The 144,179-nt window shown below is 36.0% G+C and overlaps 1 protein-coding gene across 1 annotated transcript; it reads right to left on the bottom strand.

The window, feature by feature from the left end:
- Window positions 1-24,723: 24,723 nt before the first annotated feature.
- St8sia4 (ST8 alpha-N-acetyl-neuraminide alpha-2,8-sialyltransferase 4) lies at window positions 24,724-125,399 on the bottom strand. Its single transcript, XM_004652491.2, has 5 exons — window positions 124,978-125,399; window positions 117,612-117,743; window positions 107,655-107,912; window positions 76,553-76,846; window positions 24,724-28,633 (listed from the first exon to the last, which is right to left on the bottom strand). Exons 1-5 carry the CDS (start codon window positions 125,088-125,090, stop codon window positions 28,351-28,353), a joined length of 1,080 nt encoding a protein of 359 aa, XP_004652548.1. The 5' UTR covers window positions 125,091-125,399; the 3' UTR covers window positions 24,724-28,350.
- Between the last annotated feature and the right edge of the window lie 18,780 nt (window positions 125,400-144,179).

Below are 144,179 nucleotides of genomic sequence, written 5' to 3'. Positions count from 1 at the left end.
GCATGCATGGCAAAATTTGTAAGAGGAGAGACTTAGTGCTGGTAGGAATGAATGCCGAGTTAGAAATGAAGAATAGATACAAGAATGATATTTAAGGAAATATTATTATTAGTTAAAATTTTATATGAAAAAAACACATTAAGGAAGTATAATGAGAATTTAATATCAAAATGATTAGATTTTTATGCCTAAATAGACTCAATATGACCAAGAATTATCTTAATCTTAGCTAGAAATAGAGGCATTGAGTGGTATTTCCTAAAATTGCATAGCTTCTAGAACTGTGAACATTAAATAATGGAAAAGCAGGTGACTATATCATATGCTATGATGAATACAATAAATGTTAGTCATGTTGATTTCTCAGCTCTCAAAACTGGTGAAGGCCCTTAATGTGACTGGTAGTAAATATTACAATCTATCAGAAGAGATTTTAACTTTTTTGTATTACTAAAAATCTTATTATTAATGAATTTCATGTGCAAATGGCAAAGCAAGCCTGAAGAAGTGATGTAGGTAAGAATTTTGTATCATATCTCACTGAAACTGTGTATTGTACAGCTATTTTTCAATTTTTATTTTTTTTAGTTCTGCAAATATGGTCTTGCTGTTGCCCTGGAATTCACTATGCAGTCTCAGGCTGGCCTGAAACTCACAGTGATTCTCCTACCTCAACCTCCCAAGTGCTGGGATTAAAGGCTTACACCATCATACTTCGCTTGCATAGCTGTTTAACAACACATATTCTATAGAAATATACTTATCAGGGACTTGTCCATTGTAGTAAAATCTTTTCGCTGTTGCCACTTCCTACTCTTGTGTATCAGTGAATAATGGGAAGACTTAGCACCTGAAGAAAGGATACTGTTGACTGGATGTAGTGCATTCGGCACATTGTAACGATAACAATTCTAACAATAACAATTCTTTCTATCTGTGAGAATGTTGTATAGATAGATGTTCCTTTCAGGTTTGACATGATCTTTGCCATTTTGAGTCAGAAGAGCTATGATTTCACCAGGTCTTGTGCATTATCATACCAGCATGGAGGTAGAAGTGGTGCTCCTGAGGCTCAGGGGAATCACCGGTCTGCTGGCTGCTCACATACTCAAGTGGCTCCGGAAACTTCATGAGAGTCTTAGGGCACCCCTTCCCTGTCCTTGTAATTTCCATCTAGGAGGTGAAAGGTAGACTGGGGATGACCATTCTTTGTGGTGTCACTTCCTCAGAACTATTCAGGAGACTATCAGGAGGTATGTACTTCTGCCTTTGTGTCATGCATAATATCCAGAATGTTACTGCAAACTGAGCATGGGTGGAATCCTTTTTTCAGTCTGATGATGTTCTGTCTATATGGGGTGAACAGACGTTTCTTTTGGTCTCTTCAGAAAAAGTCATGCAACAGTGTGTGAAATGTCTTTCCATTTATTTGTGTCCTCTTAAAATTTTTTCACAACATGTTTGTTTGGCTGTTTTCTTTTCTTGTTCTTTATTGCTTTGTCACATGAGTTTTCTTTAAAAATATCTTTTAAAATATATATTGATATAATTTATATATCAATTTATAATAATTTATATATATAAAGAATAATTAAATATATATAATATATAATAAAATTATATATATATATATATATATATATATATATATATATATATATATATTAAGAAAGAGTGAGAGAGAGAGAGGAGAGCAAAAGAGATTTTTTTTTCTTGTAATCTTTATTACTATTATCCTGGGGCCCCTTGTCACCTTGTCAATGGTGTTATGGTCACTGTGAAGCAAGAAGGTATCAGTCAATCTCTGTGGTATAGCATGGGGACCATGCTTTAGGGTATTCCAACCCATTCTGTGGATCTTACAATATTTTGCCTCTTCTTTGCCAATTTTCCATGAGCCATGGTAGGCCTGTTAGCAATATAACTTAGTGTTGAGTTCTTAGTAGCCTTTGAATTTCTCCTTGGGTAGGTTTTGATTGATCACTATGTCTGTCACCATCATCCTGGAGCTAGTAGTCAGGCTAGAAGTAAGAGCAGTATTCATGTTACTACTTCATCTGCAATTTCTCCTGGGCCCTGGCATATGTGATAGAAGGGACAAGTCTTATGGTTGCAATTTGCTCTCTTCTTGTCTTATCAATAGATTGTGCCTCTCCTCCATTTTTTTCTCCATTACTGATAGTATCTCATATAGCACAGCAGGCCTCAAACTTATGATATAAGAGAGACAGGCTTTGAATCCTTGGTACTTTTGTTTCCTTTCCACCTCCCAAATGCTGGATTAAAGGTATGTGACACCACGTCTAGCTTCAGTCTCCTTATAGTTGGTATACTGAGGTTTCCTGTTTCTTCTTGGTTTGATATTGGTAAGTTCATTTTGTTTTTTATATATTTTCCACTTTTTCTAGGATATAAAACCTATTGGTGTGTAATTTTTTCATAGTGCTCTAACGCCTGTCATTCTATCTCTATCATCTGCTATATATTTGCTAATTTCTCCACGGATTTGTTGTACTTACATTTCAAAAATAACCACAATGCAGTAATAAAAAATGAAATTTTCAGGAAAATATATAGAGTAATGTATAGAAAATATTAAACTGTGTGAGGCAACCCAGGCAGTGACCAAGGTTTGTATTTACATATTTGTGTGTTTAAGCTGGAGTGAGTGTCTGTGGACGCTAGGAAGTTATAAAGGGGTTTGAAGGTGTGAAATGCTGGGAGAATAATAAAAACACATGTGATAATAAATAGAATGAGGAGTAAAGGGAGAAAAAGGTTTAACAGGGATAGGGACAAGAGAATAAAAGGCTTTCAAAATTAGGACTACAAAAAAATCACATGAAAACCTATTACTTTGTAAGATAATTAGGAATACAAACTAACAAACAGAAGCAGACCCACACACACAAATATTCATTGCAACACATGTGCCCATTGTAGAAGGAATTTCTATTGTCTCGACTGAGAGTAACACAATTTATAATTTATAAAGGAGTTCTCATTATGCCTATTTATCATAGCAACAACAGGAGGGTATACATATATATCTATAGTAGACATATATATCTATATGTCTACATATGTATAGATAACTTGTGATAATCTAAAGCTGTTACCAGAAACCATATGTTATCAATTAAAATTACAGTGCCAGTGATGAAGTACTTTCTAATGAGTTCTTGGTCAGGGAGGCTACAGAGGCTCTGATAGAATATTTCCAATGCTCTTGATTGCACCACAATTACATGGTAAGATCATACTGTTGAAGATACAACCTGCTGCAAATGCAGTGCATAGAGAGAGTAAGCAGAAATTGAACTAGAGTCCTCCTCCTGCCGTGTAGCTTTCATAGTATCAAAAGGAGTTATGCAAACTACTAGGGGAGAAAAATCCTCAACAGTCTTTGGATACTGGATGTCCATAATGGACTTGACTGTCAAGATGTTCCCACTGCTGCAATAGTGGCAAAAGTGCTAGTGACTGCTTTCTGATTGAATTGCTCCAGAGGAGTGATTTTATGCCTGGTACTTTAAACCTGATCAGTAGGCCTGGTCAGGGATATAGGTCCCATGGGAGAGCCGACTACTGTTTTTGCTATGCTAAATGGACGTGATAAGAACTGCCTTATAAATAGTGCTATAGAAATTTCTTCCTGAAATGGATGGAAGTATTTCAATGGTGCATAGCCAGAAAAATAACTGAATCCTACATATTAAACCTTAAACAAAACATCTATGTTACCCTGTCAAGACTCATGAACATAGGAAGAGGGAATGGAAAGAATGTAAAAGAGAAGGATATGTAGGAGTGCTGAGGAATGTTGTCTTTAGGATATGACATGGCTGCTGCACTCATCAGTTCAGAGCAGCTGTGGTTTTATGCACAAGGATGAGTCCGTAAACATTTTATCATGGACAGGAGAGGAGCTCACCAACCCCATTTCTCCCTAGAGTAGCTAATGGCAGTGAATAGTTGCTTAGAGAGGAGGACTCAGGCTCTGCAGTGGTGTAGCCTCTTGTAATTGCTCATACTCTGGTATATGACTTCCCATTAATGTTCATGCAGCAATTCTAATTTAACTCAGAGAGGCCACCCAGTAAAGTGAGAATGTAGGAAGGTGATGAATTGGGAAGAGGAAGTGTTTTAGTCAGAGTGGAAGAGGAATAAGACAGGGATATTTGGATAAGGGAATATGATATAAGTTCAGTTTTCTCTTTACTTTTTGACTTTCATTATTTTCTTCCTTTTGATAAGTGAGTTTAACTTTATTTTTTCTTCTAGTATTTTGAGCAGTTAAGCTATCTGCTATATCTATCTTAATGTAGATATTAATTGCTGTAATCTTCCTTTTCAGGATTATTTTTCTCTGTTTATCATCAGTTTTGTAACTTATATTTCAGTATCATTTATCTGAAGATATTTATTAGCTTCCCTTTTGTTTTGTTGACTTAGTGGTTGTTTTTAGAAAAATGCTGTTTCACTTTTGCATATTTATGAATCTTCCAAAGTTTCTTATGACATTAATTTCTAGATTTACACTATTGCAACTAGAAAGTAATATTCTGGAAAGTGTGAACAGGTTGAAATTCTGACCATGGAGTTGACAAATTTCAGCTTCAATTGTCTATAAATTAGCACCATTCACATTGGGCCAATGTTCTGTATTGGGACAGTAGGAGTAGTGCTGATTCTGTCTTGAAAGGAGGGAGAAGAAAGCTGAGGGAATTTCCTACTCTTCAAAGTTGGCTTTACAAATCTGGTAGCTTCCCAGGTACGGGTTTGGAAATATTACAAATAGGGGAGGATCACTGAATTTGCAACATACTTTTTGAAGGTGTCACTGGGAAATATGAGACAGGGTTGTTGAAGTCTCTATGTAGAGGTCTTGTGAAGTCAGAACATGGAGTTATGAATTTGAACCTTGGGTTATAATGGAGACCCCAGGAGTTTTGGAGATGTCAGGAATGATGAGATGGCTGCCAAGGAAAGGCACTTGTTATGGATCAGGTGGATCTGCCTATAATGCAAGAGCCCAGCTAGAGGGGTGGAATTGGGAACCCAGACATTTCTTCACAGGTCCCAAATGCTGCACATGGAGCAACAGGATCTGATGATTATCCTGCTTATTTTCTTCCTTGTATTGATCCCTTCTTTCCTTGTTATACCTTGGGGTTTTTTTTGTTGTTTGTTTGTTTGTTTGTTTTTCCAGTGGGAATGCTTATGTGTGCTATAATGTTTTGGGAGTATTTAACTTGTGTTCTGATTTTATAGGCTCAAAGTTAGCGCTTGGCCTGTTTGAGTCTTGGATGAGACTTTGGACTTTTAAACAGTATAGGGGCTGATAAAGGACTACTGGATCTTTTAAAGTTTCACTGATTGCATTTTATATCATGAGATATTCAAGAGTCTATGGTGGCCAAGGACGGATGTAGTAGTATGAATGAGATGTTTGCATAGGTTCATGTGTCTTGAATACTTGGTTCCTGGCTTGTGGCAATTTTGGAAGTGGTGCCTTGCTGGATGAGGGGAGTCATTGAGGTCCAGCTTGCCAGTCCTTTCTAGCTCAGCTCCTTTTTACTGTTCCCTGTCAGATGCTATGTAGACATTATGCTCAACCTCTGTGGATGCCTTGCTTTCCCTGCCAAAAGAAGTCCTTTCTTCTCATCAATTGCTTCTGTTCATGTGGTTTGTCCAAGATATGAGAAAGTAACTACAGTTACTTTGTGGTCTATATTGAAGACTTTTATATAGGTACTACAGGAGCACGTGTATTCTGATGATATAGACAGATGTACATCTTTATCATATATTTTTAACTAAAATACAGTTTGCTTTCAGTATTTATTTTCTAATTTTCTGTTTTTTAATATGTTCATGTAGGTACTGAACTTACCTTCAGTGACTATATTAGTATATATTTCTCTATAGCCATTAATATTTATATATTTAGATGTTTTCTGTGGGATATATGTGTACCCAATTATCAATATATATTATTTATGGATTGAAATTTTATAATTATTTATCTTCTGTGGAAGGTTTTAACCTGAAGTCTACTTTATCTCATGGAAGTGTTGCCACACTTGCTCTCATCTGGTAATATTTGCATGGTATTTTGCTCCCCCCTTTCACTTTCAGCCGACATGTCTTGGAAGCTGAAGTTGATCTCTTGTGGATATCATGTAACTGAATGCTGCTGTTTTTATATTCAGTTAACATTTTTTGGTTGAAGAGTCTTATCTATTTTTATTTAATGTAATTATTGATATATAAGTACTTACTATAGCCATTTAGTTGTATTATGAATGTGTTTATACTCTTATTTCTTACTCTTCTCCTGTTTTCCTTTGTGGTTTTTCTTATTTTCAGTAGTACTAAGTTTTGATTGCTTTCTCTCAGTATTTTGTTTTCCTACTGTCGTCACTTGCTTTTCAGTTACCATAAATTTTATAGAAAATATACTATAGTTATTACAATCTACATTTAGTTATATACAACATTTTGCATATTGATGAAAATATAGCTCTAGGTTATTTGACTCTCCCCCAAACTTATATTTTGATGTCACAATTTGAATGTCTATTATGTATTTCTTGATCATTTATAGTAGCAACATATCTTAAAAACTGTTTGATATTTTACCTTCATATTGTGAACATACATGATTACAAAATGCATAATAGTGCTGGAATATTCTGGATTTCATTGTGTATGTACCTTTATCAGTAAAGTTATTTCTATATGCTTTCACATAGGAAATTAGTGTCATTTTGTTTCTTCTTGAAAAAAATCCTATAAGAATCGTTTTTTGTGTGCAGTGAGCTTAGTAGTGATAGACTTTGCTTATCAAGATATCACTACAACTTAAGTTCAACTGCAACATTTTTTTTTTTTACATACATGAGTCTAAATGAAAAATACTTATTTTTACCCATATTAAAATGTGGAGATTATTTCATTGTATATACTGGAAATGAAAAATGAACCAATTAAGTCTTGGAAATATATCTACCAATATGATTAGTATAAGCACTGGTTTTTACCCATGGGTAAGGGATAAATTATTATACTGACCTGACCAATCAAAAGAGTTGACCTTTGTTCCAAGACACCTAGAAAAACATCACAAGACTTCCATATCTTAGATATGTTTGGAGGAGAAGATCTGATATTAGGAAAAAGAGAAAATAGAGATGCTATTAATATGAACAAATTGTATTTTGACTTATTTGCATTATAATGCTCTATAACGCAGTAGTATAACAACATCTATGCTTACTCTTTGTTGTTGTTTATTTAAGTTGTTTTCATGATTAGTCAAATTTGCTAAGTGGTACCTTGTGACTATTAAAAACCTTGGTCCCAGAACAGATCATTCATCATCTTATATTAAAAGAATTTACATGTAGGGCTGGAGAGATTGCTTAGTGGTTAAGGCACTGGAGTCATGTTTGACTCGCCAGGTCATGCATAAGCCAGATGCAGTGACTAAGCATGCAATGTCACACACATTTGAAGTTCAATTTCAGTAGTTGGAGGCCCTGATGCTCTAATTCTCTCTCTCTCTTCTCTCTCTCTCTCTGTATCTATCTAGCATAAGAAGGCCAGTCTATTGTCCTTGGCAAAAAAAATAATTTACATTAAATGAATAATTTAAGGATAACTTGAATTTAATATGTGATCATGTGAGAAATTTATGAAAATGAAAACCTTAAGCTTATCATTTGAATTTAAGTTTTTACAATCTTTTCAGTAAAAATGCTGCATTAAATGTTAATATATACAATTATTGAATTTTAATAATAAATATTGGATTTGTTGAGTTAGATATCAGGTGTTTTTATAGTCTAATCTTTTCATCCAAAAAAACTGTTTTTTTAATTAAATATGGGTTAATTGGTAATGACCTACTGTTAAGGGGCATTTGAAACAAAGTACAAAATATAATGAAGGAGTGGCCATAGAGATATTCAAGGGTAGAATAATGAAAGGGAGATGGTGGAACAATATAAGGTCTAATGACAGAAGCCTGCCATTTAGAGAAGAATAGAAGGGCCATGAAGGAGGACAGTGAATGAGTAGCTCAGGGGTCTGTTGGGTATGTATCCCATTGTAAGAATCGGTGTGTGATTTAATGAGAATGTTGGTAATTTCAAATTACTCTACTCCTTAGATCTGGAAATCTCTTTTACTGTCAGGATGGCTTAAATGAGATTTTCTGTGTTTTCGTGTGAGTTAAAACCAAAACTAAACCCTTGAGCTTCAGCTTTCTTCTTTAGCCAGTAAGACAGGTTTTATTTTAACTGGTCCCTTATTATCTTCATCATCAAAAAAAAAAAAAAAAAAACAACTTGTAGCAGATAAAGGACAGTGGATTGAACCTACAATAATTGAGGTCTACATTTAATTAAAATACATAGATTTGTTTCATATTCTGAAAATCCCAGTGCAGACTCATATGTGCAGAAGGTTCAGAGGAGGTATAGGGGAAGGTAGTATATAGGAGTCTTGCTCCATTTCTTCAATCCCAGAACCAGATCTATACTTAGTTACACAAAATCTTACTCATTAGAGAGATCTGGACACCAAGAGATGAACAGTTGTTTGGCAGTGAGTGACATGTCAGACCAAGGGGACCAGTCCTCCCTACACACTGAACCGTAGAAGTCTCAATGAAAAGGTGTGTCTAAGAAATAAAGGCGCTTAGTTTTAAGTACATTGTGAAAGGTGTGCTTTTCAGTGTTGGCTAAGTGTCATATCCAATGACAAATTCTTCAGTTTAAACAATTTTTAAATTAACTGAATATTTGACTTTTAAAACGGGAAAACATAACATAAAGGCATACTTCAATTATTTAATTATGTAGTAGTATTTTCAGTGTCGCTTATATATAGGAAAATTATGATCTTATAAATTTAGTTCTCTAGAAAATTTACAATAATCTTAGTTAGTGCTAACTTGATTTCCTCTCTCAATATGCAAAAATTTTCTTCATGGATAATCTGGCAATATTTCCAGATAATTATTATGCTTCAGGTTGTATAATTTATGATTACATTTTGTGTTACAGTCTTTGGTAGTGTTAACACAATGTTGCATAAATGGAAAAAGGAATAGTTAATTTGTCTTGGTTATACAGGTGGGATCTAAAAGATTTGGTGAATAGTACTGATGGTTAATAACATATTTTTCACATTATTCTTCTTGTTATTACTCATTGAGTGTCAAAATAATAAGCTAAAGATAGCTTCAAACTTTGGGCACTTTCACATTAGTTATTGCCTTTTGAGAACCTAAGCATCCTCAATTTAAGGACCCTTTATTTTTTTAGGTCAAGTTTACAAAAAAAAATTCCAATTACATTGTCCATATGACCAAATTTAAGCAGCATTCCAACTTCAGATGTCAAATTATTAAATAGTATGTGGACATTGGTTTTTAAAAATCTATACTGACTTTCAGTGTAGGTAGTCAATAACAGAGGACTGGATAAGGAAAATATGGAATGTGGACACAGCCACAAAGGAGAAGCTATGTTGTTTATAGGAAAATGAATGCAACTGGGCATAGTTATATTAAACAATTAAAAAAATAATAAAATATGTGATCTGTTTTGTGGTTCCTATAATATATATATATATATATATATATATATATATATATATATATATATATATGACATGAAAGTAAGTATAAAATGGTACAGAGGATAAAGGAGAATAAGAGGGAGGGGCCAAGGAAATAAGAGGGAAGAGAGACATTGTGAGAATATGTTTAACCTAGAATATATCCTTGTATAAAATTTTAAATTTTTCACAAATTAATATGTCTTTTGTGAAGTCAATAAAACATAGTAATTAAATAATTCGCCCCTTCTTCCAGGGCTGGGAAGATGGTTCAGTGGTTAAAAAGGCTTGCTTGCAAAGCCTGTCTTCTCTTAATAAAATCCCTAGCCACCCATGTAAAACTGGATGGGCATTAGTTAGCAGCAGCAAGAAACTGATTTTCCTACCACCACCCCCCCCACACACACATACACACATACTAACAAGTAAATGACAACTAAAATAAAATTCATTCAACTACATTTATCAAGGAAACACTAAATCTGTCACACACTCTAGCCATAAACTGATGAAATGTAGTGTATGTCTCTAAGACATTCACAGCCTAGATAGATAGAACTAGATAGATATTTAATTAAGTCCTTAAAAAGTTGGAGCACTGTAGTGATAGAGGAATAAATACTGTTAGACCTAAGGCACAATGGGTGAATGTATGCTAGCCATGGGTGTCAGGAAGGATGTTCCTCCTCAGAGGGAATCAGAGGCTGTAGAAAAATAATGGTTTTCTTTCACATAGGTGTTCCCCATAAACTCATATGTTTTCAGTATCTGTTCCCAGATGATGGCAGATTGGGAGGTGGAGCCTTGCTGGAGGTGCTGTGTTGTTGGGACAGGCTTAGGGGTGTCATAGCCAGCTCCCCTTTGCTAGAGTTCAGCTCATTGTCCTTCTGCTGTTGTCTACCTGATGTTGGACAAGATAGGCTGTCCAGCCTCTGGTCTACCATCTTTTCCCTGCCATCATGCATCTTTCCCTTGAGTCTGTAAATCAAAATAAACAACTTTCCTCCTATAGTGCTTTTGATTGGATGTTTGTTCCAGCAAGAAGAAAGGAAGTGCACAGATATGGGGCAGTTAAGACCTTAAAAAATGCACTACTACTGAAATACACTGCTTGGGCATGGTGTTCAAAGCAAGTTACCCCAATAATCACACTATTATAGTTGAGAAAACAGCAAGAGTGAGAAAGCCATGCCACTCTCTTCTTGCCCTTCTTACTTGTAAAGGTTCCTCAGACATAGGGAAGCTGCCTTGTCTCCTTCCATTTCTCTGCAGGAGCAGGTCAGGAAACCGGCATTGAAAAGATAACGTCCTCCAGCCCAGAAACAAGGAATGTGTTAGATCTGCAAAAATCAAGGAGAAATAAAATAATCTTGCCAAAAAGAAAGCAATACTAACTTCCCTCTGAGTTGGTCACTATTAGATCATACCTTCTTTGCCTAAACAGGCTTACCCACGATTGTCCACTCTTCATCTAACCTGAGCTTTAAACTGTAATTTTCCCTGTTTCTTTGAACTTTTACTTCTTAAGGCTTCTACATCATACAAAATACATTTTATTTTTTGAATATTTTATTTTTATTTATTTATGAGAGAATTGGCTTACTAGAGTATCTAGCCACTGTAAATAAATTCTTCAGATATATGTGCCACCTTGTGCATCGGACATTAGGTAGTTGCTGGGAAATTGAATGTAGGTCCTTTGGCTTTGTAGGCAAGCACTTTAAATGCTAAGTCATCTCTTCAGCACTGCCTCTTTTTTTTTTTTTTTTTTTTTTTTTTTAGGTAGGGTCTTGCTCTAGCCCAAGGTGACCTGGATTTCATTATGCAGTCTCAGGGTGGCCTTGAACTCACAGAAATCCTTCTATCTCTGTCTCCTGAGTGCTGGAATTAAAGGTGTGCATCACGACACCTAGCTAAAGTATATTTTAAATAAATCTTTATGCTTTTTGTCTTGTTAATCTGCCTTTTGTTGCAGGGAGAGCTAATCCATTACCATATCTATGGGTAAAGAAAAGTAGCATTTCTTTCCATAGATCCCATAAAGTTTAAGCACAATGAAACAGAACCTAAGAAGTTTCTGATGGGTTGATAGGCAAAGGGTAATGGAAAACTATGTTTAGATCTATAATAGCTACTATCACAATACAGTCAAGGTCCTTGTCACCATGCATTTTCTCCTTGAGGTACCCTGTTTCCTTTGGAACAAACAGAATTAAGTGCTTGTGATACAAGAAAATGTTCACCTGGAGAATCAACCTATAATTAGTAGAAGTTTTTGACTTGAAGTGAGCAGGTGTGCATACGTGGTATATCTTGACCCATGCAGAGAAACGGCTTTGCATCCATAAAGCTGGAGGCAGGTTGCCATCAAAGGATTCTTTTGTTGTTTACATATTCCAACAAGAACACATTTTAAAGTGTGTATTCATGCAATCAAATATCAAATACTAATAGAAATGTATTAAGTAATTTAGTATGCATTGGTATCAGTAGAACTCATAAAGACTATTGTAAGAGAAAACTCTAATGATGAGGTGGTAGAGTATGATTCTGCTATTCGTTTTTGTTTTGTTTTGTTTTTTGAGGTAGAGTCTCACTTTCTAGCCCAGACTGACATGGAATTCATTATGTAGTCTCAGGGTGACCTCAAACTCATAGCAATCCATCTCTCTCTGCCTCTCGAGTGCTGGGATTAAGGGCATGCACCACAGGCCCAGGTGATTCTGCTACTCTTGAACTTAAAATCATGCAAAGCAAACCACATATAAATAATATAAACAAGTGGTAGAATTGCCATGGAAAAATCAAGGATGTGATTCTCTATTTGGTTATACATATTAGTAATTTTATATTTTATTTGGTTTGAGAAACTAGCTTCTTTACATTTTTATATCTAGTTCTCTTAGTGCATTGTATAACCTTTCTCACCTTTAAATTTATTTCCTATCAACCGTTGTGATTAGCATGCCAGGCATCAAGCTCTGACAGTATTATTATTCTATCCAGTAAATAGATAAAATGAAATGATTTACAAAATGAGTCAGCTTTTTTTTTTCTTTTTCTTTTTTTGCCTTTATAGGTTCTATCCTGTGTGGTCACAGACTGGTCATGGACTATGTTATGAGCTGTGCTGCCCAAGTCATTAGTCATTGGATATGTACTTCTGTCAACAATTATGAATGTAGTTTAGAATTAACAGAAATTCAGTATTTTGGGAGATATTCATTCATATATAAAATTATCACTTTTTTCTCATCCAGGACACCAATTAGACATAATGTGTTCCCTTGTTTAAGAGCTTTCTCTTCTTTAGAGCTTAACTGCTTCACTGTCTGAGTGATTTCAATTTGTGAACTGGTCCTCACATTCTCTGCCTTCTTTTAGTTGCTTGTTACATGACAATAGATTTTTATTAACTTTCTCTAAAGCATTGATAGCTATTCATTCCTATGTCACTTATAATTACTACTGTACTTGTAGCTATAATATTGCACCAATATTCTTTCTGAACACTTGATGCAATTTTCAACAACTCAATACCAAGTTATGGCAAGAAGTATTTGTGCTCCATGTACTAACATTAATCAAATGGAGTCTCACTTCTAACTAGGTAGCATTTTATTTTTAGTTGACAGTGCTATAAAACAGCACCAATCATAATTTGAATTCTCTTGAAGCAGGCACTACAATGGACATGTCTAAGCTAGCTTTATTAGGGACTGATACAAGTGAACTACAAAAGGAAGACAAATGACTGGATAGAAGAGAATTACACACTCAAATAGACACTGTCAGCTAAATCATTCAGGACAGGACAGGGAAGGATCTCAAGAACTTGGGGAGCTCACTGTGATTGTCTCAAATTGACTCCCGATATTTGAGAATTCTTTTCCTACCTAACATTGCCGCTGAGCGTGGAAGGCGCTGATGTTAGGTAAGGCAATTCTCTCCAGACAAGGCAGAACTTGTAGAACTGAAAACTGAAATCTAACCAGTAATAACAAAAACAAACAAACAAACAAACAAAAATCTTGAGACTTATATGCCCCTGTCTTTCTAAGCTCCAGATTCTCATTTTCATTTGTTTCAGCAGTGTCTTGACTCTTGAAACACCATCCTTGACTCAAATACACAACTGCATTGAAATTGTTTCAATTAGCTTTATTTTTAAAGTATATTTTATTTATTTATTTGCAAGGACAGAGAGAGAGAGAGAGAGAGAGAGAGAGAGAGAGAGAGAGAGAGAGAGAGGGAGAGGGAGAGGGAGAGAGTATGGGTATGTCAGGGTCTTCTATCACTGCAAACAAATTACACGTACATGTACCACCTTGTGTACTTGGCTTTATGTGGGCACCAGGGAATAAGACCTAGCTTTTTAGGCTTTGCCGGCAAGTGCCTTATCCGCTGACCCATCTCTCTAGCTTGCCTTTAGTTTTATAAGTGGATGCACGTGATATATGACCACATCTCCCCCAAGTTACTATCAGTACCAAATTCTAAGTCAATATTACCTCTAAACTGTAGTTAATTTAAATAGTCCCCAAAGAGTTCTCACTGATTTCAACTTTTTCCCCAGTATGAACTATTTTCTTTATTAAATCCAAATTGATCATTTAATATTAATTACAGCATGTCTGATTAAAAATAATTTGTCTCTCAATATAAGCTATTTTTTAACTGATCTGTTCAGTGGAACAGAACCCATAGCTGGATCTGGGAAACAAGTCAGAACCGTATCCAAAAATGAGACTGCTCTCCATTATATGCTCTCTAAAAAATAATGGTTATCACATTTATTTGGTACTGTTTGCTCTCCATTGGAGAATCTGCTTCTCTTTTTCAGACAGATGCAGATCCTAAGAAGAGAACCACCTCATACCTCAAAAGAGCCTCAGCTGAAACTAAGAATCTTTGGGGAAACATACAAGAATGTTGTTTTCTTGGCAAACCAAGGACCAGCACGATGGTGAAGGAGATAGCTACAGAGAACAACCAGCTCCTACCAAACCATACATCCAGAGGCATAGAGGCTCCCAAGATCTCAACACTGAAGCAGACCTAAAATGAACTCAACATGGCTCAGGGAAATTTGCAGAAGAGGGGGCGTAAAGAATGTTAGGACCACACATTGGGTCATGACATGCAAAGACATTGCCTCCTACCCAAAACTAAAGGCTAACCCCACAATACACAACCTATATACCCCAACAAGGAGGGTCCCTGTGGAGGAGGCAGGTCAGGGAGGAGGCTAACAATGGTACCAACTTGACTGGATTCACTGACTACAAAAATCAATATATATGTATATATGCATATGTATATATATTTAATGTTATTTTTTCTTGAATTACCAAATAATATATATGTATATATATACATATATAGTTAATGTTATTTTTTCTTGACTTACCAAATAAGAACAGGTTGCTCCTATCTTTGCACCTATTTTCAAATCACCTAGATTTTATTGCTGTTTTCTTTTTCCTTTTATTGAGATATTATATATGAACATTCTTGAATTTGATCATAATTCCATTGAACTATCTTATTTTGTACCCCTTCCACATCCCGTTCCATTAAATCCCTTCTTCTTTTCAACCAATCCCTCTTCAATGGTAATGCCTTTGTTTATTTATTTAGCCCTCCTCTCTCATCCATATTGAGATGTTAATGGCTGCAATATTGTACAGGTCTTGTGGAGGTAACAATAGCCAATGACTTCTATATAATCATGAATGCAATGATCACTTCATGTTTACAGGGTAGTGTCCTGACATATTCCTTTTAGTTAAACAATAGCAACAAGTTCTCTTTCTAGGTTCTGTGACTTTCTCAGCCATAGTGTTTCTGCTATGTTTTCAATACTAGGCATAAATTCCATCATATGAAGCAGTTGTTAATTCAAAAAGAGCAGTTGGTTACCACCATAACAGTCATGCCAAATAGATATATATTATGGCATATACCAACCCAGATGTGAACAATGGCACAGGTGTAAGGGGAAATGTTCACAGTGCACAGTCAGTTTATGCTTAGCGTTCACTTTATATCAAAATGGAAAATCGTTTTTTTTTTTTTACTAGTGAAATAGAGTAAAAAATAAAAAAATAATATAATAATAATAAATAAAATAAAATAAAAATAATTAAAAATAATTAAAAAAATAGTAAAAAAATGTCTGCGGTATTATGTGCAGATTGACAAGGTAAAAAAGCACAAAATTTGTGGTTTTTTGTGACTCATGTCTTACAGAGAACATCTAATATAGGGGACAATTATAATCATTAAGTGATCAAAATGCCTTGTGATGATATTAGTCAGCTGATTTCTCAACTACCATTATGTTTTTTTAAAAATGTATCCACAGGTTGTCTGGGGCAGAAGAGATAAAATTATGCACAACTTCAACAGTGGACTCCCTCAAACTAAGGAAGATTAGCTATTCACATTAATGGGAAAGTTGTCACTGTCAATTACATGCCCAAGGTTCCCCACATAGTGCCAATGCCATTTCAATACTTTGGAGGCATGTTGAAGTAAGACAAAGTGAAATTATTTTGGACCCATTCATGTCTGGAAGAGGAAGAAATCTAATCTTATCAAAACAAATATAATTCTGGTTACAAATTTTATTTCTTGGACATAGTACACTTTTCCACTGTACCATGCAGGTGCTTACACAATTCTAAATCACTGGAATTGGATCATGCACAACATCTCATCAGAACAAGGAACAATTTCTTAGTGACCATGAAGAAGCTATGGGTGTGTTATGACTCTTGAGTACACTTGTCTCACTATGTATTTTGATACCACCAAGTACTACCCTTATATAATAGAGATGAACTCTTAACTACTCTGCAAAATGACAGATCATAGTGAAGATGCTATTTACATTTGGAAATATGTACTTTACAGTGTGAATATGAATAAACTAGCAGTCAGCAAATGATGCTGTGTTTCCAATGTCTAGTACCAGTTCAATAACAAAAGATTGAAAGCACCACTGACCTGTTTCCCATTATTTATGATAATCAATTTTTGGAACTTTTATTTCATACTTTTGTAATTCCAAACCAACTAGATTAGAAGTCCTGGAGGTATGCTCCTCCAAGTTATCATAACCACTACACTAAACTTAAAGCTAAGAGTTCCACCTCATTAAAGTGGGCTCCTAGTAAGACTGAACCAATAGCCATGATGAACAGTTCTCATGCTTGCAGAGGTAGTTGACCCTGCCAATAACAATGAGGTGGATTTTGTATATACCCTACAGTGAAGGGAAGGAGACTATGCATGGGACTCAAAAGAATCAATGTCTCTTGATGATGTAGGATCCAGAAATAAACCTGAGTAGACAATATCAGCAATCAATATTCAGCATATAAATGCTAGCTAAGTGACTAGACTCATTGAGGAGAATGCTTATGTCATCTCTTACTTAAGAAATCCACACTAGAAGAAGTGAGAGAGCTCTAAAATGAATAAGGAAATGGCACAATGAAAATGGTAAGCCACAGACAGTTTACAGATAGTGGGATTACAGTTTCTAAAGCAACAGTTGTATCTTCTATAAACTTAACAGGTTTGTGCCCAGTTGAAGAATTGGTTATGGATTGGAGTTAATATAATTCACAAACATATATAAAGAATGACTTTATAGATCATACCAAACTCCTAAATACTATCTCTCATCCCTCTGCCTCACCTATGATTTAGGCATTGACTTATCCCACCTCATTGCCTAGATATTAGAATTAACACATGAAAACAAAGGTTGATATATTCAAGGACTTCTGGAGAAGTTCTCAATGGAATGTGAGATGTAACGGGATATTGTTTCATCCTTTCATAACTTGATTCTTAAGATCCTACTATAAAGTTCCTCAAAAAGTTCCGGTATGACTGAATACCAGTAATTCTCAAAAGCAGTAACTTGAAGTACTTCTTTACATAGTTTTTTTTTTTTTTTTAATTTTCCAATACCCATTGCTTGGTTTCTCTCTTCTGCTCCCAAGGGAAATTTGCCAAATACACTATTTCCATTAAAACACCTTCAAAGTTAATGTTACTGTCTACATGAAAATGCTCCTACAGCTTCCAAAGTTTACAAAGAATCAGAACAAGTAAGATTTTAGAGGTGTGGAGATGGAGGAAAGAAGACTGAAGAAAAAAATCTAGAAATACATTTCTGATAACATAAGCAGAGGAGACTACAGAGGAGGTATAAGGTTCACTGAGTAAGAATAAATTGTTGAAGGGTTATATTTTAGATCTTTAGGTTAGTTTTGTTTTGGTTTCTGAGGTAGGGTCTCTCTCTAGGCCAGGCTGACCTAGATTCACTCTGTATTCTCAAGAGTGGCCTTGAATTCATGGCAATCCTCCTATTTCTGCCTCCTGAGTACTGGAATTAAAGGTGTTTACCACCACACTGGAGTTTTCATATTTTACATGTTTAATGTTTTGGCAGGTAGATTTGTACAATATATAATCTACTGGAATAACTGAAATAATATCTATTTTTTTTTAAAAATGTTTATTTTTATTTATTTGAGAGCAACAGACAAAGAGGCAGAGAGAAAAAGAGAGAGAGAGAGAGAGAGAGAGAATGGGCAGACCTGGGCTTCCAGCCATTGCAAACAAACTCCAGACGCATTTGCCCCCTCGTGCATCTGGCTAAAGTGGGTCCTGGGGAATCGAGCCTCAAAATGGGGTCACTGGGCTTCACAGGCAAGTGCTTAACCACTAAGCCATCTCTCCAGCCCAATATCTACTTTATAAAGTTGGAAATATGAAATATATATTTAGAAATTGTACAATGGGTAATTTATGAAGCATTTAATTATTTTGATGATAAGTACTTGCTTTTGGGTAGACTTTAATTTAATTTAAACTCATAATTCAACAATTAATCTAGGAAAGTAACATTAGGCCAGGTGTGTTATTTTCATAAGTAGGAGTTGAAAGCAGCTCAATTCTCTAAGCCAGTACATTATTTTTCAAGCTTGATTAATAAGAACAACAACAACAAAGAAAGAAAACCAATCTGTTACTTGTCTTCTAGGTTAAGAAGATATTATTTATCATATCAGTAGGCTACTGCTCGCCATGATTTAGCCATTCAAACTACCAGTTTGACCCACATCCTCTGTCAGGATATTTCACATTTGCAGTGAATGACCCCAGTACATGTTTTCCCATAAAGATGGAATTATTCCAGTAGTCTCAGATCATTCCTGAACTTTTCCTGTGCTATTTCCTGTCAGATGCAATGCCGTATGACTAGATTCAGAGCTCCATGCTTCCTGTGATTCCCACAAGTGAAGTAGAGCTACTCCCCATGCACATAACCCACAATTAATAAATGCTTGTCAGATCAAACTGAAGTTGCACCTCAGTGCTCAGTTAGGCAGCCACGGACTTGAAGTTGCTTTCTTGACTCTCTACCACTATAGGTCAACAATGGTGACCCCCCGGGCAGTGTCCTCTCTACTACCCTAACTTCAGCGTTACAAGCACAGTTCTTGGAACCACTCATCAAAAGATATTATTTACTTACATATTTTTCTCTCTCAATTTTTAAATCATGAAGACAAATTTTGTTAATGCCTAATGTGGTAACATTAGGAGTATCATGCACTCTGAATAAATTTAATCATTTCCCATGTGAAACATTTTTAAATTTCATGTACCATTAAAATTTACAAATACACACATAGAAAATTAGTTGATAAACCCTTAGAATATATTCAGGCCTCCAGGGTTCATAATATAAAATAACATAAATGCTCAAATAATTTCCTTGTATTTTTATATTTGAGAAAAGCAGGATTGATATAGACATTTTTTAGAATATCACACCAAGAACGAACTTGAACATCATCAATGGAAAATCAGAACATACATTTTTCTCCCACTGGGCCTTCCAAGTGATCATTGAAGAGCTCAGGAAATAAGATATCAAAGATAGGGTTATTAAAAAGACCTTTACCTACAAGGACAGGTTTTCACAATGTTTCTACACACTTATACATGAAAAATATAAAGTGGACAAGCCCACATCCCATGCTATTGTTCTATAGCTGAGAGCAGAGTTTCTATTTGAATAGAATGGCCTATGGCCAACCATGGAGATTAACTAACACAGAAGCCAGAGCAGAACAGCTCCATGGCAGCCATCTTTCCTGGAAAACATCTGTTCCCAACTGAGTATGTTTATATCTTGGCAGCACTGGCAGATGTGCTCAAAGTCAGCCCATCTGTGTGGTGTTGAGAGCCTGGGGCTGAGGAAGCAAGACTGGAAAAAACATGGAGAGTTAGCATACTACATGACCCCAAGTCTTTTTGAAAAGACAAATTAGCAGTAACTGCTAGCAACTTTTTCCTCACTGTGATGCTTAAGTCTTAAAGCTACCTGGTGTGTATATATAAAGGATTAATGAGGCAAAAAAAAATTTGCATTCCTTTGCATTCTACTAAGGAGGTAAATTATTATAAAAAGAAGAAGCAATAGTGTTCGTAGTGGCACTGCTCTTAGAAATGGCATTATTATGTTGTGACTAATATTTTGTACATGAGAATTATTATACTATATGAGTGATGTTGAGATCAAATGTATTTGTTTAAGTACTTCATATTTGTAAATATTATGAAGAAATATTTTTCTAAGTACAGTATATTTGATCATATATCTACTTTTTGCTCAGATTTTGCATATGAAACATTTGTTCTCTCCTGGATTTTTTGGTTCAGTTAATAATCTTTATTCAAAATATACTGTTTAGAAAAAAGAAGTTATTTTAAATAACTTTAAATTACATTAATGACTTCCGTTACTGCAAGATATTAGTTCTTTTGCTATATTAATGCATATTATGAAGTTTTCAAAAAGAGAGCTATGGAGTTGTCCTTGATGGTATAGGTTTTGAAAGATCACATCATAAACCTCTCTCTCTCATATATGTGTACATATATATATATATATATATATACACACACATACATATATATGTGTATATATATACACATATATACATATATATGTGTGTATATATATACACATATACATATATATGGATACATATATATATATACATATATACATATATGTATATATATACATATATACATATATATGGATATATATATATATACACATACATATATGCATGCATATACACATATATATGTGTATATATGTTATTGGAGCTTCATGTATTGAATAATTGACTATAATCTTGATATCTTAAAAATAAATAAAACAGTATTTTTATATTTTGTATTATTATTTTGCTTGTGTGTGCATTATGTACATGTCATGTTTGCATACATGTAAATGCTCAAGTGGGCAGGTGTGTGTGTGTGTGAATGCACTTGTCCACTTGCCTATGGAATCCAGAGGTCAACTTCTGGTGTTCTACAACATGGATCTCCACTGCATTTATAAGTTAGCTCGGATGAACCCAGAGTTCAATGATTCAGCTGGTCTCGCTAACCATTGTGCCCGGTGGAACCCCTGTTGCCACCTCCTAGGACTTTTGCAAGTGCAGACAGCTGTGAAGCCCATCTGGCATGTATGTAGGTGGTGGGGTTCCAAACTCTGATTCTCACAGCAAGTGATTTATTCACTGAGCCATCTTCCCAGCTTGCAGAATTTGATTTGATTTGATTTGTTTGTTGTTGTTGTTTTCATGGACTCAGGCACAATGAAGCTATAATATAGGGGGTATAATAAAAACTTCATTCTTTGTTTCCCCTTAAGGGAAAAAAAACAGTATCAAGTTGTTGGGCTCAGTTTTACACATTATAACCTTCAGAGATTTCTGTAAGCAGTTGCTACTGGAGATGAAAGAACCATCTAAATTCAACCAAAATGTATGGATCAAATTTTCAATTTAAAACCACTATAACACAGATACTTAGTGATACATAAAGCATGATTGCAATATAGCTGAATCCACCTTGCATGTATGTGTGTGTATATATGCTTGCAGAGGGAATTTTCAGGGCTTAGCAGCATTCTGGAGGCCCTTATCTGGAAGACAGCTGTTTGGGGTATTAGAAAGGGTGGTCCTGTTTAGGGACAGGGATCATTTACAGACTTTCTCAAAATCTGCATAAGAATTCTTTCTTGATAGGACCTATACTTCTTATTTATGCTCATTGATGTTTTTGATAACAAATTTCCCTGAAGTTGTTATTGCTGGGAATGAAAAGACACCAGAGTGGAGAATGTATACCCTGGAGTCAATAGGTCAAGTACTCTTGCTTTTAAGCTGCATGTCATTTAGCACATCACATAACCTTTCAATCTTATTTATAAAAGTGGAATATATGCAATGCCTACCTGCTGTACTTGCTATTAGGGTTTAATCAGTTGATATGAATAAACTATTCAAAACTGTATTTGACTAAAAAGTGGAAACTTTAAGTACTGCTAACATGAGATGAGTTAGACATAAGATACCCTCATACATTTTTGAATATTATGAGCATATATTCAATTTGTTTTTTTTCTAACAGTATAAATTCTTGCCAGTTGTTTTACTTTGATTCAGAAATACAATGATAAAAAAATGCTTTTCCAAAATTTTATAAACTGGCTGGAGAGATGGCTTGGTAGTTAAGGGACCTACCTACAAAATCAAAGAACCCAGGTTCGATTCCCCAGGACCCATATAAGCCAGATGCACATACATCTGGAGTTTGTTTGCAGTGCCTGAAGGCTCTTGCATCTCCCTCTCTCTCATACTCAAATCAATAAATAAAAATTAAAAACTGAAATTAGAAAAGCATAGTTCATTAAAGTGTGTGGACATGTGCCTATTTAAGCTAGCAGTTCATTTTGATAATTGTATTTCAGATTGTAGTGCAAATATGAGACCTGTGAAATTATTATATCATGAGATGTGTGGCATTTACCACATCACGTAAACTCTTTTAATCTTATTTGTAAAACTGGAATATATGCAATGCTTATAGTACTTATAAAGTGAACGAAAATATGTATCTGGCTTTAATTCTATAAAATTGTTTAAGCATAGACTACTATGATGTTCTTAAGGTCTTATATATATGACTCAATATGTTTAGACATTCTTTTTGGAGAAAAAAGTGAAAAAGTGTTTTTTTTTTGTTTTGTTTTTAGAGACTACAGTAAGCTGTCTTGCCTTATTAACCTTGAAAACATGCTGCAACTATGTGAGAACCTGTTATTCATCCACTTGCAAAGCATTTTTAACAATATTAAAAAAAGGAAAATGACAGGAAGTATAGCCAAAATTTCCACAGAAGAACACACCTAAATCTATTTTAAAATAAAGCATATGATAAACAATATTTGACAGTGAAAATGACTTTTTATATTGCTTATTGTAAACAGGTTCCCAAATCATCGATGCTGACAGAAAACTCCCACTAAGTTCCTCTGTGAACCAGAAAGTGGAGTTCTGCATGGTGAAATCTGACCATATTCCAAGAATACACAGAACAAGCCATTATTTATGGATCTTGGAAAGTGGATTCATTTCCATAACACATGTAAATAATAACTATGTTCTTAACCATCATTAGAGGCCCCTTGATGAGCTATAGCAAATGCCTCAAAAGTGTAGAATGCTAAAAATATCCTCATGAAATTCCAGTTAGGATCTTTCCCAGAAAAATGGACAGAGTCTGAAAACACAGATTTATACATTGTAGAAAATTATGGAGAAAAAGTTTAAAGATATGATCTTTCAAAATCATCTTCTGCAAGATAAACGGCAAATAGCAGCAACTTGCAGATGGAATAACAAGTCAGTGGGCAGCCCGAGAACATGCAGTATACAAGTCATAGGCACTTCAGCCATGAGGTTGAAATGACTCAGTTATCTTAGTGAGTGGGAAAACAAATTGGACATAAATGACAGTCTATTATGTCATGTTCCAGTCTCCAAACCACCGACAAACTGCACCACACATTTTTTTTTTAATTTCATGATGTTCATGGTGCTATTCACATTACTCATGAATTTCTGAATAGACTTAAAATAAAAGTTTAACCTACTTGTCAATCACTGGTACTTAAGTGTGGAGAAGACCAAGACACTAATAAAAGCTTCTTAAAAACATCCACGCGTACATTTTTTAGCTTTGGAGGGGCCTTCACACTGCTTTCATACTGCTGCTGGGGTTTGTTATACCACATGTCTCTATTTCCTATTGTGGAGAGGCTTGCACACCTGTGCTCACTGCTGCTCTATTCACAATAGCTAGGGAATGCAATCGATCTAGATGTCCATCAAATGACAACTGGAAAATGAAAATGTGAAAAATATATACATCTGTAAAGGAAAACGAAGTTAGGAAAATTGCAAGAAAATTGATGCAATTGGAAAAGGTTTTATTAAGTTCAGAAAGACAAAATTCACATGTTCTCATGTAAGTGGATCCTTCCTTTGAATGTTTGTAGGCACATAAATGAGGGATATGACTGAGTATGGGTTATGATTTGAGATAGAAGACATGAGAGGGGAACAAGAAATGAAGAGAAGGGGGAAAGGAGAAAAAGGAAAATGTGAAATGAAGCAGAAAGGAGGCTAATTTAGGAAGAACCCATGAGAGGGGAGGGGAAAGGAAGAAAGATGGAGGAAAGGAAACAACAAATTTGTATGAAAACACCAGAATAAATTCTATTTATTTGCAAAATAATAAAAAAAAATTTCACTTACACTGACACATGAAGTGAAACATAATAAAAGATAAGAGAAATATTGCAAAAGGCAATTTAGTTTATTTTACAATTTTACAAATGACTAAACAATAATACCCAATTGCAATACACAAACTAAGAAACAATGTTGAACAGAATTATGACCTGACAGAAGAAACCTCATCTTCTCATTCCACAAACAGTATAAATACTCAGTAGCAATTATCCTACACAGCAATGCTGTCTCTGTAAACTTTTTAAAAATTTCTTCCTGCTATATACATCAGAAACACTTGTGCTTTTGTCTACACAAAGAAACAGTACTTATTAAAAGTGGTACTAAGTGAGAATCACAGGCCTTCAACCACAATATGAAACTGCAATTTAAATGCATTGCCTGCTTGAAGACTATTGTTTTCCTTTACTTTTTTTTTTTTTTTAACGATTTGGACATACTATTCTCTTACTGTTACTCTAGGTAAGAACAACAAATAATTCAGTTACAAAGTAGATGCCTCTTAAAGATTATAAACTGATGTCTCAGAAGAAATTTTTATTTTAAAGTGAACTTTTTTTTTAATCTTCAGGGCAGTTAACAGTGCAAATCCTGAAGATGTTATATTAATGCAAATCTAGTTGTGCACATATTACAGACTCAGTGTATATACACATAGATTCACATATATAGCATTGTATATATGCCTCACAAATCTACTTGTACTATATAGATATATCTATAGCACATACATAATAAAATATCTATTTCTAGGTGGGCTTTATTTGGATTTTGTTTTATCAAATATGAACAATTATCCATACTCAGTTCTTAAAACATTAGTGTATTAATAATATTTGATGGGGAAACTTCCAAACTTTTAGAGGTAACTAACTATACATAATTTTTCCACATCCTTCCACAATTATAGATAGTCTTTACAACAATCACATGAAAACAGTTTCTTATGAAGCCAATATCACGTATTATGCATCATGACTGACTGGTGCAATTAGAAGTGGATTATTTTGCTTCCCTTTTCTTGCAAAGTCACTTAGTAACTAGTTGGTATGTACACTACCCTTAGCACAATTAAATATATCATTTCTGTACGCATACATATAGAAATTCCCTTTAATAACTGATAAATAATTAACATGATTTATAACACATGGATACATTCGAATGCCCAGCACCTTCTCTCATTTAGAAAATCTTCCACAGTAGTTTTGTCATTTCTGTGGGCAGAAACACTAGATTTGCCCTGAAAAAAAGTTACTGATTTAATATTTATTTCAGCAACTTAATATAAATCTATATCAGGCTGAGGAATAATGGTGAAAATATCTTGATATCTTCAGTACAGTAGCAACTATGCTTCATGCACAACAGGATTATTTTACAACCAGATGCCTGAGCATTGCCAGGTACAAGGTTCAATGAATAGGAAATAAAAGCCTGAAAGGTGGGAGAACATGATGCTAAAAATAACAGCCCGATATTTCAAGTAAAAACGTACAATTTGGTTCTGTTATGATCCCTTAGGCTCTCTTGTTTGTTAAGTCTGAACTCTATTCTCATTCTTACTGTTACCTTCAATGATCTTATCCCACACACTGCATGAAGGCTACAGTAGGTAAAGTAGGAGGGCAAATGGATAGCTTTACAAGGGAATGAAATGATCTCATACAGTTAGAACACCTTCTTTGAACACTGAATACCTTTAATGGAATTCATTTTTAAGTATTGAAAGTTCCCTGAGATGAACAAAAGCAGTTTCCCTCACATCTAAAGCCCTTTTTATGCTGAACACTTTCATAATTGGGCAAGCATTTAGAGAACAAAAATCACAGGATATAAAATCAATATGAAGCTAAAAAGGCACTACCAAATGCATGTAAGAGGAACACTGAATGGCTGAGGTGTGCTAGCAGTGGCCTTAAATATTTCTAAACACAGTTGATGAAATGCAGTGAAATGGCAAGGTATCTTGTTGCTACTTTTAATGACATATTTTCAATTTTTATCATTAGGATGTACTTGTAAGAATTCATTTGTGACTTCTAGATTTCTATTAAATTCATATGAAAGGATACTTAAATGAGTTATCTGCAAATAGTCCAAACTATGTTTCCATAATCACCTATTTTTCATTTGTTATATAAATCAGACTTTCAACTTTACAAGCAAATTACATGTATCTAACTCATTTACAATTTCCAAAAGATAAGAGATAAGCCTAATGTCAAAAGCACATTGAGTTTATTCATTTTAGTTATGAATCTCCCATTACATTTTTCTTTGCTTTCTTATAGATACAAGGATTCTCAAAAAGTGTTTTTATCCTAGCAATTCTACCATATTTTAAAAAATAATGCCTGTATTATTAAAATACTGGTAACTGTACTACTGTGCATATCTTTTTCCATAATATGAACACATATATTATATACTATATATGTATATATTATCCATGATTTGTATTCATTTCTCAAACTGTTCTCCCTAAAAAACAAAACATATATATTCCTCATGCTATTTCTTCTTTCCTCAGGTTGCCTCCCCAAGAAACAAGAAGTTGTGTAAGCTGTTTCAGGTCAAGGAAGAAGTGAGAGTAGATTGCTTCTGCTTTCAGAAAAATCAGTTTACTGTCCTAAGTACCAACTACTACAGTGTAAGTTACCAGAAAATGGAACTTCTAGTCAACTTAATATGTAACTCAGTTACATTTTAAATTCCTTTAATATGTTTCCTATGTTTCCTTGAAAACATTCAATAGTCATGTGAGTATATTGATCACAGAAGAATATTGAACAATGGAAATTTAGGCGCATTCAAGTGCAAAACACTGTGGTATCAGTGTTAACCCTGTGGAATTCATATTAACTAATTAAGGTGTTCTGAAAACAGCACTCTACTCCTCATGTGGTTTCTGCACTGAGAATTTTAACTGTGATATAAAAAGCATGGGGGTGATCTTTGAATTTCAATAACAAAGGGTTTATTAAATAGCTAGAAGTCACATTTTGCTATTTCAACCCAAAATTTATTCCAAATTGCAAGATGTTTTCATCACATTAATATGAAATATCAAAGGTATAAAGTAAAAATAAATTCTGAATTTAGAAATTTTAAATCATTTAGAGACACATTTCACATTACTAGCATATTAATAAGTTCATGTTAATGTGTTATTTTTATGAAAGAATGGCTTGTTTTGTAGAATCATAATGTGTTTGGTACCAAGAGTGGAATTCCCCTGTGAGTTTTACCATTTCAGAAGACATCACTCCTCTACAACGGTTCACTCACTGATTTGTACAGTTGTTCTGCTACCTTCTACAACATTTAAAATGAACAAAATTGAAAGAAAAAGCTCAATATGATTTCTCTTTAAAAGTGTAAGGACATTAGAAAAGAATATTTGATGTTTATTTTTCTCATTCATATGTGTTTCAGATTTCTGTAGTTTAGAGAGAATTTCTAAGCATCCCATACCCAAACCAAAAGAGACTTAGGAGACAAATCATAAAGAAAAGTTAAACTGCGTGAGCAGAATCAGTGTCCTGACTGAAGGCATTCGCTAGAGCTGCTTATCTTCTGGATTTCACTGCTCAAACTGTTTCCATCTTGGTTCCGCTGACAAGGATGGTTTCATTTCCCAAGGGCTGAGTTGTTCTCCTGGGCTCCTCTTCCAATGTGCTTGACCTGGCAGTGGCAGCCTTACAGTGATGAACATATTTGCTTTGCTGATTAATGATGAGTGCACTGTTGGATCTTGTAAACACTACTGAAAATACATTCAGACTGTATTCTTAGTGGAAGTGGCACTTACTAGGACCCTTGAAGTCAATAGAGCACTTCGCAGGTATTTCATCAGCTGGTGGTGGATTTCACGCAGACCCCTTTTATCAGCCTTTCAGTCACTTGGTGGATGCTGAAACCCAGCCTTGTTTTGGATCCTATTTTCAAATCTTCAGAATCATCTTTAGAAAAGAAGTCCATGTTCAGTTTGCACGTTTTAAAATGTTCCTTATTGCTTTGTACACTTTCCTGTGGTCAGTTTTAAAGCTCCTCTGTTGTGTAGCACATTTAAGGTTTTGAATTCGAGTGGCATTCTATGAGGACTTGCGTTGGAAAAGTACCTATATTTTAAGTCATCATAGTAATGGTATTTGACAGCCTTTCCATTCAAGTCTTTAGGGAATGGCCAGAATCCATACAGGTGAATTTCATCACAGAATCTGGTAGCAAGTGTATACATGAGGAGACCTGTGCTGGGTCTTTTGATGGGAACTCTGTTAGTGAGCCAGTAACTGAAAGAAACCAAAACAAACACAAATGACTTTAGAGTAATACACAGCATTACATTTTATTATGCAGAAATTATAATCTACAACTATATAATCCCAATGATTACTTAAAAACAATACACTAAGCATTTAGAAAAATTTAGACTTTTATGTTTATGTTTTCTTTACCCTTTCCTTTCTTTCTCTCTTTGCTTTTTGGAGGGAGGGTCTCGCTCTAGCCCAAGGCTGACCTGGACTTCATTATGTAGTCTCAGGCTGGCCTTGAACTCACAGCCTTCCTTCCACCTCAGCCTCTGGAGTGCTAGGATGAAGGGATGGCACCACCACACATGGCTAACCTTTATTTTCTTGCTTATTCACGAAATAATAGCCAGGTATCTTTTTCAGAAAAAGCTATTTCAAAATTATTCTATGAAATTTTCAAAAGATCTAATGTTTACTTGCCTTGTGGCAACTGTCTTTATTGACTCCAATTACAAAAATCATATTTTACTAAAGAAAATTTAAAATATAATCTTAATGAGCACAAGAATATCAACAAAATACAAGTACATATATTATGCTACAAATATGATATATAATATGATTAATAAAATGTACCTATAAATATAATAAATAAATAATACAAATATACATTATATGAAAATATAAATATAATATTAATAAACAATGAAAAATAATAAAATATAATTTTAGAATAAATAAGTAGTACATCACTTTTAAAGCCAGTGTTATTGCTCTTAAGTGTTATTGGCCTGAAAAGCATGAGTACTTATAAGTTAATCCTCCTTTGGAGGGAAGGGAGTTTCCATTATTCCTTGGCATATTCATTTCCTTAAATAAAGATATGAAAACAGCAAAAAAGGAACAGTGTAGATTTTAATCTTAACTTAAAAGCTGTTCTCGGGATGGAGACATGGCTTAGTGGTTAAGGCACTTATTAGTGAAGCCTAAGGATCCAGGTTCAGTTTCCTACCCATAAAAGCCAGATACCCACCAGGTGGCACATACATCTGGAGCTCATTTGCAGTGGCTGGAGGCCCTGGCATGCCCATCCTCTCTCTCTCTATTTACCTTTTTCTCTCTCTATCTCTCTTAAAAATAAATAAATAAATAAATATTTATTAAAAGTTCTGGTATAATGCTAGAGCCACACATTGGGTCATTATACACAGAGACATTTCCTCCTACCCATAACTGGTGGCTAACCCCACAATGCATGTCCCATATACCCCTGTGGAGGGGGGAGGACAGGGAGGAGGCTAACAATGGTACCAACTTCACTGTATTCACTGAGTATAAAACTAATAAAAAGAAAGTTCTGTTATGAATTCAATATGCTGAATATATGGATTTAAATATTTTCACTGTGAACTCCTCTTTGGGGAAATGCATGTCATACCATCCAAAGGTAAAGGAAAGATGATATAGACTGTGGTAATTTCTTTATTTAATACATTATTCTTATATTTCATATATTATTTCTTTTTTTACTTTTTGTATATTTAATATATAATATGTATATGCATAATTATATATATCACATATGTGTGTGTGTGTGCATGCACACACATATTTAAGTATGTGGAGACTAGAGGTCAAGGTCACTAAATTTCCTCAATCACTCTTTCCCTTATGTTTGAGACCAATTCTCTCACTGAACATGGAGTTAAGTTACTTTAGCTAGTCTGCATAGCCTGCAAGCTCCAGGGATCCTCCTGTCTCCATATCCCAAGTGCTAGGATTATAGGTTTACAATGTTGGTCACAGCTTTTATAAGGGTGCTGAGGATCTAAGCTCAGGTCCTCATAATTTATGGCAAGAACTTGACCTACTGAACTCTTTCCCTACTTCTGCTTTATTTATTTATTTTTTAAAGACAGGAATGGTGGCTTATGCCTTTATTTTATTTATTTATTTGAGGTGGCAGGGGAGAGACAGAGCAAAAGAGAGAATGGGCATGCCAGGGCCTCCAGCCACTGCAAACAAATTCCAGACACATGTGCCCCCTTGTGAATATGGCTTACGTGGGTCCTGGGGAATCAAATTGGGGTCTTTAGGCTTCACAGGCAAATGACTTACCCACTAAGCCATTTCCTCAGACCCTACTTCTTCTTTTGACATGTTTTAAAAGTTTCTTCATGTTTTTCAAAGGAGATTAAATATATTTTGTGTAGCTTCAATGAAAACAGCAGATAAACATTCTATATGATTTAAATTTATTGCACTTTCAACCTGATCCCCCCCCCCCAAAAAAAAATCTAAGACAGGAAATATTTATTTAGGCATTGTTATTTTCTATTTTAATACTTTTTTTCGTCTTTATTGCAACCATGATTAGTGTAAAGGTTAATCTTCAATACCAACTTGGTTGAATTAAAATCCCATGAAACTGGGGAGGACACCTTTTGTATAACTGAAGGCATTTTCCAGGGAGGATGAACTGAGGTAGAAGAGTCACACTGACAGTGAGTGGCACTTTCCCATGAGCTGTGAACCAGGATGCAATAAAATATCCTGAGGCCAGCTAACATTCCTCTCCTTCCTGACACAATATGGAATGAACTGCTATGTCATGTCATCCCCAGCACTCATGACTAAAATCTCAAAAACTATGAGACAAATACTCTTTGTTCCCTTGAATCTAAGTAATTTTGAGACAAATACTCTTTGTTCCCTTGAATCTAAGTAATTTGTTAACAGTGATATAAAGGTTATTAAATATCAGTACTACAATTTTATTTTCTTGCTTGCTGCCAGGGATCAAGCTCAAGACCTCCTATACTAATAACAAATCTTTCTATAAATGTATTAATTTTCTTCATGTGATAAATGCCAAAGTCTAAAAACTTTTTCCTGTCCCAATTTTGAGCAAGACAGTTCTCAATAAATCTCTAAGATTTATGAAGAATTTCAAAATCTGAAATTTTTCTCATAATCTAGAAGAAGATGAAAGGGAAGAAACTACTCTACAAGTTGTTGAAATCCCAAAGCAGCAACCTTTGTTAAACTCCAGTTTGAAGGTTTTGAGAATTGTGAAGTATCACAAACCTCTCTGAGGAAACTGGTATTTATAACATGAACTCGTTATTATAGGAGAGTTTTTGAGGGTCTGGAGAGGTGGCTCAGTGGCAAGCTTGCAAAGCATGACAGCTTGGGTTCAGTTCCCCAGTGGCCATGTAAACCCAGATGCACAATGTGACACATGCCTCTGGAGGACCAAGTGACAAGAGAATGTTGCAAGCCCATTCTCTCTCTCTTTTTCTCTCTCTCACTCCTTGCAAATAAAGAAAAATATTATTTAAAATGAAAATTAAGTATCTGAGTAGGTTCTGTGTGTGGTCACATATGTCAAATGATAAAATAGGGCTGGAGAGATGGCTTAGTGGTTAATGCCTTTGCCTGCAAAGCCAAAGGACCTAGGTTCAATTCCCCAGGACTCATGTAACTCACACAAGGTGGCACATACATCTGGAGTTCGTGTGCAGTGGGTGGAAGCCCTGGTTTGCCCATTCTCTCTCTCTCTCTTTCTATCTATTTCTATCTGCCTCTTTCTCAAGTAAATAAAAAATGATAAAATATGTTATTGTAAAAATGTATGTTTTTATAAATTTGTGTTAAGCAAAGCAAATTCAAAATTAAAGTTATGTCCATTGAGATATACCAATGATTGAGAATAAGTTAGCATTATTAAAATCTGCTTCTCTTTTCCAGATAGATGCAGATCCTAAGAAGAGAGCTGCCCCAACATACCTCAAAAGGGGCCCAACTGAAACTAAGGACAACTGGCGAAATAAGCAAGGGTGATGTTTTCCTGTGAACCGGATACCAGCACAAAGGGGAAGGAGATCAACGCAGAGAAAAATCAACTCCTACCAAATCAGAGAGGCAGAGCCTCAGAGGCCCCCAACACCTCAGCACTGAAGCAGACCAAAAATGAACCCAACATGGCTCAGGGAAATCTTGCGGAAGAGAGGGCGGAAAGAATGTCAGAGTTACATGTTGGGTCATGATTTGCAGAGACATTTATCATACTAATAACTGGGGGCTAACTCCACAATGCACGACCCATTTTCATTAACAAGGAGGGTCTAATGAGAGGGGGTAGATCACAGATGAGCCTAAATAATGGTACCAAACTGCCTGTATTCACTGAAAAGAAAACTAATAAATTGAATTAAATTAAAAAAAAATCATCCTGAATCATTTCTAAAGTGAGGAAAACTTTACCAGCCAGAAATAATATAGTGCCTTGTTAAACTCTATGGGACTCCAAGTTCTTCTTATTAATAGAGGTTTTCCATTTCCTAATTCTGGAGGGATTTCTGGAAGATCATCATTGGACAATATATACCAAAACAACTGCAAGCTAGCAAGAAATACTGAAAGCTAACTTGTTCTTTTAAGTTATTCAAAACACAATCAGAGATATATGACAACCTAACCCCTTTTTACTCAGAATATCTTCATAAAATAGAAGAAACAAAATCATTGACATAGTCATTGTGGTGTCTTGAAAATAAAATTCTGAACTCAGAGTATCATATGTAAAATAAGGAAACTAGAAAATTGTGGTAGTGTTGTTGGAAAAAAATCAGTCTATGTAGTTAACATAATAGATTAACTAATTTAGCTTCAGCACTTCTAACAGAAGAATAGCAAATATTTTGAAGAACATTGGATTGTGTCAATATGGATAATTCCAAAGAAAAGTAAAGTATCCACTTGACACTTTTGTTTAAACAAAATAAAAGCCATCTATTGTAAAAACATCAGTGGAAAACAGACCTTAAAATAACATTTAATTTGTAATTTAAATTGGCAAGAACATAAAATTGGTCAAATAGTAAGAGTACAAATGATAACATCCTGTAAAACAATAAATAGAATTGAAAATAAATACAGCTAATAGTGAACACTAGAAATCAAATGCCATGCTTTAAATTTTATAGGTCAGTCAAAACTATTGAGATCTATTATTTTACCAAGAGCAAATTCCACATCTGAAAATAGCAAGAACAATTATCATTTAATTTTGCTTACAAAAACAACTACTTGATATCTGTCAACTTTGCAAGTCTCAGCACTCAAACAGTGCAATTTTAACAAGCATGTCTAAATCTATCCATTTATATAATTTGACATATGAAAAGTACATTGTTGTGGGGCTGAAAGTCTAGTTCAGTCTGTAAGTGCTTGCCATGCAAGCAAGAAAATCAAAGTTTGTATTCCTATCACCCACATAAAAGCTGAGCATAGTGGTGTGGGCCCATAATGCTTGCACTGGGGAAGCAGAGACAGGAGGATCTCTAGAGCTTTATGGCCAGATATTCTTGCTAAATCAGTGTAAACCAGGTTCTGTGAGAGAAACTGTCTCAAAATGATAGATGGAGAGTGAATCAGGAAGCTATCCAATGGCTAATGCCAGATTCCATGTGCATACAAACAAATGTGCACCTGCACACATACCTCAACACAAACACATGCACAACACACATGCAACAGCACATAATAATAAAAACATTATTATGTTTTTATCCTAATTGGGAAATACTAAAGTTAAAATAGGGCACTGATGAAATATTTGTATTCTGAGTACCACCACACCCGGTTCTGATTCAGTACAATACGTTCAACTTTAATAAGATATATATATATATATATTTATACATATAAAATATGGGCATGGATATGGATATGGATATGGATATAGAATTGGATATATATGGATATTTAAATATGGATATATGTGTATAGATATATATGTGAATACATACACATATCTTTGATATAAATTAACTTGGGAATGACAGTGATATAATTAATGTAGGCTTCCTACATCTGTAGATAATTTGCAGAAAGGGGCATGAAGTTGGAAGAGCAATGTGACCTGTCACCCAAACATTTGGAGATGATGATCATTACAAGAACCATATCAGTATACCTCTACCTGACTTGTATCTCAGCATATATTACAGATATTCAAGGTTTTCATCAACTGGGCTCAGTTTACTTAGAAAAAATCATTTCCCTCTTTTGTTCTACTCGGCCTTCCTTTCTTTTCCCCACATGTTATTCCTTCATACTTCCCAAAGCCACTTCTTTCTTCCTTTCTGCTGCTATGTGAAACAAGAGGCAAGACCCAGATCTTAAACTTTGTTCTAATGTGAAGAAACAGGTGGACAGAGAGGGCATAGAACATGTTTGGGCAAGCTAAGAATAAACCTGCTATGAAAGATAAACAAGTTATAAAGAGGTAGCACTAACAACTTATTGAATGATTTCAAGGGAATGGACATATGGTAGATCTCTGTGTATGTTGTTTTTTTTTTTTATTAGTTCACAGAGGGAGCACTGAAGCTTGGGATATGAGAAAGGTTAAGTGAGCACTTTAGGCACACAGAGACTGCAAATGATATGACCAAAAATTAAGATTACATCTGAAGTGATTTAAATGTTAAGTAATGAGGACTTGGATTAATTAGCTTCCCTAGAGCACTCAAATTGGAAGAGAATTCATCTGGTGGGAGCTGAATATCTATAGAGTACTAAGGTGATTAACAGGCCAATGTCAACAGTGATGCAGTTTATACATAAAGCTTTTGCGTCTTTTATTTCAAAGGTAAATAGAACCCAGGATACCTAGTATACACTCTCAAAGACATGTGAAATCAGAAGATGGCATTGTGGTTTAAATTTTATTTACTTAACCACAGTGAAAATGCCTAAAACACTGACATTGTATAAAAGGTAGAATTTTCCCTGCAAGCTAGAATACTTCCAATAACATTTTTGAATTTTCACTGAAATGAAAGGAGAAATTTGTAACCTCAAGAGGTTATTCATTAAAATATTTTTCTATGGGCTGGAGAGATGGCTTAGTGGTTAAGCATTTGCCTGTGAAGCCTAAGGACCCTGGTTTGAGGCTCGATTCCCCACGACCCACGTTAGCCAGATATACAATGGGGTGCACACATCTGGAGTTTGTTTGCAGTGGCTGGAGGCCTTGTCATGCCCATTCTCTCCCTCCCTCTCTCTCTCTCTCTCCCTCCCTCTCTCTCTCTCTCTCTCTCTCTCTCTCCCTGTTTCTCTCTTTGCCTGCCACTCTCGAATAAATAAATAAAGATAAACCAAAAAGTAAATATTTTTCTAGGCTGGAGAGATGGCTTAGATGTTCAGGAGCTTGCCTACAAAACCAAAGGACCAAGATTAAACTTCCCAGGACCCACATAAGCCAGATGCACAAGGGGGCACACACATCTGGAGTTTGTTTGCAGTGGCTAGAGGCCCTGGCATGCTTATTCTCTCTCTCTTTCTCTCCCTGCCTATTTCTCTCTCTCTTAAATAAATAAATAAGACCATTAGAAAATATTCATTTAATTTTTATTTATTTAGTTTAGAGAGAGAGAGAGAATGGGTGTGTCAGGGCCTCCAGCCACTGCAGATAAACTCCAGATGCTTGCACCTTCCTTGCATATCTGACTAACGTGGGTCCTGAGGAATTGAACCTGGGTCCTTTGACTTTGCAGACAAGTGTCTTAAGTGCTAAGCCATCCATTAAGCCCTAAAATATTTTTATATGGGCCTTTTATATTTAGAACTATTTATTGAGTAGGGCATATACATAAAATAGAAAATCATTTTTTTTTTAAATTGGAAGCTCTTCATTTAATAGAGACAATGTCTTGTCAATTTTACAAGCTTATTTTATCACAAGCTAGGACAATCACAAAGAGAAATAAACAAGTGTACTACTTTAGATTTGGTAGTCTATATATAACTTATATAGAAAATCAATCACAATAATAATTCTATAATCTATCCCACAGAATGTCTCTGTATTCTATTTGTCAAATATGTAAGCTATTTGACATCTACCATAGGAAACTATCGTTCTATGCTGCAAATATTATACCTCTTCCTGTTGTGAGATTAAACCCATTAACACCTCACTGCAGATACAGTGCTACGAAATTCTAGATCAGCTTATAGTATGTTGTTTTTAACCCAAATGTTTTATTTATTGAACAATAATCCTTTTTGCTGTGATACTAGGAATTCTACTTCATACTTATTGCAGTCAGGTTCACATTGCTAGCATAAATCACCAGACCAAGAGCAGCCTTTGGGGGGGTGGGGGACAAACGTGTTTATTTTGGCTTATAGACTTGAGATAAGCTCCGTGATGGCAGAGGAAAACATTGGCATAAGCAGAGGGTGGGCATCACTCCCAGCCAGCATAAGATAGACAAAACAACAGGAGAGTGTGCAACTCTGCTGCTGCAGTCAGGTTTGCATTGCTGGCAGAAATCACCTCACCAAGAGCAGCTTTGGGAAAAAAAAAAAAGTTTATTTTGACTTACAGACTCGAGGGGAAGCTCCATGATGGCAGGGAGAAAAGATGGCATGAGCAAAGGGCAGACATCACCCCCTGGCCAACATAAGATGGACAATAGCAACAGGAGAGTGTGCCCATCACGGGCATGGGGAAAGTGGCTATAACACCCAGAATCCTGTGCCCAACAATACACTGCTTCTAGGAAGTGTTAATTCCCAAATCTCCATCAGCTGAGAACCTAGCATTCTGAACACCTAAGTTTATGGGGGACACCTGAATCAAACCACCACAATTCTTATAATTTCAAAGTACTTCCATACAATCATAAAACCTGAAGAAGCATAAGATAGTAGATTATAGTATCTCTACTTGATAGAGGATGGATTTGTGGCTCAAGAAGAAAAAAATAATAATAATCTGCCTAATTTGCTCAACTAACAAGCTGACATCTGGTAAATTGGTAAATGTTTAAGAGCAGCCATTGGACAAGGAAGATGGTAATGTCTTGTAATATTTATCAATATCTGTAAAAATATTCCCTGAAATGTTCACTTCAAGCTACAAGCCTGATACCAGTGAGTACTTATTTCAGAAGAGATGGCACAAACAGCTCCCAAAAGTTAGGACCAGTGTGCTCCAGTATAACCTTATAGTTGTGTACAAAAAAGATAGAAAATATTTCTCCTGATGATTAGTAACATTACTTTTGAACAAAAAAAATCAAATATTAAATAAACACTCCTTAGAAACATTCTATTGGTTGTCCCATTTGCAAAGAAAGAAAATGGGTAAAGAGTATAAGTTTGATATTGATGAAAGTATTATGACATATTAATTAATAACAGTTAAATAATATAATTGATATAAAAATTCATATTATTACCTAATAAAATGGAGAAAGGTAAATAAATGACATTTCAATTTTGATCTTCTAATATTTAGTATAATACAGATACACAGTAGGCATTTAATCCATATACACTTAATTTATTCTTGCTACTATTTTAGAGATTTTGCTGTGTTGCTCAAAAGAAAGGCATGCATGATTTGGCAATTTTAATATACCACAGAGTAAAAACACTGACAAGCTGTGCTCTGGGCTTATGGTAACTTTTGTTAACAATGTGATCTTGAGCAAATCATGTAAATATATTTGGGCTTAATTTATTCAACAATAAAATGAGATTCTCAACAGGAGGCATGGCTCAATAGTTAAAGATACTTGCCTCCAAAGCCTGCCTATCCCTGTTTGACTCCCCAGTAACCAGGTAAATCCAGATGCACAAAGTGCACATGTGTCTGGAGACCATATGTAGCAGCAAGAGGCTCTGGTGCACCCATACATTCTCTCTCTCTTTCTCTTTTTCCCTCTCCCTCCTTCTCTTAAATAAATGAAAAATATTTTAAAAATAAAAATAAAATGACTTTTTTTCACACATTATCAATACATAAGGCTTTATTTTACAATTACAGTGAACCTGAATTCTCAGTGAGAATTGTGATACTTCATCCAACCATAGGACTAGTCTAAATTTAGTATTTTGCTTCTAGTTTCTAATTACTCCTTCTTTCTGTGACATACAGTATAACATTTCTCTTCAATCATACTGCAGCACTGTTTGATGAACTCTTCCCTACTGAAAACCTTAGGCATAGTTTCCTCTTTCATAAGTACCTATAATTAGAAATAACAATATCTTCCACACTCAACAATTCCTAAAATACTGATGTTTGAATACTTAAGAATTTCAAAAGGGTCAATTATAATTGCACTGACAAACGTAGTGGGTAATGAGTATCATGGGTAAATGGAACCTTCCTAAGAAAGTTAAACAAAAATAAATATAAGGAATCCTCTAAACTTTATTTACCAGTCAAAATTCTGAAAAGCATTAAAATCAATTTCTTTAAAACTATATGAATGACTCAAGGTATTATATTTTGGTTAGAAGTCATTGTAAAGTCATTTCAAAAGCCATCATTTACAGATAGATTATAACTGTACTTAAGAAAATATCATTTGGGAATTTTTAAAGCTAGGGCTGAAACACTGAAACTAACAAATGAAATCAACAAAAGTAAAAGCAGATGTCATGCCCAAAGGTTTAATGCTATTCTACTGTAACTCAAGTTATACAAGAGAGAAAAGTTGAAGCTCAAAGTCAGTCACAAAGAGGAAGTGGTAACAGTGACCTATAAGAAGCAAAACCCTCAAAGAGAAAGGGGATTGGTGTTTGAAGCACAATGCTGAGGTTAAGTGATGTCAATGGTAATGTGTCTTTTCTATAACTTCCAAAGATCCATGAGATCAGATCATATTTTTTTAAAAAATAAAAATCATAAAACTTTTACATTTTCCCTGAAAGACTGAAAGAAGTAGCGTGATTATTTCAGGGCACACAATCTTGAAAAGAAAGAAAACAGAAATTAATAGTAGGAAATTGAGTGTCAAGTAATCCAAAAGTTGAGTGAATTAGAATACATAGTGGAAGACAAAAATGATGAAAGTTTATTCTTGAAAAAATTTCCCTCTATTTTAACATTAAGTTCAAGTAGTCACTTTGAATTTTTTTTCACGTTTTCTAGCAATCAATGGGATTTTTTTTTAATATTTTTTTTGTTCATTCTTTATTTATTTATTTGAGAGCAACACACACAAGGAGAAAGACAGATAGAGGGAGAGAGAGAGAATGGGTGTGCCAGGGCTTCCAGCCACTGCAAACGAACTCCAGACGCGTGCACCCCCTTGTGCATCTGGCTAACGTGGGACCTGGAGAACCAAGCCTTGAACCGGGATCCTTAGGCTTTACAGGCAAGCGCTTAACCGCTAAGCTATCTCTCCAGCCCTGGAATATTTTTTCAACAAAATAATTTTCAACAAAATAAAGTTTCTTATAGAAACAAGTACAAATAGCTCTCCAAATGTCCTGATAATCTAATTTTCACTCTATCTGGATATTTATAAATGATTATGTCCAATTTACATCAGTAAATCAGATTACATTATCCTTCCTGGTATGAGTTATGTTTACATCTATTTAAAGTTGAGTAAGAGCCAAATATGTGACCTACGTTCCATTCAGCAATGTGCAAGCCTTACTAGCAAAGTAGACATACATGTGTCAGACAAATTTCAGACTACTCATAGTGAAGAATGGAATCATGATAGCCATAAGAAATTCCAAGTAGCTCTTTAACACTTTATCACCAAGTATCAAACTAACAGCATTTAAAAGGGTTCATTGTGGACATAACTTTCTATGTTTATGCCTGCTCAAAAGAATCAAAAGGCAAAAGCAATGCTCATTTAGACAACTGTGTTGTCTTTGGTCTAGCTTTTTTCAATGAAGGACACTCAATGAATATAAAAATGAGGTAAAAGGACTTTTGATTGAGAGAAAAACTTATGAAGGAATAATCCTGTTTATATACCAAGGATGCAGGTCTTGGCTTAGGAACTGTATTGCAAATATGCTGTCACAGGGAAGGTACTGCTGTGTATTCTGTTCTCAAAATGAACTAGGAGATTAGATAACTTATTTTAACCATTAAATTTGTGTTGGGCTACAAGATGGTATGTAATATTTTCCATTATGCCAAACATTAATAAAGATATTTACCATTGCTCACATATAAATCCCTACTGATGAAATACCAATTTCTCATAATCAATGTGAATTTTCCTCACTTTTTACAGTGAATACTGGTAGTATGGACATATTTGTAGATAGAGTATTTTAGTTTATGAGTTACATTTATATGATAGCTACTGAATAGGATAAAAAGAATATAAGCACAGAAGTTTTTTTTTAATAATAATAATTTAGCAAGGCAAGTTGTTGCATGCCTTTAATTCTAGCACTCGGAACGCAGAGGTAAGAGCATCGCCATGAGTTTGAGGCCACCCTTAGACTACATAGTGAATTCCAGCTTAGCCTGGGCTAGAGTAAGAATCTACCTAAAAAAAAAAAAAAAAAAAATGAAACAACAATAGTTTCACTTAAGAGAAATAAAACAATAAAATGTAGGTGAAAAAGACAAGTGCCTTATGAAAGACTTCCATTGCTATTGAAAACTAAAATAATAATAATAATAATAATAATAATAATAATAATAATAAAAAAAAATAAGACAATGACACTACAAATTCAAGCATTTGTGTAACAAATTACATTTGCTTGATATACCCTTGTTGTGTTCTTATAATGTTCAGTTAAGGTTTATTGTTCAATGAGTAAAGATGAACTCCTTCATAAAATAACACCTCTCAAAGAAATGGGACAGTACTGTGCCCTGAGGCAGAGTGACAGTAGATGTGACTGCAAAAACCTAGACAACAAAGAAAATATGTTAAGTTGAAAAACTCATAGAATGAGAAAAGATCAATAAGTCACACATCTGATATGGAGGTTACTTATAAAGTACATCAATAACTTACAAAATTCAATAATTCGATAAAAACTCAAATATTAAAAACAGGAATAAGCTCTGAACACAAAGAAAGATGTACAATGAAAGGTGCATACATAAAAAGATAGTCAAAGGGCTGGAGAGATGTATTAGTGGTTAAGTGCTTGCCTGTGAAGCCTAAGGGCCCTGGTTCAAGGCTCGATTCCCCAGGACCTATGTTAGCCAGATGCACAAGGGGGTGCACACGTCTAGAGTTTGTTCACAATGGCTGGAGGCCCTTGTGCACCCACTCTCCTGACTCTCTCTGTCCCTCTGCCTCTTTCTCTCTCTCTCTGTCACTCTCAAATAAATAAATAAAAATAAAACAAAAAAAAATTTTGAAAAGATAGTCAACATCATTAATCATTGGGTATATTCAAGTGTAAACTGAAATGTATTGTTATTTTGTACTGAATGGAGTGGTTATAATAGAAATCAAGTGTTCATGAAGATAGAATGGAATTTGAACCCTCATATACTGCTAACAGTATAATGGTAGACTGTCTTTAGAAAACAGTTTAGAATTCCTGTGTGTTTCAGCAATTGCATTCTTAGGTATATGCTTATGGAAATTGTCTCCCCAGACACTGAGAGTTAGGTTCCTACAAGCCCTCTTCTCAACAGAGCCCTAACACTAACCTTCTCTTTCATCACCGTGAGAACCCAATTTTAGTACATAGCCTGCCCAACCAGTACAGTGTGAATCCCCTACTCTAGATATTTTCTTCTTAGCAATTTTTCATTCTCAAATGTTCCCTTGGCTCTCCTCAATTTCATTCCACATGTTTGTCCCCCACTATCCTTGCTCAGATATATTTGAAATCATTTTTCAGCTGTTTCAAAACTTACTGAACAAAATGCATATTTACTGCTTTTTTATCCTCTTCGGTAAGACTCAGAAAACCAAAACTGTATGGTCACCTAAAAACTTGCACACTTATCCAGCTATTCTCAAGCAAGACTTCATAGTATAGTGGCTGTTGGCTGTCATTACTTCCACAAGACCTTCACAATACTGAGCCCTTCAACATTTTGACATGGATGGCAGTAGTGGGGAGGTATCAAAATGAAGAGGGAATAGTTGTAAAGAAGATAGGGATCAGTGGAATGGGGTAGGGAAGGGACAAGATAAGGTAATTAAAGGGGACTGTTTTCAAAGTACATTATGACCTTGTATAAAAATTGTCAATAAAATGTTATTTAAAAAAAATGTTCCTTACACACAAAGATTTCTATCAACTCTACTATTAATTGTCCCAAAGTGGAAACAAGTCACATTTTTCATTGACTGATGGATAGATAAAATGTGCTGTATGTGCATAAGGGGCTATCATCTGCTGATTAAAACTAAGTACTAATCCATGTTACGGTGTGTACCAATCTCAAAATACTGCACTGAATGAAAGAAGGTTGTTATAACTGAAATCGTATTATATGATTCTACTTGTATGAAATATCTAGAATAACAGTTCGCTTAGATAGAAAGTTAATTACTGGTGGCCAAGAACTGGAATTTAAGGCACAAGGGATTATGAGGAGTGACTGATGATGAATACAGGCTTTGGGTAATGAAACACTAAAATTGATTGCGATAACAGTATCTGTGTATTTAACTTGTACACATAAGTTACATGAATCACATTCTTACAAATGAGAAACTAAATACAATTCAGAAAGAAAAAAAATGAAGCCAGATAATGATGAAGAATAGGAGAGGAGATGAGAACTTATCAGGCAGTGTAGGGTAGCAGGGCCCCAAAATTAAACAGGACTTTTTTGTTGTTGTTTGTTTTGCTTTATTTTTTGGCTAAAAGCAGACAGTATCCTTGAGCCCGTATGGGAGGATCTGCTTTTTCCTTGTCTCTTTTTCCCTAAGGAACTTCTTGGCAGCCTCCATCTTTTAGAGCACGAAATACCAAAAGTGAGTCTGGCTTTTCTTCTTCTTCTTTTTTTTTTTTTTTATTTTTTTATTTTAACCTAAAGGAGTTTCCCTTTCCTGGAAGCCAGATGTAATGCCTGGGATGGAAACTGGACTGACTAGTTCATCCAGTTTGACAAATCCCCCCTCATCCAGTACTTACCAAACAGTGAAGGTCCTCTAAACTTAACCCGTGAAGCTCTCCTAATCAGTGTCTAATTTACATTCTCAAGGTCATAAAAAAGCCTGATCCAAGTCCCTATTCAGATTATCTCTCAATTCAAAGGTTTTCAGCTTTAGTTTCCATACAGTAGACCTGCCTTCTTTTCTTCTCTTTAGCACTACAATAAAATCTTTCTAAACCTCTAGGATCCATTGATTTTATTCACTGAGTTCTTGAGACAAGAACCTGAGGGCTACTGACTCAGTGGAAGTTTTGAGGGACTGTGACAAGTGATACCCTAAATCCTGAGTTAAAAGATAACCCAGCAGCCAAGAAGAGATCAGTTATTCTCAAAAACACCCATACTCCCTTGTCAATACAATAGCACACACTTGAAGTAGGAGGATCGATAGTTTGAAGTTAGTCTGAACTTCAAAAGGAGACTTGTCACAAAAAGAAGAAGAAAGAGGAGAAAGAAGATAGAAGGAGAGGGAGAGGAAAGGAGAAGGGGAAGAGGAGAGGAGGAGAAGTTGTAGTGGTGGTGGGAAACTGGTCCTTCTATTCATTTATTTTTTCAGTGGCCTGGAACATAGAATCCTCTTGTCTCATCCTTCTCTTCTGAGTCCTGGGATTATAGGTGTGAATGACACTTTTCACTCACATTCAGCTTGGACATCACTGCTGTACTGAAAAATCCTAGAACTTAACTCAGGTTTGCGTAACAGAATTTGACTACTGTGTTGAACCCTGTAAGGCTTTTCTGGCCTATGTCATGCCTTTGCTTTAGATTTCAGACCTATGAATTTAGGCTAAACTATATTGCATTCTGCAATATAGAAGGAATCAAAAACTATCACACAAAAAAATCAGTGCAGTGAATTATGCATCTCTATAAAATGAAAATCTGTCATTTTGATAAAACTATGTTAAGATGGTTAAGTCATGTTACCTATGTACATTTTCACATGACACTCAACTGCATCTAGTTTAATTACTATTGTTTAAAGAATTTAATGAATTGTCTACAGTATACAACTAGTATAAAATTGGTAAAACAAAACAAACCAAATGAGGAAACAAAAAAATCAACAGTCACTTCTTTTGTCTTGTTAAACTTTAAAAGGGATGAGAAACAATCATGAGACAACCATCTTCAATGTATATTACACAATTCAGCTTAATACAGCTATCATGAAATTCACCTAAATTTGGAGGGCTATCTTAAAGACAGCCATTTATTTCATACAGTTTGCTTCCTATTAGTTACATTGATAGAATAGAAATATAGCAATGAGAGTCACATTTTTTTTCTCAGACTTTTGAATAAGAATATATGTTGATGAAGAAAATAAGCTTAGGCTTGATAACAATAAACATTAAAAGGGTGAAACAAAACTTTCTTTACAATGACATTGTGATGGAAATAGCTTTTGTTGTTTCTATTATTCAAGAGGAATATTTCCATAATAAAAGATCTCAAATCCCTTGTTTCATGATTGGTTTTACTTAGAAAAAAGTCTGAAGTGAGGCAATTGGAGCATTGGTTTACAAAGAATGCATATGGTATTCTTGCCCATCAGTTTTTCTCTGTTAGAAGATTCATGTAATAGTGTTTTGTATGCTGTCTCAAATTCCTTGTATAAGCTTCCATAAAGCACAAAATATTTGCAAGGGGAAGAAAGTAAGAAATGATTCTGGTAAATAAATCCCACGTAAATATTGAGAAATTAAATATTAAGTTTAACATAAATAAGAAATTCTACTGAAGCATTTAACTAATAAACTCTCTGAAATGTTGCTATTGTAATTCATGCCCTTTAACCTGAAGACTAAATTAAGTTCAACACTGAAAAGAGTATGAAAATCCCCAAAAATCTTGGGTAATGCCAAGATATGTCTAGAAGGTCTTTCATGCTATGCAAACTTTAAGCCAAAAAAAAGCACTTTAATTTTTTTGTCAAAAAATTGTGTATTAGAGGGCCTGAGAAATGGCTTAGTGCTTGCCTGTGAAGCCTAGGGACCTGGGTTCAAGGCTTGATTCCCCAGGACCCACGTTAGCCAGATGCACAAGGGGGCGCACGCGTCTGGAGTTCGTTTTCAGCGGCTGGAGGCCCTGGCACGCCCATTCTCTCTCTATCTATCTGCCTCTTTCTCTCTCTGTCTGTCACTCTCAAATAAAATAATAATAATAATAATAAAATTGTGTATTAGAGAAAAATGAGGAAATCATATGGTGAATTATATAGTTAAACAATTTACTTATAAGTTCTAAGAGATAAAAAGGTATAAGGACAACATTTTCTTGTTTAAGTTGGAGAGAACTCATCCAAAATATTTCCCAGTGACTAGGTATAGGAGAGAGCTTGGAGGCTGGGTTATAACCTACTGCTCCACAGATTTTGTAGCTTGTGAATGTCCCTGGAATCAGTCCCTAGCATCACAAAAATGAGACACATCAGTGAACTAAAAACTAATAACCTTACCCAAATTATGAAAGGTAGCAATTATTTACTGAAGAAGAAACATTAATGTCTGATGTACAATGGAAGTTGAAGGTACCTAATTATTATAGTTGTTTTAATGGGATACAAGTCAATCAATGTAACTCATTTTGAAATTCAAAGTATCACTTTAAAAGAGAATAAGACTGCATGTTTTTAAAAGGGGATGATTGTTGTAAAAACTTTAAGATATTTTATGGATTTACATCTTCCTATTCTACAGTGTTAACATTAAACCTTCTATATCAAAGGGATTGAAATAAGGTACTGAGCAAAGTACATTCATGGCCACCTTTGCTTGTTCATCTCGGTTATTAAGTTCACTCCATAGCATACTGAGTTCCCAAAGTTCCAAGCAATCAGCAATTTAGCTACTTAATCTAGATCAATTTCCAGTAAGACTTGTCTCATAAGCCTTAGTCTAAATAAAGCTATGAGAAATCATTATGACTGTTCTTTTCATGCCAAGAATTATCAGGCAAGTAACAGATGCTGGAAGTGCTGTTGTAAGACGCAGCAATGGGTAAAGATAATTATGCTGTTTACAAATAAGATAAGTGTGTGTGTGTGTGTGTGTGTGTGTGTGTGTGTGTGTGTATTATAAACTATCCTAGATAGATTTTTTTGCTTGGTATGTTCTGTGTTTTTAAGATGGGACAGCACATTACCTAGGCTCCTCTGAAACTCCTAATCTCAAGTGATCCTCCTTCCTCAGCCTCTTGAGAAGCTAGAACTATTCGCACATGTAGGGAAACATGTTCCTGTTTGTAATTTTTGGAAAATAAAAGGTGATTTAGCTGCTCTGTAGCATACAGAGCCCATTTTACCTGAAATGCCAGAAAAACTCAATTTGTGTTAGCTATATTTGGATTCAAATTTTCATTATATTTTATATAATCACATAAAACATAACCAAGTGAATTAAATATCATTATTTCTCTTTTAGTATTTCATCAAAATTGCCTGCATATTTTCAAAGTTCTATTTCTTTTAACAGATACCATCACCAGAAAGATACAGGAGGGCTGATAGAAGTGTGGTTGGCTTAGAATGATCTAAAACCATTTTATATGAAGGTATAAAGATTAAAGAAAGTGGAAAAACATTGTAATACTAAATGATAATAAGCCAATTTTTGCTACCACAAGTTCTAGCCAGTCTCCCTGTGTCCTGCCTCTAGTCTGAATTTAAGAGTTGACTGCATATCTCAGTGTCAGAAAACACCGTTCCTCTATAAACAGAACTTCTACATGAGTTTCAATTTCCAGTTTATTCATCGAAACAAAGCTGGTTTGGAAAGGGGAAAAACTACAAATTGCTTACATCTTTTCAACCACAAATATTATTCATGATCTGCCAATGCTGGAGGCTAAGCCATCTGGGGAAGATGATAGGTGCTTGGGGGCTGGGGGCCTATCTTCCTGAAGTGAAGAGATGGTATGTGAAGGTGCCAAGGTTATTTCACAGTTCAATGGCAGCTTTCAGTCATTTTGGGATACACAGTTCTACATCTATATTCACAAGCCACAAACATGTATCATCAAACAGTTTTACATGGAAAAAGGATGGATATGCTTTGAAGTAAACCCAGTACTGGCTTAAGGTGTTTGGAAGGAACAAATGAAACATATCATCATAGGTCATCAACAGGTAATAGGAATTTTGTTCTAATTCATAAGTGTGAGAATACATAGTTCACTACATTGGGCTAAAATAACATTAGCTTGAAATGTCACAAGGATTCTTATAGTGTTAGTTGAAGCAAGTGTTTCATTATCTTCTTGTTACTAAAGGGAAGTCTATTGATTGCCAAATACAGATGTGATAAATACAAGATAAGAAATTTTTATTGTATTAGAATGTGTCTAGTCTTGGTGAAACTAGTTCCCACATACTAGTGAGTGTGTGTGTGTGTGCACCATGAGTGTTAATTCCTTATGTGGACCATGCCTATAGTATTCTTAACCTGGTTCACTGGGTTTCTGTTAGCATTGATGATAGCAGTCAGAAATTTTCAAATTTTATTTTACAATTTGTTCAGGTCTTATAAGTTAATAATAAAATCAAATATAATAGGCTCAACATCAAGGAATAAATACAAAGCTATTACTTAAACCTAGATAGTGAAAAGTTCACTTCCCTGTGCTCCATTGAAATAACTCATGGTTACACAGGTCTATCCAGAGAAGACATAGTAATGTAGCATGTGGAGACTGGCAATCTAGTTCACTAGTTGTTTGGCTGATCGCTTCATATGTATGGGGTTCTGAATGCTATGCCTCACAACATGCATGTGAATGCACATAGGGAATTGGGGAAATGAGCAAGAGAGCTGCTTTCTTAGTGAACTTGATATCAGTACAAGGGTGAAGGAGACAGGCACTGAGGACACACACCACCTACCAAAGCAGAGATCCAGAGGCTCCTAAGTGCATATCACTGAAGTAGACTTAAAATGCACCCCACATGGCTCACTAAAATTTGCAGAAGAGGAGGCAGAAAGATTGTTAGAGCCACAGTTTGGGACATTTTGCACTGAGACATTGCCTCTACTCCATAACTGATGGCTGTCCCCATAATGCATGAGCCACAATCCACATGGGATTGAACCGCATTCCCAACGAGAAAGTCCTCTTCAGAAAAAAAGGCAGGGAAGAGGGAAAGGATGGTATCAACATGTGTTGTTTAAGTTCTAAATATGTTCATAAATAATAAGAATAAATTTTTTAAAAATGGATGATCAACCCAGGGGCCCATCACTGGATGAATTGATAATGAAGTTGTGGTACATTTACATAATGAAATTCTACTCGGCGGTAAGAATAAAATGACACAATGAAATTAGTGCAAAAATGGACAGACTTGGAACAGGCTATTCTCAGTAAACTCACACAATCACAGAAAGAGATCACTGCATGGTCTCATTCATCTGTGGTTCCTAACCTGGATCACCTCGAGTTGCTGATGTACCTGATAGGCAGCTCGAGGCTCAGACAACAGGGATGGAAGGGTTTGGGAGAGGGGAATGGGAGGGTAGAGCAAAAATCAACAAACTAAAGCCAAAATGAAATGATATCATAGAAATCTTTATCCCTGAAAATAGACTAAAAGGTTGAACCCTCAACAGGAGCTTAGGGGGAGCACCTGATAAGAAGATTTCCAGAGAGGGAGGGATGAAGCCTAACCTTTAAGAAGTCTTTAGTTCTGGCCTGTAACTCTCACTACCAGAAAACAGTTGCTACTCACAATGACTTGTTGATCAGAGAAACCTATGAGGTTCCCAAAACAAGACAGGCTTCTGTCAAAGCACTTGATTACCCACCTGAGGTAAAAGGTAAGATTCTATTGCTGAAGATACCTTATGCTGCTAGCAGAGAACATGGAAAGATCTGGCTGTAATCTGAAAGAGTTAGACAGTTAGCCCATCTAGTGCTAGAAAGCACGACATGAGCTACTGGGGGAAAGTGGCCAACAATAGTCTAAACAATCAGAGGACCAAGCTACTTAGAAGCAAACACTCTGACAAGATTTACACACTCGTCCAATGGTGGCACACAGTCTTGGTGGGTAACCAACAATTTTCTGATTGGCTAAGAGAACTGCTCAGTGGAAAGGAGCTCATATCAGGCAGGATTTGGGAACCAGGTCAAAATGCTAAGGAGACAAAGATATGTTCTCCAATGTCATGCTCCCATTAGTCTTTGGCTAAAAGAGAGACTACATCCATCAAAATCTCCCTAAATTAATAATATTTATCCCATTTAACCTGTACTGACTTCACTGTTTTTATTTTTCAGAAGGTAGTGAGATGTGAGGAGATAAACGACTCCTCGCACTTCAGCCAAGCCCTTGCTGAAACCACAATGGAATTGAGGAGATGAGCAAGAGTGCAGCTTCCATAGTGAATCTGATAATCATTGCAAGGTGAAGAAGACAGACCCTGAGGACACTCAACACCTACCAAAGCAGGGCTCTAGAGACTCCTAAGGACTCATCATTGAAGTAGACTTTAAACACACCCAACATAGATAGCTCAGGCAATTTTGTGGAAGGGGTGGAGGTAGAAAGATTGTAAGAGACACAGGTTGGGACATCATGGCCCAGAGGCATTTCCACCTTCACACCAGAAAAAAATGACTGCTGTTCCCACAACACATAGCTCACAACCCCATGGAAAATAACTACAACGCCCCGGTTCCCAGCGGAATGGGGGCAGGGATGAGGGAAAGGATGGTACTAACACATGATGTATCCCTACTAAGTATGTCTGTAATATTGAATAAAAGTAAAATAAGGGCTGGAGAGATGGCTTAGCAGTTAAGGTAAAGGATTCTGGTTCAACTCCCCAAGGCCTACATAAGCCAGATGGGCAAGGGGGCACATGAATCTGGAGTTCATCTGCAGTGGCTGGAGGGCCTGGTGCACACATTTTCTCTCTCTCTCTCTCTCTCTTAAATAAATAAATAAATAAATAAATTTTAAAATAAAATAAAAAGAATAGATGAATTACACATGATCCCTCTCAAATAACATTAAGAGAACTTTGTCATGTCCCAAAATGGTTGGCAGTCAACAGAGAAGTACCAGGGTCACTTATACTCATCTGCCGTTTGAATACAAACTGTCCTCTTGGGAAAATGTCATGTTCAGTTGTAACACACACCACTCACTGCAAGTTTGTATTCATCCCACCATGGAAACTATGAGTATTTTTTTTTTTTTTCTGTAGAGACATATGTACTGCTGACAGCTGAACTACCACAATGTGCTAAAGTGGCCTATGTTGACAGGTCACATTCTGGATTTCACATTCTGAATGACAGCTGGAAGATGCCAGAGAGTTTTCTCATGGTGGATAGGCTCAGTGTCTAATCAGACCCTTGCTGTCCTGAGACAAGTTCTGCGCGTGTGACCACAAGTGACTAAGAAGCCCAAAGCATGCTCTTATCATTGCAGTTCTTCTTTAAGTAATAGTGACACCTGGGACAGAAACCTTGAAAGACCTACAGGGATAGAACACAGTGTTTTTCAGGATCAGTGATGTCCTGGGCTTTATTATAGCACTGTGCCATGATGCCCAGTGCAGCATTAGCACCATATACACAGTGGATAAATGCTGGTCAAGGGATTCTAGCTTCAAACTGAAATCTACAGATCATTTATGAATATATATAATATATGACATTACATGTATACACACACACACACACACACACACACACATATATATATATATATACTTTACAGTTCTGAGAAACCTCATCTTTCAGAGAAAATTTGTGGCTACAACTAAACAATATGTATCCATTCTTATTTTGTGGAAATAAATTCCCTATCATAAGAGAGCACTAGCTTGATTCGGGAGTGGGGGCAGTTTTCAGGTTTCATGTATATTCCTGGCTGAGACCCAGGTAAGACAACCAATTTGCAAACCCTAATGAGCCCATGGGTATGGAGTTGCCATGTGCTAACATGAACAGCATCTCCCTCAGGTTGGCAGAGGTTGTCTTCTTTGCCCCTGTGCAACTTTGTGGCCATTCACCCTGAGCTCATGAGAGACCAGCTCTGCTACTCCTCATCTTAGGGCAGGTTTGCAGTACCCAAGGCCCAACTTCTCTTCGCAAAGGACCTCAAAAGAGCAATATTAATTTGAAGACCTATGTTGAAGATTCTCCTAATGGACTAATATTTACATTTGGAAACAGGTTGTGTTTAAGATTTCCAAACATGCAACTAAGGTTTGTAGGAAAGCTCCTCTCACACCAAAGGACATGATTGTGTCTGCGATTTCCTCCTCTATGAGATTCTAGAGTCATCTAGAGCCATTTAGAATGGATAGATATATGCTGAGCCTCTTGTGAATTAAAGGAGGATATTCAGAACTCTACCTAGGGTATAATGTATTGTTTGTATGCATTAGTTCAAGTCAGCAGAATTTAAATATTACTGCTTAATTGAGCACTGGAAGAAGTCAGTTTCATGGAAGATCTAGTTTCTGAAGAAACTTCCTCAGCAGTTTGAGAAAAACTTTCATGATGTTAATTAGTTGCAGCAGGAAATAAATAAAACTCTACCTAGGGTATAAAACAGTGTTAATATTGATATAGGCAGCATTTTGACCCAAAACATAATTCAGTGACTTTCAATGGCAGCCTCCGTAGGCATCTACAGGGAAAGAGCATGTCCAAATGACATGTTCGACTACAGACTGTGAGGAACAATCTTCACGCATGAACGTTATTGTGAATACATGCATAGTCTCACAATAGTATTAAAAGTTGAATTATTAAGGTAATTAAGTAAGAATTCCAGGGAACAATAGCCTAGGGAGCCCCTGAAGTGCTTTGTGAGCCAGTACACCTAATCTCCCAAAATAATTCCTTTTAGGCTTCATATAAACATCTAAATTCTTTTTTCCTTGTCTTGTATTTCTCCTTCATGAATTAAAAGATGCATACTCAATCTACTTCCTAATATAAACACACAATCCTCTTTTTCTCTATTTTTCCTTCACTCCTCCTACCTGTTGCATAATTGCTTTAATCAATCTTACTATTCACTGAATATTTTTCTTTGCCTTAGTTGTGTTTCAAAACAATAAAGAATAGGTGGAATTAATGGATATTAATAGTCATGAATCTATAATGGAGGAAAGAAAAGTAACAAGTAAAGAAGAAAGCAGATATAACAAATTACTTATTTCCTTAACCCCTTAAATGCTTGACATACCCAGAATACCTACAAGGAGAACTGATTTTTCTAATGCTCAATTAAATAAAATGAAAAGAGTTTTATTATTTTTTATTATGTTGTGTTATGAAGAATGTAGTTATGCTAGTTTTGATGTCTTTGGCCAAAAATATGCAGTGTGAAGTTATTGGATTTTAGATGGACAGGCTAAAAATCTGTGCCCATTTCTAAATTTATATATAGGGCCCTGTTTCTAGGGCAAATAAATGAAAGGCACCAGAGCTTATTAAGGCAAACTATTGCTCAGTAGTTATTGACACACTTTCTGGAGTCAGGCAGATGGGACTCAAAACCCAATGCCATTGTAAGGACTTTTATAAGACTTAACTCATGCTTTATTTCATCTTCAATGTAAATGGAATTATATTTAAATTGCTCTGGGGACTAAAAAACTTAACCCAGCTTGATATATGGTTGTCACTATATAATTTACTGTGGACAAGAGTTCATATTTTCCTACTTGTGCTTCCAATTTTGTGTTGTCTGTGTATTTCTGAATTATAAAAGGTGAACAGGCAGCAAATACTTGTATAAAACAAGTATTTTGTCCTTCTATACACAAGATACCCCTCCAAACAGATCAGGTCTGTCTGATGTACAATGCTATCTGTGAGTGGTCGTGATTATAGTCAGCTCACAATTTTGGGCAAGCAGTATGGACATATCACTAAAAATGATATGAAGCAGGGTGTGGTCTTTTCCAACTATTTTCACAGAATTCAGCAGGCTGAGAGAGAATTTCAAATTCTAAGTGAACTTGGACTACACAGTGAGACCCTAGCTAAAAGTAAACAAACACAATGATAGAGCAACTCAGTATTGTGTATTTTGATAGACATCCTTAGAAATGTTTGGATTAAAGATGTATGTATTGCTTAGTTTAGAGGTTCTTCTTTTGCCAAATTCTAAGCTGGAAAATAATAAAATCAAAAACAGGCTAGAAAAATCCTACCCCTAGAGAACTGTCAACCACAGCTCATAACAAAGGGTGTAATGAGTTGTGTATAAGCTTAAAAAGAAATATGTATATGTATATGCATATATATAGATAGATAGATAGAGAGAGAGAGAGAATCAATGAAAAAAGAAAGAAAAAAAGGAAGAAGTAAGGAAGGAAAAAAGAAAGAGAAAGAAAGAAAGAAAGAAAGAAAGAGAGAAAGAAAGGTTTTAACTATTACCTTGTACATTAACCACAAAAACCTTGGAGGTTTATCAACAGGAATGCTGGAATTACATCTTAAGGAAAAATTTTTCATTCTACATACTTCCTATTTTTTTTTTTTTTTGTTTCAGAACTTCAAATCTTCTCACTTTAAAAGGTGACTCATAAAACCTACTGGTTAATGATTCAGTGAAAAGTGGGATCGTTAGTGTCATGTCCATGTCCATTCTGCTCATGCTGACACACGGCTTGCGCCATGTCTCACCATCACCATCCTGCTTCATCACATCCATCCCTATCGCATGCCCCACTCTTTCCATCCTTCCTCATTTAAATATTTCATATTATTTATTTATTCATTTATTAGAGAGAGAGAGAGAATGGGCATGCCAAGGCCTCCAGCTGCTACAAAGGAACTCCAGACACCAGACACATTTGGTACTTTATGCATCTGGTTTATGTGGGTTCTGAGGAATTGAACCTGGGTCCTTTGCCTTTGTTGGCAAGTGTCCTAACTGCTAAGGCTTCACTCCAGACACTCTTCCTCATTTTATTCTCCACCTATAAATCCCCATTTTCACTCTCCACTCTTTCTACACATGCTCTATTCATTCTGTTACTATCTCCCCCTTTTTACTTTCCCTTCTTTCTATCTAGCCTTAGTCCATTCTCTGCTCTTTCCACCTATCAACATCTCACTCTCTTTTTTTTAATCCATTCCCATTTCACTCTCCAATTTTTCTATCCATTCTCATTGTCTTTTTTAATCCAGCCCCAATTCATTCTCTATTTTTCTCAGTCCTCATTTTCACTCCCCGCTCATTCTTTCCATCTCATTTCTTTCTCCGTCTTTCTATCCATTCACACTTCCTTCTCTTCTCCATATTCTCCACTGTTTACCTGCTTGAGTCCTGGTCTAGATAAAATGCTTCAAGATAAGTCTGAAGTAAACACAGAAATAACATATTTAATTTTGAGTTTCCCCATTCAGCTCTTATTCTGAACTTTCCACCTTATTTTACTGAGTAGTTAATGTAGACTAAATTGGATGTATAAAAATTAGGACTAAGTAAGTGAAAAATATTTGTGAATTCTGCTAGGCTTTAGAATTATATTCAAAATATTGTCTCTGGACAGTAATTAGAAATGATTTGTATGAATTCTAAAGAGAATATAGCTTAGTTAAATAGTTTTAATCATTGTTTAGATACTGAATGGAAATAACGAATAGTTTGTATGGAGTAAATGAGTTGAGTTCATTTATACATAAAGCAGGAGCCTTAACAAAAGCCAGTTTACACTTTAAGTTTTATGAAATTTTTAATTCATTCTACATGGATTAGCTGTTTTTTTCTTTTTCTTTTGGAACCTTGTTAAGGCATCATAGTCCTTTCAATTATGACTAAAATATGGAAGTGCATATCGGGGACTTATGCCTGAGGGAAGCCTTCTCAATACTTAACAACTGGTGAAGGTCTTTCAGGATCTCAAATGCTTTGTTATTGAAGGTATTTCAGTATCACAGATGTTTTATTTTTTAACATGCTTTGAGTACAGAAGCTATCATAACAGGAAATAAAGGAAATTATTCATGTTTTCAAAGAGTGACCCTCTTTCAGAGAATATAGGTTATTGCACGAAGATTTCTTATAGCATTCTAACAACTTAATAACCCCAAGCCAACTCCCCTCTTCTTTCATTTTCTTATTTTTATTAGGCAGTTTGAACTCATCATTAATTTTTAGCAAGCTACTCACCAAACTATTCATATAGGCTCCTGTTACCCAATAAGTCACTAATTTTATAAATGTCTAAGCTTATCACTTCTGGCTCAAAAATCTCTGTGATTTCTTCATTTTTTAAAAACGAAGCATCCCATTTAGAAAATGACAATCTTATGCAATCAAACTCAGCAATAAATTTTCATAGTTCTCTACATTTTCTGTTCTGATGCCTTTATTCATCCTTCCATAATCCAGTGTTATAGACAAATCATCTTACATCAGGGAACTCCAACCCATTTTTGAAGTCCCCAGATACCTCCTTCAAATACAAAACTCATTATTGGATTGATGAAAGTAATTCTTCCTTTTATTTAACTTTTTTGCACTTAAACATCTGTTTTCTTTGAGGTCTTAGACTTTGTTATGAATTTAGACATAAATAAAACAAACACTCCATCCTTTTGTTATATGCGTCTATTCAATCTGTGTATGCTTGCTTACAAAGCCTGATGGCCCAGGTTCAATTCCATAGAAAATTTAAAGACAAATGGACGTTTGTTTTCAGTGACAAGGGACCCTGGTGTATACACTCATACAAATAAGTTTAAAATATGATTAAACATAATATGTGAGTGAGATTTTCATACCATATTTTATAAGTTTTTCTTAATATTCTGAGATTAGTCATCAGGCATATTGGCCCAACTGACAAAAAACTGTAATAAAATATATCTAAATGATAAAACAAAAAAGAAATCATTTAAAATTGACTATAAAAGTCTATATACTTCTCAGTTAAATAAGTAGTATAACTTCTTCCTTAAGTGTGAATAAGACTTAAGTAATTTCTACATTTCTGCAACAAATATTAAAATCCATATTTAGGGCTATAGTGCTGGCTTAGCAGTTAAGATATTTGCTTGCAAACCCAAAGGACCGAGTTTCAATACCCCAAGGACTACATAAGCCACATGTTTAAGGTCACATATGCCTAGTCACACAGTGACTAGAGGCCCAGCATGCCTATTCTCTCTCTCAAATAAATATGTAAGTAAATAAAAGTAAAATATTAAACCAACCATATTTATTTACCCAACTTTTTAATAAAGTTATCACTGCACATGCTTAAGGGGCAACTAGTGTATAACAATAAAAATAATTTAAATAATCAGTTAGAAAATAATTATAAAGAGAAAGAGTAACTGATTATATTATTTCCAGATTCTATTTTTACTTGTATTTTATAGAAGCTTGCTGGAACTCTGAAAAGAATAAAATCAAGCCAGAGCCATGCATAATTAGGCATTCCCTTAATCCCAGCATTCAAGAGGCACAGGTAAGAAGTCTGCTGTGAGTTTGAGGCCAGCCTGAGACTACATAGGGAATTCCAGGTCAGCCTGGGCTGCAGTAAGACCCTACCTCGAAAAATAACAACAAAGAATAAAATCCATCAAAGGAAACTATTACTGTTTTATGAAGACATTGAAATTTATTATTTTAAGTAATCTATAACTTGCAAGCATAAAGACTTCTATACAGCAAATTAATACTATTTTCTTTACTTAGAGGAGTTCGAGAAAAAAGCCTAGGGAATTTTCTGCTTAGTGCTGAAGAATGTAAACACACACACACACACACACCATAGCACCTGAAGAAAGTACATTCTAATCCTTCGTTCTGCTGCCCCTGTCAGAGATTGACAGAGATTCTTCAGGGGACCAGTATTGAACTGGTGTGTAAAGAAAGAAGATAGAGAGAGAGAAAGAGAGAGAATTATTTTGTAGCTTTATTTTCCATATAGCATTCTATTTGCATTTTCAAGAAAACATTAAAAATAATAGGCCAATTTGTATATTAGTCTCATACAATTATTATAAATTCTGCCTCACAGATGTCTCTAGAACACTAGTCTAGACACTGTTTTACTTTGTGCTCAGGTCCTTTGCTTAACTCATACAGTCTACTCTAAATGCAAAGTTCTAACCCTTTCCAAGTCATTGGAAGTGGGGAGGAGATTCCCCTATAAACTATAAACAACAAAGAATAGAATTAGCAACTGCTTTAAATGGTCCCTGAGGCCAAATATAAACATGTACAAGTCCACACATGTGCATTTCCCCTTAATTGTCAGTCTTCTCACGAGGAATAAGTAGAATAAATGGGATTCTTGAGCACTGAGAGAATAAAAATTTGAAACTAGTATTTGAATATTTGTGACCAAGCCTTCCACTTCATATCATGCTCCGGATCAGATGTTGTATTTGTCTCTGATCTGGCTTTTTTCACCTAGATATAAGAGTTAAAGGAAACAAATGGTACTACAGATTCTGTCTGCGATATTTAGAATTTCTGTAGCATAGGTATGGTGTATTGAATGTTAAACATTCCACACAGCTTTTTCTGTTTCTCGTTATGTCTCATACTCAAATCTCCAGCTGGTGGATCCTCTGGGAGTGGATACTTGTTAGAGGAGGGAGGACCTTGAGGTTCATTAATCTATCCCTACTGGGTGTTCAGTAGGTTGCTTACTCTTGCTGCTACCTCCAGGCTGATGTGACCAGTGTAAGCAAGCCTACTGATAATTCCATGCTTTCACTGCCATAATGAAACTCCACTCAAAAGTAGAAGCCTGAAATAAACTCTTTACTACCATAAGCTGCTTCTGGTAAGGAGTTTTGTTCCAGAAATGAGAAACTAATTGCAACCGTAGGTAAATCTCCATGCAGAAGAGATGTGACAGTGTAGATGTATTGGTTGCAATGGGTCCACATTACATCATGAAAATAAATTTAAGAGGGAGCTGGTGACATCATTATATTTTGCCAGTCAGCACTGTAAAATCAATTTTTGGTGTGGAAAGATGGCTCAATGGTTTAGGAGAACTTCCAGTGCAATCACGAAAGCCTTAAAAGGTCTTAGATGACCCAGGACCCACATTAACAGCTGGGCATGGCTAGACATATATACAGAATACAGTAAATATATATTTCTGAAGAGCACTAAAATTGTAATGCTATTCAAAAGCATGTGGCAGATAAAGTTTAGCAGTAACATGAAGAATTTAAGTAGATTTTTCTTGGTCAACAACACCTAGAGTCTTTACTTTAGGTTTCTTAAACTAGTGTCAAAAATGCATACTAGGGACCAAGATAACAAGATGCTTCATTTGTAGTCTTTTGTTTTGGTATATAATGTACATGCATGTATATATGTGCTCACATGTAAGAGAGCATGTATGTGTACACATAAATATAAATGCATGTAGAGGACAGACATGGTCATCAGGTGTCTTCCGTAATCCTCACTAACTTTTTTTTTTTTTTTTTTTTTTTTTGTAGTAGGGTCTCAAGATAAACCCAGAGCTCACAGATTCAGCTACACTAGATAGCCAGCAAACCACAGTGACCCACAGGAATATCTTGTCTACACTTTCCAGTAGGTGGGATTACAGTGACTGACCACCATGCCCAGCCTTTTACGTGGATATTGAGGGTTCAAATATAGGTCCTCATACTTATGCAGTCATCATTGTACCAATTGGCCACCTTCTCAACCCATGCAGCTGTGTTCCTAGTAAGATACTTTACCTGTCCAAAGACAACATAAGGCCATTATTTTCAAAGTCACATAATTGCCTGTCATACAATGTCTCTAAGAGCATCTGAATCAGTTAGTATGTATATCCCCACCCAATGCTACCCTCAAAAGACACAATGAAATGCATGATTAAAGAGTTGGAAAAGAAAAACCTATCAGTGGGAATCAGGATGGAAGAGATCAAGGATTGCATGGGATTATAAAGGTCTGTAGCAATCCCAGATAATGTAAAACATCATATTTAAATTTGCCTCATGATTATCCTGAAGAAAAAGATGCCCATTATTACAAATTCTTCTGATTTTTAAACCAATTCAAAATTAATATTTCTATTTGAAATCACATGAATCTTAGATGTTGCCAAGTAATTCATTTTAAAATATGTGTTGTTAAATAGGTCAGAAAATTGGAATAAACTATTAGTCACTAATTTACTGTCCTGTTCTATAACTAGAAAAAGAAATAGAAATGTCAGAGGTTTCTGTAAGCTATATCATGGATTTTATCAACACTACAACATTATAGTCCTTAAACAACTAACAAATCCATAAGTGCTAATTAAACACTGAAAAATAACATATTAAAAAATTATTTATTAGAATTAATGCCTTCATTAATACTTGATAATTCAAGTTCATATATTAGTTACTGATAAAATCTCAAAAACTGGAGGGAAAAACAATAGCAAGTTAAACAGCAAATTTAAAAAAAAAAGAAAAAATGCTTGGGAGATGGCCTAGCAGTAAATTTGTTTACAAGCCTGCTAACCTGAGTTCAGTTCCCCACATGAACTGGATGCAAAGTTGTACACACATTTATGATACAAACATATCGACAGCACTGGGAGGCAGAGTTTGGTAAATCCAGAAGTTCATAGGCTAGCTCGTCTGGTAAAGTAATGAGAGACCCTCTCCTAAAACCAAGGTAGAAGAACATAAATACCCCAAGGCTGTCCTCTGGCTACTACGTACTCACTGTAGTACACACAGCACAGACCCCCAATGCCTCTCCACACATTAATAAAATAAAACTTTTAAAAGATGTCATGCCACAATTACTTTCTTATGTGCATAAAAGAATGCAATTACTTTCATCAGAAATTACAGTAATGACTTTTTTTTGGTATTCCACATACTAAACCCTAAATCACCCAAATCATAGACACTTAGAGTACTCTTTCTGGAATATTCCTCAGGTATAGCCTCATCAATTTGCTTTGGATGGAATAATAAATATTTATAACAGAAAACAAAATTGCCTTTAGACCATTTCAGCAAATCATATAAAGACGATAATTTTTCCCTAACATCATGTCATACTATACTTTGTAGAGGAATTACTTAAATCAAATTGACAAAACATAAGCGACATTTTATTCCAATAAAGACTTACTAACTTTGAATATGCAAGAATGAATGTGTATTTATAATATAAAGTTCCTTATTTTCTGGATAAAGGTATATTTTAGGGATCATGATTTTGTCTTGAACTTTGTTATAGTAAATATATCAAGTTAAGTTGGTTTGAGCTTTGCAAATAATATAATATGTGACCAGCTACTTTCCAGAGAGATCTTGGTTTAGTTCTGCAGATGGTACCAAAGCCTGAGCACCAAAACCAACATAAATGGAATGAAATGCTTCTGAATGCAAAAAAAATTGTGTCATCTCTTTTGGATTTGAAAAAAACAACTTTTCACATTTATTTTAGAATTATTTAAAAACCTTTGCTTGAAGTTTAGAATATAAGTCCTTAGCTAGAAAGCTGATTTATTTAGCAATTTCTTCTTGTCTATGAAAAACAATCTTTTTATCTTTGTCCCAGAAGTACAACCTAAAACAGATCAAGATCTTTTGATAACTTATATAAATAGGAATGCATTCAATTTTAATACTCTTCTGGCACAGTGAAAAAAGTATATAAATCAATAGTGTTATAATGAAAAGTCATACATCAAAAAGGCTAGAGAAAATAGGACAAAGACTGTCATGCTGGTAATATAAAGTTCTACTGTCTTGTGAAGGGATTAGTGGAGAGAGAGCACATCCTGCATCCAGCAACTCTGGCTGGCCCTCTACACAAGGGCCGATTACCGAACAAGCAAGTCCTCATTACCACCCGATCAATATAAGATGAGAAGTTACATTAAAGTCTTAAAGACAACTAAAATATTTCTTATGTATATTTATTATCTGTGCATAAAATTTTCTGACACCTATTTCATTTTAATATTTTCAATACCTGATAGTCTTCAAACTTTATTTCTGAACCTGAACTTTTAGCTCCCATCCTATCCTATTTGGTCTGACCTATAATAATAGCAACTCATCTATTGCTTAACTGAAATATTCAGTTGTCTTTGAATGTGTTAGATATCTTTAAGCAAAAAAAAAAAAAAAAAGAAATTATAAACTCTCTTCACCTTACTTAACATTTTAAACCATACTGTATTTATTTTCTGCATTATCATATTGATGTAGGAGTCCCTTTTGTTTATTTTCTTGCTGTGTTTTGTTTTTATGAGGTACAGTCTCACTCTCACTCAGACTGAGCTGGAACCCACTCTGTAGTCCCAGCCTGGCCTGGAACTCACAATGATCCTCCTACCTCTGCCTGTGGAATGCTGGGATTAAACATGTGTGCCACTACACTTGGCTGGTGCCTTTTTAAATAAAACTGAGTAGAGTTGGTTGATCATGTACCTCCAAACACGTGTGATCAGTTCTAGAGTTTTCTTTAGGTAAGCAATGGGGGAATTCAAAAGACTCAAACTAGTTTCTCATGTGTTGAAATAAAGAAGAGCAAGCTATTAAATGTTCCTTAATATCAACAGCTTACTTAGAAAATCCCCTACTAAAAGGTACAGAACACTAAGGAGGATACAAAATTCCCCTAAGCATTTCATTTCATCATGAGTCACAATGTTTAGATGATGTAATGAACTTCCTAATACCTACACTGATGAAGAAGAATCTGGACTTGCTGTCACGCATAGGCCAGTCTGATCAGCATCAGATTGTAATATATTTTTTTTTATCTACTATAGATTATCTTTCCCAGTCGGTTGTGTTTGAAACTCTAATACCACCTGATCCCTATGTTATTTAAGGTTGCAAAAACCCAGCCCTCAAAGTTTCCTTATTACTTGAACCCTAAAGAATGAAAAAATAAAGATGAAGATAGTATTTCCAGTTTCCCTTTCTTGTTTTAAAAACTTTATTTATTTATTCATTTATTTATTTGACAGAGAAAGAGGGTGAGAGAGGGAGGAGAGAGAGGGAGAGGAAGAGACATGGAGAGAGAGATTGAAAATGGGTACTCCAGGGCCACAGCAAACGAACTCCAGACACGTGCGTCCCCTTGTGCATCTGGCTAATGTGGGTCCTGGAGAATTCAACCTGTGTCCTTTGGCTTTGCAGGCAAACACCTTAATCTCTAAGCCATCCCTCTAGCCCTGCCTTTATTTTAATTGCTTCTGAAAGTTCCATTCTTTGGTAAGCATCCTTCCTTAGCTCCTACCTAATCTATTTGCAATCACAGTGTGTTTCCTCATTATCACACTCTGTCACGGTGAGAAATCCAAAGACATATTTCCTGTACACACCAAGTTAAATGAGAAAACCAGAATAGAGGAAATATCAAACCTACCCTATATCACAGTAGACAGACAAGCGATTTTCATAAATCTACCTCAGATGTATTCTTTAAGCTTGATAATTTCTAAAGAAGTTGTTCATTGCAGAAGTTGCATAACTGTTTTTTTTTTTTTATCACTATGCAACCCGTTCTAGAATAAATGTAGAATTACACAGTTTGCAACCTGAAGCATTTCTGTAAGTTGGCACTTTTATCAACACTAGTTATTCAAGTAATAAGACATTGAAATCACTACCTCTAGTTCTTTCCAAAGATGCCTAATGTGTAGCATGCAGTTATAGTAGCATGATGATGGGCATTACTGCAAATTCTTGGCTTCTACTATTATCTGACCTTTGTTCCTGCTTGGAAACCCTTCTATGAGTCGGTGACAGTTCACCATCCTATAGGACATACTTCAAGTACTTGCTAAATTCCCTGGGCTAGCTTTCCCAAATAACCTTGTATTCTCCTTCCATAAACTTCTGGGAAATGTGCCATGTGAGGGACCATGTGCAATTGTTTTCTTCTTTGCAGGTTGAAACCAATGTCAGCTCTTGCCCCAAGAAGTTCTTTATGCATGGCCTGCTAAAGAAATGAACATGAAGCCGGGCGTGGTGGCGCACGCCTTTAATCCCAGCACTTGGGAGGCAGAGGTAGGAGGATCGCCATGAGTTCAAGGCCACCCTGAGACTACAGAGTTAATTCCAGGTCAGCCTGGACCAGAGTGAGACCCTACCTCGAAAAACAAAAAAAAAACAAAAAAAAAAAAAAAAAGAAATGAACATGCTAGAGAAGGAGCATATCTTTTCAGATTTTCTAAATGCTGGGGACTTATGTGATTTCAAGTATTTTGCTGCTTATGTAAAACTTTTCAATGGAAATGCTCTATTTAATTTGTAACCCATTTTTTTACATTACTAAATATTTCTATGAATGTATTTTTATTATTTTCTGTAAAATAAAGAGCTTAGTAATGTTGGAACTAGCAACAATTCTATTGTAGGCATCTGTTCCTGGGAAAAGCAAGAGACAATCAATTTGTCAGCTAAACAAAGTACAGACTGTGAGCAGTACTGGTCCTACCTGGTGGTGGCTTTTCTTAATAGAAGCTGGAAGATGGAATAACTACGTATGCATGGGTGGGTCCCCAGATATAAAGCTCTCTTAATAAAAATAATTATTATTTTTTAATTAATTAATTAACTAATTTTGAGCGAGAAAAAAGCAGATAAAGAATGGGCATGTCAGGGCATCTAGCCACTGCAAATGAACTCCAGACCCATGTAGCCTCTTGTGCAACTGGCTTACATGGATACTGGGGAATTGAATCTGGGTCCTTAGGCTTTGCAGGCCAATGTCTTGACCACTAAGCCATCTCTTTAGCTCAAAAATGCTTATTATTAAGAAATAAAATCAAAGGTTAAGAATTTTGGTAAAATGGGGTTGGGGAAATAGTTCAGTCAGTAAATGTCTGCCTTACAGGCATGAGAATCTGAGTTCAAGCTCCAGAAACTATGTTTAAAAAAAAAAAAAAAAAACCTTGGATTCTCATTACAGCATCATGGGGGCAGAGACAAGAGGATCCTTGGGTCTCGCCAGAGAGACAGTCTAGCTATACCAAAGGTGGTGTTATTTCCACACACAGGTACACTCACCTGTACAGAGTCTACAATGTATATACATACAAATATAATTGTTTCTTTGTGGAAAAGTTCCCTCATCCTACCCAAATGCTAGTTCCTTCATTTCTGTTATTGAAAATTATTTTGTTTTTACTGTACAATGTTTTTCAAGAACTGCTAACAAATATATATTTTGGTGTCAGATCAATTTGTTGCCTGTAAATATTTCATATGTTGCCATCGTAGAATTTTGTAGTGAGTTTGCAAACTGTTATTGAGAGTGGTAAAATCATCAAGGGAATAAAATGTAAAATCAAAACTAACATGCAAGTAGTCATCTCACTTTTAATAAAATTAAATGTTGAAAAATGTATAGTTATCTTCCATTAGACTACGTTTTCAAAAGCATTAATGAAAAATTGAATTCCTGGTACATTTGATTGACAAAATATAACTGACTCCCAAATATATTCCAAATATCTTTATGATTATTTTTCTTTTATACCAACAATTTATTTGTCTTTCAGTCAGCCACATCTTGCTGTATATTTAAGATGTTTTATTACCTCAAATATTTGAAGATTGGTAATGAGAAGAAAATCCTTTAACATCAGGGAAAAAGTAATATTCTTTAAAGGATAGGGAAACACGTAATATGCAGGTATAAAATTCTACCATGTAATATAATACCTAATTCACATATAAATAATAACAATGTCAAACCTGACTATTGAGAGTTTGTAAGATATGTTGACAAGTGTACTTCCTTCAGAACTAAAGAAAATGCGTTAGGATCACACACCCATTAGACCCTACAAAAGATAGCATAGACTAACCTCAATTGACAGAAATTATTAGGCCAGTGAAACCCAGTGTGAAAACACACAGAAGAATGCCCATTTTATTTGATGCTCAATTTGGCCGCAGTTCTATCGACTTGGTTTTTTTCTTGTTTCTCTAAATACTCTTCCTTGCTCATTCCTCCATGACTTGCTTGTAAAAAGCTAAGCCTAAGTGTGCAGCTCAAGCCAGTCCTGATAGAAGCAGAGCACCGAACATGAAGATGGTCTCCCTGCCCTCCAATTCCTGGTCTTAGGAAATCACAGAGATAAAGGGGATTGTAAAAGGATATTAAAATATTTTATAGACAAAAACCTTCAAATTTATTTTGCTACAACTTCCTTTTGCAGGATAGGGTGATTTTAGAAAAGAGAGGAAACAAGCAGGAGGGCCATCAGGGGCTGGTGTGCGCAGGGCACTTCTCTTTGACAAGAGCAACAGAATCTATCAAGAGCCTGTTTCCTACATGGCTGTTTTAATGGTCATGACCTGAACTTTGATTTATTCTTTTATTATTGGCATACAGTTATTGTTACTACATATGTCTATGACCATAATTTGGACATGTGGACTAATGTTCTGTTCATATCAACAGCAATACTAAGAGCTGGATTTAGGTGACTGATTATAATTACTCACATCAAAGCATCTATGCTAAACTATGATTGTCAGGCTCAACATAGGGAGCTGTAACTTTGATTTTTCCAAGACTAGACATCATACTTAGAATGTTGCACATTCAAGGAAAGCACTATACCACTGAACTATACCCCCAGATGAAACTGTAACTTTTTAAGGATGGATGAGACATTTGACTAAATAAGCTGTTTCAATAAACTCAGTATGTACTTAAGTTTACAGTATAAGTTCATTGCATGCAGTCAGTCATCCACTGACCTTAAGTTCATAGCTGATATATATTTTTAATATTTTATTTTTATTTATTTGAGAGAGGGAAAGAAGGGGAGAGAGAGGGAATCCCAGTCTTCCAGTCATTGCAAAGGAACTCCAGATACATGTGCCACCTTGTATATGGCTTACATGGGTACTAGGGAATCAAACCAAGATTCTTTGGCTCTGCATGCAAGTGCCTTAACCATTAAGCAATCTTCCTAGCCTCTCACAGCTGATATTTAATGTACATATTATCTGTGAATTATTACATTTATTTAGTTACATGGATTAAAATTATAATAGCTTTAGGCATATTTACTCAATATATAACTTGCACACTGATGTTCCTCTTTTATGTTGAAAGGTCAGAGAAAAAAGGGACTTTCTGATGTTGATCAGATCATATATTAGAAGAAGCGGTATTAAAAATAGAAAAAAATAGTTTAACAACCAAAAGCATTAAATGAATATGTTATGGAAAAATGTTTTCCTTGTAGCTCTTGAGATAGTAGCAAGCTCTGTGATAATTGGATTCAGTCTCAGTACTTAAAATATGATGAAAGCTAAGTTGTTTCCCAGGCCAAAATGTTTGTAGCAATCATGTCTCTTTTCATTATGGAAACCATCATGATAAAAATATTATTAAAAATAATTATCTGATTAAAAATTTATTTATTAAGTAGGCTATTTAAAAGTGAAAAGTCTGATACTGAAAAGCAATGGTCAAGAAAAAAATCAAACTAAGTATTTATTTTACAAATAATGCAACAAGCCATAGCACATGGATCATAAAGTCTCCAAACACTGAGTGAGCACAGCTCAGCTTTCCCAAGTGCACAGAGCAGGAGGACTATGCTAACAAGTGCTCTGGCGCATGCTCTCCAAGGTGAGACGTTCCCAGTTGTGGCCACGGAGTGAGATGAAAATCCTGCAATGATCTTCCACCACGTGTTTTTTTTTTTTTTTTTTTTTTTTTTTTGGCTAGCAATACCCAGGCACCTATGCAAAGTATAATCTTGACTATCTCCTCCAAGGAGGTATAGTACTTAGAACACTTTGAGGCATTATGGCATTATGGTGTAAAATAGCTTGTGTTCTCTTTCTAAAGCTGTCTTGCTCTGTGTTAAAGCTACTCATTGTTGCAATAGAAGTTTTCAATAAACATATTTCTTTAGAAAAAAATCAAGTTACTAAACTACACTAATAAGTAGCTATTCTGGGGGATTAGAATAAATCTGTAGATCTTAACAATGTGTGTTCCTATTCTTAAAACCCATTTACTTTTTAAAATCTATACTAGAAACAAGTGAAGACAAATCATTTCCATTGATTAATAAGCTGCTGCAAACAGCTTGTATTGAAGCCTAATTTGGGCTTGATGTTCCTCTTCTTTACCCTAATACTCCATGGGTAATTCTTTCTCCAGGGATATCCACAACGAAAAGTAAATCTTTTCTCCAATTTTACTTGTTTCTCTATATCTTTGATTATTCTGGAGAATAAACTCTGAGCTAAACTCTGAAGATGCACTTGTGCATAACTTTGCCCTTCTTCCTGCTGCACCTTTCACTCTGCCATGTACATGGCTCTCCAACATATACATCAAATTTCTGCTCATTTGGCTTATGTAGACATGACTACATTAGTCCTTGCTCTCATGAAATTTACACTCTAAACCCACAGGGAAAAAAACATAAGAATACAAATCCTATAGAGACATACATCACTTGTAAGGGAAATATGGAGGAAAACATATCAGGTCAATCACAGAAAAAGGAAAAAGTGATATTTGCACCATTGGAAGCTACTTCTTAACTAAGTTAATGAAGAATTAGATGTGATATGTATAAAGAAAAGAGAGAAGTACGTATCCGGGAAGAAAACAAGGACAAGCCAATATTGCAGAGGTGACCTGCAGGCTTCCCCACCTCCTCCAAGTAAGTTCTAGGCATTTTTGCAAAGCCTTAACCAAGAATTTAAAGTTATTGCAAACATTTTGTCTATAATAGAGTCATCTACTCATGAACATCTTCTCAGATACATGGCATCTACACTGTCACATTTCAAGATGCAACATAAACAACAAGTCATACAACGAAATGGTTTCACATCTGAAGGCTAACTAGATTAATTTAGCAGGAAAAAAAACTTCAGTGCCAAAAGTATGTACATCAGAGTATTTCAGGATGGGAAGAAATATTCTGACATGCAAATTTCCTTTTGTTTAAAATGCCTACTATGCAGTGTCTTGCAACTGGAGAACATTAAACTAGGACAGGCTTTGTAAGGAAGCACTGCAGCTGGGCTGCACACAGGTCAAAATAGAAACCACATGGGGACGTTTGTAGCATGAATTCTAAATTTAAAATGAGTAAGCCATTTTCAGAAATTACTTGGCAAGAGTATTTCCATTTTCAAAGTTGTTTTTTTTTTAAATTACTTTTTCATATGTGACTTTGAGTTGATCCAACACTCCAAAACAATTGTTTGAATGACTGAATGAACTCAATTTCCTCAAGTGTACTGATGAAATGCTGCTGGAGCCTGGTCTCATTCACTCTCCTGCCAGCCAGTTATGGTCACATGACATTATCCTGGAGACAAGGACCTTAATTTCATAAGGCTTTTATCTTCCACACATTAAAGTAGGCAGACATTCACAAAAGAAAGATGAACTAGAAACTGGATTTGAAATTACTATTGGCCTAATCTTAAAACAAAAGTGTCTGATGATGGAAAGAGTGAGGAAACACTATTTCTCAAGATATAAACTTATGTGTTCTTAAAAACAAGTATTGTATGTTTTCTTTCTTTTAATAAAATAATTTGCCCGACCAATTAAGATTTTGCAACACCGGAAAATGTACCCCACCAAGGCTTTATCCAGAGATGTTACATGTTTAGATTCCTATACAGCTTATTTTTTTTCTCTCCTATATTTATCTAGAAATTATGGTCTTGAGCATTACACTGTGTAGCAATTGCACAGGTAATGTGAAGATTGGTTTCACAAAGGAATATAATAATGACCCAACAAAATTCTGGCAAGCTTTGAAGGTTATATTAAGTGAATACCTCTTGTGCATTAATACAAATAATAAAATCTTTATTTAGTCTTTTGAAATAATTAGTACAAAGAGTATCTTTTCATAACAAGATGAAACTACTAAAAATAAAAATCACATCAAATAACAGCAACATAATTATAAAAATAGGGAACTTCTACCCTATGTAAGGCATTTATAAAGCTGTATTCTGAGAACTACAAGTAACTCTAGGTGGAATATGAGACAGTCAATATAACATGATTATAAGGAAAATCCACACACACCAGTGTTGTGATTTGTTTGTGCTGTTTTGATACAGAATTTCCCTTTGTAACCCAGGCTATCCTTGCTGTGTAAGAAGGCTTGCTTTAAAATCAAGAGCCTACTAAAGCAACCTACCTAGTACTGTGTTTACAGATATGCACCACCATGCCGGAGCTTTGGCTCTGTATTTTACATACAAAATGTCTAGGAAAGCAACATGGAATAATACAGATATTCTGTTACATATTACATAAATATATATAATGTAGTGCCAGGTTACATAGTTTTGTTACAATATGTTAACAGTATGCAGAGCATCAAAATATTGTATGTATAAACTTACAGAGGATATATATGTTCTAGAGAGCATATATAGTGTGCCTATATTCTATGTAGACAGTTCACCTTATATATTTACACTTATTTTCTAATAATAAGGTTAACCTATAAAATATATATACATATTTTTTGAGCCAGGCATGGTGGCACATGCTAATAGCACCACTTGAGAGGAAGAGTTAGGAAGACTGCTGTACATTCAAGGTAAGCCTGGGACTATGGAGTTAGTTCAAGGTCAGCCTGGGCTAGAGTGAGACCCTACCTCAAAAAGAATAAATTAGTTTTCTAGGGCCATCCTAGCACTTGGGAGGCAGAGGTAGGAGGATCGTCATGAGTTCAAAGCCACCTGAGACTACATAGTGAGTTCCAGGTTAGCCTGAGTTAGAGTGAAACCCTACCTTGAAAAAAAAGTTTTCTAGAATGTATATTGATAGGAATATACATATTTAAAGGCCTTCAATTGTATAAATCCACAGGACTAATTTCAGTATCATATCTATTCATATATCTGTTTATCTATGTATCTATATATCTGGCACACATGGTTGTGGACATGTGTGTATACATATATGCAAATAAATCCCTTTTATTGTCAGGAAGAAATATTTAGAAAGAGTATATTTATAGCTGCTCAATTAGTAATAGCTAAGAACTGGAATCAACTCATTTGCGGTACATCAATACAATGGAATTCTACTCAGCAGCAAGAATAAAAGGAAACAATAAAATTTGTAGAAAAAATGGATGGACTTGGAAAAGATCTTATTGAGCAAACTCACACAATCACAGAAAGGCAGTCACCACATGGTCTCATTCATCTGGGGTTCCTAACCTGATAGGCAGCTTGAGGCCCAGATAATAAAGATGGAGGGGAGAGTGGAGGGAAAACACAAAACTAAAATGAAAAAGAACTGGTACCAGAGAAACCTTTATTCTTGAAGATAGACTAAAAGACAACACTCAACAGGAGCATGGGGGTAACACTTGAAAAGAAGGGTTCTAGAGAGGGTGGGATGAAGCCTAATCTTAAAAAAAAAAAAAAAAAGATCTGGCCTGGTACCTCCTAGTACCAGAATAAGGTTACTATCCACAATGAACTGTTGACTGGAGAGACTTACAAGGTACCCAGGAAAAGAAAAAATTCCATTAAAACACTTGATTACCCACCTGATGTAAAAGGTAAGGTCATATTGCTGAAGACACCTTATGCTGTTGGAATAGAATACAGAGAGAACTAGCTGGAATCTGGAAGAGAGCCATTCCCCAGTTAGCCCATCTAGTGTTGGAAAGCCCTACATGAACTATTAGGGGGAAGTGGCCAACAACTGTCTGAGCAACCTGAAGTCTAAGCTGCTCAGAAGCAAATACCCTAACAACATGTACACAGAATTGCAACAGTGTCACACAGCTTTGGTGGGTAACCAATAGCTTTCTGATTGGCTAAGAGATCTGCTCAGTGGATTGGAACTCATACTTGGAAGTGAGAGACAGGTCAGAATCCTATAGAGACAAAGAGTACGCTCTCCAGCTTCCATGGTAAATCTGACAATCAGTGCCAGGGTGAAAAAGAGAAATGTTGATGATATTCAGCACCTACCAAAGCAGAGATTCAGAGGCTCCTAAGAGCTCATCACTGAAGTAAAGTTAAAACATTCCTACCATGGCCTAGGGAATTTTGCAGAAGAGAAGGTGGAAAGATTGTAAGAGTCACAGGTTGGGACATCATGCATAAAAGCATCCCCCCCCCAGTAACTGACTGCTGCTCCCACAACACATAACCCACAATCCCATGGGGAATACCTGCAACCCCACTGAGGGTCTCCAGCAGAATAGGACAGGGATGAGGGAAAGGATGGCACCAACACATGATGTATCCATACTAAGTATGTCCATAATTAGTAAATAAATTTTTTAAAGTAAATAGGTTAACTTAATAATAGTCTTGAATCATGTATTACTTCAATTTCAGGAAAAAAGTTACTCAAAGAAGGATTATTTAAAAATACTATCTCAGCCGGGCGTGGTGGCACACGCCTTTAATCCCAGCACTTGGGAGGCAGAGGTAAGAAGATCACATGAGTTCGAGGCCACCCTGAGACTCCATAGTGAATTTCAGGTCAGCCTGGGCTAGAGTGAGACCCTATCTTGAAAAACCAAAAAAAGAAAAAAGAATACTGTCTCTATGTCATGATGAACAATGGTCAAGTGAGACTTCATAGGAGGATGTATACAAAACCTGCATGCGACTGTTTAAGAAGGCTAGGCAGATTCATGATGTGACACATTAAATATCCTTGTGTGTACAGAGATTTAGAATTACCTTAATATGGAGACCAAAGGAGTATAAACAATTATTCATGTCAATATTCATATTTCAATGATTATAATCTGAGATTTAGAAAAACAAATAACTATCCAAGCTCATAAGGAGAGATTTATTACAAATTTTCTGAAAATTAAATTCCTAAATAATTCTAAATATTATTTTTGAAAACACTTTTCAAACACCATCATGAAATTATCTTAGAACATTCAACATATATATTCAAACCCCAATTTAGGAAAAGCACTGTTCTACATTAACACTAAGAAAAAAAGTATGTTAGAAAGAACAGTGTTCTAAAGTGACTATAAAGCATTTCAAATAAAAAATCTAAATTAAGTGAGATTTGAGGTAGCTATATAGTCAATTTATTATATATCAGACAATTATCCCAATAGTCATTGGATTCAACTTCAAAATTTTTAAGATTTTTCAAACACAATTTTAACTTTGGTATTTTTTAAAAAGAAAATATTGAAAAAAGTATCAAAAATAACTAAGAGCAAAACCCCCAAATGATAGTTTTATTAAAAACATTTTAGTAAAGATTTTTGTTTATAGATATGATGTGTATCTTTAAAATTGTATATCATCCTGCTGACATCACAGAATATCACAATTTCTTTAGTATTCATCATCACCAATGCTTAGTGATTGATTCAAAGCTACACCTTACCAATTTAATGGTAGCACAGCCCTATTATATTAAAATAAATTAATACTTATGATGGTGAAAACATAAGACAAATATATACTTTTCCCATAGCAAAATTAAATTCACTAATGGAATCTATAAATTCATAAGAATAGTTAAAAGTTTATTATGTGATTTGTAGCATAAGTATTTTAATAACTCATAATAAACTCCAGTGACTAAAAGATTCAAACAGATATTTCAGCCTTTTTTCAAAGGTATTTACAAAATGAAGCTTAATAAGCAAAAATAAGCTGAGTCCAATTAAACTCTTAAATTAAATATCCAAATATAGGTAGGTTTATACTCATCTATACCTCTGTGTTTATTGGAATTCTCCTTATTTTAATTTAACGAAGGGGAAAAAAGACAGAAATGCTCTAAACCTGTGTGTACATGCATGAACTCAACAGAAACAAGAGTAGAAGGCAAACCTTAACTCTTAGGTTACTTGTAAATGTTCCTTGTACATTAGCTATTTTACATAAGTATATAGAAAACAAATTGTGCCACTTAGTCATTTTACATAATTTTAAAGTTTCAAAATGTTCTCCTCACTCTTAAATTCTTAACAAAATTGTTCATTCTGCATGAAAAATAGCAAAAATATAAAACAAAAATGTAGACCACATGGGGCTTTTAAAGACATACATACAAAGCTTACAGTTCCATGTTACTTTAACACATCCTCTTCTACTTGCAGTAATGTTTTATTTGTCTCCTTGAGATTACCTTTTCACTATTGTGTAAGAATTCTGAAATTGTAAACCTAGAGGTATGTTTTCCTCCCATTTGCTCCTTATAGCTTTCAAAAAATGATACATTAAAATACTATCTAATAGTATCCTTGAGTCTTTTGATTGATATTTTCATTTTCAGAGCTCTTAAGAAAACTAAAAGTGAATGTTTAAAGTTACCAAGGAGTCACAATTTTCAGAGGAATAAATTTAAACAATGAAACCAAGTTGTGTCATAACTGCCTAAGTGCCCCTTTTCTTCAGAAATCCTGATTTCCATTACCACCTAAACTCTCTGTGATGACAGTATTTTGGACAATGCTTACATTTAACTATTATGCATACTCTAAAACATGTATCTGTATCCAATAGTACTTTATGAGTCTAAAAACTCCAATAACCAATAGAGAATATGGAAGTATTTTGAAAAATTATTTTAACCACAGGGTTGCAGAGCCCTAAGTATTATTGACATACTGCTTTTAGGCTGAATAGAGTTTTAAGCATTTTATCTCTTTTTCATTTGAGATAAAGCTTGGGTTGATCAGTGTTCAAAATTTCTTCTTCACTTTCAGAGTTCTAGTGACACAAATTATGTTGAAATGCTATATTCCCTGTAATAAGTCATTAGTTTTGGTAATTTTGATATATACTATAAAGTAATAAAACATTAGTTTAGGTACATAAAATTTCCTGTCAATCATACCATGTGAATAATTCTCAATATAATTTGAAAAGTGATAGGCTACTAGGGAGCTTTATATTGTTGCCACCTATTAGTATGTAATACCTCGACCTTAATGAGCAATGTGTAGTTTTGAGTAGGATAGTAATGAAATGAGTTCTTTTCAGAGAATTCAAAATCAGTCAGATCAAGATAATCTAAAACACAGAGCCACAATAAAGCATGCCATATGTAGTGTTTGATTCAGGCGTCCCCATAAATGTAGGTGTTCTGAATGCTACATTCACAGCTGATGGAGATTTGGGAATTAATGCCTCCTGGAGGGAGTGTATTGTTGGGGGCAGGCTTATGCGTGTTATAGCCAGTTTCCCCATGCCAGTGTTTGTCACACTCTCCTGTTCCTGTTGTCCACCTTATGTTGACCATGGGGTGATGTCCACCCTCTGCTCATGCCATCGTTTTCCTCTGCCATCGTGGAGCTTTCCCTTGAGCCCCATAAGCCAAAATAAACCTCTTTTTTTCACACAAGCTGCTCTTAGTTGAGTAATTTCTATCAGCAATGTGAACCTGACTGCAATACCATACATTTTATCAGTGGTCCCAAGTTTGTCTCACTACTCTTTGGAACTCAACACTTATAAATTAATGATTCCATCATACATTACGGAAGAAAAGTATCTAATATAAAACATGAGATTACAGATCAGTAAAAGAATCTACAGGTTGTTTGTCTGTTTAAACTCTCTTGACTAGGTGTGCCAGCATCCTGTATACAATCTCAGCTACTGGAGAGGCTAAAAGAGATGCAGTTGACCCAGCACGTACAGGCCAGCATGGGTAAATAGTCAGATGATCATGAATAAACTATTTGAATTCACTGTTTTTGATCATACATATTTTAACTGGATGATAACTTATTAAATATGTTCTATTGCAACCATTCCTCATATTTCCTTTTGGTATTGAATTAAGAAATAGAAGTCTGGAGAGATGGCTTAGTGGTTAACATAAAGCCAAAAGCCTAATGACCTGAGTTTGATTCCCCAATACCCACATAAATCTGGATACACAAGGTGGCACATGCAATTGGAGTGTGTTGGCAGGGGCTAGAGATCTTGAAAAGCCCATTCTCTCTCTATCTGCCTCTCTCTCTCATAAACAAATATATATCAGAATTAATAAATTAATTATGAACTTGAGTTTTGGAATATGAGCACTGTGTTTCACATAGGATTAAAGTGATTTTCTTTCAAACCAGATTCCAACTTACTTTTTTTTCTAGAATTTATTCTAATACTCAAAAAAGGGCTATGTGTTCTTATCAGTTCATTTTCTCAATTCAATTTCTTTCTCTTCTCTGTCCACATATCTATATCCATTTTCTCCATCATTGTTTATTCCTATAATTTATAATTCTGTATTTAAGGTTAGCTTAAATCTATAAATGTTTGTGTATTTGTGACCCCTATGAAAAAATTTGCTCATTGCTGACAATAAATTTCTTTGTGATGCTACTTGAGAAATATATGCCTGTGTGTTCAACATAAACCTCTTCATTTCTCAAAGGTATGGATCCATTCTATTTCATTTTTATATCTACAGTGTTTGATGCTGGTTGTACATTTATAGGTATACAGAATTTTTCTATTTATTTTGAAGTTGTCTATTGTATACATGTAATGTGCACCACTGGATTTTTCCTTTTTTTGCCATTTCACATACTTAAGCAAGATATTACTTCTTCTACTTTAAAAGAATTATGGGCTGTTTGATTAAAAGGAAAATGGTGCCTTAAATTATACAAAATGACTATTGTGACTTTGGGGAGAAGCATTAAGGCAAATTATCTCAGCCAGACTTTTGTCACTCATAGGCCTCTTAGCTACAGATGCTCATAAATATAATAGCTCCTTGCTCAAGTCTAGCATTTATGTTTGCACAATATCACCCACTAGCCAGTTAACATTTCTGTCACAGTTGTCATCCTAAGCTCATCAATTTTACTATGAAGTCTTATTTCTCTTTAGCACATAAATATATAAAACTCAATAGTTTGTTCAAGAGCAGACATAAATATCAAGCCCCACACCATGATTTTCAATAGTGAATAAATGTATAAAATAATGCAAATATGTTTCCATTGGAGATGTTACTAATGCTCCTTCCTGTCTACAGACAATCTTTAGTTATGTGCTCTGTTGTGCTAAGAACAGCCTTGTCCTTTCCAGTCACTTACCCTCTGACAGCATGAATAAGTCTCAGTGACGGATAGGCAGTTCTCACTTTCAGTTTATTCTTAAGGATTAATGCATTCACCCATTCCACGTGCTTTTCTCCTCCTTTGACCATGAAAGCAGGAATCCAAAGGACACTGTCATTCAGCATAGAAAGTCTACGCACAAATTTTTCTCTGTCAGTCTCATTCCGAAAGCCTCCAAATGCTCTTTGCACAACTGATGGGTTCATTGTAATAAAATCTGATTTAGTTCCCACATCTGCAGCAAACTCCACCACAGGAGCTAGATTGCACCTGAAGAGGGGAAAAATAATAGAAAAAGGAAAAATAAATATGAAACACTCACTCATAAAATGGTGTGCAGGTAAAAAAGAATGACAAATAAGCATGTTTTTATCATTATGTGAAAAAAATTCTCTGAATAATCTACCTGGTAAAATTATATGCTCAATACACCAAGGCAACATTAGGATATTACTTGCAATAAAGGTGTCTACTCCCTGCAAAGGGCTCCAATGCCACTTACAGTTACCTGTTGTGAATTATCTTCACAAAACCATATGAGAGAAATTCATAATAAGAGAATTTATGGTGGCCAATTCACAAGGGTTTGGTTGTCACGCATTCTGCAATCTAAACCATATGTTAGTGAACCCCATTGCATTTGATATTCTACTATGCATTGCTTGTGAAGCTTAAGGCTTTCAACAACTTTATATCAATTATCAAAGAAGTTTAACTTTTCTAGGGCTGGAGAAATGGCTTAGTGATTAAGGTGCATGCCTGTGAAGCCTAAGGATCTAGGTTCAACTCCCCAGAATCCATGAAACCCATGTAAGCCACATGCACATGGTGGTGCAGGTGTCTGGAGTTCATTCGCAGTGGCAAAAGGCCCTGATGAGCCCTTTCTTTCTTTCTTTCTTTCTTTCTTTCTTTCTTTCTTTCTTCCTTCCTTCCTTCCTTCCTTCCTTCCTTCCTTCCTTCCTTCCTTCCTTCCTTCCTTCCTTCTTTCCTTCCTTTCTCTTTCTCTCTCCCTTTCATAAATAAACAAATAAAATATATTAAAAGAAGTTTGACTTTTCTAAACTCTAATATAAAGGGAAAAGTACTGTTCATTATTGTATTTTCCACACATATATTTACAATTTCCTTCTGTGGACACTGATGGACCTATATGGAAGTATCATATTTACCATGCCTTTCTGATTTGTTTTCTAAAGGAGGGCTGCCATTATATGAGATGAAAAGGCCTCCTTTGTGTTTCTGCTTGCCCTTCTGAACCATTTCAGTCCCTAGGGAATGCATATAGAGAGAAGACCTTAAATTTGTGGTTTTAATCTCTCCACCGGAGACATAAGGCTTTCCAAAGAGCCTATACCTAACTTTATTCATGCAACATTATTAATTCTTGTATTTTAAGACAAGTTTGGGAAGCACCTGGCTCTAGCTAGTTTGTCATGTTTCCTTGACTAGATCACATAAATCTTTGGAGAACTGCATTAAAGTATCTCTAAAAGCACATTTTTAACTTTCTACAAAGACAGGATTCAATTAGATAACATATGAAAAACATAGATTTTTTTATCCAGAAATTCACTATCTGAAAAAATAAAGGTTACTTGAATCCATTCAATCTATACTTTTCTGTAAACATATTCATTCACACACAAAATACAATTTTGTAAGTTCTTTCTCATCAGTCTTTCAAGAGAAATAAAAGTTTTTCAGCTTAGCATTTTGTCATGTTTGGTTGCTTTATAAAGATCCTCACATTTCTTTTCCTTGTGTGCTTTGTCATTGTTAATTAAATTCTTAAACAAATTAAATTCAAATTAAAAAGTAAAGTGTGTTTTCCACTTTGAAAATATTGCTTTGTATATCATTCCTTATCTCTATTCATTAATACATCTTATTACTTCCTAAATGTCTTTAAGCTGTAAGCAAAAAAAAAAAAAAAAAAAACTCTTTCATTTTGCATTACTAAACCAATCCAAGATTATCCAAGATCTAGTAAGAAAAAAATGAGGAAAAATATAACACATAATATCATTTAGAAATGCAAATTAAAAATATCTTTTAAAATTTATGTATATTTAAATATACTTATATGATAGAACATTTAATTTTATTTTACCCAAGATCCACATCACTGAGATGAGGTATTAATCACTTCCATCTTGATAGGGACATTATGAATAAGTTTTCTAAGAAAAGTTATTAGTAAATGGGATCAGATGTCAAAATAATACTCTGTTGTGAAGTTTGTGATAGATTACAGGTTTGTAACTGGGGTTTTTGTTTTGTTTTGTTTGAGACAGATTGTCATATAGCCAGGCTGGCCTTCAATTCATTTCTCCGTCAAGGTTGGTCTTGAACTCAATTTTTAGATGAGATGCTTTTAAATTTTATTTATTTATTTATTTAGGTTTTTCAAGATAGGGTCTCACTTTAGCCCAGGATAACCTGGAATTCACTATGTATTCTCAGGTTAGCCTTAAACTCAAGGCAATCCACTTATCTCTGCCTCCTGAGTGCTGAAATTAAAGGTGCATGCTCCAAGCCCAGCTTAACTTTAATTCCTGATCCTCCTCTATGCACCTTCCACATGCAAGAATGACAGGCAACTTTTGAAGCATAAGATGTGTGCCACACAAATATTTAACAACATTTAAAATCCTAACTGGGTTGATTATTACATGAATTTGGATACGACAGGGAAAGTCTTTTATGATGATCATTTTTACACCTCATGTAAAATCTAGAACATGTATTAATATTAAGGTTGGTTTTCTCCCATAAGCAAAGATGGCACAATGTATATCATTCTGTTATGTAGAAAAACATCCCTAGGCAATTGTTTTTTTCGGTTCTCAATGCAGAAAATCAGCCTCTATACTTCATTCTCTCCATAATAAAAGTGATCACAAACAACCCTGATGAAAACTGAAAATTTGACATCTTACTGTTTAGATTTTTGAGTTCTTTGTAGATTCTAAAGATTAGGCCTTTATCAGTTGTATAACCCAATATTTTCTCCCATTCTGTGAGTAATCTATTGGCTTTGCTTATTGTATGCTTGTCTGTAAAGTCTTCAGCTTCATGTGATCCCATTGCTTGGGTGACTGTTTAAGATTGTGAGCTACTGGGGTTTTGTTCAGGAAGTCTTTTTCCATTCCTATATCATGGAAAGTACTTCCTAAATTTTCTTCCAGTAGTATTCGAGTTTCTGGTCTTACATTGAGGTCTTTGATCCATTTGGATTTGAGTGTAGTGCATGGTGAAATGTATGGATCAAGTTTTAGTTTCCTGCATATGGTTATCCACTTTGTCCAGCACCATTTGTTGAAGATGGTGTCTTTTTTCCAGCCTATATTCTTCAGGCCTTTGTCAAATATCAAGTAGCTATAGTTGCTTGACCCAAAGTCCGGGTCCTCAAGTCTATTCCATTGGTCTATACTCCTGTTTTTTTTTTTAATTTTTTTTTAATATTTATTTATTTGAGAACGACAGACACAGAGAAAGACAGATAGAGGGAGAGAGAGAGAATGGGCGTGCCAGGGCTTCCAGCCTCTGCAAATGAACTCCAGATGCGTGCGCCCCCTTGTGCATCTGGCTAACGTGGGACCTGGGGAACCGAGCCTCAAACCGGGGTCCTTAGGCTTCACAGGCAAGCGCTTAACCCCTAAGCCATCTCTCCAGCCCTATACTCCTGTTTTAATGCCAGTACTGTGCTGTTTTTATTACTATGGTTTTGTAATATAGCTTTAGATCAGGTATGGTGATGCCTCCAGAGGTATTTCTTTTGCTGAAGATATGTTTGGATATGGGAGGCCTTAGGCCTTTCTATATGAAATCTGAGATCATTTTTTCTATCTCTGTAAAGAACATTGTAGGGATTTTAATTGGAATTGCATTAAATCTGTATATTGCCCTTGGTAGGATCCACAGACAGTCAGCGCATCTAGTGCCAGAAGGTGCTACATGGGCAACTGGGGGAAAATGACCAATATCTATCCAAGCAACTCATGGTCTAACATACTTAGCAGCAAATAACCTGTTGTGATGCTCACACAAGTGCAATAGTGGCACACAGCCATGGTGGGGACCCTAATGCTCTTGATTTGGCTAACTGATTCCCTCATTGGTATGGGACCTATAGCTGGAGCTGGGAAACAAGTCAGAACCATATCCAAACATAAGCCCACTCTCCAATATCAAGCTACCATCAATCATGGGCTACAAGAGGGCCTACACCTATTAAATTCTTTATAAAAAAAAAAAAAAAAGTAAGGGTTATCTCATTTGTCCTGGTGTTAACTTACTCTCCGTTGGAGAATCTGCTTCTCTTTTTCAGACAGATGTAGACTAAGGAGAGAGCCTCCCCATCATACCTCAAAAGGGCCCTAGCTGAAACTAAGGAAAATTGGTGAAACCAGCAAGGGTGCTGTTTTCCTGATGAACCAGATAACAGCTCAAGGGGGAAGGAGACCAACACAAAGAAAAATCAACTTCTACCAAATCAGAGAGCCAGAGCCTCAGAGGCCCCCAACACCTCATCACTGAAGAAGAACAAAAATGAACCCAACATGGCTCAGGGAAATTTTGCGGAAGAGGGGCGGAAAGAATGTCAGAGCCACATGTTGGGTCATGATATGCAGAGACATTTATCTTACCTATAACTGTGGGCTAACTCAACAATGCATGACCGATACACCTCAACAGGGAGGGGTTAATGGGGAGGGGGTAGGTCACAGATGAGCCTAATAATGGTACCAAACTGACTGTATTTGCCAAATACAACACTAATTAATAAAAAATTAAATAAAAGAAAGAAAACTGAAAATTATACACTGTGGAATTATCTGTTCATGAAGAGCTTTATTTAATTTCCCTGTTTACATATTCTTACATGTGGAAAAGCCTATCTTCCTACCCCATGTTTTCCAGAACCCACATTTGAAGATGAAGCATGTTTCTGACATGATTGTTTGGGCAGGCATCTCTTAAAGGTTAAAAAGATATGCCTTAATTAGAACTCACTGTTGAATAAGAGTATTTTCCACATAGAAAGCTAAAAGAAGTTTATTGAATGTGAGGATTCTGCTGACATGGGAGACAAAACGCTATGTTGGATTGAACTAGAGAAAGTGAAATGAGTATGGTGCTAACTCAGAGAACAGCCAGGGATCAGATAATAATGAACTCACATGTGGAATGTTGACAACTTGAGCATAGCCCCAGCAGGTTTCCTGAGAGATGTTAACTCATATACCAACAGCGAGAAGACAGAACACACCATAAACATAACATACACAGACTCTAAGAGCCAGCTTCACATTTGCTGGGGGGGGGGGGGGGGTGGGGGAGGTGGGAGAGTGGGGAGAAATATGTATAGCTTTTTTTTTTTTTTTTTTTTTTTTACTGGAAATAAAAAGAGTAATACTAAGTCCACATGTGGCTGGCAAGTATTCTGTATATGAATCAGATATTTAGTGAAATAATTAGCTGAATGTCATGTATTCAAGGAAAAATTAAGAAAAGTAAGCAAAAAATAACCGTGCAGCTGTGCTTCCCTGTGGCAGTTCAGTAGACTGTGAACTTCATCATATGGCTAGAGGCAATAATGCTGATTGAGCAAGATTATAAATGGAGTCTCAATCAAATGATTTAATCTTTCCAAAAATCTTCTTAAGAGATTATAATATTCCAAATTAAACAGAATATATCTCAAGTGTTTATGAAGTGCTATGTGATTACTCATATTATTCGTAACCCCATAAAAGTGGCAAGTTTTTGAGTGATGAATTTTTGTGAACCAAACTGCTGAGCACACAGCAGTGGGTTTACTAGCCTCAAAGTAGATTGTTCTAATCCATACTGAGTATTTGTACAGTCAAGCTATTCCTGACTAATGAAAGTTATAAGAATAATGTATGCAAAATTAGGAGTGTTAGCAAAATTTATCCAAGTCGACTGTTTGTGCTCATTCTGCACTATTGTCTATGCTCCTGCAGGAATGCAGGTAGCTACTGTAGGCATCTGAATTTTGTGCTGTGATACTACACTCCATGTGAAGACTCCTCTATATTCCTCATATTGAAAACTGAAAACATTTTCATTTTCTCAAGGTTACATATGATATTTACCTTAGTGTTTATAAAGAAACTAATGCTTATTGCTTATGCAAATGCTAAAACCCATAGAATTTCCTAGCAAGGAAATATCTCTTGGAGTTTTGAGTGTGCTCTGCATTTCCCTCAAGTTATAATTTCATAATTTAAGCAAGTAGGGTGGGGTTTTTCATTTATTATCACTTCATTCATTATCTTTGTTATATTGCAATGATATAATCTAGATAGATGTTACTATCAGTAAGACACATTCATGTAGCCATTTATTTATTTACTCTATGGTGTGTGTTATCACATTGCACTGAGTACAGAACTGATCATCCATTATACTGTGGTAAAGCACAACATTGTGTGTAATTGGAATTTATTACTTAAATCATAGATGAAAACCAACTAGGGTGTATTGCAGACAAAGCTTTGGTTCCATACTTTTGGTTAGTACTCAGACAAGTTCCTACCCATAATTCTGTACATTTTCTGCTCTTTCCAAATCTGATATACTTTTCCATGTGTCAACACTGAAGTCACTCAGACAAAATGAACTTTCCAAATAGTACATTTGATGATCCACTGTCGTTCTCTAAAGAAGCTTCGGACCCTGGCTGCTGCTTCTCCCTTGCAACTTGAAGAGCCGAGAGACTAAAAGCAGAAACTTCACCTGTCTGATGCTAGGCTTTTGATAGTGGAACTGGAAGACACCACCTGCCAGTCTCTGACTTTTCTGAGGTGAAGGCAGCAGGCTCCAAATAGGTCAGAAGCCAATCATTTTAGTTTTAAGTCAGGTGTGGTATTATCTCCACTTTTAGATGAAGAACTAAGGTCAAGGTGATTGTGAATAGGCCCAAAGGCATGTGGTTCATAAAAGAAAATTGCATACTGATATAGAATGACTCCTGGACAAGAATACTGATTAAAACGGTTTATAGGGCTGGAGAGATGGCTTAGCAGTTAAGGCGCTTGCTGAGAAGCTTAGGGACCCATGTTTATCTGTCCAGATCCCATGTAAGCCAGAAACACAAGGTGATGCAAGTGCAAAGTCGAACATGAACATAAGGTAGTGCATGCAACTGGAGTCCCATTGCAGTGGCTGGAGGCCCTGGAATGCCAGTTCTCTCTCTCTTGCTTGTTCTCTCTCTCTCTCTCAAAAAAAAAAAAAAAAAAAAAAAAAGGAAAACTTTTTATATATGGGACTTGAAGTTATCGGAAGTGTCTGCATGTCCATTTTCACACCAATCCTCTTGTATAAGGGTGTGTCATCATTTCTTGCTAGTGTTTAATTTTTGATTCTCAGGATTTAAGCATGTTATATACATGACATGCCATTATGTGGTAAACCAGGCATAAGAAAAAGAAATCAACACTTACTTTGAATATGCACATTAAAATGAATTTATTTATTTATTTGTTTATTTATTTCTTTGTATGTGTGTCATACCAGGGCCTTTGGCCACTGTAAACAGATGTCTGTACCACTTTTTGCATCTGGCTTACACAGGAAATTTATGAATTTATCTTAGGAAGGCTAGCTTTGCAAGCCAGTGCCTTTAGACACTGAGCAATCTTCCCAACCCCCATGTGAGTATTTATCATTTGGTGAATACACAGCAAAGCTTAAAGACATGCACACATACCTCTTGTTATGCTTGTTCATACAACATTTGATACAATTCTCAACTGGATATAAATAAAGACAAACACTCTCTCATGGAGATAATGATGAATCTAGACAGAAGAGGAAATTTTTCTTTCTTTTTCTTTTTTTTTTCCCCTCAAACTCAAATCTGATTTGTTAACATTACTGGAATGGGTGTCATAATTTCTAGGGAAATCCACAGAATAAAAATGTAGCAAATATTGTAGAAAATAGAGGTTTGCATACCAAGATAGACTCTCTCATGCCTGATACAGAAATGGCATTGTTTGTAAAATATACTGCAATCACAAAGATCAATTTGAGAGTCTGTCTGTACTTGGCTTGGAACAAGTAGGCTGGACTGGCTGGCCAGTAGGCACCAGAATCTGACTGCATCTGCTGCTGTACTACCCCTGAGATCACAAGTGCATGCCATCATGCTTCACTTTTTGACATTAATACTGGGGATCACACACTCGTCCTCATGCTTGCAAGACAAGCACTTTACTAGCTGAGCAATCCCCTCAGCCCCTTACACTGTCATTATTTACCCTAGCATAAAAGCAAACAACAGACCAAGGAATTATAAGCAGTCATGATACAGCATTTCAAGGCTAATCCACATTTTGAAACAAACTCAAACTTCACCATTTATCAGCTTTCTTCTTAAAGCCTATTCAATTTCTTTGTGGTGTGATTAATTACACCACAAAGATTAATTAATTGCTCGTGTTTCAAGACAGAATAAAAAGAAGGAGGTGGGCTAAATGGAAACAGAAGTGATTGGAAAAATTAAGATATCACAAGGACAATGATTATGAAAGATTTTTCCTCAAATTAAACTCTACTAGCTTCTGTTTACCAATAAATAAATGTGTGCGTTAAACAATACTGACGATAGAGTTTAACTTCTATTCTTTATATGTATCTTGAGTTTATATTTATAAAAAGAAACAGTTCTAAAATCAAAGATCATACCCATAAATATCAGTGATACATAATGTATAGCAACTGAGTACTATATTGTCAAAATTATATTCCACAAATAAGCAGTTGTAAAAAAATATTCCTTATTTAACTTGACTTCCACTGACATTTATTCACTTTTATTTTAATTTCAGTGATGTCTACTCTTTCTCTTTCTATGCTTACCTCTTCTAGCTACTTACATGTAGTCACCAGATCATAGAAGAAAAGTAATTTATTGGAAGAACAGTTGGGCAAGAGAAATCATTATAGGATCTTGGCCCCAAACAATGTGAGGTCCTGACATGGTGTCCTAAGACATTCCTACCACAGGTACGTCTGGACTTTCAGTAACCCAGGTCTTTGAAGCTGCCTCTCCTTAACTGAGGTTGAAACAAGAAACATCTGGTTAGATCAGTTTTAGCCACATTGCCGTTGCTTTGCTGCCAGGAAAAGGAGAAGAAAAATACTTGTTCCATTTTCCTTTCATAAAGACAACAGGGCCCTTCTACATGTATATAAATTCCCCTCAAGTAACTGGACTGGAAAGTCAGATGTCTAGTAGTTCAAAAGGCCAATAAATATTTATTGACTCCCTCCTCATCTTTTATTTGCATAGCAAAGTATTTTCTGGAATTTTGGTGTCAGCCTTTTTCGGTGTGTACTTTATTTCCGGAGGAAGCTGCCCTTGCCCTGGGCCTTCAGGTGACACAGTGAGGAACGTCCCCACCCACAGCATTGCTCCTATAACCTTGACTACAGTTAGCGACTGACCTCCAGAATTGACACAATGACCTTCAAACACATATTCAAGTGGCAAACTGTATTTGTACTACACTTGTCTTTCTTCTGCAAACCACATGTTTCTTTATGATTTCCTAACATTCAATATCACCTCTGCTGTCTCCTAAACAGGAACAACTTACACTCTTTCTTCTCAGTCTCTTTACATTACTGGTAAAGTTATGCCTCATATACCTTACCACACCCTCTAAATATATTCCCGTTACACTTACTCCTGCTGCCAGTGTTCAATTTTAACTAAATCATGACTCAAATTTTGCTAAAAATTAAGTGGTCTATATTTGCCATTTTCAATCATTCTCAGCAACAAAGCTTCAAATGCTAGGAAATCTCACATACTTCAGCCAGCTTTCTTAACATTATGTTTATTCCTGAAGGCTGAGTAAATTTGGCATGGATAGGCCTCCAGAGGTACACTTTAAATTTTGAGTTACAAAATTTAACAACTTTGTTTTATCAGGGGCGATCTCACTTTCATTGAGACAATATAATAAAACAGTATTACATTGAATTCATCAAAGTATTTGTTCTTTCCAGTAATGCCAGTTTATACCCTATACTGTTGGTTTTAAGATCAAATCTAATTTCCCTTCATGTCTATAGTGTTTACCAGCTCAAATTCCCACATACACTAATAGTAAGGTAAAGTTTTCCTCAAATGAGTGGAAATATTGTTATCCATAGATACTAAGATACAAGAGCAAAATTACATATGTACATAAAACCATAATCATTTAAATTTCTAATTAACTCAATGAAATAACACCAAGTATGTGTAGTAAATCCTTTCTTTGTAGTTAAAGAGGGATCATTGGGGCTAGAGAGTTGGCTTAGCCATGAAGGCACTTTCCTATGAAGCCTAAGGACCTAGATTCAATTTCCCTGTACCAGTGCCATCCAGATTGCACAAAGTGACACATGTGTCTGGAGTTCATTTGCAGTGGGTACAGGCCCTGGTGTGCCCATTCTCTCTCTCTCCCTCCCTCCCTCCCTCCCTCCCTCCCTCCCTCCCTCCCTCCCTTTTTAAAGGAGGGATCTTACTTATCTTTCTAATGGAGTACCAAAAAAAAACATGGAATTGACTGTCCTAGGTTTAATACTGTGACTGGAATATTTATAACTAGGGGCTAACAGAGAGGATGAGAATTCTCAGGTTGCATTAATACACACCCTGGGAACTGAAGCACTTCTATTAATTTGCTGCTGCTGAGAAGTCACTACTGTTTTAGACAAAGAAGGACTGATTCAGCATGGAATATGTGCCATTAAAATTATGGCAGGCACTAAACAGAGTGAATATTTAATACTTTAATCACCCCTACTAGAAAAGAATGGCAGGAAGCCATAATTATTTGTATTATAATTCATAGTGTTAATAAATTATATAATATGAGGTCAATATAGGGCTTCTAGGAAATATGTCTTTGAGTTATATAGTTTATTGTCATTATAAAATCAAGTTTGCTATGGCAACACTACTGCTTTGACATTTGATTTTTGTTCTGTATATATTTTTTGTTGTTGTTTTTTGAGGTAGGGTCTCACCCTGGTCCAGGTTGACCTGGAATTAACTATGTAGTCTTAGAGTGGTCTCAAACTCATTGAAATCCTCCTACTTCTGCCTCCTAAGTGCTGGGATTAAAGGTGAGTGCCAGCATACCCAGCTTAAATTTCTTTTTAATTTAAAACCAAAAACTATTTTGACCTCTCATTCTTATAAACATCTGTTCTTTTCTCTGTTTTTGAAAATATAATTAAAAGTTAAAAATTGTGTCCTAATTTAATATATGTGATTATTTAACAGTAAGTCTTATATAATTTTCAGAAGATTTAAATAATTTAATACTTATCAAGAATTGATAAAATTGTGAGTTAGAAGGGACTAGGCATATGGCTCAGCAGTTCAAGATGTTTGCTTGCAAAACCTGTCAGTACCAGGATCACTGTCCCAGCACTTCCATAAATCAGATGTAAAATGTTGCACAAACGTCTGTCATTTTTGTTGTAGCAGTGGTAAATGATCCTGGTGTGCATGCATGTGTGTGCATGCACAAACACACACACATGTAGATGAATAAACAATTTTAAAACTACAAAACAGTGAGTATTTAAACATGAATTTCTTATTCTGATACCAGCAGAACTTGACATTTCTTAAATATGTCATCTTTTAAAAATATATTTATTTATTTTAGAGAGAGAGAGAGGAAGAGGCAGAGAGAAAAAAAAGAATGGGCATGCCAGAGACTCCAGCCACTGCAAATAAATGCTACATGCATGTGCCCCCTTGTGCATCTGGCTTATGTGGGTCCTGGGGAAACGAACCAGGCTCTTTAAGATGCGCAGGCAAACTTTGTTAACTGTTAAGCCATTTCCCCAGTCCTAAATATACATCTTTACTCTATTTAGATCATGCTTTAGCCTTCCTTTGTCACCCTTTAACTTAGCTGACAAGTTTTAATCCTCACTATTTCCTTATTCTCTCTATATCATCCCTATAACTAACTCCTTTCCCCTGAACACATTCCACCTTCCCTATTCCTATAGATATAGTCCCAAGTTAGTCACCACCACATTTCTTTAAATAATTATTTAAATACTTCCTAATTAATTTTCAAGCAATTATCTAGATTCATTGGTATACCATGAAATCATGTGAGGGCCATTAATGAGCAATTTGAAAGACTAAAAAAAGAATATGTAGGATAATAATAGAAAATGGTAGTATTCTTTTCACATACTTACGTGAAAATTGTTAAAACTCATTTCAGTTTCAGTGCATGTGTCTGAAAACAGTAATTATAGTAGTGGAAGCAGCAGTAATTAAAACAGTGGGGGTAATAATGAAATATACATATGCACCATTGTTAAATTTATTTTTAGGAACAGTTGACCCACGGTGAGGATGAGTTCAAAACTTAAATTTTAGTATTTTTATTACCTTAACCTGAAGAATTCCATTTCATTAAATTTTAACAGTTTAAACTTATGACTTTCAAAAGTCAAACTCCAATTACTCACATAACCCATATAGTATTCTGCTTTGTCACATAACACATTTAGTATTGAGTTGAGATTAACTGTCTATCTGTGATAAAATTATCCAGGACTTGAAAACCTCTTCTTAAGATAAGTAAAGTGTAGAACAGAAAACAGCATCAAATTAAAGCAAAGAAAATATTAACAGTTTTCTTAAATTACCTGTAGAACATCTTGTTTCAAGAATCTTAGAAAAGAATGGCAAGATATGTTTGAAAAGTCAGATAGCTCTGTAATGTTAGCAACCCCAAGTCATGAAAGCTGAAATACTTCACAGCAGGGCATAAACAAAGCTTAAAATGAATCCTATTAATTTGTAAAAATAACATGTTTCATAAAAGGAATAAAATCTAGGAGATCCATAAACAATGAGAAATTCTGAGAAAAAAAATTATTCCTCCTTCATCAAAAGAAACAAACACACACACATACACACACACACACACACACACACACAGTCACATAAACATTAAAAGGATTCTACCAAAAAGGAGATAAATTATTTTCAAAGTTATAATCCTTAAAAGTCTTCCATTAGAAGACAGTTATTAATATTTTTGTACCATGCTCAGTGCCATTACAAACTTTTAAGTTTCTAGTAATAGTTTATGCCAAATAACATTTAAAGACTGTTTTCTCCGGGAATTGTAGTGGGTAAATGGCAAGGGAAATAGGAGGTCATATCTTCCAGAAAGATACCAGGACCTTCCCTAAAACTGTACAAATGATTTTGATGTAAAACTACTTCTCTTTCTTTGGGTAATATTTGCATTTACTGGTTTTTCTTAGTACCATTTAGATAATCTGTGAGTTCCTAGACTCTGACCTCATCACATTTACAGTCATCTCTTAGTAACTAAAAAGAAAAAAAAGGTGTAAACAGTTTATTCATCTCCTGATTTGACACCTTAGCCAGCTTGTTAGCAAACATGTCAAGGAAGCCAACCTTGCTGAAACCGAAAGAGACAAAAGCTATAAGTAAGAAATATCTTTTCCACAGTTCACTGAAGAGAAAGAAAAACTATTCATAAAATACACCAACAAAAGATAAAAATTTCAGCATCCACAGAAGCTCACAGAACATTATCCAAAGGAATCCAATGAATCATACGAAGTCAAGGAGTGTCTTGCACAGAAAGGAGTCTAGGAGGCCTCTGAGTTCAACTTCCTCTTTTGTCCGATCAGAGAAAGAAATTCAACTCCAGGTACTTTACATTATGTGTTCAAAGCCATACTATATTGAGTCTATACCAGAAGGAGAATCCTAGTTTCTTAATTCATAAGTGACTATAATTTGAATTATGTTTCATGACACGTTATGTCCTGCTAAGCAAAAATGGACATAAGTGAAGAAATCAACGTATTTTTTTGTTTTTTTGCATATGTATATATGTATAAATTTGCCCACTGTGAACATCTCACAAATAAATTGTAAACCATCAGAAAGATGGTTTGTGTTAACTGAATAGCCAATAAATGCAGTGTTTGTACTACTTACATTCAAACACTTTTCTCATTTGGTTTGTACACACAGACAAAAGTAAAAAATATGAACTTTTTCTTTATATTTTGTGAGAAAAATCTGGTGTTTAAATTGAATACATGTTAACCACTTTATGCATGTGGCTAGGTATAGGTGCTGGGGAAATGAACCCCAGCTGTCAGAATTTGCAAGCAAGTACCTTTTCTTAACTGCTGAACAAACTTCCAGTCCACGAATGTTCATTAAGTGAGAAAATATATAAACAACCGATTTAATTTTATATCATTTGTTTAATGTGTTAAGTTACTTGACAATAAAGGAAATGAGCTTTTGGGTTATCTACTTTTAGGATATTTCAGTTTGTTTCTGGTCAAAAGTATGAACATCATGGAAGAAAGGAATTCCCAAATCATAGTACATATACCACAAAGAAGTAACTCTTGAACCTTATAAAATTCAGCTTAGTGTTTTCGGCTCAAGACTGCTTTCAGTTTTCAAACTTTCATTTTTAAAGTGTTTGCTACACTTACAGGAATCACTCAAAACTTTTTAAAATTCAGAGATTAAAATAGCATTCCATGGGCTGGAGAGATGGCTTAGCGGTATAAGCGCTTGCCTGTGAAGCCTAAGGACCCCGGTTCGAGGCTCGGTTACCCAGGTCCCACGTTGGCCAGATGCACAAGGGGGTGCACGCATCTGGAGTTCGTTTGCAGAGGCTGGAAGCCCTGGCGCGCCCATTCCCTCTCTCTCCCTCTATCTGTCTTTCTCTCTGTGTCTGTCACTCTCAAATAAATAAATTTTTAAAAAAATAGCATTCCATCTTTTGTTTTTCATGATGTCAAGAAAATTTCAAATGTACTTGAAGATATATGCTGATTTCAGGCAAGGTAGCAGAATAGTAGCCTTGCAAAAGACATTTGGGATCAGGATGGGGAAGCGGCAAGATAACTTAAAATAGGCTTTTTATCTGGCAGGATATTGAGCCAGATAGGAACACTGAGAAGGAACAGGAGGGAGACACCACTAAACAGTGTGGATGAGCTCCTTCCAGATGCTGTGAAGTGTGTCTCTTCCCTCACAAAGCCCCTTTCCAGCTAGTACCAGTGGGAGCCTTGCAAATTACAAAGAAGGGCTTCTCCCCAGTCATACCAACCTTGCAAAATGAGAAGAACCTGAAGGTAATGTCATGTGACCAGGTGAGCTCTGTGAAAACACCTCCAGGCAGCATTCCGCATATGCCAGCACCAGGAGCACTGGATATGGCAAGAAACCAGAAGCTCCCACTTGCATTTATATTACACAGCACAGATCCTTAAACCTACCCAACCTACACAAGGTTGGAGTGTACCACTGGAAGGAATCCTTTGCACAGTTCAGCATAGGTGAGATTAAAATTCACCCCAAAATGTAACTGAGCTGACATCCAATGTGGCAGTACCAGTTCTGGTGATATCGGTTTGGACTTGAAGAACAAATCCAAGACAAGCTGCTAAAAGAAACACCACCGGAAGTGAAATAATTCAAAGCCATCTCAACAAGGCCTATTCTCACTTTTCATATTTAATAAATGTTCAGCATGCTTTGCCTTTTAAAACTATTTTTATGTTAGGATTAACTTTGTTTATTTTTAATGTATTTTAAAATATTGTTTTGACACTGTTAATCTCCATTCTTCCTTTTGTATCCCATAAGGTTTTTGTATTTGTTTATTGATCAGTTGGATTTTTTAAGTATTTTATTTATTTATTTGAGAAAGAGGGGGAGAGAAAGAGAGAGAGAGAGAGAGAGAATGGGTACACCAGGGCCACTAGCCATTGCAAATAAAATCCATATGTGTGTGCCACCTTGTGCATCTAGCTTATGAACGTACTGGAGAATCAAACCCAGATCATTAGGCTCCACAGGCCAGCACCGTAACTGCTAACCCATTTCTCCAGCCCCACAGCTGGAGTTTAACTTTGTTCGTATTTTCTTCCATTCAGTCTCCTATAGTGATGTCTGTACTACTCCTCCCATCAGCAATTTGCAAACTTTCTCTTCTCCCATTCTCTCCTGTTCCATCTCCTTTTGATTCTCCACACATATAAACCTCCACCGCATTAACAACTTCTAAGATCTGTATATTATGACAACTTTCCACTTCTAAATTATTTTTCCACCTCCACCTTTTTCTAAATTTACCCTTAACCACATCCCAACCCACCCCACATTCTTGTCACTTCCAAGTAACCGAAATCTTAGTATATTTTACATCACTCCTGTTCATTTATATGCCAAGAGTTATTAAAATAAAAAATACCGTTATTGTTAATCTACTGCAATGACATTTGTATTGCAGACATATCCACAGCTTTGGTCCATCCCTGTGGTTGATATTGTGTGCTAGGAGTAATACATGCACCATCTTGAGCTCCTAGACATAGAAATAACATCTGAGGGCTGGCGTGGTGGTGCATGCCTTTAATCCTAGCACTCGGGAGGTAGAGGAAGGAGAATCGCTGTAAGTTCAAGGCCACCCCGAGACCACATAGTGAATTCCAGGTCAGCCTGGGCTAGAGTGAGACCCTACCTCAAAAAAAAAAAAAAAAAAAAAAGAAAAAAAGAAAAGAAAGAAAGAAAGAAAAGAAAAGAAATAGCATCTGAATCACATGCCTCAGAATACAGTTGATAAAACAAACATTTAATCTAAACAATGAAATAATAAATAAGGAGATTCACCCAATCACAGAAAGATAATTGCCAACAGTCTCACTCATCTACAGCTCCTAACCTGTATCTACCCAAGATGCCGACATACCTACCAATCATCTCAAGGTCTGGACAATAGGGAGAGTGGGGAAGGAGGGGAGGGTAAGAGAGGGGCTGGGGGACACAAATCTGGACCCAAACGGCAATGGTGCTATAAAATTCTACATCCTAAAAGACAGACGAAGTGGTTGAACCTTCACCAGGTCCTTAGAGGGAACACCTGAGTCACAAGGCACTGGAGAGGATATGATGAAGACTGACCTTAATCTTCTACAACTTCTCTCTCTCTTTCTATCTCCCTCTTCTCTTTCACCTCTCTATCTCTTTTATAATACTTATCTTTTTCTTCCCTCTCTTCTTGGGTGCTGACCTGTAACTCCCAGTACTGGCAGGTGGCTATCATCCACAATGAGCTCTTGATCAGAGAGGCCTACGAGGCTTTCCAAAAGAAGGCAGATTTCTGTCACAGTACTTAATGACCCACAAAAGATTAGTGGTAAGACCCTACTACTGAAGACACCATATGCTTTGGCATGGAACAAGGAGTAACAAAGCTGGAAGCTGGAAGAGAGTCAGTCCCCATACAGTTAGCACGTCTATTGCCAGAAGGTGCTACATGAGTGACTGGGGGAAAATCACCAATATCTGTCCAAGAAACTCGTGGTTTAATCTACATACCAGGAAACAACTTGATGTGATGCTCACACAAGTGCAATAGTGGCATATAGCAGGGTGGAAAACCAACTGCTCTTGATTCCACTAACTGATCTGCTCAATGGAGTAGAACCCATAGCTGGAGCTGGTAAATAAGTCAGAAAAATATCTAAAAATGAGCCTGCTTTCCATTACCAAGCTTCTACCAATCATAGGCTGGAAGAGGGCCTGCACCCATTAAATTCTCTCTAAAAAATAATGGTTATTCCACTTATCATGTGCTAACTTTACTCTCCATCAGAGAATCTGCTTCTCTTTTTCAGATACACGCAGATCCTAAGGAAATAACCATCCCATCATACCTCAAAAGGACCCCAGCTGAAACTAAGAATAATTAGGGAAATAAACAAGAGTGCTGTTTTCTTCATGAACCTGGTACCACCACAAGGGTAAAGGAGGTAGACATAGACAATAATCAACTCCTACCAAACCAGATATCCAGGCACACAGAGTCTCCCAAGACCTCATCACTGAAGCTGACCTAAAATGAACCCAACATGGCTCAGGGAAATTTGCGGAAGAGAGGGCAGACAGCATGTTAGAGCCACATGTTTGGTCATGATACACAGAGACATTTCCTCTTACCCTTAACTGATGGCTAACCTCATATTCACAACCCATATACCCCAACATGAAGGGCCCCTATGGAGGGGGGAGGACAGGAAGGAGGCTAACAATGGTACCAACTTGACTATATTCACTGAGTACAAAACTAATAAAAAAATTAAATAAAAAAATAACCTGAGATATAAAAATCCCAAAACATGAGCTAGTGATATGGCTTAATAGTTGGATGGAGTTTAAGATCTCCAGGTCCCACATAAGCCAGATGCACAAGGTAATATAAGTGTGTAAGGTTGTACATATGTACAAGGTTACACATACTTCTGGAGTTTCATTGCAGTGACTAGAGGCCCTGTGTGCCAATTCCCCCCCACCCTCTAATTAAAAAAAAAAAAAACTCAAATAAGGGCAGAAGGGATTGCTTAGTGGTCAAGGCATTTCCTTTTAGGGCCAAAGTACCCAGTTTTGATTCCCCAGGATTCACATGAGCCAGATACACAAGGTGACACATGCGTCTGGAGTCCATTTGCAGTTGCTGAAGGTCCTGGAATGCCTATTCTCTTTGTCTGTCTGTTGGTCTGTCTCTCTTTCTCTCCCTCTCTTTCCCTCTCTGACTTTCTCAAATAAATAAAACTTTAAAATAATAATAATAATAAATCCTGAATTGGAAAGATAAATATAAAAAAACAAGACAAAATAACATTTCCAAAATGTATGAATTTCTCAATAAAAGCATCCAACAAAAGTGTATTAGATAAATGCCAGAAATTTCAAAACAATGATTATAAGTCTTCCCCCCAATAAAGAAAGAAATCAAAGGAATCAAAGAAAACAAACTCCCAAAGGAATAATAATTAAAAAAAAACCTCAGCTGAATGATATAAGATGATATAAGGTGGGCTGGAGAGATGGCTTAGCGGTTAAGCGCTTGCCTGTGAAGCCTAAGGACCCCGGTTCGAGGCTCGGTTCCCCAGGTCCCACGTTAGCCAGATGCACAAGGGGGCGCACGCGTCTGGAGTTCATTTGCAGAGGCTGGAAGCCCTGGCACGCCCATTCTCTCTCTCTCCCCCTATCTGTCTTTCTCTCTGTGTCTGTTGCTCTCAAATAAATAAATAAAAATTAAAAAAAAAAGATGATATAAGGTGGTTGGTATAAGTAAGGAGACAGAAATACTGAAGAAACCAATCAGAAATATAAGAAATTGACAACATCATAAATCAAATTAAAAAAAATTATAGAAAACCTTGTCATTAGATGGATCAAGGAAATGACAGAAAATCTATACATGAAGAAAGAGAGGAATTGCTACATGCTAACAAGGAAAAAGTAAATCAGTAATAATGTATGAGAGTGATTATTTTTTTAAACATTAAGGGCACTATGTGGAGGTAAAATCAAAGATTTATAGGCATAGAAGAATAAGGAGAAGGAGAAGGGGTGGGGAAGGAGGACTAAGAAGAAAAGAAGAAAAAGAGGTAGAGAAGGAGTGGAGGAAGAAGATGAAGAAAAGAAGAGATGGTGAAGAAGTAAAGGAGGAGGAGGAGCAATATTAGGAGAAGAACTTCAGTCTAAAGGCATCATAAGCACTTTCCACAAATCATAGATGGAAATTTCCCAAATTAATGAAAGAAATGCCAATACAGACATAGGAAGAATTTAAAACACTCAAAAGATAAGACTGGAAATGAAAATTCCCATTATATTTCAACTAAACCTCTAAATATATGGATAAAATGAAGTACATTTTAAGCAGCAAGAAAGAAGTATCAAGTAATTTATAAAGGCAGGTCTGTCAGAATAACAGCAGATTTTTCTTCAGAAATTTCAAAAGCCATGAACAAGGGATGACGTATTTCAAGTTCTGAATGACAGAAACTACCAACTCAACTACAATAGATAACAAAGCTATCTGTCAAAATGGAAGACTTTTCAATGATAAAAACATAGGCTAAAGAAATTCATGACCATAAACTGAACTCTACAGGAAATACTTGAAGGAGTAACTCAAAGTAAAGAGATTGGCAAGAAAATATGTGAGTCAAGGAGAAAGGATAAACCATGCTTGAATAATACTTAGTACAACGTAGAAATATAAAAATACCAAGCATTACAAAATCCACAAGAATAAATACATACATTTCAGTAATAATTTTGAATATTGCTGGTCTCAATACCCCAATCAAAAGGTGCATGTTAACAGAATGGATTCAAAGGCAGGATAACTCTGTTAGTTGCCTTCAAGAAATACAATATATCTCACCATAAAAGACAGGCACAATAGTAGAGTTGGAAGGATACAAAATGGTATTTCAAGTGCATATAGCTAGGAAGTAAGGAGGTTTCACAGTTCTAATATCTGACAAGATAAACTTAATCCAACATTAGTCAGATGACAGAAAGGATCCTGTTGATTAAGGGAACAATCGAATAAGGAGACATTACAGTTCTAAATGTCTATTCATCAAACTCAAGTGGATCTGATTTTATTAAATAATCCCTGCCAGATATAAAGATATGGATTTCTTCTACAATAGTAGCATGTGACTTTGATACCCCAATCACACCAATTGACAAGTCACTCTGACAAAAACTAAACAGAGAAACATCTGAGTTAAATAGCATCAGAAAAGAAACAGGCTCAATAGACATCTAAGGAACATGCCATCCAATGTTCCAGAATACACATTCTTTTAACAAAACATGGAACATTCTCAAAAATAGATCATATATTAAATCACAAAGAAAAATTAACAAATATAGGAAAATTGAAATTATTATTTGCATTCTATCTGATCACAATAGAATATACAACTTACACATGAGAGATTATACAATTTACTCCTGAAAAATAAAATAATACACTATTGAGTAATGAATGGCTAATGGAGGAAATTAGTAAGGAAATAAAAGCAATTTTGGAATCAAGTAATAATGAACACACAATATACCAAAACCTATGGGATACAATAAAGGAAGTCACACAATGGCATTTGTGTCTCTTATATTATTTTCTAATAAGAAATTAGAGAGAAAACCAATAAGAAACTTACTGATAGACCTAATGTCCTTAGTAAATGGAGAACAAGTAAAACTAAAAACTCAGTAGACATAATAAATGAAATAAGAAAGATCAGGGCTAAAACTATTGAAATAAAAACAACAAAAGGACAAAACATAAGGAATCAATGAAATAAAGAGTTATTTTAAAGGAAGAAACACATTTCACAAACCTAAACCACAGATAAAGAAGCCTCAAATGAAAAAAGATAGAGATGAAAAGGCAGCCATTGAAACAGATACCAATGAAATCCAGAAAATCATAAGTACACTACTGAAAACGATACTCTGGGGATGAAAAGATGGCTCACTGCTGAAGAAAACTTCCCACATAAGAATGGGAGCCTAACATTTATCCTACCCATGACTGTGGGCTGACTCCAGAATGCATGACCCATATACCTCAACAAGGAGGGGCCAAAGGGAGGGGGTAGGTAATGGATGAGCCTAATAATGGTACCAAATTGACTGTATTCACTGAGTAAAAAGCTAATTAATTTAAAAAAAAAAGAATGAGAGCCTGAGGGGATATGAAGTAGTCTGAGTTTAATTTTACTTTCTGTGTAAGCAGCTGGGAATAGCTACAAACATCTGTAACCTAAATCCTGCTGGAACAGAGACCAGAGAATTTCTGGGGCTCACAAAAAGGACAAGCTCCAGAAATAGTGAGAAACTTTGTCTCAGGGAAACATACAGATGAGCAATAAAGGGCACTGGATATTTTCCTCTAGTTTCTGCCCAATAATGGGACATGCGCATATACTACACATACACATCACACAATGTACCACACATACTACAGACACACACACACACACATACACAAAAGAAGAAAACCAAATAAAAAAGAATACTGTTAATTGGAAAGTCTAAAAGAAATAGGTGAATTTCTTGATAAATAGAGCCTACCACAACTAAAATTGCATGAGATAAACCATTTAAGCAGAATGATAGCAAACAACGAGATTGATTTAGTTATTAAAAAAAAAATCTTTGGGATCAGAGACATGGCTTAATGGTTACAGCACTTGCCTGCAAAACCAAAGGACCCAGGTTTGATTCCCCAGGCCACACATAAACCAGATGCACAAGGTGGTACATGCATCTGGAGTTTGTTTGCAGCAGCTGAAGTCCCTGGCACACTCATTCTATGTCTATCTATCTGCCTCTCAAACAAGTTTTTTTATTTTTTTTCTTTATTTTTATTTATTATTTCTTTGAGAGGGACAGACTGAGAAAGAGAGAGGCAGAGAGAGAGAGAGAGAGAGGGAATGGGTGTGCCAGGGCTTCTAGCTACTGCAAATGGAACTCCAGATGTGTGCACCCCCTTGTGCACCTGGCTAATGTGGGTCCTGGGAAATCGAGCCTCAACTGGGGTCCTCAGGCTTCACAGGCAAGCGCTTAACTGCTAGGCCATCTCTCCAGCCCTCAAACAAGTTTTTGTTTTAAATCTTTCAAGTAAAATCTATCTGCACAGGTGGATTCACTGGTTAATTTTACCATCTCTATAAAGCAAAATTAATAATACTTCTCAAAGTATTCCATAAAATGAGAAAAGAAGTAATACTACCAGACTCCATTGAAAAGCTTGTATTATCCTAATACCATGACCATGAAAAGATACACACACAAAAAAATGAAAATTATGGACAAATTTCCCTCTAATCCGAGGAATAATTTCAACAAAATAGTTATAAAATGAATATAGGTACTGCTAAAAATATAATTTACAACAAATAGCTTTTTTTTGTTCCAGAAATGTAAAGATGGTACAACATATGTAAGGGGAAAGTTAGATGATTGTCTCAATAGATGTAGGAAAAGCACCTGAAGAAAAAAAAAAATATATTCTTCATAAGAAAAGTCCTGAAGAAATGGAATAAAAGGAAACTCTGTCAAAATATTAAGGGCTATATATGACAAATCTATAGCCCATGTTATACTAAATGGAGAAATCTTAAAGTATTTCCATTAAAATCGGGAGAAAAACAAGTGTGCCAAATTTTGCCATGGTTTTACTATAGTATTGGGAGTCTTAACTTGAGTAATAATACACAGCAAGCAAAGGGATAAAAAATATGAAATGAAGAAATGAACTTTATCTATATTTACAGATGATATTGAAGGGACCAAACTGATGCCATGACAAGCTTCAGTAAGGTGCCACCTTAAGTAGACCTAAGTTTCAATTTCTCAGAGAGGCAGACAAGACTTTGGAGAAAGGGTAGGCTATTAATCAACAGTAATCCCGATATGTGGCAGAAAAGATAACCGCCCAGGGGCTGAGTCACTTCCTGGAGCCATGTTCCTTTCTGCCTTTTGCAACCCTTCTGACCCAACCAATCAGAGATGCACAACTGTAATTGCTGCTTGCCTAGCCAATCACTTTAAAAATTACCTAACCCTCCTGAAATTCCCCTAGACCTAGCCCACCAAAACCTTAGGACCTATCCAAAGAGTGCAAGTACAGCTACTGTTCAAATTAGCCAATCATGTTAGAAAAGACTAAGCCCACCAAAATTCCTCTAGCTGTGTTTAAAGGGAGCATGCGAGCTCCTCTCAGGGTCGCCATTCTGTATGAATGGCTGACCCTCATATGCTGGCTGATTCTGCAGAATAAATGCTCTTTGTTTTACATACTATTTGAATCTGGGCTCTTTCTTCAATGATTGCCAGACCCTTACAACATGATTTTATATACAACATTTTAAAGATTATACCAGAAATGTCCCAGGACACAGCATCAGGATATGGAATTAATACATGGAAATCTGGAGCCTTCTTGTATACCAGTAGCAAATGCACTGAGGGTGAAATCAGGGAAATAATCCCATTTACAATTACCTTCAAAAAATACTAGAGGGGCTGGAGAAATGGATTAGTAGTTAAGTGCTTGCCTATGAAGCCTAAGGACCCTGGTTCAAGGCTTGATACCCCAGGACCCATGTAAGCCAGATGCACAAGGGGGCGCATGCATCTGGAGTTCATTTGCAGTGGCTGGAGGCCCTGGCGTGCCCATTCTCTTTCTCTCTCTGCCTATTTCTCTGCCTGTCACTCTCAAATTAAAAAAAAAAAAACAAACAAATAATAAATAAATATTTTTTAAAAACACTAGGAATAAAACCAACAAAGTAAACAGAAGATATCTACAATAAAAAGTTTATGAATGAAATCAAATGAAAAGAAAGACATTGAAGAAGACACTAGGAAATAGAAAGCTAGCCCATGCTCATGAGTTAGAAAAATAAATATTATGAAAGTTGTTATTGTACCAAAAGTACTCTATAGACTTAATAAAACTCCTGTCAAAATTCCAATCCCATTCCTTATTAAAAATTAAAAAAATCCTAAAATTCTTTTGGATGCACAAAAGATCTCAGATAGTGAAATAAATCATTAGCAATACATAAATATATAATGAAAGAAAGAGAGAGAGATAAAAAGGAAGAAGGAAGGAAGGGAAAAGGAGGGAGGGAGGCATGGAGGGAAGTAGGGAGGGAAGCATGCATGCATCCATCAAGCAAGTGGGCCTGGATGTATCAACATTCCCTATTTCTATTACACAGCCATAGTAACAAAAACAAACTGGCACAAAAACATGCATGTAGATCAGTGGAACAGAACAGAAGATCCAGATATAAACTTATACAATTATAGCCATGTGATTTTTGACAAAAAGTCCACATTTTAGAAAAAACAGTCTGTTTAACAAACGTTTCTGAGAAAGCTAGGTCTCTATTTGTAGAACAATGTGACTAGTTCCTTATCTCCATGTATAAGAAATGACTCCAAATGGACCAAAGACCTTAACAATAGACCAGGATCTCTGCATCTGCTATAGGAAAAAGGAGGGGAACCACTTGAAAATACAGGCTTAGGTAAAGACTTTTTAAAATGGGACTCCAGTTGCTCAGGAAATACAGCCAATAATAATAAAAAAATTAAAAGCTTTTCTACATCAAAGGAAACAGTTAAACAAAAAGTCAGTCTCCAGAATGGGATAAAATCATTGACAGCTATGCATCAGAAAGAGAATAAACATGGAGAATATACAAAGTACTCTTAATCCATTAAAAAAAAAAAGTTAAACATCAAGTAACCCATCTAAAAATGGACTATGAAACGGAACAAAGAGTTTCTCAAAAGGAGAAGTGTAAGTGAACAAAAAACAATTTTTAAAGTTTTCAAGGGCTATAAAGATGGGATAGCAGTTAAGGCATTTAACTACAAAGATTCAGGATCCAGGTTCAATTCCCCAGCATCCATTTAAGCCAGATGCCCATGGTAGTGCATGCATTTGGATTTCGTTTGCAGCAGCTAGAAACCCTGGAATGCCCATTCTCTCTCTGTCTACATCTCTCTCTCAAATTAAAAAAAAAAAAAAGTTTTCAACACATTTAGCTATCAGATAAATACAAATTAAAACTACTTTGGGGCTTGAGAGATGGCCTAGTGGTTAAGTACTTGCCTGTGAAACCTAAAGACCCCGATTCGAGGCTCGATTCCCTAGGACCCACATTAGCCAGATGCAAAAGGGGGCGCACATGCCTGGAGTTCGTTTGCAGTGGCTGGAGGCCCTGGTGTGCCCATTCTCTCTCACTCTTTCTCTGTCTCTCTCTCTGTGCCTCTTTCTCTCTCTGTCTATCACTCTCAAATAATAAAAATCATCAAGAACAACAACAAATAAAACTACTTTGATGGAGAATGATGCTCCCCAAAACCATAGTTTGTTATAGGAAATCCACACTGCCAAGAGTCAAATAACTTCCAGTGGGCCATTGATCTGGCAAGCTGCTTAGGTCTCCAAACAAAATAGGCTACTATCAATGGTCTAGGCTGCCCAACAGAACTAACCCATTTGGTGCTATATGCTTCAGTTGCAGAACACCAAGAAATCAATCTGAAATTTAGCTGGAACCGTCCTCCATGCTGGATATCTCCCATACTGCTGGAAAGTGCTATGTGGACCACAGAAGAAGAAAAATGACCAGCAGTAGACCCTGTGAGCTACATAACTGACCAGCCAGGGAAGGGGTTCCAGTGCAACAGAGGCATGATTGTTATGGTTGTAACCATTAACACTTTCTGCTTGAAGTTAATAAGCTCTCTGAATTGATCCAAGACCTGCTTCAGGGGGAAAGAAATTCATACTTTGAACTAAAAAGTTAGTCAGAATCATGAATCTGGGAAATTCATGAGCTATAGCAGGGAAGCTACTATCACTCAGCTAAGTGGACATGTGCCCATAAAGTTACCCTCTACATGTTTGTGTTCATGCCCAAAGATTACTGTTATTTTCACCTTTGGTTAAAGAAATTTGTTTTTCAGAATAGCGGTGACTAATGAGGAGATTCAAAACTTGTAAAAGTGCTGAGAACAAGTGACTGTTGAGTGCTCAGCACTAAATATGGCTTCCCTGTAATACACTCTCCCTGGGCCAGTTTAAGGGGGCCATGATGGAATGTAGTGGTTTGTTTCAGGCGTCCCCCCATAAATTTAGGTGTTCTGAATGCTAGGTTCCCGGCTGATGGAGATTTGGGAATTAATGCCTCCTGGAAGCAGAGCAATTGTTGGGGAAGGCTTATGTTTTTATAGCCAGTTTCCCCTTGACAGTATTTGGCACACTCTCCTGTTGCTATTGTCCACCCTATGTTGGCCAGGGGATGATGTCCATCCTGGGATCATGTTGTAGTTTTCCTCTGCCATCATGGAGCTTCTCTTTGAATCTGTAAGCCAAGATAAATCCTTTTTTTTTTTTTTTTCCCCAAAAGCTGCTCTTGGCCAGGTGATTTCTGGCACCAATGAGAACCATACTGCAATGATAACTAAGCAAGTAAATGTACATTGATTTACTTAAACATCTCTTCTCGTGCATGATAATAATGCTTTTATGGTTAAACAATTTTTTCCATTTGTAAGGATTTCCACTAAAAATAACAAGTAATAAAATATGCATAGTTTAAAAGTCTTGGTAAATATCATCAACTTGATTTTTAGTAAAATTCTTTTATCCAGGCATACTGGTGCATGCCTTTAATCCTAGCACTCAGCAAGCAGAGGTGGGAGTATTACTGTGAGTTCAAGGACACCTTAAGACTACATAGTGAATTCCAGGTCATCCTGAGCTAAAATGAGACTCTACCTTAAAAAAAAAAAAAAAAAAGAAAAGAAAAGTTCTATCAACGTGAATATTTTAAAGTCTTTAATTGAAGTACAAATGTAAGTGCAAATTTGCATTGCATATTTTTAAAATATTGATAAAATACTGTTTACAAAATTTTCATTGTGGAAATGAGTAGAAAGGGTTTTAAAATGATTAAAATAATTTTTATTTTCAATATTATTTAAAGGAATATTTTTGTTCCAAGGAGTGACACTATTAGAAAAAAAAATTATTGTACATCACACAGAAATCCATAATGATTTTCCTATTTATCTTTAGGTTAAATTTAAAACCCACACATGATTGGAATAAAATTAAATTCTGATTTGCATATAGGATATGGAATTTATAATTAAAGACAAAAGACACCCAACAAGATAAGTTTTTTTTTTTTAAATGTTATAAAATTCTATAGGACAAGAACTATCCAAAACATATTAAAAAAAACTATAATAGAAAAGGCAGGTGTGGTGGTGCACACCTTTAATCCCAGCACTCAGGAGGCAGAGGTAAGAAAAGCACAATGAGTTCAAGGTCACCCTGAGACTACAGAGTGAATATCAGGTCATCCTGAGCTAAAATGAGACTCTACCTTAAAAAAAAAAAAAAAAAAAGAAAAGAAAAGTTCTATCAACGTGAATATTTTAAAGTCTTTAATTGAAGTACAAATGTAAGTGCAAATTTGCATTGCATATTTTTAAAATATTGATAAAATACTGTTTACAAAATTTTCATTGTGGAAATGAGTAGAAAGGGTTTTAAAATGATTAAAATAATTTTTATTTTCAATATTATTTAAAGGAATATTTTTGTTCCAAGGAGTGACACTATTAGAAAAAAAAATTATTGTACATCACACAGAAATCCATAATGATTTTCCTATTTATCTTTAGGTTAAATTTAAAACCCACACATGATTGGAATAAAATTAAATTCTGATTTGCATATAGGATATGGAATTTATAATTAAAGACAAAAGACACCCAACAAGATAAGTTTTTTTTTTTTAAATGTTATAAAATTCTATAGGACAAGAACTATCCAAAACATATTAAAAAAAACTATAATAGAAAAGGCAGGTGTGGTGGTGCACACCTTTAATCCCAGCACTCAGGAGGCAGAGGTAAGAAAAGCACAATGAGTTCAAGGTCACCCTGAGACTACAGAGTGAATATCAGGTCAGCCTGAGCTAGAGTAAGACCCTACCTCAAGAAAACCATATATGTGTGTATGTGTATATATATACACATATATGCATGTATATATATATATATATATATATATTTACATATATATATATATGCATGTATATATATATAATATATATTAGTAAATATTTATAGTAAAAATCATAAAATGTTATTATACCTGAAACATAATGTTGCTATGAAAAATTAATAAAATTAATAGAGATATCAAATATCTTCTTCATTTCCTGCACCTGGTTTTCTATTAGAGATTACAAACAATTATAGAAATGTAATTGTTTTGCTATTTTCTATTGGAATTAATATTAAATGGTCATATGATTTTTAAACATGGAATTCATAGTTCTTTGTGAATACGTAGGAATATTCCATTTTTCTCTCCCAGAAAAGGGTCTGTTTATTTTTCTATAAAAGAGCCAGAATTCATGGAAGGTAAAGAGTATGGTTTAAAGTTTATTATAAATTAACTACCAGTGTAGGATCAAAAATTAATTGAGTTATAATAAAAAAGCTTAGTGCCAGTCAAGGGTGGTCAAATCCTCAATCTTTCTCTTGTGAAACATACCTTCTCTCCTCATAGGAATATTGCTCACTGTAAAGTACTGTATCTTGACCACATTAGTTCACTTTCCAAAGGACAATATATATATATATATATATATATATATATATATATATATATATATATATATATGGTACATTTATGCCCAATTCCATGTGCTTACGTTTTATATATACTCCTATCAACTTGAGCAGTGTTCGTCTGTCTTCACAAATTACATGGTTTCAGTGACTACTGTCAGTTATATTCATTTACCCAGTCTCAACATTATACATATTTGAGAAATTTGCATGAAGCGTGTCATATTTATATTGGGTTGTAGAATTTGGATTGCTTGTCAATAGGTTCCCTTTTGGCCAGTGCTATTGGTCAATGTAGTATCAGTATAACTAAAATACTAGAAATTTATACCCTAGCATTAGCTGTTCTGTTACTTGGTTTAAAAGAGTATGTTTTCTCTGTATTTGTCTTCAAGGGAGGTAAGGGAATTATCAACATATTCCACTCACTGTACTTTCTTATGTATCTTCAAAATGTATGCCACTCTTTCATATGTCAATGTGATAGTAGACATAAAGAATCGCAAAAGTGAATGTTTTTTATTCTTTCACTAAAAAAGGTAAATGCCACTAAGCTTACAGAAACCTAAATGTTATACCATCTAGGGAATATTAAGGTTGCACCCTTCCTAGAGGACAGAAACTAATCCTTACCTGAGATGACTGGCAAAGCTGTAAAATCTGGTCTTTGTCCATAGCAACCTGCTGAGCTGGTCTTCCTCATGTAGCCAGTCCCCATAAAAACCAAGATCTGAGTCTGGAAGTGGGCTTCTCAAACCCACTCTTGGCTCTCTGGGCAAGAGCTCATCCCTCTTCCCTCACGGGACTTCTCACACCATCTCTTGGGCAAGAGCTCAGCCTTGCTTCCTTGTCTTATGTTCTACACATAAGCCCCCTTCTCTTTGACCTCTTAAAGTTTTAAACTGTAATAAAGTCTTTCTAAACTTTATCTTCTAGTCTTTGGATTTCATTCTTTAAAATCATAGGACAAGGATCTGGGAACACCCCCAAATTATTGGTGCATTGATATACAGGAAACTCATAATTACCTGTTCCATTCCTTCAGTCTTTTTTTTTTTTTTTTTCCTGAGGAACTAAAACAAGCCAAAAACATTACAGATAGGCTGGATAGATGGTTTAGTGGTTAAGGCACTTGCCCGTGAAGCCTAAAGATCCAGGTTCTATTCCCTACTACCCACAGATGCAAAAGGTTGTGCATGCATCGGTAGTTAGTTTTCAGTGGATAGAGGCCATGACATGCCCATTATCTCTCTCTCTCTCTCTTTCTGAAATAAATTAATAAAATATTCTTTTAAAGCTACACAGATACTAGAATTGGGAAGTAAAAATGCTGATATCTATAAATAGATAACAAACTAATTTCTATAGTTAAGATTCTCATATAATAGAAGTTAAACACAGCATTATATTATTATGCCTATTGACCATCATTGAACAAAAAATAACTATGGTTAATAATATGAGAAAACATACCACAAACAAAAAGTAATAGAGGTATTTTGATCCAGAATTGCAAATACAAACTCACTAAACTGTGTTCTTTGAAGCTGCTAAATAATGATCAATCAAAAGTAAAGCTGGCTTATGACATCACTACATAGTAATTTTCATAATATTTATCCAGTAAATGAGGTCCTACATAACTATATGTAGTAAATGTCATAAAACTGTTCTTTACCCATGAACCTGTAAATAAGTTGTGAATCATAACTACAATGAAATCACCTTTTTTAAATGGTGTAATACTTTACATTTCCTAATCCAAGAAAAATAAAGGTTTAGATATGATACAGAAAATAATGTCATATATAAATATTTCCATGTTTAATAATCATTAATATTAGTACAAAATTCAAACATCGCTCTAGTTTTCTTAAAATTTTTTTAAGAACTTATCATCTTGAGATACATCTTGAGAGTATCATCTTGAGAATACAGAAAGAAACTCACCTTATCACAAAATTGTGATTGTCGATCTCCTTTCCACATTCACTATCTAGCAGAATGCCAGAATTTCCAACCACTGCACAGGTTTTAAACCTACGGTTTTTCATTGGTGAAACTTCAGGTAGCAGGCTATGGAGATCATGAGAAATATTTAGTGTCCTGCGCCTGTCCAGCACATAGTGGATGACATCACCAGGCTTAAAACTGCTCTTGACCACTGAGACATCACGCTCTGCATCTAAGAAACGAAGAATGTTCTTCCTATATTTGAAATATAAGTAAAATTTTATATTAAGGGCAACATATTTAATAACAGTTGCTGTCATTTAAAATACAACATGTAAAATATAGTCTTAAACTGATAGGTGGTAACTCAATAGACTCTATAGGAAATATGTTTTTTTTCAAAAATCCTTTGTGCAAACCAGTTTACAGTGGTTTTATAAATATGCATAGTAGATGCACTCATGTGTAAAGTGAGAAAAATATTTCCTTTATCAAAATAGACTAAAGAAAATATAACTTATTAAAAAATATAATTGGCATAGTTTGAAGACTGTGCATAAGTACATGTACTAATATCTTCAGTATTCTACAATCAGTGCTTTGTTTTAATGTTAGTTAGTTAAGATGAATGGCAATAACTGGAAATTATTTTTAATTTGACCACAGTTAAAAGTCTTAAATTATTGAGCTTTCCAATAAAAACATATTTTGTACAAATATTTTATAAATATTTGAAGAAGAATTTAAGCTATATCACTAAATGTGTCTATGAGTTTTCTACCAAGCTCAAATATTCAGGAACTAAGGTGACTTCAGTGGAGAAAATCCTATGTAAAGCACTGGATGGCGTATGCAGGAGAAACCTACTGGCTTTTTAGTACGCTTTCTTTCCTTCTTCTTAATATGGGCACTGAATACTGAGCTGGAATGTTAACATGTTTTTGAAACAAAAAAATATTTATTTATTTATTTATATATTTATGTATTTATTTATTTATTTATGTATTTATTCATTTAAGAGAGAGAAATAGTCAGATTTAGACAGAGAGAGAGAGAATGGTCATGCTTGGACCTCCAGCCACTGTAAGCTGAATCCAGGTCTATCCAGGTTTGGTTGCAGAGTTTATTTGCTTCAAAGGACTATCAATGAATATTAGGCATGACTCTGAGAAACTTGTCTGTCCACTGCATTTTAACCTCTGTTGTTTTTTTTTTTTTTAATAACTTAGCCTATCCTGTACTTTATACACAATTTTATCAAAAAGATGGGTTGTTATGCAAATATGTATACATCCTAAATATTTAGATGGTGCACAATGAGAAAACAGACATAGCTGGCTAAAAACCTGGAACTATAGCACAAGAAATACTCCTGAAAAATACTTTAGTCTGATGCAATTTGGAAGTTGTGTTTCATATGTAATAAATCTGCCACTCTTAGGAAATTGGTTTAAAATTGATTAAATTTTGGTTTGTGTTGGTTTGTACTTTTAGAAAAGTGCTAAAAGTCATGAAGTCAAGCATGGGATAGCTAAGTTGCAGGCTATGATGAAAGGGCACATATCTCTGGCAAGCATCTGAAATCTAAACTGTGTGAGGTTCTAGCAACTTGTACCTTCTGAATGTTTTCTGTATCCTAAATGGTAAGCAATAGGATATAAATCATAAGAGTATCAACAACTTACTTTTCCAAGTAAGTCTGTGCATTCAAATGGCATAGAGAGAGCTGTAATTAAATTGAAGGAAGGGAAGGATAGATTAGAATATTATAAAACAGGAAGAAGAGGAGAAAGAGGAAGAAAATGAAATTCTGTGTTCCCAGTAAATCTTTGGAAGAGTTTGTTTATACTTCAGGGAAATAGACAAGGATCCCAATAAACTTTTGAGGAAACCATATTGACAAAAACATGAAAATCTAGAAAAAATATCCAAAATTTGTTGAATCCCTAAAGTTATCAAATACCTGCAAGAAGCAATCTAAGAAAAATACTATGCATAGGATGGAAAGTGTATGTTATTTGTCAGTATGTGCTTACTAGAGACTTATATCTTCAAAGTGACAAAAACAAAAAGGCCTAGTTATAATATTTAAGGTAGAACAGATCCATTTTCATTCTAATGTTACTTTTGCTAATGTACTATTATAATTAGTAATAAATAAAAAGTTAATAAAAACAAAACTCCTCCTGCTTTCATGTCCTTTACTACCCAAAGTGACAATACATAGAAACTCTTTTACTTAACTAACCACCACTTATTTGTCTGTGGGGGTGGAGGGAGTATAAGCTTGACACCTGTATTTCAACAAAAAACTTACATTTCCTGTGAAAATGCCAAGGATAGCTCAAAACTCAAGAATACAAGGATTCGGTTAATCATCAAATAGAAGATATTATACTTTCCCTTGAATTATAAAAATAATTTAAATGAATTGCTATAGCTGATTTAAAAATTATGTTCAAAAGTCTGGGCATGTTTGCAAATTTGAGATGAGAAGATTAGAGGTACCGGTATGAAAGAAGATTCTATGGCTTAGAAATCCAAAACGGAAAATCCCCTTTACTTTACCAAATCATTAAGACGTCCATGAATGTGTATTTATAACACAAGGGACTTTCCAATAATAACTCTTGTTCTGGGTAATAGAAGCAAAAGCACTCTGCTTATGACAGAACAAATGCATTTAGTCATTCTAGAGGAAAAATGCTAAAGAGACATTTAAGAAACTGTACAAAGTTTTAAAACATGTTTTGTTTAACTGTGGGGAGAAAAGTCATAAGATGTAATGGCACACATCTTTATTCCCAGTATGTGGGAGACTAAGGAAGGAGGATCATTGTATGTTTAAGACCAGCATGGACTTACAGAGTGTGTTCCAGGTCAGCCGGGACTAGAGTAAGACCCATCTTGTAAATGAAAGAGGTAAAGAAAGAGAGAGAGGGAGGGAGGGATGGAAGGAGGGAAGGAAGGAAGGAAGGGAGGGAGGGAGGAAAAGAAGGGGAAGGGAAGGTATGAAACTAAAACATAATATTAAAATAACTCTTTTGGAGAAAATTGTTTTAAGTGATATAAGTAATTATGAAGGACAACTGAATGATAATATGTTAAGTGGTCTTTTAGTGCTATATTGTAAGTATAGCACTAAGTTATTTTAAACAGTTGAATTAAAATAGTAAAATTACCTTTAGCTAAACATTTAGTGTTTGTTTTAGGGTTTTAAATTTAAGCATGGAATATTACTGAGATAATATTCTTGGCATATAGGCATAAAAACTGAAAACAATTATTTATGAGCAAATAATATTGTTGATTTAAATAGTCAATGTTATTTTTAAAGTAGTAGTGCCATGAATTTTCTGAGCCTAGGTAATGTTCAGATAATAAGTATATGGTAAACAAAAACCTGGTCCTTAAATATAATTAGCTAAATTTAATTGGAAGCATTAAAAACTTACACTTAAATTGAACTAAAAACAATGTTAAGCCAGGTGTGGTGGCACACGCCTTTAATCCCAGCACTTGGAAGGCAGGATTGCCATGAGTTCTAGGCCACCCTGAGACTACAGAATGATTCCCAGGTCAGTCCGAGCTACAGTGAGACTCTACCTCGAAAAAGAAAAAACAAAACAAAACAACAATAACAAAAAAAACACATAACAAACTATTAAAAATTCCAAAGTTAAGTTTCCTATGAAAAACTTTGTATTCCCCTTAAAACATAATCAACATGAACTTTTGTTTAATTGTAAAATTAAATGACTTCAGAAATAAAAGAAAACTTAGTTTAACTTCTGAGCTCTATGGAAACATGAAAGAGCAAAAGGTAATGTTCATGTGCAGTTAAATTACCAACATATTTAAAAAGGAGTATTGTACTTTCTGGGGGTGAGTTAAAAGAGAATCTATAGAATCTTTATTTTTATTATTATTATCATTATTATTATTACTATTATTATTATTATTATTATTATTGGTTTTTCAAGGTAGGGTCTCGCTCCAGCTCAAGCTGACCTGGAATTCACTAAGGAGTCTCAGGGTGGCATTGAACTCATGGTAATCATCCTACCTCTGCCTCTCAAGTGCTGGGATTAAAGGCGTGCACCACCATGCCTGGCAACACAGAATCTATTAAATGTTATTTGGTGATCCTGATGCAAGACTGAAATCATGTTAGATAAGCAAATACTGATGCTTGACAACTGTTTTAACATTAAAGATAACTGAAAATAGGTTTCACTTTCAGGACACTGAAAATCTTAGTCATAAAAACTACGTTTTGGGTTTTTTTTTTTTTTTTTGCTAGATAATGGCTTAAACTGAAAGAATGTTTAGACTCTTAAACTGACAGGAATAGATTCTATACAGAAACTTTTCAACTGAATTTTTAACCAGAGCTTCCCTTTCAACACCATCCATCAGTTGAAACCACAGCTGCAGAGTACCAGAGAATTAATTTGCTACACACTGTTTTCACTTTGAAACGTTAAATATAGCTAACCCAGCAGCAGATGCCACTCTCTTCTTGGTAGATTTCTTGTCAAGTATATTTTGTCATAACTAAAATTTAATCAAAATGGCATTACCTCTATTAGAAAGTAACATATAACAAAGTTTACAGATGGAGTACATCATGAGCTGAAAATCAAATGTGGTTATGCTATTTATATTAAGGATCAGCTTTTTTTTCTTTGCAAACTGTAGGCAGTGATTCAAGAAAAATATCACTGCATCAATTCAACTGACAATGACAGAGTTCACTTACATATATTAATAAATTCTGAATAATTTATTTCCCTACAAAACACAAAATAGAATATGATTTTTTTTGTCTCAAAATATTTTCTTGCAAGGAATTTTGACAAAAAGGTCTAAAAGAACAAAGTTTTTATATTACTACAGAGCTTCTAAACTTAGGGTCCTATTATTAAAAAGATATGCTGGTATCAAAAGAAAACTCTTGAGCTGAAGGAATGGTTTAGTGGTTAAGGTGATATCCTGCAAAGCCAAAGGACCCAGGTGAATTCCCTGGGACCCACGTAAGCCAGATGTACATGGTGGCACATGCTTCTGGAGTTTGTTTGCAACAGCCAAAGTTCTTGGAGCATCCATTCACTCTCTGTGATCCATTCACTCTCTGTGTCTGCCTGCCTGCCTCTCTCTCTCTCTCTCTCTCTCTCTCTCTCTCTCTCTCTCATATATAAGAAATTAAGTACTCTGACAGAAATCTGTCTTTCTTTTTGGAAACCTTGTATGTCTCGCTGATCAAAAGCTCATTGTGGATGAAAGCCACATGCTGATATTGGGAGTTACAGGTCAGTGCCCACTAAGAAAAAGATAACTTATATAAAAGAGTTAGACAGAAGAGAGACTGAAAGAGAGAGGGAGAGAAGCTGTAGAAGATTAAGGTCAGTCTTCATCATATCCTCTCCAACGTCTTGTGGCTGGAGTTTGTTAAAAAATTAAATTAAAAAAGAAAAACCTGAAATAATTTCAATAAAATGAAAAGGTAAATATCCCCAAATAATTGAAGACTTTTTAATTTTATTTATACTTTAGAGTATTGTTTTATATATGGCTCAGAATTTTAAAAAAACTGGATGATAATTTACATTTTTTAAAATTTTATGTATGTATATAGTGTGCATGCATATTCATGTGTATGGGTAACATGTGTTTATGCAGGTGCGTGTGTTTGTATGTGCATGAGAAGACCAGAGGCAAATGTTGGGTATATTCCTCAATCACACACTACCTTATATTTTGAGACAAGCTCTCTCACTAAGCCTAGTGCTCATGATTTTGCTAGGCAGACTAGCTAAATGTCATGACTCAGGGATCCTCATATCATTACCTTCCCAGCACTAGGATTAAAGGCAAGTGGCACTGCAGCTGGCTTGTATGATGATGATGGGAAACTGAATTCAGGTCTTCATATTTGTGTTACTTAGACAATGAACCTCTTCCTAGAAATTATTTTGTAATTTAAAACTAAGGAAACTTTTATGTATGCCACAAAGATGCATTTTAGTTGTTCCATTTCTAGTACTGAAATTTAATCTTCTAAAAAATGTTCCATGATAAAATAATAAGATAGACTCTACAAAAGACTGAACCTGATGTTGATTCTCACACTCAATAAGCTTCATGACCCAAGATGCTGGACAAACCACTTATTAATCACAGCAGACAAAAGATTATATAAGAATTGTATGGGAAATTTTTAATGAATTATATAAAAGCAATATCAATTTTTTAAACACTTGAACATACCTAATCTGCAATTAGATTTAGTAAACCCACAAGTCTTATCTTCTGAAGGACTTTAATTTATATTATACTAAAAATTTAAATATGTCCCTAATTATTAACTTGACTATTTCAAAAAGTGGCTAATTTTATATATTTCTAATATTCATATCTCACATTTGTACTTCTTAGGGTTTTATTCACTATATTATTCAGCATATGAGAAGCAAGAAAAGAAGAAAAACAAAATATACAAAAATGTCATGTTGCAACTACTAGACATAATCAGAACAATATTCATGTATATATGCACAAATAATGCAACATAAATGTGCTATTTCTTAACTTAGAATTATAAAAAAGTGATTATTAATGATAAAATTAAGCCTTTACACCAAGGTAATCTTTTTTATTGTAAAGTTGGCTGTAAAATGTAATAACTCCTTAAATAGGAATGACTCCTCAATTTACAATAAGTTAATGTGAGGGGCCATCATCTTAGTTGACTCTCCATAAACATGCTTATTGGATAAACCAATTGATGTTCTATGAATGCAGCAGTAAATAAACAGGGTTAAAGATATTATCACTAGAAAAGAGTCAAGTCTAGAATACAAGGAACAAGGTTCCCTCAGTAACTATTATACATTATAAATTGACCAATTATTTATTAGAAATACCACAATATCATTACATCTTTACTGATATTTTCAAAGATAAGAATGATCTTTGAGCACGATGCAACCATATATGATGAAAAATAATTAGTCATAATTCAAAACATCATTCAAAACATCAAACTAGGCACCCACTCGTAGTCATGATAATGTTCTTCTTAAATGTAGCAAAGGAGAGAGTAAAAGAAAATAAAAAAGGGCTGGAGAGATGGCTTAGCAGTTAAGCGCTTGCCTGTGAAGCCTAAGGATCACAGTTCAAGGTTTGATTCTCCAGAACCCACGTTAGCCAGATGCACCAGTGGGCGCACGCGTCTGGAGTTTGTTTGCAGTGGCTGGAAGCCCTGGAGCGCCCATTCTCTCTCTCTCTCTCTCTGTATCTGCCTCTTTCTGTCTCTGTCACTCTCAAATAAATAAATAAAAATGAACAAAAAATATTAAAAAAAGAAAATAAAAAAAAAAACACCAAAGTACTTTATCATTATTTATCCATAGGATTTTAAACATATACTTGTAAATGCAAAGCCAATAATCATATATTTTCATACCCTAATTACTTTCATTACAAGTGTCTAACTGATCAATAATCACTACCCATTGCTGCTAGAGACATATTTCTTATGAAGTGCTTGCCCATTGAACAATAATGAATTCACAAATTAGTCTTTTCTTGCAAGTGAAAACTTTGTATGTATTATTCAATACTTGATCACTGTTTTATTATTTATTTCTTTATATACTAAGGAGAGGCATATAAATATAACTAATGCTAACATTTCATTCAAATTATCAGCTCTTGTAATTTTTTCAAAGTTCACTTTCAAAAACATAACTGTAAACTTCAACAGTCACTGCTTTGTAACATTTCAACAAATGAATTGCTTAGGTCAGTTTATATTTAACACCTTTCAATTGAGTAGCTTCATAAAACAAAATGTAGATTTATAGTTTCATGAATGCATATAGTTTTCATTTGTGAACAAATACAAGGAATACATTGTCTGATATATTAAGTAAGCTAGTGTGTTAATTAAGGCACATTTTGAATTTTAATTGTTCTGATATCATTTAGCATGGCTGGGTATATTAACTAAACTACTGAAATTTCCTTTTTTTTACACACTTTCTACTACTTCCTTTTATCTGATCCATGTAATGTAATCCAATTTACTTCTTTCTTGCCAACTCAATTTTCTTTGCAAATATAGCTATATGTCAATTAATTCTTTTTCAGTTCTTTGCAATCTATCCCTCAGAAATATGCATCCTTAAACCAAATTCTACCTAGCTTTGTAATGTTTGATTACAGTTATTTCCTCACATGGGTCTTGAATTCAAATGAGGACATACAGGTGGGAAACATGAAGGGAGACAATATACAGGTATGATGAAAGGACAGTCTCATGTGTGGAAAGCTACTCTGGGCAGAGCATGTTCACAGACTTAACACACTTCCATATTTGCCATATCTTTCAATTTTCCTATTGTTTTTGAAATTTGGTATTTTCATAGCAAATCTCTTCATCTTTAATATTGAATTTAATTTTTTTCTCTATCCAGTTGAAATAAATCTTGTTTGGAGGTTCTATTCACATCATATATCACAAATTAATAAAATCACCAGACCTACTTGCTTCCAAATCCTCTTGCTAGGCTGACAATACACCAAGGTCTTGCTGAATTAAAAACAAAAAAGACAGCCAGGTGTGGTGACACACTCATTTAATACTAGCACTTGGGAGTCACAGGTAGGAGGATCCCTGTGAATTCAAAGCCACCCTGAGACTACTTAGAGAAATACAGGTCAGCCTGGGCTAGAGTGAAACCCTACCTTGAAAACAAAACAAAACAAAGCAAAACAAAACAAAAAAGACATATGTGCCACTTGACATTGTCATAGGTGGCAGTCACTTCTCCGACATTCATATCTTTAATTTACAGACAATTTTCAGATAATTTTCCACATGCCCTGAGTGCCTTTTTTGAAATGCATTCTGTCAGTGACTATGTATTCTCTTAAACTGACAGCCTTCTCTTTCCTGTTAGTTATAATCACATTGTACAGAGATAAGAACCAAGAACTAAGGAGGTGGCAAAGTAGGCAAATAGTTGGGACCTTTATCTTTCCATCAGTCAGCTACTCTTATTAATATTCTGTCAGTGATTACTTACTATTTTGCAAACACTAGAAATGATTTTATTTTATAAATAATGTATTCTCACAAGTTTCTTCAGTTCTGATTTGCTTTAATTTAGTCATACAAACCAACCAACTAACCAACCTAGTAATATACTGAAACTTAAATGAAGGATAATCAGTTTGCTCACTTCATAATTAAGAATGTATCCCCCTTGCTTATTTGCTATAGGTTTGTAATTGAAGTGAATGTATGTATGTATATATGTATGTATGTATGTATGTATGTATGTATGTATGTATGTATACACACACACACATATATATATATATAAATGAATATATATATATTCATTTACTTTTATTTCAATAGTTAACATCAGTTTAAAATGCCTGCCTAGCAAAGAAAAAGCCAATAATATAGGAAACTTTTTTCTGACTTTTTACTAACTTTTTCCCATGAATTCACACAAGCATAAACATTGAATAAGTCAAATGCACTTATAATTATAAGTGCAATAGGAAATGAGTAGTCTCTGTTCCAAATAGGTTAATAAAACACTATCAGAAGTAAGTTTCAACAGGGAAAAGTAAAAAAAAAATTCTCAAAATATACATTCATATTAAGTAAATAAGTAAAGGATGTTAAATATAAGTACTCAGCTAGCCATTTTACTCCATTTTTAAAAGACAATATATTCAAAATACACACACTCATCCTTACACTTTTGCCTATGGAATGATTTAATTGCTATGGTTTCAACATTCTTCTGGGAGAAATATGAATAGACTTGATTCAATTTTTATTAAGCTTTAATATAAGCTTCAATGTAAGTTTGCCAAGGCCAACATATCTGAGAATATGTAATCTTTATCATACTTATTAATAAAACTCACCTTATCTCCAAGACCAAAGAAGAATTTATTTTCCAACCTTCTACAGAATGTTGGAAGATTGTGGAGCCAGCCTTTCTAATGATTTTATCAGAGCTGTTGACAAGTGATCGGCTCAAACACAATTCACCATCTCTGAAACAAAGCAAAACAAATAAATCAGGCTTGCTAAAGCAGAAAACACTCTGTCTAAGTGGCATGCTACATAATTTAATTCATACCTCTAATGAACAAATAGATGCTGTTTTCCTTAGGGTTAGGAGAAATTAGAAGCATGGTGAAAAATGTTTGAAGAATTAAGTGGCTGTAACTTCATCACAGCAAACTTGCACACATTCTTTTAGAATAAATCAATTACATATGAAGAAAAGACTTTATGGTTTTTTTTTATTTTTTTTTGTTTATTTTTATTCATTTATTTGAGAGTGACAGAGAGAGAAAGAGGCAGAAAGAGAGAGAGAGGAGAGTGGGCATGCCAGGGCCTCCAGCCACTACAAACGAACTCCAGATGCGTGCGCCCCCTTGTGCATCTGGTTAACATGGGTCCTGGGGAATCGAGCCTTGAACTGGGGTCCTTAGGCTTCACAGGCAAGTGCTTAAGCACTAAGCCATCTCTCCAGCCCATGAATTCATGATTTTTAATGAAAAAGTCATTTTTATCACAGGTTTATTTCCAACAACTACCTCCATAATTGTGCTTAGACAGTGGAGACAGGATGTTTGGACAATTATGTCTTTATAAATGTATCTGCCAAGATTTGATTCTGTTTCATAGAAGGCATATAAAAGTAATGGTCATCAATTATGCTTTGGAGTGTGAACACACTGGAAAATCCCAGAAGATCTGAGCATATTCTTGATTCCATGGCTCCCAACCTTTGTGTTTCTGGGTACAATTTCATTAGGTCACATTGGCCTTACCTTAACCTTGACAAGTAGAAACAACATTATCCAGTATGGTAAGGGGTTCTCTGTATAAGAAAAATAACTATTCAGGCATCACTGAAGTGCTAATATAAAAGGAATAGGTCTCACACATCTCAGTGAGGAGATATTTCTGAGACAGAATTCTAGAAGGAAGAAAATTCATTCAGTAAGCCATTATTCCCAGAATTTTTCTTATGTATCAGAAAAGTTAAGTACCTTTGTTCCATCAATATCATCAGGCTAGCATGCCATGCGGAGTGGCACTGTTAGGAGTGATGGTGGAACTAACAGCAGTGAGAGATACTTGTGAGGTCATTTATACCATTAGGCCTGTTACAACTAAGCAATTCCACTATTCACTCAACTTTTCCTTGGTGGTTTCTTGCTACAAACCCAGATTTAGAGAATAGAAACACCCCTTGTTTAGGCACTTAGCCTTGTCAGTGCATGCGCACTCATTTATTTACATGTCTCCTTTTAATATTTAGACTCTCAAAAGCATTGCTAAAAAATAGCATATTATTTGTTCCATCACAAATTCTAAATGTGTGTTTATGTAGACAATTCCCTCTGACTATCAATGGAAATGTTGCTTGTGTAACAGCTGTTGGATGAATTCTGTAATTGGAAGCTTATAGTTTGGTATTTTGGTTTGTATTTTTTTTTAAGCATATAGTTTAAATTTGAAGCAGCTCCCTGCATTGTTCATGAAATCATAGGAAAACCACTTCCTTTGAAAAGTAAAACTCTATAAAGTTAATATTTTAAACATCCCTACTGATGAAAATGACACATTTGCATGCCTGTGCAAGGATAACAAAAAATAATCATTTTACAAAGGTCGCCTAGGATGCAAAGAAGCACAGGGCACTTCACTACATGGCAATCCAATCATCAATTTTCATATTACACTCTTTTAAAAAAAATTTTTTTTTGGTCAGTTTTATTTATTTATTTGAGAGTGACAGAGAGAGAGAGAGAGAGAGAGAGAGAGAGAGAGAGAGAGAGAGAGGGAGAATGGGCGTGCCAGGGCCTCTAGCCACTGCAAACGAATTCCAGATACTTGCGCCCCCTTGTGCATCTGGTTAACATGGGTCCTGGGGAATCGAGCCTTGAACTGGGATCGGTAGGCTTCACAGGCAAGCGCTTAACCACTAAGCCATCTCTCCAGCCCCCATATTACACTCTTAATGATAATAAGTGCATGTGAGTGAAAATGTATATATGCACAGAAGTTAACCATCACACTTTTTGGAGATATGTCTTCAGGAAAATGGTCCTAAGTTATGTTTTTTATGGGACACAACAAGGGTCTTTCCAATCTCTGTTACATTAAAACTGCCCTGTCAATAGCAACTTTTTTCCTACCATAGATTGCTACAATTAGAGTAATTATTTCTATCACCAATAAATTTTCATAGAAATAAAGATATGCAGGGAATTGAACTTTGAAACTTTGCAACACTGATGTAGATATTATTATAATGAACTTAGTTTGTTGGAGTTTTATCAGAACTTCCAACATCACAATAAAACGTGATTTTAAAATATCCAGATTGAGGTTGGAGACATGGCCTAGTAGTGAATAGAGCTTCCTGTGTAAGCATAGGGACCTGAGGAAGCCTGAGAGCCACTTGATTTCAAGCTCCAGGACCTACATAAATAGTTGGGCCTCACCACACACATCTGTAACCCCAGTGCTATCTTGGAACAGAGACTAGAGGAATCTCTGGTGCTCAAAATTTAAAAAAAAAAAAAAAAAAAAAAAAAACCTAGAAAGCTCCAGCATCAATAGAAGATTCTAGCTCAAGTAAGAATGAGCAGAAGGGCAATGAAGTAGGACACCTAATACTCCACTCCAGCCCCTGCAGATGAGTGCACCCCAACCCACAGATGAGTGCATGGGGTGGCCAATGGGCACATACAAGTGCATATATCACATGCACCACACACACTCACACACACACACAAACACACACACACACAGTACATCCAAACTGATTTTCCACAAATAGTCTGCTATCACAGCACTCTTCTTTGAATTGTTTTTTATTGATGTGGTGATTGGCCAGGCTTAAGCAATGGAAATAACTATGAATAGATATATCTACAAGTATTCATACTTTCTCTTTTCTAGTCAGTGGAACTCATGTATTATGTATGTGTTATGGAGTCTGACTTAGTATAGTGTAGAAACTCTAGAACACATTTTATGTACAAACTTATGTAGGTCCCCAGAGGTTATTCACCTGTGCTCTTGACTGCATTCCTTCTTAGAGAAGACTCCCTTCCCATGAATGTGAATGCAAGGCATGAAGGATATTGCCACCCACTGCTTGTTACTCACTCCATATTGGACATGACATCTAAACAGCTGCACTCAAAACATTTTTCTTTAAAAGGTCATTAAGCAAAAATACTCAACATACATTTCTAAAGGAGAAAGACCAAAATACCTCAGGCAATTCACTCAGCATTAAGCAAAATATTAAGTTTTATTCTTGCCAATATGATGCTAAGACAATTCCACTAAGATGCCTATTTCTGAAATATCAGTGGCAGGAAATAATTGTTACTTTTGTTGCCCAGTGTCTGTAAATCTTCCGTCTCTTTGATGTGAGTACTCATGCTTCACGGCAATTCCTCTGTCAGCTTTGGTGTGTAGAACAAGAGTGATTATGTTCACTTTTGGCAATTAGGTCTCAAAAGCCTATTCAGCCCCATGGAAACTCTTAATGGCTTGGCTCTGTGAAGACTGTGTTCCCTGTGGATGGGGTTAAACTCCTTCCTTAATTTCAAACTTTAGTCCTCTAATATGAAAGAACTTGAATCAAACTAATCCTGAACACAAGCAGGAGGCAAGTCTATGTTATTATTCCCTACGTGTAAAACTACTGAAAACAGACATAAGGTGATCAATTTTAATTTCTTCCTTATGAGTTGTAGAATTTCAAACACAGTCTGTGAGTTAAAGTGCAAATATTGGAATTCCTGGTGTATGAAAGCATCTCCTACCCCCAAGCCAACCAGAACAGACATGTTCACTGTTTCTTTTCTAGTGTCAGAACTAATACTGTTGATCACTGGGTATCACAAACACAGAGGAGCTGCCTACCTTAGAAACCTGTGTGTGATAAGAAAAGTTGAAGTCTTACATGTTGTCACCCAAGACAATAGACCGTGGCAGGTTTTAAGGATTCATAATCAAATATCTGTATGACATTAAAGTTCATCACACTTTCAGATGAAATCTGGCATGTTCTGGACGGGAAGGCCATGGTGGTATGACCATGGACGTTTGTCTCTTTCCTCATTAAAATTTTATGCCTTCATATCTTGTGTGGGGAATCTTCAAATTCATTTCTAATTATACTACAAAAAGTACTTTAAAAAAGGGACTTCTCAAGACAACTGTGAGGCACAAGAAAGGGGGGAAGAAGAGAAAGAGTGAAAAGGAGGGGAGAAGACAATCGGGAGCAGGAGGAAGAGACAAAAAACGCCTCAGTCATGAAAAACCACTTAATACCACCAATGTCCTTGGAGTTGAAATTTTTACCTGAGTCGTCCCAATAACTAATAAAGATCATATGTAAAGAAATACCAGGTGTTCAAACCGATAGAGAAGCCTGTTCTGGAATCATTCTTTATTCTTGACAACATACTCTTGGTAATGGGGCTTCTCTGAAATACGAGAAGGTGGAGGCTTGCTGAGAAAGTTTTTGTGTTGCTCTTTTCCCTTCTGCACAGGAAAAGAAAAAAAAAAACTTACACTAAAGGGGATTCGGTAAAGGAGAGAGATCAATAAAGGAACGGCCTGCCTATTGAAAAAAAAAAAAAAAACATAATAATAATGGCAGAAAAGTTGGGGAAGAAGTTGAAGGTATACTGTAAGATTATAAGGCTTTCCGCCCGCAAGGCACGCAGTGCCCCCCAAAGGCTAAAGTCTGCCTCGGTTGCTATGCTGAAATGCTGCACGTATCTGGGCACTGGAGCCAAACCAGTAATGTAACCCATTTCAAAACCCGCCTCTCCACATACCTTGGGTGGGAAGAGAGAGGAAGAGATGAGATAGGTGGATGAGTCAATCGTCCCTCTAGGAGCACTGTTTGCGAATTGAAAACATGCATTTGGGTCAGAAGCTTGTCCCCTGGACATAGGATTCTAGGGAAAAGGGAAATGGGCGCTCCGGAATACACTATCCTCTGAGCGCTTCGGGAAGCTGTGACTCCAGGTGTGGCAAGAGTCACTTGGCCCCCGTAGCCACGATGCCCCAGGACACATAGATGGGCGCGATGCCTCGCCTCGCCCCACTGGACGGCAACTGCAGGCTTTCCTTAAAAAGGAGGAGCTGGGTTGCCGCCTGAGGTTTATTTTTATTTTTATTGTTTTCTAAACAAATGGAGCCTGGTGCCTTCTAGAGAGGCAGCCCTGTGGCCCCTTCTGCCCTGTACAGCAGCGCGGAGACCCGGGGCGCGTCGCTCGTCTTGTTTGGTTAACTCCGGCGCCCGCCCCACGCCTTCTCCAGCGCTGGCGACAAACCGCAGCGCAGCGCGATCGCGCCCCGCCAGCCAGCCAGCCGCGCCAGCTCGACCCCTACCCAGCGCACGGCCGGGGCCCACCCTCCAGTGGAGTCCCCGAGAAAGGCCACGGAAGAAATATCACTGTGGACCTTGAGGGTCCTGAATCGGAAGCTTTGCCCCGCGCGCGGGTGTACCCCGAGTGCGCTCCGGAGCCCCTTCCTGCTCGCCCCGCCCACTCCTGCTCAGGGGGTCCCGCAACACTGAGACACTCGGGCGAGGGCCCCAAGCCCTGAGCCCTGCGAGGTTTAGCCGCTTTGTCTAAGCTCAGGCTCATCCTCAGAGTCCACCAGTTAGGAAGGGAACAAAGAGCCTCGACCCTCACGCCTGCCTCCGCCGGTCGGTCGAGCTCCCACGCGCGAGTTCACCACCTTCCTAAAGACCCCTTTGTCTGCCAGGCAAAGACGGTTCTGCTGAGATGCCCACACCCCCTCCCAAACCTCCTTTTCCACCATTGGCATGGATTTGCAAACCACCCACTTCTGGGTAAAGGACCACATAAGCTGATTTTTTTTTTTTCCTTTCGTCGTAATAGACCCTGAACAGATTTTTTGATGCATGATCACCATTTGGCCCATTCATTCGTTGGTTAGATTCCCCCCGCCCCCCTGTCATTCTCCTCAAGTTCTTTTTGAGTGTACTCATGTGATCCTGGCTTCCTACAAAAGAGCGAGCCCTTCTGTCAGGATACACCTGCATCTTGCTCTTTTGCATACCCATTACTCAGAGAGAAACAAGGATATGAAAAAAAAATCTGCGGGAAGTTTCAGTGTGTTTGTAGCTGTCCTATACCAAGCACAAACAAACGCACACTCACTGCCACGCACACAAAAATGTCAAAATATCTCTTCGTTTTTTAAAAATGTCAGAGGAAATAAAAACCAGAAGGGCATCTCAGCTAGTCCGTTTCTGAAAGCGGATGCCCGTGGACCTGGGAGGATTTCCGAAGTAGGACTTTGAACAGAGTTGACAACAAGGTTCACATCCTCAGAAAACACTTCCAGACCATGTCAGGAATACAAAGTTACACCGCCCTCTGGAGAGACTACAAAGCCACTGAGGCCAGGGGTCAGAGGAAGGAAGTGTGATATTTAGAGAACTTATTGGGGAGATTCGACACGAATCTGGACAAACTCGAGAAACAGGAGAAATCCCGTCTGTGAAGATCTAGTCTCCAGTTTCTTTTGAAAACTGTAACCATTACGACCCATACGTTTTACCCATAGTAGTGCAAATACAGAATTGTCCTTCTTTGCACTGTAACTTTAATTCAAATTAAAAGCCACTGATCTCTCCGACTCCAAACAAAAGAAAGAAAGAAGAAAAAAAAAGAAAGAAAGAAAAAAATAATAAAGGGGAGAACCGTTTCCTTCTTCATGGACTTCCACTCCATCCTTCCAGGCAACCAGTTTTCCCGACTAGCTCCCCACACTGACAGGGCAGAGAAACAAGGAAGAACTAGGAGCGTGATGAGTAAAGACAGCTCTCTTGAGTTGTGCCTGCGCATTAGGAAGACAAGGACACTCGGTATTGTTGACACTTGTGCAGTGACTTCTCCTTGGGCAAGGGAGCACCGGGCGCCAAGGCAACTGTCAGCACCACCGCACAGGGCAAGTTGAACTCATACTGGGAACAGCAAAGAAACGCGCGCGCACACACACACACACACACACACACACACGCACAAACACACACACACCCCTCTCCACCACAGCCTTTGTTATTTAATTCATGACAGTAGCCGCACACGTAAGCCCACAGAACACCCACAGTATCCGACCTTCACCCCACCGTCTCTCCATACATACACATTTCATTTCAGGCATGACTTTCTGATCTATCCTGAAAAGAAGCTTCGCATTTACCCGATGAGTTGCGTTTCCTGGTGCTCCTCGGTCCTTGCTATTTCTTTTGTCTTATAAAAGATCAGCAGCAGACTTATAGTGCAGATAGTCCACCTCTTTCTAATGGAGCGCATCTTGGGTGCCCGGGAAAGTCCTGGTGGTCCCAGCTCCGGCACTTTCTCTGGATGTAAAGGCTCCGTTTTGGGGAAATAGCCGATGGGGGGCAATCGGAAAAACGAGAGGGGAGTGTGGAGCCGAGATCCCAGACGGAGGTCTCCCGAATCTTCTGCCGAGGAGCTCGGTGGGTCCTCCAGGGCGCCCGCCCAGCGAGCGCCCCGCTTCCAGGTCTGCGCGGGCCGGGCTCCGGTCCCGTGGCGCTGCCTCCCCAGGGCTCAGGTTTTCTTCTCAGATGTGACACCTTGTGCTTTGGAGGTGGCCGCCGCTTCTGCAGCTGGGCTCGGGGGCGTCACTGGCCCTTCCCACTCCGTAGCAGCGAAATGATGAGCCGGTCCAGCCAATCAGCGCGCTGAGGGGGCGGAGGCTGCGGTCGCCTGGCGTTGCTGGCGGCGGCTCGGTGAGTAACGTCGCGGGTCCCGGCGGCTCCGCCTGGAGAGGAGGCTCGCGCGCACTCTCGCGCACACACTCACGAAAACACCGACACAGACAGGCACACGCGCCGGCTCCCCGACACCTAAGCAGCAGGTCTCTGGATGCTGGAGCTCCGCGACCCTGGGACTGCATCAGTGTGTAGGGGGCCACCCAATTTACGAAAAGACTGGGGACTGGCCGCCCAGGGATGCTTTGGTTTGCGGTGGGGTAGGGTTGGAAGAGGCATCCCTGTTCCCAAGGGTGTTTGCTGAATATATGTCCTCTCTTTCGCAAACACACGCCCTCCGGGGTGAAGTAAAATCCAGCAGAGAGGGAGGAGAGGAGGGATCCTCGTGAATCCTTCTTTGCACGGCTCGCTCTGGGAAATGCAAATGCATGCATAAAGCAATGTGCTGATCCCGCCCTCAAGAATGGGGAGTGGGTGGTGATCACCAGGGCTCAAGACCCTGCAGCAAGCATGTAAAGTGAGAGGTGTCATTAGGAACTTTATGGATATGTTTTCGTGATTCTCGGTGTCAATTGGAAAACTCCTCACTAACAAGCCAAGGAAGCTCCAGTACCATTTTAAAACTTCACTGTGGAGGAACAGGATTCAGAGAGAAGCAGCAACTTCAGATTCTCTTGAAGCACAGGCCCGGGAGCAAAGCTGGAAAGGAGGCAGGGTCCGTTCACAAACCTCAAGGATGAGACTCAGATTCCCATCTCGCCTCATGCCTCATTCCTGCTTTCCTTCTTCCTGTTGCACTGCGTGGCAGGAGAGGTTGTGGAGTTCTTTTCAGTCTGAATACCTCTCCTCTCTGATTTCCAACACAACCCCTCTCCAGAACCTGTGATGCTGATCTGATCTTATCACGCGTGGCATCTGCACTTTTCCATAGCATGACCAAGCTTGGACGCCCAAGATGCCCCATCTGTGTGCTCTGGTCCCAAGATCTCTCACTCCTGCCCAGGCTGAGCAGAGCACTATGAGTCAGACGCTCACTTCCCCGCCCCCCACCCCGGGCTGTGCAGGTTAAAAACGTCTCACCCCGGAAACAGTGAGGCCTACCACCAGCCCCTTCCCCCGCTTTCTCCTAGGGCGGCTGGAAATGAAAGAGAGCGCCTTTGCTTCAGAACCCGAGGTTCCAGCAAGCTCACTGGTAAAAGTCATGCACAGCTGCTGGGGTCTCTGGCTAGGTTAGAGGACCAGCCCTAGGGCAAAAATCTAACCGGAACTTTAAACTTTCTGAGTTGCTGAGAGCCCGCTGTTTGCAGGACAGCAAATAAAAGCAAGTAACTGTGAGTCTTTACTGACACTGCAAGTGGCCCTGGGGAGCCTTTCCGGTTTATTGATGTCTAGGCACACTCTGTTGGTCTTAACGCATTGTTGTTACACGGACTTCTCTACCAGTACAAGTAGAAGAGTAAACCAGCCTCCTAGCCAAAGGGAAAGAAAAGGATGGATGATGAGTGGTCTGTGTGTCAAAAAGTATAAAATGATAACTTTTTGTTAGTTATCACTAAGTAATTGTTTCCTTTTTGTGGACAAAACGTGATCCCCCATCATGTTTTTTCCCCCCTCTCTCACAAACGCTGTTAATGAAATAGTCTTCAATTTGTAATATTCATCCTGAATGGTCTTAGATGTGTTTTTAACTACTGCTGTTCAAGTACATCTAAAATTACAAAAGACATTCCGATTGTTTACAGTGTACATTTAATTGCCTACAACCTTCATTCCACTGAATTTTGTGGCTCTAGCTCTGATCTTTTCTATCACACAGACCTCAGCGAGGTTAGAAGTACATTTATGCACTACCTCACCCATGTTTTAGGAAGCCCTGACTTATTACCTAGTTACATCTTTCGTTCTGTTCTCTACTTGCTGTGTCTCTCTGATCAAACTTGATAACTGCAACAGTCTGGCAGGAAGAGGGTAACTGTCAGGCCAGATGTTCCTCTGTCTCACTTTCCTGTTGAATAGTGGTGTTTACTAGCAATTGTAAGCATCACTAACACTGGGTAGTTTATTATTTAGGGTTGTCCTTTCTTCACCATGAACTTTTTAGCATTTTCTCTTACATCTGGGTTGATCAACTTTTGTTCCATGTCTTTTTTTTTCATATTTTCCAATGGAGTGATGAAATTAATTTCATCTTTATTGTTTCTATACCTCATTACATGCTGTTTTCAATCCGTCATATTGAAACCTAAAGAAGAAATAATGACATAAATTTTCCAAGACCCACCCATGAAAAAAAAAACTTTCTGAATGTCTATCCCTTCCCCACCCAAGGGGGGGGGGAACAACCTTTCAGAATGTCTCTCACTTTTGAAAATTACATGCAGATAGAACTACTTTTAATAGTGTCTTTAGAACATATTACTTTGATTCATGACATAGAATGATTTTTTTTGTAAATTAAATTTTGTATACCAAAAGACATTTTCAGTGCTCATGTACTGATTATTATTTGAAGACTCTGAGAAAAATAATACAGTGGGCATTATTAGCTAGCTGACTAGTAATAAATCTAGCCTGCATGATTTATTTTCCTGAAAAATTGATTGAAATTAAGTACACACACACACACACACACACACACACACCCACAAAGTTGGGAGTAGTCCAAATTTCAAAAATATTATAAAATAATTTAATATGACTCACCTACCTATTCATACAGTGACAATCATGTGTAACTATATAATATAATATATATTAATATATAATTTTTCTTTGTATAGTTTTTTTTTTAATTTAGAATTCTTATGTTCTGGTTTTATCTCTTTGACCATTAGGTGAAATGGCATTTGTAGTATCACAAATAAGTTATTCAATTATAGTGTATCAGCATCGTGCTTGGCCTGTTACTATATTTAAATATCAATATCCTAAAATTTGTAAAGTAAATAGTTGGAGTAGTTGAATAAATAAATAACTAAAGTACTTTTGAAATAAAAGTTTGAATGTTAACCTTAAAAAGGCTTAATTGGTCAGCAGAAGAATGTTTCTCTGGGATACAAGATCAATAGACACTTATTGGAGGGAGCCTTTGGGAATATGAGAAAAATAATGAGTCTGTTTCACATTTGACCTGCAACTTCCCAACATAATATAAATAATTGATCTGTCCTCTGTACTGCCATCATCATAATACCTGACATCCCATCAGAAAACCTTATGTCAATGCCTATGGTTAACAAATGCATTAAACCCATCATTCTCACAGACTTGAATTATGCAAATTGTGAACATTTCTATAAGCAGTAATCATAATCTTCACTGTTTTAAAAAGCAGGGATATATTTTAAAGTTGTATAAGGAAGATGAAATATATCAATATTATCGATAACTGGTTTTATTTATTTATTTATTTATTTATTTATTTATTTATTTATTTTTGGTCTGTCTAGGTAGAGTCTTGCTCAAACCCAAGCTGACATGGAACTCACTTTGTAATCCCAGGCTGGCCTTCAATACACAGCAATCCTCCTACCTCTGCCTCCTTTTGCTGTAATTAAAGGTGTGCACCACCACACCAGGCTTTTGATAACTTTTGTATGACTACATGTGAAACTTTACGTGTCAATCAGGAAGATCCTGTATTGTATGATCATCAGGTTTTAATATTTTTGGTAAAATAATATATTTACAGTCAATTCTCAAGAATGAATGATGGTTGTTACACATATTAGGTGAAAAATTCTTTGGAAATTAAGCTAAAACTAATAGATCTTTTTGAATGTATGCCTTAAGGATTGTAGTGTGTGCATGTTTTTGCAGTGGTGAGGAGAAAGTATTTGGAAAACTAATATTCTTTGCCAAGGGATGCTGAAGTTGTTTTGAAGATAAAATCACATACAAGAGATAACAGAACTCACAGCATATCAGTAACCCTTCATTACTCATGGAAGAACAAGACCAGACAGACACTTAAAGTTACCATTTAATCTAACTAGTCCTCTATTCTTGTCACAATTTTCATAACCAGTTGTCAGAAGGTTAAAGGGAAGGTTAAAATTTCAAATGTGTCTGGAGGTCAGCACCTTCACCATATGAGTTTACAGATAACAATGAATTAAAATGTGATTAAGAGCCTGGCATAGTGGCTCAACCTTTACCCCCAGTATTCAGAAGGCAGAAGTGGGAGAATTACTGTGAGTAAGAGGCCAGTCTGGGAATACAGAGTATGTTCCAGGTCAGCCTGGGCTAGTAAGACTCTATCTTAGACCAACAAAAAACAAAACAACAACAAAAATATGTGATTAAGAGATTCATATCTCTTCACATTGATATTACTACATTAATCAAAAATGAGTGCAGTATAATAAACTCAAATAAGTATGGAATAACATTTAAGGAGGAGTTTGCTCTAGGCAATCTCTGAAATATTTATGTAAAATCTGAGAAAAAAAGATTCATTGAGGACATGTGACATTATTTTTAGGTAGCATTATAAGTGTTTTTTTATGCTTACCTTATCTGTATGGACTCTTTACAGTAGAGTTTAGTTTGCAGGTTTTAGATACAGAAGATGTATAACTTTGAGTTCAAGCAGTGATGAGAGTTTACTAGAGAACTATGAGAAGGGGGAGATATGCGAATTAAACGTGTTATGAAACATATTATAATAAAAACTACTTAACTGGTAAAATGGAAGTGATTAAAGACAATGCCATGTAGAAAGTTTAAAATTTGATGGGAAAACATCTCAATTTTGAGGCGAGGGAAATGGCTCAATGGGTAAGATGCCTGTGGTGCAAGTATGAGGAGCTGAGTTTAGATCTCCAGCTCCTGTGTAAAGAGCCAAGAGTGTGGCAGGTAGTGCCTGTGATCTCAGCACTGGGGAGATGGAAGCAGCCAGATCCCTGAGGTTTACTGGACAGGTGGTCTATCTGAATGTTCCTTCATATCCCAGAGGCCAGCCTCAAGATAAGTATTAATTTGGAACATTCTAAAGGCCTATCAGTGACTCTTGTTGCATTTCCTATATATTTATATATATATATATTTTTTTTTTCTCAGATGTTTGTAACTGTTATCCTTACATATGGTGGCTAAAGCCTGGACCCTGGTCAAGCTCAAAATAAATGGGACAGTAATATAGTCAATCCTTTAGGAGGTTCCTGTATTTTTCCTATGTTGATAAATGAATCTGGATAAAACCCTTTCTATAAGGAGACAAGATTAAAAACTTAACAGAAAATAAAATACACCAAAAAAGTGTCTAAATTTGGTCAGTACTATGGATTCCCATACTAGAAATATATAGTCAGAAATAAAAGTCGCAATGGTCTGTGTGATATGAATCTATGAGGGAAAAACAGTCACAATATTGACAAACTATATAGCATCTGCTGGGATAGAGGATGTAAGGAAAAGATAATTCTTGTCAAAGTCTTATAAAATCATAACAAGCAAGATCTTGAAAATAATGCTACTGGAAAACAGGAAAGTCAGCTAGTTCATATTTATAACACTCCTCCCCACCAAAGTGAAAATTAATTTCTGATAAAATATTTATGATCCAACATCTGACCATTGCTTCATTGACCCTGGTCCATGAATTTAGCATCACTCTGCAGTTTTCCATTTGTCAAAAAATCTTGTATTAATCCCATAAATCTAATAGTCTTTCTCAGTTAACTCATGCAAATAGTCTAGGTGGTCTGGTGTGGTGGCGCCCACCTTTAATCCCAGCACTCAGGAGGCAGAGGTAGGAGGAGCACCGTGAGTTCGAGGCCACCCTGAGAATACAGAGTGAATTCCAGGTCAGCCTGGACTAGAGTGAGACCCTCCCTCAAAAAACAAAGAAAAACACAAAAAAGTCTGGGTGTAAGTATTTGAAGGTGATAGCATAGGCTCTCCTTCCATAGGCCAACACTGGGGTAGGAGCTGCCAAAACTTTGTTTCTTTGCTTTACGATTTATGTTTTAATACTTTCTGATTAGCATGTTTATTTTTTTAGAATAACGTATGTTGACAGGTTATATTTATGTACGTAGCTATCTTGTTTGTGGCTTTCGTGTAACATTTTATTTCTGCTCTTTAATTTAAGATTTTCACTCAGAAGGCATCCATTACTCTAACTTCTTTCCAAATATCAGAAGTTTCCTTCATATTTCCAAAGAATCAATATAATTACTGAATCATTTTCCTGGATTTAAAGTGTGGGGTATTTTCTACTTAGTTATATATCCTCATTAAATTAACAACATTTTAATTTGAAAAATAGTCTTCAAAAAATTTAAATATCAAGTGTCTAAAATATTTCATATGTTAAAGTAGAAAGACTTGAAAAGAAATTAGCTATAAGGATGGGCTAGTCTCCTCATTGTGCTTTCTGGAGTTCAGCTAGTCATTTTAAATTTTATTTAGTGAAATTCACCTTTCTTTAAAAGAAATATTTTTGCATGTGCATGTGTGGTGTGGTGTGTAATATGTGTGTCATGTTGTATTGTGGTGTAGTAAGGTGTGGTATGTGTAGGGCATGCATGTGTGGGTACAGATTTTGTGTGTGTGTGTGTGTGTGTGTGTGTGTGTGTGTGTGTGTGTACCTCATGTACATGTGCAGGGAGGCCAAAGAACATAGGTTGTCCTCCTCTCTTATTCATCCTTCTATTTCCTTCATACAGAGTCTAATTCTGCCCTCAAAGCTGCAGTTTTCAAAGCTAGGGATTCACTGGTCTCCGCTTTCCACCTGGGAAACCACATCCAGCAATGCTCAGGAATCAAATTTTATCATTGCTGTGACCAAATACCTGAGCAGAAACAACATAAGGAAGGGACAGATTTATTCAGGTTTATGGTTGTGATACTATCCACCGTGGCCACAGACGGAGGGAGTCAGCTGCTCACATTGTGCTCATGGTCAGGAAATAGAGCAAGCAAGAAGCCAAGCCCCTGAAGATCACTAGGACAGTTAGGACATCTTGGATACTCAGCACTCTAAAACCGACTTTGCTTTGCTGAAGCTACATCTCAGTTATCAGAATGACTGCCTAGCACACCTGAAGCTGAAGGCCTGGGTTGGGTCCTGAGCATCACACACCCCGGCAGAGCTGTGCACGCCTACCAACCTAGTTTTCAGTAGGTGAGGGTAGAAGGAGCAGCAGTCCATAGTCATCCTGGACTGCATAGCAAATTGGAAGCCAGCATGGATTATATGACCCATTCTTTCAGAATAAATAGATAAAATTAAATAAATGCATAACAAATAAAATGAAATCAAACAAAATCCAAACTACCATGCTCAGAAAGCCTCAGGTGTATCCATTAGCATATGTTCTACAAAATGTCCTCTGTGGCAGGTCTTGTTAATACTCACTGCACATCTGCAATGTCTTTCCTCAGTTTACAGTGTGTAACGAATGACATGCAGAATTCTAGGGCCACTCTTCTTCCTAGTACAGTCTTTTCTGTTTTGTATCTGGCAAAGGCAGACCATTCACTACAATAACATTTTAATATCTGCTCTGCAGCTCAGTAAAGCATATTCTGTTCTATCTTTAACTTCCCGCATTTTAGTTCAGAAAGTAAACATGCTCAGAAGCTAGTGTGAACATGAAGCTTGCCTCAAGCATTTCCTTTTTCTTAGGGTTCACATGTGGTTGTTCATTTCCGCTTAAAAGCAGAAGCCAGGACAGGATTAGACCTACAATAGAAGTATTGGAGGAAATGACGGTAAGAAACAAAGGGAGGCAGCCAGAGGAGAGGGCAAAACTATTGCTCTAATACTGATGCACAAATCTTACCTCTGAATGGCCAGAGAAGGAAGGAAAGTATAGGAGCTATAATTTCAACTGTTAGTGTAATTCCGTGAGGGTTTCAGTCAAGCCCATGGACAGTTTTTAACATGATTAGAGGCAGAAGTATTCTAGCCACAATCTCTCACAGCTTGGAGCAGCCCACTGAAGTAGTGCACAATGAAACAAAGGATTCAGAGGGAATCCCTGGGACGACTATCTTATATGCAGCCTGTGCTGAGTTGAACATTTTCATGGCCTTAATGTTCACCTCCCAGTCCCAGATTCACTTTGCTGCACCTGTTCATGGAGCAAGTGTTCCAATATTCTCATAGGCCTTTGTGTATGAGGGGAACTTAGAAGTTATGGTCCTTGTCACTTTGTTGTTGTTGCCGACATGGCATCACATCTTACAGCCATCACTGTCTTCTCCCTTTATGCTCAGAGAGCACCTCGACAGGCCTTGGCAGCTCCCCTTACACTGGTCCCAAGCCTTCACTTCTTCCTGATCATAATCTTCTTATGACAGGATTACTGCATATGACTAATCCTAAGTGCAGTGAGGAAATGAAAAGAGGAAGTGTCCATGTAGACCTCTGTCTCCAACATGTTAGTTTTGTTCAAATCATCGTAACTGTATCTGTATTCTCTTCCAGTAAAATAGTCTTTTCAGTTCAGAAATGCTGAGCATTTTAGGGCCTGGGGGCCCCACCTTACACCACACACAGTGCCACCTTCTGTTCGCAGTTACATCCTCTCTGCCTGTAGGATAATTAGAATGTAGATCTTAGCACCTGTATCTTTGCACTAATCTTAGTGCCACTTGTTATTTCACATTATCTGAGAAACAGACAGCAAACCAGGATTTGGTTTTTTTTAAGTGGTTATTATTATTTTTTTTTTAATGAGAATAAGCAGAAAGAGAGAGAACCAGGAGAGATGGGAGATCCCTGTTGAGAAAAGGTAAGAAGCATTTCAAGCCAAATGCTATTCTGACAAATTCCATTCAGTATAATGAGGAGTCTTTGAGCCATTGTAGCCTAGTAAGTCTTTTGTCTTACGGTGAGGATCTGGTCATTTGCTGGGAGCAGCTTGTGGGGAGCAGGGACTCAGCATGAACATGGCATTGGACTCTTCGTGTGGTAGCCAGGCTTGTCAATCACTCACAGTCCTGGCAGCAGGAGTTCTGAGTAGCTGCTGTAATAATATTTCTCTACCTACTTGCAGGACCTGCATGTAATTGTTTCATATATTTGACAAGTTTTATTGTTATTTATTTGGGGGCAGTGATTTTAGTTCCACTTCTATTATGACTCAAAGTTGTTTCCTGTCAGTGTTTGTGAAGGCACTTTGTTTTTGCATGACTTTAAATATGCATATGCCATGTTATGACTATGAGAAGCCAGTATTGCAGTGGACATGCTGCAGAATTGGTGTTATTTATAGTAAGTCATGTTATTTATAGTAAATCATTTTATGTATAGTAAATAATTTGCTTTTCTTTCTTTCCTTTCATAATCAAAGCTTGGATTCTGGGTTATTTACCCTTGATAGCATCCATGGGGAAATGGAATCCGTCGTTTACCTCCCTTCAGCATTTTTTTGCTTTTGATTAGAAGGTTTTTTTTTTTTTTAAATATACTTTATTTATTTATTTAAGAGAGAGAAAGGAACACAGAGAGAGAATGGTCCCCTAGCCAGTGCAAATGAGTTCCAGGTACTTGTGCCACATTGTGCATTTGGCTTTACAAAACTGGGTCCTTTACCTTTGCTGTCAAGTGCCTCAGCCACGGAGCCATCTCTCCAGCCCTTACGCAGTGTTTAAAGGTAAATTTCTTATTCATCTAACTTTATCTTGATGTCTTCCTCTAAGACAATATGTGAAATAAAATGATACCAAGACAGCTGTGGAGTTAGCTCAACAGGAGAAAGCACTTGTTGTATTAGTTAGTGTGAGGACCTAAAAACCTCATGGAAAAAGGGTGGGGAATGGCCACACATGCCTGTAAACCCAGTGTTAAGGGGGATGGAGGCAGAGGTATCAACAGGGATTGCTCATCAGACAGACTAAATGAAAAATTGTGAGCTTCAGGTTCAGTGAAAGATTTTTATCTCAGAGAAATAAGGTAGAAGAATGACGGAGGAAGAAACTCACTATCTCCTTCTGTCCTCTGTATGTGAGCATATGATGTGTATGTATCTGTACTCACATGTGCACATACCATATAAAAACAAAGACAGGGCTGGAGAGATGGCTTAGCGGTTAAGCGCTTGCCTGTGAAGCCTAAGGACCCCGGTTCGAGGCTCGGTTCCCCAGGTCCCACGTTAGCCAGATGCACAAGGGGGCGCACGCATCTGGAGTTCGTTTGCAGAGGCTGGCAGCCCTGGCACACCCATTCTCTCTCTCTCCCTCTCTCTGTCTTTCTCTCTGTGTCTGTCGCTCTCAAATAAATAAATAAATAAATAAAAATTTTAAAAAAACCAAAGACATACACCCCACACTATACATATACACACCAAAAAAACATAGTACCCAGATTAACCTACCACAATACAACCATAGTGATAAACACTATGAGTCATCCACTGCAGACCAAACAATGGAAAACCAAGATACATTGTTTCTATGGCTAGAATGTGTATAGCCTTCTCCTATCTAACTCCTTATGTTAAAATTCTAAACCCTTATATGCTAGTTACAGTGAAATTAATACCCTTATTATAAAAAAGAAAATGGGGGTTGTTGGTATAGTTCAGTGACTTGCAAGGCCCTGGGTTTTGTCCTTAGCACTGAACAAGAAAGAAAGAACTAAAGAAAGAAAGAAAGGAAAGAAGGAAGGAAGGAAGGAAGGAAGGAAGGAAGGAAGGAAGGAAGGAAGGAAGGAAGGAAGGAAGAGAGAAGAGAAGGGAAGAGACAAGACGGGAAGAGAAGAGAGCGGAGAGGAGAGGAGGGGAGGGGAGGGGAGGGGAGGGGAGGGGAGGGGAGGGGAGAAGAGAAGAGAAAGGCAGGGCAGGGCAAGGGCAAGGGCAAGGGCAAGGGCAAGGGCAAGGGAAGAAAATGTATGGAACTATCTAACCTTTTCTGCTCATCTGCGTCACATGAGAGCACCAACAGTAAAGGTATCTATGGAAACAGTGAACCCTCAGCATTTATCAATGCCTTGAACTTAAAATCCCAGGAATTCCGATCTGTAAGAAATACATGTTATAACGACCCAAAAAGGATTCAATAGAGTGAAGTCTTCTTTTCAAGTACTTGGAGCATGGCTGAGATACAGAGAGAGTAAATACATATCTTAGGGGCCTGCAAATACCTACCAAATACACTAGTTCCGAAATCTACTGTTATGTCCAATAATCGGTATGCTACCCCATACATAAGATAGTCTGCTATGCAGAGAAGAACTTTAGGTACAGTAACCCCAAGCTAGAGAAGGAGTCTAGCTTCAATTCACTTTTTTTTTTTTCTAAAACTAGATACCTTCACACCTTCTTGGATTTAAAAATGTTCACCAATCTAGTTCAACAATCAAAGCACAGGTACCAGGCAGAGCTAAAGATAATCATTCTGTTTGTATGTTAACTAATAAAGATATTTCACGGTTCCTCAGTGTATATGCATTTCATCTGGTACAAGATACAGATTCTGAGATAAGATGAAGTGATTCAGTCCTAGTAAAGTGCTCAGCCTATTTAGTTGGGGAGCCTATATCTAAGACTAGCTTTTAGCAATATCCAGTTTTGTGGCCAGGTGATCAGGCTTCAGTATTCTTTCATTGACCAGAAATTCTTTCAATGACCAGAAATTACATTTCTGGTCAATGAAAGAATATACATTACTTAGAGGTAAGCAGCTTGTTCTTTCAACTGAGGGCAATTCATCTAGAGGCCACTCCAGGACAACTACTGCTGACAACTCTGAAGCTGTCTCTGGATTGTGTACCTCAACATCCACTATTGTCTGTCTTGGGCACCATTCATGCACCTCTACCCAAATGTCATACATGTTTTTAATGATTCTTGGAGCTAATTACAACCTCACTCCTACCATTGGTCTCAAGATGTGACCTTATTCATGCACAGCCTTTTCTATAATTATTCATTCAAGGCCACTTCTGGGTGAGGGTGTAGGGAAGGAGATGGTTAAATTCAGTCTCCTTTCTCTTCCACACTGTGCAAAGGAAATCATTTCCCCTATATCTCTACATATTCTTGATATTATGACATACAATTTCAATTTCACAGTTTGATTGTGCTTGATCTGCCTTGCTTATGACTTGAGGATTTGGAAAAACTCAGTTTATGGGGCTGGAAACATGTTAATAAGTCTAGCCTTTAGGGAGGTGAAGGGAAGGTGATAAAGAATTCAAGATCATTTATAGCTCCACAGTCAGTGTTTGGTTGCCTGGTCTACATAAGACCCTGTCTCATAAAATCTTAAGACAAAATAAAATAAAATGCCAATTTCAGTTCTAGTAGTGTAGGCTTGTAAGCCTATGAGGCTGAGACAGCATGATCCCAAGATGAAGGCCAGTAGGGATAATTTAAGGTTATAGATTAGTGGAAGACAGCTTGTCTAGCATGTGTGAGGTTCTATGTTCCATTTCTTGTACCACAAACACAAAAATAATAGCAGCTACAGATTGGTTAAACTGAGTAGTTATTAGTTTCCTATGAACCTGTTGTTTGGCACTTTATTCCAGGATATGCAAACATGCTAGGCATACAACTTAGGTGTTTTTTTTTTTTTTTTGCATACTTTGTACTTTACCACAAAATACAAATGATCATTTTCCAATTACACAAACCTCTAACACAGTAGAATTAGGCAAACTTATGCCTTTCCTAGATGTATCTTCTGAAGAACATGTTCCTAGTCTGGCTGTATTGTGTGATGAAAGCCAAGCATGCCTCTTGTAAAGGATTAACTGAAATAGTTAAGCGTGGAAGATAGCATTTCCTGCAAACAACTCCCTCCATTTGATATTTCTTTCTCTCAATGAATTTTACATATGTCAAACAAACGTGATGACCACTACTCTAAAAGAATGAGCCAAGTTCTGTGCTTCATGCACAGAAACTGAGCACAACCATGACATGATGATGGTATGTTTATGATCTGTGCTTCCTTTATTGTTTTGGAAAATGGAGTGTCTTTTAGGCTTACCTTAAAAACATGAAATGAATTATCTTCCACACTTACACCATGCTAATAGCTTGGCAAGATTTTTATTTTCTAAAATAAATTCTTTCTATCACACCTGCCATGTCAGGTTTAGAATTTCTACTTTTCTTCCCATGACATATCATTTAATCCAAGTTCCCAACAGTTCAGTTACTCTATGATCAAGGCTTCCTGAGGTTTTTGGATGTCAAGTACTTTACACTGGGACAGTTCTTATTACAGATAAGTAGACTAATTGATAACCCAGCTTATGCAATACATGCTTCAGTATAAGATGCTTCACATCCAGATCCAATCACTCCCAACTTCATCTACAATAAAAAGCCCAAATGTTTCAGAAGTTGCTAGTGGTTTTTGAGAGCTGCTCTCAAATGCCTTTTAAATATAATCTCTTATTTATTTTGCATGAAAATCACTAGGTTAGGAAGAGATCATGATTGAAAACTATATTTTAATCAAAAAACCACTTCACATTTTCAATAAATGTGGCATACTGGCCTTTACAAGGAGAAACTAGGCATCTTCTTTAAGCCCAGTGTATTCAAAGGACCTGGAAGTAATGCTCTCTGGTGCATCAACTAATTTTTTTCTGACTGAAAGTTCAACATCCTAAACTTATTCAATTATGAAATTGTTACTGATATAAACTTCATTAGAAAAACTGAGCATGCAGTGTTAAAAGGAAAATAATTCCTGAGCTGGATTTTCAGGATTATTTTCCCTATATTTTTAGGGGATCACTCCTTTGCCAAGGATGCCTTTTGAATTTTACCTGTCAGCTTCATTGATGATTAATCACACACAATGTTTTTTATTATTTTCTCTGCTGAATCAATGTCATCTAGTAATGACATTGCTCAAATGCTTTTTGTAAGATGGTATGTGTTTCAACTGCTAGCTACACACTTCCTCTCATGTACTTCAAATCACATGTGTGTATATATATATATATATATATATATATATATATATATATATATATATATATATATGAGCATATATGAAAGTCACTGTGATTCTGTATTTTCTTGGGGGGAAATAATGATAACAAAAGGTCATTCATTATCAATATACTTTGTTCCCCAAATATTACAACATAAATATTCAAAATTTCATGTATATCACTCATGGATATTGAAAGCCAGTTGTACTATCTTTTCTATCAAAATGGCAATACTAGGAATTATAATACTAGAATTTAATATAGTATTATGACTGGTATAGTTGTTTTAGTTATTTATTTCAAGACTACATATAATTTTATAACATCATATATCATAAATATTCAATGTTCTGATATTTTTAAACTATGTGTATGTAATATTCATCCATTTTACACACACACACACATACACACACACACACACACACACACACACACTTTTATTTTTTACTTCAACAGGATATATTCAAAAGTATAATAGGACTTTTCATGGTTCTTGACTGAATGTCCATGTATGCAATCAGATTCTCTGCTGTGGCTAAGCCATGGCACTTGTTGAGATGTGAATATTGCTGGTGGTTATCCGGAAGCTATTCTTTCCTTTCAACTTGCTTATTTTGTCTCAAGGAATTTCACATTATCATGAAGAATGATGATCAACTGAAGACTTCTTAGCAATTTCATGCATATTTTTTGGAGTTTTTTTTTTTTTTCTATTAACACTCTCCTCACTTGGATTTGCCTTCACATATAAGAGCTAGCTCAATATCTCTTTAGGCTCTAAATTTCACCCTGCCAAGTCAAAATATACATTTCTAGTTTTGTAAGTTGTCACTCCTATCCAATCCTGTTTCAGGATTTATAAATTGTCTGTAGACAGGAATCTAGTTAAATGTGCACAGTGGCTCTTTAGTTTTTTCCAATTCCACTATCTAGTGTCAGCCAGTTTTTGAAGACATATGTTTTCCCTAAATTTTAACTGAGTATAAAAAGAAGCAAGCCTTTACCTAGAAGCCAATGTTCTCTCTTTATATTTATTTTAAAAATGACATATTTGAACCAGAATCTCAAAATCCACATTTTTTTTTTCCCCTGAGGAAAACTGCTGGGCACTGTTGAAAAGATGAGAATAGTTAGATTACTGTTCTTCCCTACTTTACACAAAAGGCCAAGTGCCTGTGGAGGTTTTATTGTTGTAATATTAGAGAATCCTGCTTTTGAGGGAATCTTGGGTGCAGTCTTTATTGATCAAAATGCTACTATATGTTATTTATACTTACTTTTCAGAGAATTAAGAGTATAATTATATTAAAACATTATTGTTTTCAAAATTACATTATATATCTGACTGGCTCCTCTAGCTGGAAAATATTCAGTGATAGAATTTTGAGACAAAGCTCAACTTTTAGCAAAGACCTCAGAAGGTTTTGCCTTAGCCTGACATTCTATAATCATGTGTGCTTACCTTTTCTCTAAAACAAAAGACATTATTATTAGTCATAATCAATTCTGCCTTCATTACTTTTTCATTTGATATTCTAGGAATTAAACTATGATAGAAGTTGATTTTGTTGTCATTTTCAAGAGTGATGGCATGTAGTCAGAAACATCTCCTAGGAAGGTGGTTAGAGATATAGACTTTTATTGAGAAAGTTTTACTGGACTGGAGGAAGAGATTGCATAGTGGTTAAGGCATTTTCCTGTGAAACCTAATATCACTGATTTTACTCCCCAGGACATATGTAAGCCAGATGCACATGGTGGCACATGTATCTGGAATGCAATTGTACTGGCTAGATGGCCTGGTACACACACACACTCTCTCTCTCTCTCCCCACACACTCTCTCTCTCTCCACACACACTCTCTCTCTCTGTCTCTCATTAAAATAAGATATTTTTTAAAAGTTTTGCTATCTCAGAAGAAAGGACTCAAGGAATTAGGATGTAGCCTTAAGCAAGACAATAATATATACTTACCTCACTTGAATATGCAAGGTTTGTGATATTTTATTTTTTTATTGGAGAGAAAGAAAGTAGAGAGAAAAAGAGGTAGATAGAGTGAATGGACACACCAGGGCCTGTAACCACCTCAAAGGAACTCCAGACACTTGCAACACCTTGTGTATCTGGCTTACATGGGTACTGAGGAATCGAACTTGGGTCCTTCGGCTTCACAGGCAAGCACCTTAACCACTAAGCCATCTCTCCACACCCAGAACATGCAAGTTTTATATGGTAACAGTTTGATGGTTTATAGAGAAATATCCAGTTGATTATGAGTATGCTGCAACAAATAGATGGGTAGATGTAGATGTACTATAAGAAATTAACTCACATATTTAATTTTGAGGCAAAAGAGACTAAGATTTGTAATGTGAGGCAGAATGTTCAAGACCCAGGAGACTGTAGCTGCAGTCAAAGACCAAAGACGAGCAGGACAGTGGCCCTGGAGAACTCGTGGTGCAAGGGTACAGGAAGGACAAATGTATCTAGTGCAAAGTCCCCTTTGGCTCATAGGGGCTGTGTTTATGATTCTTAGATATCCAACTATATGCTTGAAGCCACAAATTAACCTATATAAATGTTATTCTCATGAAAAGTCATTATATAAGTTAATAAATTAAATTAAGTATGAAAAAACATTTATATTAATTTTTGTAGAATGATTTAAATGCCTACAATAAGACAAAGTTTTCAATAGCTAGGACTGGCAAACTCAAAAAAACAATGCCTTATTCACTGGGTTAAATGTAGACATGGTGGTGGGACAGAAGAAGGAAAAAATGGGAAGCATTGAGAAAGGATGACACTTCCTTAGGTTAAGGCCATATATAAGGGAGGATGGAGATAGTCATGCCTTCCAATAAGGGAAAGAACAATACATGAAAGTCTTATAATGCATGTAATAATTAACAGTTTTAATAACTCAAAGAATAAAAAATACCAATTTTAGACTTTATTATGAACATATTCCAGAAGAAGTCCATGCTATACTCAGGGGTAATTAAGTAATTAAACTCTATTAGATGAATTCATATTGTGCTCTCCAATCCACAGATGTCATATATATTTATTTGTTGTCTTTCCTGGAAGTTCTTTTTTGTTGAGTCACAACATACAAGTCAAGGTACTAGTCCTCCTCTTTAATATTGCATTATTTGTATTATTTCACTGAGTTGCATATATATTTTGGAAATTAATCAGTTTGGTGTTACATAATTTGCAAACACTTTCTCATTCCACAGATTGCTTTTTCACTGTGCTGATTGATCTCTATGTTACACAGAAGCCTTTTAGTTTGAAGCAATTTCACTTGCTTATTTTTGCTTTCATTGCTAGTGTTTATCAAAAATTTCAAAAGTTTGTCTTTATGCATTATTTATGTGACCTTACTGTATACAAGCAGGCATTTTTAAGACTTAAATATATTTTTGTTGGTTTTTGCATAAGATGAGGATAGTTATGCATTTTACTTCTTCTATACATGTATATAAATTTTCCAAGAACTTTTATTCCACAGACTATATTTTTCCAATGTGTGTTCTTGGAAGTCTTATCAAAGATCAGTTGACCATAAACATGTGGATTTATGTAGAGATTTTATATTTAGTTTCATTTATCTATATGTATGCTATTCCTTGTATCATATGGTTTTGATTATTATATGTTTATAATATATTTTGATATCAGTAAATGTGGTGTCATGGGCAAGGTATAATAATGTAGGGTTTCACTTACAAATGACCAAGCATGTTCAAAATTGTTAACTATCATCAGGGAAGTGAAAACTAAAACCATATAGCACAGCACCTTACATCTCTCATCATTGTTTCATAATCAGAACGAGAAGCAATCACACTGCTGGTAGGAATATAAATCCATACATCATTCTGGAAACTGGTATGGAGATTATTTACACCTGCAGAAGGAACCCTTTCAGGATATGTATCTAGAGGAAATGAAAAGAGTATGACAAAGAAATATTTAACTCTAAAACAAAGAATGTTAATCATCAATTGCCAAGACACAGAAATAATCTAATTTGTGAAAAATGAATAAAGAAAATGTAATATGTAAAATGTCTGCATACATACACAGTGGAATATTATTCATCCACTCACCCATAAGAATGATGGTTGTACTTTGTGATGATCTGGAGGAACTTACATAGCATTATGTTAAATAAAATACAATAGACACAGGAACACAAGGAACTTGATTTTATTGTGACTTTCTTGAGAGTAATAGTCGCTGTATAGTCACAAACCTTTCCTGGTAAGGTGTACCAAATTGAAAATAGACAAACTCATAGAAGCAGAGAGTTCAGTGATGGCTGTGGTTGAGGGGTGTAGAATTTTAGTTGGAAAAGAGGACAATGAAAGTATATCAAGAAAAGATATCTGACTCCCTATCAGGAGATCAGCCTCCCTCCACATATCACCTAGAGCCCAGGCAAAACGATAGAGGAATTGGCAGCTTCCATGGAAAACCTGACAACCTGAACCAGAGTGATGGAGAGAGCCACTGTTGATATTGAAAACACACCAAAGCAGAAATCCAGAAGCTGCTGAAAGCTCAACCCTAAAGTTAACTTAAAACACACCTAGCAAAGCTCAAGGAATTTTGCCAAAGATAGGGCACAAAGACTGTAAGAGCCGCAGGTAAAAGGGACTATCCAGAGGCATTGCCACCTCAACAATGACTGACTATTGCTCTCACAACTCTTAACCCATAACCCCTTGGTGAATACAAACAAC

This window comes from Jaculus jaculus, chromosome 13, assembly GCF_020740685.1.
Source record: "Jaculus jaculus isolate mJacJac1 chromosome 13, mJacJac1.mat.Y.cur, whole genome shotgun sequence".
NCBI classification, from domain to species: domain Eukaryota; kingdom Metazoa; phylum Chordata; class Mammalia; order Rodentia; family Dipodidae; genus Jaculus; species Jaculus jaculus.
The sequence above is the reverse complement of the archived record's forward strand: the minus strand, read 5'-3'. Positions and strand labels throughout refer to the sequence as shown.

Bases quoted from the DNA above. Each gene is read 5' to 3' on its own strand.
- St8sia4 (XM_004652491.2), bottom strand. From the start codon at position 125,090: ATGCGCTCCATTAGAAAGAGGTGGACTATCTGCACTATAAGTCTGCTG. The intron at 107,913-117,611 runs GTGAGTTTTATT...TTTCAAATATAG, and splicing joins TCTTTGGTCTTGGAGATAAG to GAAGAACATTCTTCGTTTCT. The intron at 76,847-107,654 runs GTGAGTTTCTTT...TCCCCTCTTCAG, and splicing joins AATCACAATTTTGTGATAAG to GTGCAATCTAGCTCCTGTGG.